Source organism: Doryrhamphus excisus, linkage group LG6, assembly GCF_037039965.1.
Source record: "Doryrhamphus excisus strain RoL-2023G ecotype Guam linkage group LG6, RoL_Dexc_Guam_v1.1, whole genome shotgun sequence".
Taxonomy (NCBI): Eukaryota; Metazoa; Chordata; class Actinopteri; order Syngnathiformes; family Syngnathidae; genus Doryrhamphus; species Doryrhamphus excisus.
In genome coordinates, this window is record NC_136362.1 from 17,523,280 (window position 1) to 17,645,175 (window position 121,896).

The following is a 121,896-nucleotide window of genomic DNA, read 5'->3' on the forward strand; positions in this document are numbered from 1 at the left end:
TGAAGGTGTGCCAGCACAGGTCCGACTATTAACCCAACATAGACATGTTCTGTTCCCTCCTCCTCCCAAATGAGAACCACCTGCCTTTGAGGCGCTCTCCTTCATTTTGGACCTCCATGATGAGAGTGAGAGTGAGAGAACACTCCTTGTTTGGACTAATGTCAGGGTCCGCTCCGGGGATCTTACATGAAATGTGGAATCTCAGCCTTCCCATACCCTCCTACAACTCATGGCCCGTCTCCTCCCTTCTGGAGCAAGCCTTAATATTTTTTAATTACGCACAGGAAACTCCTGTTACAAAAGACACTTTCTTCGTGGATCTGTAGGGGGAGGCTATGAGAACTTCCAACTCTCTGTGGCCTCTCCAGTGTGTGGGTGGTACATGTATCGCCTAACAAGCCGAAGATCTTGCCACCCATAGTTTTGGGTCACTGATGACACTTTCTCAAAGCCAAGATGGCTGACTCTGTACAGCCAAAAACCAGTCTTACAAGCAGTTCCTTTTCAGGTTTTATTATACTTATTATATCATTTTATACAGTTGGATCAAGATTTCCTCATGTCAGTACTTTTTTTTCAGCTTCAGTTCTTTTTTTTTGCTGCGGTGGTCTCTAACTGACAGGAACTCAAGCACTATTTGTTATCTTTAGGCCCAATAAGTCCATCTGGTTTTGGTTTGGCTCTCAGAGATCGCCCCTGGAGATGTGGATGGAGGGGACTACGAGGTGAGGCGGGGCGGTGCAGGGGCAGTTCCAGGAGGCTTTTTTCCCCCCTCTCTCTCTCTCTCTCTCCTCCTAAATTGAATTTCTCACCATTCCAACCCAGGCCACGAACCAGGGATCGAGCGAAAGCTTGCATCTGGCTTCCAACCCTCAGGCTTCTGAAAAGCTTTGCAAAAAAATATTTGGAATAAATCAATATCACCTGTTTTGCCAGGAGTCTGCTACAATGAAGAAACTTTATTTTTAACTTATAATAGCTGGAGTGTTTCACAGCAATATCCACTTTATGTTATGCATGTGTCTATTTGTCTATTTGCATTTACATTATTTTGTTCTATTTATATTTCAACTGTACTTTTAATCAATATTACATTTCAATTAAGAGTGTCACAAGATTAAAACATGAAAAGATTTCTTTGATGTCTCATGGACAGAAATAAATTAATTAATTAATCACACAATAAACGAAAATTAACTGAATTTTTTTTAATTTTATTTAGGACCTAAAATGCCACATCATAGACTGCTTTAACATGGTCCTCCAAGTACATTGGCGTACTCTGCTGGCCATTTAGGGAACAGCAGGCTTGTTTTAGCTTGCAAATGTACTGTGACTTCTCTCACCTTGTCAGCCAACAATCCCGTGTTGTGATTTGACGGCTGCATAGCACGTGGTGACGTCACAACACAGCGCCAGTCAACGCCTCTGACTTGACACTTTTTTTTTATTCTAGTGCTGCACCTGTGCTTGGCTGTCAGAGAGCTGTTCACATTGTGAGCGCCACCGCTGCCGAGGAGGGGACAACGGCTCTGTGACAAAGGTCCCTCGAACACAGCCCCTACATGTCGAATCAGGTAGGTACTTGTTTCACTGAAAGGTCAAATTTTAGACATCATCATGGAAGACGCACAGTATTGTGATAGTACTGCTCTATTGTGTTGATTTGTGCTGTTGTAGGCATCCATTGGTCTTATTGGTGTGGTTTTTTTCCACACATCTATTTATAGTGGTGCCAGGACATTAAGTCAATGTCATGAAATGTCATGACGGCCTCACAGCGGTTTAATGTAAATGTCACAACGTGCTTGTAGGATTTTCAATGTAAGATTTTGGGAAGATCCTTCAGGAAATATCAACAAATCCGTCTATGTCATTGCACTGCAGGGAAGACATGGAGGAAAGCTATGAGACTTTTGAAGAAGAGCTTGGACCACCAAGAGAAGATCCTCCTCCACAGAAGCCTGTTCGACAGCTCCGAAGACCAGGTGGTGGCACACACACACACACACACACACAGTATAAATCTGTCTATTGTATACACACCATTGCAAAACTATTAATACCTGGGAGTCACAGCTCTGGAGTAATATGATCCCAATCGTCCGGTACAACACAGTGATGCAGAAATGGTTGCCGCATGAATCTTTTCACCACTCAGACATCAATAATAGCCTTCATTTCACCTCACATTTGTGTGACAGAGTGTAACGTACTTTTAGCAGTAATGTTCTGTTCTGCACCGCTTTTGCACAACAAGACTAAAATCATGCTGTTTGGTAACAGCAGAAAGGACACGCACCAGCAAATACAAATAGACGGTGTGGACATTGAAAGGGTGAAAATAAATTTCTGGGGATCACAATAGATGAAAATATGAGCTGGAAACCTCATATTATAAATATACAACATAAGGTGGACAGAAATATTTAAACAAAGCAAAATTTGTTCTCAATCAGAAATCACTCCACACTCTTTATTGCTCTCTGGTTCTACCATATCTTACTTATTGTGTGGAAATATGGCGTAATAACTATAAAAGCAATATTCACTCGCTAAATGTACTGCAAAAAAGGTCAATAAGGATAATTCATAATGCCGCCTACAGAGAACATACTAACTCCTTATTTCTAAAATCACAAATACTTAAACTTGCTGATATAGTTAATCTTCAAACAGCTAAAATAATGCATAAGGCTAAAAATAGCCAATTACCTAAAAATGTCATCCAATACTTCTCTACAAGTGAGGAGAAATATGATCTCAGGGAAGAAGTACATTTGAAACACTTATATGCTAGGACTACGTTAAAAAGCCATAGCATTTCAGTATGTGGAATCAAACTATGGAATGGATTGAGTAAGGACCTCAAACAATGCACAACGATGAGCCAATTCAAGAAACAATACAAGCAGTTGATGTTTGCTAAATACAAGGATGAAGAGTCTTGAACCAGTCATGATGTGCTATATATATATATCACTACATTGACACTTACTATGGTACCCATTATGTCATTGGATGGTCATATCACCTCCTACTTTGGTACGAGGTACATTATTAAAGAAAAAAAAACCTTAAACCGTATTATGGAAAGCAGGAAGTGAACAAATGTAACAGTTACTGATTGTAAAAGTACCAGATGGAGGGGTAGGATTTAATAAGCTTTGCTTCTTCCTACTCCTTTTGGACATGTGGAACTGTGAACTGATTATGGGATGCACTCAATTGTAATCTGATGCATGTTCAAATGAAATAAAACCATTACCATTACCATTACATTTGCTAAGATTATTTATGCTTAATCCTCATTAGGGCCGCAGGAGTATGCTTGGAGCCTGTATAAGATGACTTTGGGTGAGAAGCAAAGTACACCCTGGACTGGTCGTTAACCTGAACTAAATGTAATAAAAAGTAGGCCATATGAAATTAGTTAAGTGTATTACTATATTTAAATTCAGAGGAACAAGTAGTACAGTTTGGAGTTCAAACTGGGGAAAGAAATGAAAGGCAAAACCTGGCGTTCAAACCATCATCATGTGTGAAGTTAGAAGATACTTTACTCATTCTCAAAGAAGACATAAAAACTGCATCAGTTGCACCAAGCGTCTTAATACGGCCCACCGAGCATTTCCTTATTACTTTTATGAACATTTATTATGAAAACTGTAACAAAATAGTCAGATCTGTAGCTTGTAGAAAAATGTAATCCAAACAAAAAGTCACGACGCACAGAGTAAACTACCTCCTGCACTATGTGGGCATACAAACAATATGCAATATGCAATACCCATGCCTAAAAAATGCCGGATAGCTTGTGGTACTTTCTCCCAATATTTTGCCGTTTCTGTCGCATTTTTGCATGATTGCAAAACATGTTGATTAGGTTGTCGGCGAAGCCGCACGATTACGTTAGTTACACATTCAGGAGATCAGGAAGACCTGGCCTACCCAGCATGCCTTGCAGGCATTTGAAAATAACAGTTTTAAGTCAGTTGTTGATTTATGTGCTGCTTTAACTTGCTGTAGATGTGTTGTGTTTGTATGTCGTACTGCTTGACACCACCTATGTATAGATGGCCCCTCTGCCAAATTTTTAACCCAATGTGGGTTGAGTCAAAACATTTCAAAACTCCACTTTTTCTTTATTTTTGTTTTTTGTGATGTCCTTTATTTACATTCTTTTCATACATATCTTGTGTGAAATGTCACTTCCTAAAGATTGACGTTATTCCTCTGGAAGAAGATCCTTGCCCTGTTGAAACAGCCAATCATTACTACACAGATGAAGGCATTCAATCATAAGTGATGACGCCTGCAACATTTCCACATAGACAACTACCGTTAGACGCCCCTGCACAACCGGAAGCGCCATTGTTCCATTGAAGGAAAAAGCACTCCAGATCATGATGGCACCCCCTCCACTGTGCTGTACTTTAAATACAACCATCATGATGTCCACGGGCTTCATTGACTGCAAAGGATTTTTTCCAAGTATTAAATTGGTGCTTGTATTTATTGTATTTATAATGACACAATGCTTTACTGTTAAAAGCCATATTTTTGTCAAAACCCTTAAAATGGAAAAGCTAGACTACAGTCATATTCTGAACATTTCAACCTTTCATAAGTTTACATAAATGTCCTGAAAAGACTTACCCTCTTTAAAATCTTCTCCATTAATCTGTCATTCCAGAAATGTACACCAACAGGAAAGTTAAAGAGGTTTGTACATAAACAACCATGTATTATTTTTATTATTACATTCTTACTTTTTCCTGTATGTTATGTCTGATAAAGGAAACATCCGGATTTCCTCAGCAACCAAAAGTAGAACCAAAGACCTTACCAAGGGAGGCAAGTGTGCCCAGGAAACGTGAGTGAATTCCTTAAATTAACTTTATTCAACCAAATCAAAACACATAATACTCTTTTTCTCCTTTCAGTTCCCTTATATAAAAGTATGTCCATCCAGAATCTGGCTCAGATTGAAACACCCTGGGAGAACGTCACACTCAACCGTTGTCTGTTTGTGGCCATTACTATCCTGGTGCTCACCTCGGGGATGCAGAGACTTCATGGTGAGCACACAGGATGAGGGACAAGACTACAGAAAGTTAACTTAGATATATTTTACAGTAGTCAGTGTCTAAATATCTGGCAACGCAAGTGAGTAGCAAGATAACCGCGTCTTGCCTTCATTCATGCGTGGTGGTGGTGGTGTCATGGTGAGAGGCTGCATGAGTGCTCTCAGCACTGAGGAGCTGTGGAAACATGAGGTGTACCCTGACTAGTCTTATATATTATTGCCAAGATTTATTTCTTAGAACTGTCCCTTGACAAGATATACTAAAGTACTTGTGAAATGTGAGGGGTGTACTCAGATGAACATGTCTGTGTGGTCTTTCATGTAACAGAGGCTCTGCGTGGTCAGGAAGTCACAGCAGAAGAGGAAGAGGTGGAACTGACTGTGAGACATCCATCCTTGTTACAACACCGAGGGAAACCACTACAGGTAGGGAGAAAAAGGATTGTTTTCGGGGTTAGTCATTAAAACACCTACTTTGTTTTTACGTTTTTAGCCAGAAACAACTCTGTGGGAAGTTTTGTTTTGGTGGCTGCCAGACCTTGATGATGATGACAATGGAAAACGACACATGAGAAAGGGAGGTGTCCGAAATAAACCAGTACCAGACAAAAAACTGATGAAGCAACGAGACGGGACATTAAAGAGCAGAAGAGCCAAGAAAGTCAAAGGTCAAGAGGCTAAAGTGAAGAAAGAGAAGGATGCATTTCAGAAGCATGAGGAAAATGAGGAGGTGGTACCCAACACAAAAACACAGGAAAAGAAAAAGACTCAAAAGGGATGATTTATCTTCCTTGGTGTTAACCAATTGTTGCAGTTTTTACCACAACTTCAAGCACTGGTGAATGTGGCTTGGCTGTCAATACAGCTAGATTTGAAATTTTATTAAAAGCTGTCAGATGTGCCCCTTATGTTGTTTTCGTGCTATACAGAAGCTTACCTTACACTCTATTAATCACGGTAAACTAACAATTCATTTGCACATAAAAATACTTAATCATGGAGTCAAAATTCCACTTTCAGCAATAAAACACATTTTCTACCATTTACAATATAAGAGTAACTATATGAATTTAGCTCACGATGTTAATTGGCAACTGCTATCCCAATCAGGTATCATGTTTAGCTTTTATTCTCACCTTTGAGGGCCACACAAAATGGTAAAAACACTGCAGTAGCAGTGCAGTTTCCCCACTCCCATAATCACTACCACACATATTTTTGAAAATACACAAGTCAAAACATTTTTCTCAACAGTATTTAATTACAAAATCTGTAAAACAAATGTCTTGCTCAATCATGGGTATCTTTTTACAAATGTGTGATGATATTTCGCCATAAAAACAAGAAATGTTTGTGTAGTCAAACATAATACAAGAAACACTAACCAGCTGGTAAGTTATTAATTGTTAGCCATTAAGCCCTCAGGGGGTGGCGGTCTCATTGGCATTGGTGGCATGGGCATCTGAGGGGGCATTTGCGGGGTACCGGGAGCTCCAGGGGGCAGAGGCGGCACCATACCACCTGGTGGCGGCGGGGGCATGGAGTCATTCTGTGGGCGAGGTCCACTCATGAGCGGCATGGGGCGCTTCAAACCCGCAGGAGGTGGAGGACCAGTGGGTGGTAGGAGCGCTTTCTCCATTTTGAAGTGGAACTGAAGGAAGAACTACGAGGAAAAGTACTACATTTAGCACACAGACTCACACTTTGTTATAAAGTCTTGTCGCTGGTACCTGTTTTGTTTCTCTGTTCCAGTGTGTCCAAAAGCGGCTCTCTGCTTTGTCTATTTCTCTACTGGGGACCTAAAAGACCCAAAATGTTAACATAATGGTATGTAAATAACAATGCACTCAAGCATTTAACAGTCACCTTGAAGGCAATGGTCTCATATGGTTCAGCAGCCAGTAGCAGGTACTGCCAGCGGCGGTCCGGGGGCTCGATGCGCTGTTCGTATGCAGACATGAAGCGGTGCCTGGGCCCAATACCTTCTGCAACTTCTGGGTAGTCAATCTGAAGGGTAGAGGGAAACATCCTAAACAGACCTACAAACAAAACAATCTGTTTTTTCGCAGCAAATATAATTTCAACCAACCTGGAATAGTAAAGATTGCTGCCCGGTCTCTGGATCTCTCTGCTTGGTTACTAAGGAAAAAAAAAAGACATCCACCGCAATATAAGATATAATATACACAATGTAAAGTACCACAGTTGTTACCACCTCCGCTTACCATGACAGTTTCGCTTTGAATATGTGGCCTGCCATATTATGACCTGACAACTTTGGAGTATTTTTTTAGGACCCTGAGCTGTCCTGCAAGGTGCCTGGTGTAAAAAACATGAAGTCCACCTTGAACAGTGCCTGCACTAAATATAAACATATAAATTATGGAGTTTGCAACAACTATGACCAGACAAGTCCAGTGGATCAAATTTGACTGGTTGGCGACCCCTGGTGTATGGTTATGAGTTCAACGTGAACAATTCTAATTTGAATTCAATTTCAGCAAATCTTTGGTTAATAAACTTGTGTATGGGTGAGTCTCCTGAAAGAAGTAGCCAAGAGGGTGCTGTCACTACAAGGGGCATGACACACAGACGAGAGTGATTTGATGATGATGACTATGATGATTTAAAAAATATATTGCATACAGATTCCAAACGCATTTTGCTACATCCAAAACATGTATATTGACCAAACTGACAAAACGACAACAGGAATACCTACACAAAAGAACTGTCCAACAACCCACCTCCAAAATTACACCAGAGCAAAACTGCCTTAAATTCCACCCGGTCCTCCTAGTATTCACACCTCATCCATATTGGTTCCAATGACCCCCAGACAAATACATATCTATAGCACTCTGGCCAATCCTCCCACACCCCTCCTCCCACTCCCTACACTCTCCCTCTCCTATAACACAGGTCCTACCCAGTTCACCTCCATCACTCAGTATGACATCGCCATCCATCCATTTTCTACCCCGCTTATCCTCATTAGGGTCACAGGGGTATGCTGGAGCCTATCCCATCTGACTCATCTAACGTAAAAGGCACACATACCACAGTGTAGAAACTGCCCTTCTCTAAATCACAAATGACATTCTTCTCACTTCAGCCTCGGACCACTACATCATACTTATCCTCTTAAACCTCACTAAAGCCTTTGACACCATCAGCCACTGCACTTTCGTCCACCCTCAACATCACTGGAACTGTACTCACCTGGATTTAATCATACCTCAATCACCGCCATCAATTCATACTCATCGCACGAGCATGCTCTGCTAAACTAATCTATAATAGAGGAGTTTCCTGTTTTTTTCGCCAACTTTTGCTGGTGTTTTAGGCCAAAGTTTCAACATTTAGTTCTGCATGGGGAGGAATTGGGTTGAGATTCCTGCACTATTGAGCCGCCCGCCGGGGGAAATACTTCCCCACAAGAACGATCCTTCACCTCAAGATGACATTTCATTCACATTATGTTGCTTTCCGCAAGATTCTGCGTTTAACATTAAGTTCCATTTTAATTGACCCATTATGTGATTATTTCCCCAATTCAATAGATGCACTAATCATTGGGCCATACCTTTATATCCTGGTCGACCAATTTTGACAAACTTCTTGACCTCAACTTTCACTTTTGCTGGGGCCGGCTGAGCTGGAGCTTCTTTGGCCTCTTTTGCAGCTCTCCGCGCTCTGAAAGCAAAACCATTTTAACTGTGTGTCTGCAAGCGTGAAAGAGATGTTGAAGTGTCCACACAAGTGTGTGAATTACTTGAATAATAAGGCAAAGATATGGAACTTACAGATTGGTCTGATGTTTCTTTCCTTGTGTATGAGCCAAGTAGCTTCCCTACAATAAAGAGTACATACAGTTATTACTGTACAAGATTATAAAGCACACATACACATAATATTGTCCAATATTCTAACCTCGTTGTTATGAAGCGTCAGGCAAAGTTTACACTCGTATGAGCCTAAATGATTCTTCATGAAGTAGGGATCTTTATTGATGTCGATGGTTTCCAGAGCCAGCTGGCGAAGCCGCTCTCGTCTGTCCCGATTGCTCTCCGAGGCGGACGCCACCCCGCCGCTTCCAGTTTTCCCTCCAGCTCTGTGTTGGAAATCCATTTTTGCACGGTGATGGACTCAAACACGCTTGAAGATGCTTGCACGGGGAAAGCCCAGGCAACACTGGACGACACTGATTCTTTCTTGATCTCCTAGGTTTGATTACCTAGTTGGGGAAAAATAGATTACTATAGATACATATATGTAATACAAGTGGCCATTGATACATATTTATTAGATGTGAACGAACCAGGCACGAGGCAGAATTATTTATTATGAGTCAACAAAATGTATGCTATAACAGAATGCAGGTTGTTGCATTACAGTAACTACTGAATTAAGTATGACAAAGCTAATGCTAAGCTAACAGCGCGGCTAGCTAGTAATGAACAGCTTCGAACAAGCAAAATTACAACAAAACGGTAGACATATGGACAGATAGAGTACTAGCATGGGAATTTATAACTAAACGCTGTTATTAAGACTTACGTTTACGGTGTATTGTTGTATTTCGCCGTAACATCAATAATGCGACAGATGGCTCACGCTAGCGATGACTGTCGTCAATGCGCATGCTCTGTTTGTTAATCTTCTTCGTGAACCGTCTCTTTATGCTGACTGTAATGTCTTATTGCGCCGTCTCATGGTCGGGAGGCTGCCGGAGGCAAAATATAAATTTTGTCAAACCGCGCAGTTATATTACAACTGAAAGTACACAAAAATCACATTGTTTTTTTTTTTTTAAAAACATCGTATATTGACAAATTATTTTGAAGAGCCATGGTTTTCTTAAAAGAAGAGTTTGGCTAAATTGACCCTTTCCAGATTCCGTACAATGACTCTAGAGGCGTGGCACTGCTCCTGATACAACCTTATGTATACCTTCAGGGAGACTTTCGCATTTTTTACCTCATAAATGACCAACAACACTCCATCACAACCAACAAACAACAGATAACAATGGAGATACTCGCTTAGCAACAAGTTTTTGTGGGCGTTCATCGAATGGCATTGTTGTGTTTCTAGCTGGGGCAAATGGCTGGGCTGTAGCGAGCGTGTGGTTGTAACCAATTGTTAGTGATGCGTTTCAACGAGAAGGAGATGGTACATTTAAGCCGCCAGCCGTCAGAAATGGTAGCTGAGCTGGGGATGCGAGGACCCAAGAAAGGAGACGGTAATCTGTTCAGATAATATTATTTCACCGTTTCGTGTGATGCAATGGTGACAGCTAATGCTAACATTAGCCCCAACACTGCTTCCTGTGTGCGTTTTAACCACATTACAGCATATATACAGTTCTTTACATATGATATGGTTTCACACGAAACTGGAGTGGAGAGACTTGCATCTAAGCATTGTCCAACAACTTAACCAAAGACATATGAATTCCTGTATGTTTTTGTGTGTGTTGCAGTTGTGAAGAGGCGGCTGGTGAAACTCGTTGTGAACTTCCTCTTCTATTTTAGGACTGATGAGGATGAAGTGAGTTTAAGTCATCCTTTTGATTTTCAAATGATTTGCACCTACTATTATTATTATTTTTATTATACTACAGTAAAGTCTCGCTATATCGATATCGGTTATAACGAATTACTGCTTATTACGATACTATTTTCATTTCCCGGCAAATTTCTAGTCTTTTATGATATAATTAGTTCCATTAGTACGATACCCGGTTATTATGATAATCCGGTTACTACGATGCCCTTTTCATCTCCCGCCAGCCAATTTGGTCTGCTTATATCGATACAAAAGCAGCTTAAATCAATCTTTGCTTAAGGATTTCAATACCAAAAAAGAACACGACGAACGGCTGCTTCCAGTCAACTTTATTTTTCACACTTCCACCACCAGAGCGCAGCACACACACCAATTCCCGCACTTCCTGGTTCACAGGTCATGCTCAACCCGCTCCACATAGCTGGCCAAACACATGCCTGCAACAGAAGAACCAACTGACATAGCATACACACCTATTCCAACGAAGACACAAGCGTACAAATACATGTATTTAATTGTGTTGTATTCAGATATCTTTTTATCGCTTGTTTCTGTATAATCACTGTTTTTCATATGTACATGCTGGCGTTCGTAGTTTCTCTCGTGTGTATAGATTCTATACACACGAGAGAAACCACGAACGCAGTTGGTTCTTCTGTTGCAGGCATTTGTTTGGCCTGCGAACCAGGAAGTGCGGGAATCGGTGTGTGTGCTGTGCTCTGGTGGTGGAAGTGTGAAAAATAAAGTTGACTGGAAGCAGCCGTTCGCCGTGTTCTTTTTTGGTATTGAAATCCTTAAGCAAAGATTGATTTAAGCTGCTCGACATTGTTCTATATCATAGAACAATGTCGAGTGCATTATTGCCCACTTTTAATGCAATTCGGCGCAGGATCGGATATATCGACAGTCCGGTTAGATCGATATTTTTTCCGACTCCCGACAATATGGATATAACGAGACTTTACTGAATTATATTTTGTCTCGTTAGCCTGTTGGAGCACTGCTGTTGGAGCAGTGTAGGGTGGAGAAGGAGGACAGCCTGAACTTTTCCATTGGTGAGTTGCAATTTCTGTATTTGTTAGTTTCCCAATCAGCATAAGTGATGTCAGTGACTTTGCATGAGCTTTTGTGTGTCTGTAGTATTTCTAGAAGAGGCGGAAAGGAAATATCTCTTTGAGTGTGATTCCGAGGAGCAGTGCAGCAAGTGGATTGACTCCATTGTCAAGGCCAGGTAATATTCCATCATGGTGCAACTGACACAAAAATGTTGAGTGTTTAATTTATAGAAAAGGTCTGGTGACTTTTGTTGACACCTGTGGGTATTTTGATACCTGGACTTTATTTTAAGATATGCAGTAAAGCCTCTTTTACAACTCCATCCTCTGAAGTTGTCAGTATGTACATGGCCTGGGCTGATGACATCATGAAAACAGGAACCTCTAACGTGACAGTTTGAATGCGTCTTTTCTCAAAAAAGTGATTTTTGTATGTATACAAAGGAGTACATTTAATTGTCATCTTATAGAAATCTCATAAAGTCAAATTTTTTCTGACCGTATTTTTGTGTCTCTTATTTCTGGAAGTTATGAGTTCATGAGGAGGAACCTCATTTTCTACAGAACTGAGATCCACAGGCTGACTGGCAAGGTAAATAAATACATATGTTCATATACAGGGTGTCCCAAAAAAAAACATGCACACTTGAAATAATGGTAAAGTAGGTGTTTATTATCATTCGTTCAATTTTCAAAATGTGATTGGGTTTAATCTGCAAAGTGAGTTAAGGGTGTATATAGTTTTTTTCGGGAGAGCCTATGTACAGTGCATCCGGAAAGTATTCACAGCGCTTCACTTTTTCTACATTTTGTCATGTTACAGCCTCATTCCAAACTGTATTAAATTAATCTCTTACCTCAAAATTCTACACAAAATACTCCATTATGACAATGTGAAAAAAGTTTTTTTTGACATGTTTTGAATTTATTAAAAATAGAAAACAAAAAAATCACATTTACATAAGTATTCACAGCCTTTGCTTAATACTTTGTTGATCCACCTTTGGCAGCAATTACAGCCTCAAGTCTTTTTGAATATGATCCCACAAGTTTAGCACACCTATCTTTAGGCAGTTTTGCCCATTCTTCTTTGCAATAAGTCTCAAGCTCCATCAGGTTGGATGGGAGACGTCTGTGCACAGCCATTTTCCGATCTCTCCAGAGATGTTAAATCGGATTTAAGTCTGGACTCTGGCTGGGCCACTCCAGGACATTCACGGAGTGGTTCTGAAGCCAATCTTTTGAGATCTTGGCTGTGTGCTAATGTCTACTGTCTATATGGTCAAGGTACATGACCAGTCTACTGAGGTCAAGAACGCTCTGGAGCAGGTTTTCATCCAGGATATCTCTATATATTGCTGCATTCATTTTTCCTTCTATCCTGACTAGTCGAATAATGGAGGCCACTGTGCTCATTGGGACCTTCAAAGCAGCAGACATTTTTCTATATCCTTCCCCAGATTTGTGCCTCAAGACAATCCTGTCTCGCAGGTCTACAGACAGTTCTTTTGACTTCATGCTTGGTGTTTGTGCTCTGACATGCACAGTCAACTGTGGGACCTTACATAGACAGTTATTATATTTCCAAATCATGTCCAATCAACTGAATTTACTGCAGGTGGACTCCAATTAAGCTGTAGAAAGATCTCAAGGATGATCAGTGGAAAAAAGATGCACCTGAGCTTCAATTTTGAGCTTCATGGCAAAGGCTGTGAATACTTATGTAAATGTGATTTTTTTGTTTTCTATTTTTAATAAATTCAAAACATGTCAAAAAAAACCTTTTTTCACATTGTCATAATGGAGTATTTTGTGTAGAATTTTGAGGTAAGAGATTAATTTAATTCAGTTTGGAATGAGGCTGTAACATGACAAAATGTAGAAAAAGTGAAGCGCTGTGAATACTTTCCGGATGCACTGTATATAGTGTAGTGTCTAAGTGTGGAAGTTATTATTGCAGATTTTCCCTTTTACTTGACTTTGTCCAAAGGATCCATTGGAACAGTACGGCATTTCAGACGAAGCTCGCTTTCAAGTCACAAATGGCCTGCAACATACGCCGAGAGACGCCTCCTCTATGTAGACCAGCACTGTGTCTGCAATCTTCTTTCTTTTCCTTTTGTAGTTCATCTTGCCATTCCAGACAGTACCAGCACTCCAACCTGACAAACAGTGGCATTCAAACTCCATAGTTTGTACACACATTTGTTTTTAGTTGATTTTTGTACACATCAAGGAGCTTTAGGAACGTGTGAATCTTAAACCGCTGATTTGGGGATAATGGAATAGTTGTCTTTGGTTTTTAGGCTGTTTAGTTAATATACTGTCATTTTAGATAATGTGATTTTTGTGAGTCACTTTTGGCTCAGTAATGGGATTTAGAAACTGCTGAGTTGAACCATGTGTTTAATTTGTTTTTTGTTTGTGAGAAAAATACCTTTGGTTACAAGTATGTGTTTATTGCCTTCTTGTCTTAACTACTTGGATTGTCAAAAGAAATACTTTTGCACATAGTACTTTACTTGGTGTTGATGGTTTATTTACTTGGAACATGTATGTTTCTATTGCACTTTTATTCATATGTCTTTGGTTAAGTTGTTGGACAATGCTTAGATGCAAGTCTCTCCACTCCAGTTTCGTGTGAAACCATATCATATGTAAAGAACTGTATATATGCTGTAATGTGGTTAAATTGTGATTTCCATATACAACAATCTTATTCATACTGAGGGTCATTGTTGCTGTTTTCCTTTGTTTCACTTTCTTAAACTTGTATTGCTTTTAACGTCTTCAGATGATACTCCTTGAAAAGTATGTGAAAGATCATTTCAGAGGAATAAGTTAATTTTAGATTTTGTGGAAACTGCAGGTTTATTTGAAAGTAATAAAACAATAAAGTTTATGATTGTTACAATTTTGAACACATTTTAATTTGTGACAAGATTTTAGTTTCATTGACTGTCGTTTCCGTTTAGTAAGAACATAGTTTTACTAGCCGTTTGTTGGAATTTATATTTTCCTCCCTCAGGAGTAAGCCATGTACTGAACAGACAGTTTCCGTGGCAACGCAAAAAGCGCGATTCAAAAATAATGACGTCACTGTTTTCCCGTGATGCTTAGCGTAGCGAGCATTCAGCGTTTGGCAAAAGCAAAATCTTTCTCAAAACCTTTTAACGATTACACGAATCAAAATAGTATTTATCATAAAAACGGACAGCAGTAAGGAAATATCATTTTTGGGTGTTGGATCGCGGGATTTTTTTCTCAACAGGACTGTGAGTATTAAAACAAATGTGGACTGTAAACAATACCGCTAGTTAAGTTCCTGTACAGCTAGCAGCGATAGCTCCAGCTAGCTATCATTAGCATAGCATAGCACTGGGTGATGAGGTTCAAGGTTTCTTTTGTATTGCCAAATCTTTTAGGCTTGCCATGTCAGATTTACTGCCCGTGGATACGGTTGACGTGCCTCAATTTAAAACGTTTAAAATCGGACTCGTTTGTTGTCTTAAAAACAATCAGGTTAGCAAGTTCCGTAGTCTGAAGCCAATGCTGCTGGGCTTGTAAATATTCATAACGCTGAGATGGAATTTAGTCAACATTGTGAGGGTTCAATAGTATTGTTTAGTAAGAATTAAAATCACTATTGAATTGTTGCCTGCATGTCTTGTACAATTAAATTATGTGAACTTAATGAACAAGGGACAGTTGTCAAGGGGGTCTGTTTGCTGTCAAATGTGATACATCTGTTTACCCCCTTCCGGCTATATACTCTCAAACAACACCTTAGTTATATATTGCGATTGTTTTTGGCGATTGCCACATGATTAAAAAAAATCTGCTAGCATTTAAATGTAATGCAAAAGGTGACTACAATGCTCACATATGTGCACTATACATGGTAAGGCATTTATTATTTGGATTCCTTGATTGCTGACCCTAGAACTCATTTATTGATGATTTACATTAAACTGTGATCGATCGAAGACCTCTTTTTAGGCATTATGGATCAGGACTACGAGTCCAGGCTGCTAAGACAAATCAACATTCACAATGACAACGCTAGTCCAGTGGTAAGTACATGGCACCCACACTGGTGCAAATATTGTTTCATTGATTATAAAATTGGCTGCTAATGGTGTTCGCTAATAGTAGCGCCACACAAAGAGTGATTTTAAGCAGTAAATCTGGGTGGAGAGGGTCTGTCCCTGATTAGTAAGGTGTGTCAGAATAAACACCTGAGCTGCGCCATCTTCATTTGATGGTGTCAAAGGAGAAACATAATGACAAGTAACAAAATGTGATGCTGTATGTGAGGAGGTTGACCAGTCAGACAAATGCCCCATCTGCTGTTGAAATGTCATCCATTGTGGTCATTGTGTTCATCAATTGAATGCCTTTAGTTCATGATGACTTATTCCATGTAGAAGACTTATGGAGGGCTGCGAGCTCTCTCACCAGCTGGCTCCCCACTGTCCTCCCCGAGCAAACACGGCGATCGCTTCATTCCGTCACGGGCCGGTGCCAACTGGAGCGTCAACTTCCACCGCATTTATGTGAGTGTGCTGCACAATACAACTGAAACGGCTGCTCTCAGCCGCATATTTGTCAAAAAGTGTGGAGCATAATGTGTTTGTTTTGTGTTGCCATAGGAAATTGAGAAATCACACAATCAAAACAGAAAAACGAAAGATGGCACTGCAGACAGCAACAAAGGTATGGTTATAAGATGATGGTTAGGAGGGAAAACTCGCAATATATTGACCTACTATTGGTTGAAATTAGAATTAAAGAATAGTTAGTTTTATTGAAGAACTGCAGTACAATTAAAAAAAAATAATAAAAATTCTGTGGGTCAAATTATGCAAATTAAAAATTGTGTGAGTCCCCACCACACAAGGATACCACTTATGACAAAGAAGGAAAGTGGGACGATGACCATAGAAACAGGATTGACAGCCTATTGATGAAGAGGTATGCGTCCTGGCTAGTTAGTACAACATTGCCAATGTGACAATACGCTGACATCACAAACACATTTTTATCATTGAGGTGTAAGAGTTAATGCAACTTAATATATACATTAAAAATATATAATGAACGTTGTGCTTTAAAGGAAAACTGCTCTGAAATTTTGCCCATCAGCTACAAGCCAGATACGAAACACAACCACACTTGACCACACTTCCCTTTTCTGTGCATTCTAAAGAGAAAAAACAATTTAGCATTTGGGAGCTAACAAGATTCACCTATTTACAATAAAGCTCTTAACAAAAACGCCAACAATGTACCATTTACATATCTGACCTGAGCACTACCGCCTGCACCTATTGCTGTGTTGTTTGTGAGTTCGGAAAAGTTAACTGTTATGAATCATGCTTGCATGTGTAATGTAGAATGTTGTGGCAATAAGCCGAAATATCTAATAAGCAAATTTTAGTGGGCTATGCTAAATTTACAAGCTCAACCGGCAGCACAAGTCATATATCACAGCCATTCATCATTCGGTATCCAATTGAGAGCAGACATTGTAAGTGACAAGTGTTTTCATTATGCTGTTATTTTGTCCATGAAGCATTTATCACTAGTCTACATGATAACGTTATGCAAGTGCCGTAGTGTTTCACCATAAATGGATCTACCAAGCACCCAGCAACTTTATTGTCTGCCTGGGGGAGGGGGCATATTACCTGATAACCTGTAGCTCATCCTCCGTATATTCAGGCTCAACTAAGATAAGGTGCATCCTCATTTGTCCAAAAGTAGTTGCCGGTGATGGCGGCTCTCACAAAGTCTGCCATGATTAGTAATAGCAAACAGACACGCTCTGTCTATGCTGCTGTTGCTGACGGAAGTGATGTTAGTTCCTATGGGCTGTATGATCGTGCAATGCATGATCACAGCATGTATACAAATTCATAAAACATTGTTGAGGTGCCTTAGTCAAAATAGGTATGCCCCATTATGTGCATTGTCTCTCTTTAGAATGCACAGAAAAGGGAACTACTGTAAATGTGTTCATGTTTCACATAAAGATTGCCGATGATGGGCGAGTACAGCAATTTGTACTCAACAGCCAGTACAGAGACATATGCTTTCTCACTCGGCAATAATGTCCTTTTTTCATCACCGCCGTCCTTCGCCACTGTACTAAACTCATATAAAGCATTAAGAAGCTTTTGAAGACTCTGTGAGGGGCCTGTAGTAGTCTACACTGCCAGTAATGTTACCGCAATGCTCGGTGAGACGCACAAGCACCAGAAAAAAAAGGCTTTTATTGCGGATTTGAATTATCTCACAATAGGAACAAAAAATCCCTTGAAAAAAACACAGGCTACTATTTCAGTAACCCACGGGAAACTAAAACTCAACTCTGAACCCTCAACATCACTTCTTGCCTTTCAACAAATCAATCTACCGTAGAGAACAAATTTTCACAACACACACAAGTTTATTTATGAAGTCTTATTTATGTCTTACATGGCAAATTTATTCTTATTATGCCTGCTATATTGGGTAATACAAGTATAAATGTTACTATAGGGGTGTTATTTCATGTCTAGAGGGCTCTAATATTACAAACTGTATTTAGAAGGTCGTAAACAGGTTTTCTGTGCTATAACTACAAAATTATTAACTTATAAATAAGGAAATGTAATCCTACTTTGTGGAAATTCACTTATTATGGTCAGGTCTGGAACCAATTAAACATGATAAACAAGGGATTACTGTGTTCCTCTCTGGTTTCTCTCTCTGATAAAAACAATTATCATGATGCGCATTGACCCGAGGTCTCCCTTGATGAGCGACGTGACATCTGACATGACACAGATGAAAATTCTGTATTGTCTTGATTGTACAGTAAAATTTGTTCTGTACATGCAATGTGTTGCTACTACTTCTTGACGACATTTATTCCTCTACTGTATATTTTACCTGTTATCACTGCTCATTTCCACACAGTCACATTCAATCATTTGCTTAGTTTGTCAGGCTTAACAAGCTGCGTGAATTCTCAGTGATCTGCGTGTTTTGACTAAATGAATGGGTTTGGACTTCTCTTCCCTCAGCCGACGGCCTAGCTTACTCTGCACTGTTGAAGAATGAGCTGCTAGGAGCCGGCATAGACAAAGTCCAGGATCCCCAGTCTGAGGACCGCCGTCTGCAACCATCCACTCCCACAAGGAGAAGCCTTTTTAAAGTAAAATATCATCTATAATTTGTACCCATTTGTTTCTTTTGCCATATTTAAGTAAATCATCTGCTTGTATTCTGTAGTATTCTTTGAGTACTAAAAGGTCTCTTGAAGAAGATGGCAACGCAGTCTCTCCATATTCTTTATCACCCGTCAGCAGCAACAGGTAAAATATCAACTTTTTATTTTTATAAGAGATGGTCATTTGTTGATATTCACCAGTGTACTTTGCAGCCAGAAACTGCTACGCTCACCACGGAAACCCATGCGCAAGATTTCCAAAATACCATTTAAAGTTCTTGACGCTCCAGAGCTTCAGGATGACTTCTACCTCAATTTAGTGGACTGGTCCTCTCTCAACGTGCTCAGTGTGGGACTGGGCACTTGTGTGTACCTGTGGAGCGCCTGTACCAGCCAGGTGTGTGTTTTGAGCTCAATGTTTACCTGTACTCTGCTATTAAAGAGTCACATCAAGGAAAGAGAATGATACATACAGAGTAATGAAATGGAGTTACTCATTAATATTATACTTGAATCTAAAATTAACATACCAATAGTCCCTGGTTTACAGTATTCCGTTTTTTTGAAGTCATACATGGCTGCCTTGCTATACACGCAGAGGAAGGACAGCCTGACTTTTTATCTTTTTAGTCAACTATTTTAGGTTTAACCTCCATTATGACTCCCAAGGCAGTGAGGCAGCCTTGTGTGGGGGCAGCGCTTGAAAGTTTACATGTCGACATCGTCATTGGCTGCATGCCCAGCCGAGCTGCTGAAACATGGTGGCCATCATGGGGTGATAAAGATGGTATTTTGGAACATGTGAAAAGATCTGCTCCTATGAAATGGACAGGGATAATAGCATAAGCAGTGTAGTGGTCTCTTTATTGAGACTCCCCCCTCCCAATAAGCCTATTTCTCACTCCTTGCAACACCACCCGGTGTGCAAAACAACCATAAAAAAAACATATTTTAAAATTTGAATTACTATTTCATTACATTTTGATTAGTGTTTTTATTACTCTGTTTTACATGTCTTTTTAATGTTTTCTGTGTAAAGTATGAGTAATTTAGGTATAATAACTTAATTTGAGTATAATTTAGGGCAGATTTACAGCAAAAGTCGACTTGCATCACAGTCTATGAACGGAACTCATAACCCGAGGACTACCTGTAATACAGTGCATCCGGAAAGTATTCACAGCGCTTCACTTTTTCTACATTTTGTCATGTTACAGCCTCATTCCAAACTGAATTAAATTAATCTCTTACCTCAAAATTCTACACAAAATACTCCATTATGACAATGTGAAAAAAGGTTTTTTTGACATGTTTTGAATTTATTAAAAACATTGGGACCTTCAAAGCAGCAGACATTTTTCTGTATCCTTCCCTAGATTTGTGCCTCAAGACAATCCTGTCTCGCAGGTCTACAGACAGTTCTTTTGACTTCATGCTTGGTGTTTGTGCTCTGACATGCACAGTCAACTGTGGGACCTTATATAGACAGTTATTATATTTCCAAATCATGTCCAATCAACGGAATTTACTGCAGGTGGACTCCAATTAAGCTGTAGAAAGATCTCAAGGATGATCAGTGGAAAAAAGATGCACCTGAATACTTATGTAAATGTGATTTTTTTGTTTTCTATTTTTAATAAATTCAAAACATGTCAAAAAAAACTTTTTTCACATTGTCATAATGGATTATTTTGTGTAGAATTTTGAGGTAAGAGATTAATTTAATTCAGTTTGGAATGAGGCTGTAACATGACAAAATGTAGAAAAAGTGAAGCGCTGTGAATACTTTCCGGATGCACTGTAAAATGCAAGACCTTTTTTTCAATACCTGTTTATGGGGGAAAACAATCAAGACAAAAAAAACTGGAAATGAACCATTCTGATAGATTATATTGATCGTTATTGTATTCAATTAGCATCATAACTCATGCTTTCTTGTTTGCTCGCAACAAAGTGGGTCTGTTGTGCTGTGGCTGCATCTTTCCAGGCCACTGCGTGTGAATGAGAGGAAGAAAAGCTCTGACTCCTGCTGGTTTGCTTGTATAAATCTCTAGACCTCAAATATAAGACGAAGTAGCTTTTTCAGACATGTTTTCTATTCCATCAGTACAGTAGATCGCCTTTTGTCATCATAATAGACCTGAAAATAATGTTCTTTGGTGTGGAAGTGTTCTTAGTTTAAGTGTATATTGTGTCTGTCTGTCTTTCTAGGTGACACGACTATGTGACCTTTCAGTAGAAGGAGATTCTGTAACATCGGTGGGCTGGTCAGAGAGGGTGGGTTTTATAAAATTCAGTATCATTCTAATACAAGCAATGCTTCTAAGAAAATGTCTAGAGTGTGTGATGCTGCAGTTGTCTAAGTCATTGGTTTCTAATTTTAGGGCAACCTGGTGGCAGTGGGAACTCATAAAGGATACGTGCAGATTTGGGACGCCGCCGCAGGGAAGAAGCTATCTGCACTTGAGGGACACACGGCGAGAGTGGGTAAGTTGAAAGGCAAAAAGGAGGAAGAGTTGATTGCAGGTTGGCTCGGTCTCTTATCTACTGTCCATCGTGGGCTTCCAGGTGCCTTGGCATGGAACGCAGACCAGCTCTCATCCGGCAGTCGTGATCGGGTCATCCTGCAGCGGGACATCAGAGCCCCGCCTCTGCAGTCTGAGCGGCGGCTCCAAGGACACCGGCAGGAAGTGTGTGGTCTAAAGTGGAGTACGGACCATCAGCTGTTAGCGTCTGGTGGGAACGATAACAAGGTATGTGGAGAATGTCCAATCTTCACTGTTCCTATTCTAGACGTCACTTTCTATACGTGCTTATACTCATTTACCCATTTTGTGTACAGCTGCTTGTGTGGAACCACTCCAGCGTCCTCCCGGTGCAGCAATACACAGAGCACTTAGCTGCAGTGAAGGCCATCGCCTGGTCCCCCCACCAGCATGGCCTGTTGGCTTCCGGAGGCGGCACGGCGGACCGCTGCATCCGCTTTTGGAACACTCTGACTGGCCAGCCCTTGCAGTGCACTGACACCGGCTCTCAAGTGTGCAACCTGGCCTGGTCCAAGCACACCAACGAACTGGTGAATCGCAACCACCTTGAAAAGAAGGAGAAGAAGAATGAAGAAGATCTAAACATGTTTTTTTTTTGTTCAGGTCAGCACACATGGTTATTCCCAGAACCAAATCCTGGTGTGGAAGTATCCATCCCTCACTCAGGTGGCCAAGCTTACAGGACATTCTTACAGAGTTCTCTACCTGGTCAGTGTGATGATATGCATGGTCATGTGATTTTACATCAAGGCAATGAGTATAATCTGTGTGTGTGTGTGTTTGCAGGCCATGTCCCCTGATGGAGAGGCCATTGTGACAGGAGCAGGAGATGAAACTCTCCGCTTCTGGAACGTCTTTAGTAAAATGAGATCCACTAAGGTAACTCACTTTTTTTTCTTTCTGGCAATTTTAAGGCATGCCTACACATATCATTTGATTATATCTTATGTCTAATCCATTATGACAATGTGAAAAAAGTTTTTTTTGACATGTTTTGAATTTATTAAAAATAGAAAACAAAAAAATCACATTTACATAAGTATTCACAGCCTTTGCTTAATACTTTGTTGATCCACCTTTGGCAGCAATTACAGCCTCAAGTCTTTTTGAATATGATCCCACAAGTTTTCCCACATGTATTTCATTACATTTTGATTAGTGTTTTTATTACTCTGTTTTACATGTCTTTTTAATGTTTTCTGTGTAAAGTATGAGTAATTTAGGTATAATAACTTCATTTGAGTATAATTTAGGGCAGATTTACAGCAAAAGTCGACTTGCATCACAGTCTATGAACGGAACTCATAACCCGAGGACTACCTGTAATACAGTGCATCCGGAAAGTATTCACAGCGCTTCACTTTTTCTACATTTTGTCATGTTACAGCCTCATTCCAAACTGAATTAAATTAATCTCTTACCTCAAAATTCTACACAAAATACTCCATTATGACAATGTGAAAAAAGGTTTTTTGGACATGTTTTGAATTTATTAAAAATAGAAAACAAAAAAATCACATTTACATAAGTATTCACAGCCTTTGCTTAATACTTTGTTGATCCACCTTTGGCAGCAATTACAGCCTCAAGTCTTTTTGAATATGATCCCACAAGTTTAGCACACCTATCTTTAGGCAGTTTTGCCCATTCTTCTTTGCAATAAGTCTCAAGCTCCATCAGGTTGGATGGGAGACGTCTGTGCACAGCCATTTTCAGATCTCTCCAGAGATGTTCGATCGGATTCAAGTCTGGACTTTGGCTCGGCCACTCCAGGACATTCACGGAGTGGTTCTGAAGCCAATCTTTTGAGATCTTGGCTGTGTGCTAATGTCTACTGTCTATATGGTCAAGGTACATGACCAGTCTACTGAGGTCAAGAGCGCTCTGGAGCAGGTTTTCATCCAGGATATCTCTATATATTGCTGCATTCATTTTTCCTTCTATCCTGACTAGTCTGCCAGTTCCTGCTGCTGAAAAACATCCCCACAGCATGATGCTGCCACCACCATGCTTCACTGTAGGGATGGTATTGGCCTGGTGATGAGCAGGGCCTGGTTTCCTCCAAACATGGCGCCTGGCATTCACACCAAAGAGTTCAATCTTTGTCTCATCAGACAAGAGAATTTTGCACCTGAGCTCAATTTTGAGCTTCATGGCAAAGGCTGTGAATACTTATGTAAATGTGATTTTTTTGTTTTCTATTTTTAATAAATTCAAAACATGTCAAAAAAACCTTTTTTCACATTCTCATAATAGAGTATTTTGTGTAGAATTTTGAGGTAAGAGATCATTTTTAATACAGTTTGGAATGAGGCTGAAACATGACAAAATGTAGAAAAAGTGAAGCGCTGTGAATACTTTCTGGATGCACTGTATATATATATTATATTCAGTATTTTTGAAACGTATCCCTTTTGTCCCTTTTTCAGGAGTCTGTGTCAGTACTGAACCTCTTCACCAGGATCCGATAGTAAGCACTCCCTCATCTGTACTAGAGGGGAATTTTGTTGAAATGGGAATTTTTCTTTGCATGAATCGTGTCCAGGCTTTAAATAGTCATCCATCTTCTCCAGTTCTGAGTTGATTAGGACTTAAGAACACTCAGTATTCAACCACCACACAGACTACAAACTCATCTTTCCAAGTTGTGCATACCTGCCAAATGTTGAGTTTAACCTTTTTAATTGTTTTATTTATTCTGTTTTGTTTTTTTTTAATATTTTTTTGCATATTTTTGTGTTTGTTTGTCTTTATATGAATATTTGTGTAATTGCAATTTTTTGGTTAAAATCTGTGGAGTTTGGCATTGCTTTCAAGGGCTTGCAGGAAGATTGTAGGTGACAATAATGTAAAAGCGTGTTGGCAACATCATGGTATCCTGCATTAACGGGATATGGTTGGCTTTTTTTTCCCAAATCAAAAGTGTTGTGATATATTATCAAGCAGTATGAGTATTCTAACAATAAAGGAAAAAATCAGGTACATTTGAGGAGAAAGCACAAAAATGGCCCATTTAAACCTCGCCAGTGCTGAACACTTAACAATAGGAACATGAAAACATTGCCTTTCAGCATCATTAATGACAGCAATTAAAGCCTAAAATAAAAACAATTAGCTGTGCTTGTGTGCCGTTATCTGCTATTGGCTTGTATTCGTGTGGAGGAACTCATGCTTTTTTTTGTCTCACCTTCCATATCTGCAACCCCATCACCCGTTGCAATTGTTTGTTTTTTTCAATTTGAACGATAAGTACACTTGTCTGCTACAGCTACATAAATGCTATTTATTTGTGTTGTGTAAAAAAGAAAAGTGTTATACAGTAATAATGGCATGCTTGGTGAGTGATTGGAGAAAAGCAGTTGAACATCAATGTACTTACGCTGACTTGATTTAACACAAGCAATGTTAAATGATGTCTATTTCTGTACTAAAGCAATGGGCAATTAAAGACGTCATATCTTGTACATTATTTGTCTGGAGTTTTATCCTTTTATTTACTGATTACACATGAATAGAAAAGACACACTCGGATTGTGCGGATGTGCCCCGTTTGACCACCAGAGGGAGCCATTCAATGTCCAATTTAGTGATGAACTGCTGTTGCCACTCCCATACAATCAACCATAATCATGTTACCTTCAAGGTGAAACTCAGGTTAAACACTTAAAGACAATATGCCGGCCATAACATTAGCTGTCTTTATCACAGCCTATGAGGGCTGTTAGACATTTATTTTCTCTTTATGCACCGCATTTGTTACAGCAGTAACGCTTTTAATGGCTACAAAAAACATCCCAGGGCTTTCTGCACTACAAGAAATAGTCATCTACTTGTTTGGATTAAGTGCATCGAATATCAATAAATGACATTAATGATGAAGCCATCTTTCCCCTTTTATTTTTACTGTCTCCAATTTTTTTTGTATTCGCCAAATTAGTAAAAAAAATTCATCCCCAAATGTTGAGATGAAGTAATTTTTTTATTTGTTATATAGCTGAACCTTTTTTTCATCTAAAGGATCCTGGCAACCACTATATTAATCCAAAGCAGGGGTCATTCATTCATTCATTTTCTACCGCTTTTCCTCACGAGGGTCGCGGGGGGTGCTGGAGCCTATCCCAGCTGTCTTCGGGCAAGAGGCGGGGTACACCCTGGACTGGTCGCCAGCCAATCACAGGGCACATATAGACAAACAACCATTCACACTCACATTCATACCTATGGACAATTTGGAGTGGCCAATTAACCTAGCATGTTTTTGGAATATGTGAGGAAAGCGGAGTACCCGGAGAAAACCCACACATGCACGGGGAGAACATGCAAACTCCACACAGAGCTGGCTGAGGGTGGGATTGAACCCTGGTCTCCTAGCTGTGAGGTCTGCGTGCTAACCACTCGACCGCCGTGCCACCCACATTCAAAGTTAAATAATGCATTATAAATATACACTTAATTATGATAAATATATATTTATATATTTTAAAATATATTGCTGGATTATTTAAAATTATATCATAAAAGTGACATTTTTGTCATTATTTTATCACACCATTATTATGTTGTGACTGCTAAATAAAATTAAAATACATCCAAAGTGTTAGAAAATTAGAAAAATAACAACATGCGTATGGAACAAGCTTAGGTCAGGAATTGATGATGCACTACAATGGCAAAAAATGCTACAACTATTAAAAAGTAGAGGTAATTTTAACAACTAAGCCAAATTTTCAATGTTTTTTCATTGTAGTTTTTTTCCTTTAATCCAAGTTATCTGTTTACTGAGAAGCCTGTTGCATTGTTTTGATCATATAGCTATATCCCTCTGTGAATCAAAAAATGCATCAGATATGATGCCTATTCACAATTAATTTAAAAATTATTAGAAATTAATGTAAAAAAAATAAAAAGGGAAATATTTTTACAAGTTTAGTTCAAAAAAATCACTGAAACTTAACACTGAAAAATATGAATAATTTATCAGCAATGTGTTGTTTTCATGACACATATGCATAAAGATGGCCCCCAATGAGCCAAACAAACCAAATATATCACCCCATTACAAAAATGTAGTAATAAAGCCGCTTTTCTCTCCTTCACAGCCAGTTCTGAAGTCATGTGAATAATAAGACAGGTTTCCCATGTTGAGACAAAATGCTGTGTGTCTCTTGGTGGTGGGCAGATGTTAACATTAAGCCCTGAAAGCGGAGCCAGGTGGGGGATCACTACTATGCATAATCCTACCTCCTGATGTTTCTATCAAGAGGCACAGAGTGTGATGTTGGTTATACAAGTAAAGCCTCATGGTAGCATCCCCCTGCAGGTTCCTCCTCTAAAGCCTGCTCTTCAGCTGCATTGTTAACTAGCTGGCAGGGCTGTATCAAAGGGAACAAGGTTTTTTTTTCATAACTAATAGCAGCAGCCACCAAATAGAAATATAGAAGGTTCCTCATGGGCCTTATTTACAAACACACTCTCACCCCAGCAGCCCCGTGCATTCATCAAATGGGGGATGGGTGTTTGCTTGGCAACGTCTTCTATACGGTGATGAGCTGTCACACAGCAGATGTCAAAGATGATGTAAATAGCTTCATGTATAGAAAAAAATACAAGAAAACTACATTACAGGACCAACGTTGACATTCATGACCCTGCATGATCACACATGCAGGGCCCTGAATGCAGCACAAGGCAAATAATGTAGCCCCACAAATCCTTGGAATTCATTCATTCATTTTCTACCGCTTTTTCCTCACAAGGGTCACAGGGGGTGTGGGAGCCTATCCCAGCTGACTTCGGGCGAGAGGCAGGGTACACCCTGGATTGGTTGCCAGCCAATCACAGGGCACATATAGACAAACAACCATTCACACTCACATTCATACCTATGGACAATTTGGAGTCACCAATTAACCTAGCATGTTTTTGGAATGTGGGCAGCATTCACAGCTTAAAGCTGCGTGCACACCGGACACAATTGACGCGATTTTGCCCCGCCCATACGCAAGCGAACGAGCCCGCCTGTTTTAGTTTTTCTCTCATCATCTATGACTGAGATATAAGCACTGAAAAAGTGTTTTTTTTTTTAAAACCTGATGCGCCCCAGCCTCACCCAGACCCTAGCTCCAGTGGCCCCCAAGTAAATTGAGTTTGAGACCCCTGGTCTAATGCTGCCCCCCTAGCCAATAGCACTCATCATAAATACATAAGTCAGTATCGGTCATGAATGATCAGTACGGGAATCGACAGCATCAAACCCTATTCGGAGCATCTGTCGTCAACATCACACCACCCCCACCATACGGTGTTGACTGGGCACGGCTTCGCCCTCCTGAAAGGGTGAATGGTTCCATTCCACATACCCACCCAGAGCCACTGTCGCTTCTGTAGGCCCTTGCAGCCCGCATCCAGGAATAAATAATGTTTTTTCACCAAGTGTCGAGATTTCACACTTTTTTTTTAACTGTAGTTGCTGTGAGATGCAAAAGTGAAACTTATATGTACCTTCTACACCGTTATGTGACGGGATCTACTTTGATTCCATGGAACAATTTACACTATCCTTTATTAGCGGTGAGTACCTATACGTCTTCAACATCACATGGAAGTCAGCAGCAGTATCTGCCAAGATGGTGGATAAAAGCATCTGAGTTTCCTCCGTAGGTTGATTGGACTCACCCTAAGAAAGAGGGTGAGTCCCTCAGACATCCGCAAGGAGCTACAGTAAGAATAACACAGCTGAGACGGCTAGGTCATCTAGTCTGGACACCCACCCGGTGAGGTGTTCTGGGCATTCCATGAGGATGCCCCGAGGTAGACTAACCCTAACCCAAACTCCACACAGAGATGGCCGAGGGTGGAATTGAGCCCTGGTCTCCTAGCTGTGAGGTCTGCGCACTAACCACTAGACCACCGTGCCGCCCTGATTACTATTATAATATAATTATTATAATAATATAATATTATATTATATATTATTGTTATTATTTTTAATAACTTATTATTATTATTATTATTATTATTATTATTATTATTATTATTATTATTATTATTATTATTATTATTATTATTATTATTATTATTATTATTATTATTATTATTATTATTATTGGCTGCATGGTGGACGAGTGGTTAGCGCGCAGACCTCACAGTTAGGAGACCCAAGTTCAATCCCACCCTCGTCCATCTCTGTGTGGAGTTTGCATGTTCTCCCCGTGCATGCGTGGGTTTTCTCCGGGTACTCCGGTTTCCTCCCACATTCCAAAAACATGCTAGGTTAATTGCCGACTCCAAATTGTCCATAGATGTGAATGTGAGTGTGAATGGTTGTTTGTCTATATACAATACTTATATACTTCTCGCCCGAAGACAGCTGGGATAGGCTCCAGCACCCCCGGGACCTTTTTGAGGATAAGCGGTAAAAAATGAATGAATTAATGAATAATAAAAAGAGTAATAATAAAACAATGTGATGTGATGTGCACATTCTGAGAGTTTTGCACCTTCCATGCAAATAAATAAGGCAATCTCAACACACCTCTGAATCCCATTATATAGTGAAGGTGTAGCTAATAGAATGTAATCATGTATTAGCATTATTCCTTCACCCTCACATACTGTAATATCATTTATTGGTTGGGTTGGGCCGCACTCTCAACAGGTCTGATTTAAAAAAAAAATGTTGTGCACGGACACAGGGCTTCGTTTTCTTCTCGCCTACGTCACCGGCCGTGACCCCGCCCCCTTCTTCTTGTCTTCTGGCGGCAGACATATAAAAACACAGCCATCCATCTCCCTGCAGCCTCCCCGGGAACACCACCGCGGCCGCTACGTGCAATCAGCAACAATTCGGAGGTTGCAAAGCATAAAATAAGAAGGACGAGAGAAAAAAACGGAAAAAACATCGTCAGCTCCTCCAGATGTTGCATCATGTCCATAAACGGTAAGTCCGTTTCTTTTTTTTTTTGTTGTTGTTTTTTTTATATTTTTTGCATTTGCTTTGTGTTTTTTAAAAAATCATTCCAGGCCTAATTTTCAAATGTAAATAATCCAGAAACGTCTGTATGGGTCTAAATCACGTCAATCAACGTCAACCAAGATATGTTTAGCATCACGTCGTCGTGCTGCTGGTTTTTTTGGAGGAAAAAGCAACACAATAAATCCAGGTGAGCTTAGCTTTAAATATGACAAAGCGTGGATGTAAGAGAGGTTTTTTTTAATATCCTGTGAGAAAACTTTGGTGCAGCAACAGGTGTCTTCTTTTTTCCTCCCTCTCTCTTTCGCTCCCCCCTTCTTTAAATATGACGCGGAGGAAAAAGTAGGGCGTCATTCAGCACCACCACAGTGGACAGCTCCCACAGCCTTGCTGTTTATACACTACTTGGTATTTTTGTGCTTTCATTGCAACACGAAACGGAATTGGCGTGTTGGAAAAATATGTCTAATTTTGTCTCCCTTATTCCCTGAAAGTGTCCCCCTGTCTTCCCATCCCCCCCTCTCTCCTTCCCGCTCCCACTGACTCCCAGTCTTGTTGCATAGCTACCAGCTCAGAAACATACTGGATATGCAGGACAATCTGTCTGTCTCCTCTAAATGTGACTAATTGGGAAGGAAGGAAGCAAACGTATGCATCATCAATGCATTTGGCGTCCATCTTTTCTCCCTCTTTATTCTGCCCTCCTCCTGTCTCTTCTCCTTGGGCCTCCAGCTTTGGAGAGGAGCAGAAAGGTTGGCATTAGAACAACAAAGAAAGGATGGAATGTCAGCAGGCTTCAGAGAGAAATTAGCAGTGTGTGTTTGTGTGTGTATGTGTGTGTGTGTGTCTCCTTTACAGAATCTAAAGTTCACCAGCCACATGCTCTGATGTCTGCATCAGCGCATGCAACACCACACAATCAATGTCAACCACCGGTACAAGTCAAATGCTGTTTTTTTGTTTTTTTTAACCCCACCTGTTCCTCTTCCAGGGTGTAGAATCCGAGCAGCAGCAGCAGCAGAGGGGAAGTGTTGGTGCTGAGTGGAAGACTAGTGATTTTGTTGTGATGCTCATCAGGGAACAACAAGTCCCAGTCTGCCTCTCAGCACAAGCAAAGCTCTTTAGCTCACAATCGCATTTCACAACTCTACTACTATTTTTTTTTAGCCCGCCTCCCCACCACACCCCCACCCCGCCCCGATGTGAATAAGTGTAAATAGCACAAAGCATAATCAGAAGTGAGAGAAATACACATGAAAAGATGGATGCTATTTTTATACACCACTGCGTATAGTATATATAGGGTATATAGTATACGTATATATTATAGTATTTTTACTCTGCACTGTTGACCTTATTAATAAAGCATTGTGTGAATCTCTGAAGTGTGTCTTTATCTGAAAGAACTACAAATTCTAATTTTTATATAATAATACATTTTTATATAATAATTTTTTAAGCTATACAACAAAAACTTTCCCTTGTGTTTCCGAGTTTTTGTTTTTTATAGCATGCCTTTACAATATGATTCATAAATGGTGCAAAATGTTTAAGGATTTGTAAAGCGCCAATCATCAACTATAAGTCATACAATAAGATTTACTTGAACTATAATGGTGAAAATGTTGGTCTATATGTGCCCTGTGATTGGCCGGCGACCGGTCCAGGGTGTACCCCACCTCTCTCCCGAAGACAGCTCTGATAGGCTCCAGCATACCCTGTGACCCTAGTGAGGATAAGTGATAGAAAATGGATGGATAATAGTGAAATTGTAGAAACTCGTTAACAGCGTTTAGTACTGTTAACATAGGGAATAATTCATTAAATTGTAAAAATAAATGTGTAAAAATGGGCAAGAAATATGTAGTTCTTAAAAAACGTATATATATTTAAAATATATATTTTAACAGATTTTTATTTTATATTTATTTGTATTATTTAATATTTTCTGTTCATTTCATTTGGGCAAAAAATACAATTAAATAAAGATAAATGTACTATAAATTCTATAATTTCAATATGAAATAGGTAAAATAATTTATTACAATTTCCATTAATTAATTACATTTAAATAATTATGAAGAAACTATTTACTAATTCATAAAAAATATGATCAACTTATATATTTTACTTTACTTTTTGTATATTATTATTCATTCATTCATTTTCTACCACTTATCTTCACGAGGGTCGCGGGGGGGTGCTGGAGCTTATCCCAGCTGTCTTCGGGCGAGAGGCGGGGTACACCCTGGACTGGTCGCCAGCCAATCACAGGGCACATATAGACAAACAACCATTCACACTCACATTCATACCTATGGACAATTTGGAGTCGCCAATTAACCTAGCATGTTTTTGGAATGTGGGAGGAAACCGGAGTACCCGGAGAAAACCCATGCATGCACGGGGAGAACATGCAAACTCCACACAGAGCTGGCCGAGGGTGGAATTGAACCCTTGTCTGCATGCATTATAAATATATGGGTGGGATTTAACTCAGGTCTCCTAGCTGTGAGGTCTGCGCGCTAACCACTCGTGCAGCCCTGTATATTATTAATGATGTGTATTTGTTTCATTTTGGCACCAAAACTACAATTAAGTATCATCAAATAATATAAATATCAAATAAATCATATTGTCAACAAATAACTAAAAATACATAAAAATGTATGTAATGTATGTATGTAATAATGTTCCAAATTATTTTTAAAAGTGGTGCAACAAATACTTTTTGGAGTCCTTCAATGGAATTTTTTTATTGGTTAAAAAAAATAAAACCGCTTAAAATAAGAATAAAACATTTGGTAATTCAAATAAATAATAATGATAACAATGAAAAAAGGGGTTGCAATTTTAAAGCAATACAGTACAATATTGGTTGTGAGCAAAGACAGCCCCATGCAAGAAGATGCACGGATGAACGTACATGTAGAAAAAAACTATTTGTGTCTAACAAGAAAGGCAGAGTCATGTACTGCAAACGTAGATTGTGTTCAAAGTAGCTGAGGTGTCAATGATGAAAAGGAAAAAAAACAGCAACACAACAAATGGCTTTTATTTTGCTGTTACCAGGATACCTGCACGAGTGACCTGATAGGATCCCCATCTATGATTTTTTACGCTTGGCGCACAAACTGCTGGAACAGAAAAGTCAAGCCCGCCTCATTAGCAAAATGTTGCGCCTTTGCATGATTTCAAAACACCGTCAGCTTCATATCATATTCAGACACGTGGCCAATGAGAGTGGGTGAAATAAATCACAGCACAGATGAGTCCTGTAAGAAATATATTTGAATTAAAAACACATAATGGCTGCTTTCATTCAGGCTGTCTCCAGATTGGCAGAAAGCTTTTTTTTTTTTTTTGATACATGAAAACCAGTGAGTGGCTTATGTTGCTAAGCAACACAAAAGAGTCAAGCACGTCGTTTCATTGGCCAATAAGATTGGCGTGTCAATTTCAAGGTTTTTGAGAACTGACCTTAAATAATAATGTGGCAACAACTCAGCTGCACTCTTTCTTAGTTTTGCTGGGAGTTTTTATTTATATTCTTATATTGTAAGTATGAATTGTTAAAGGTCCCGTATTATGTAAGAGTCATAATGTTTTATCAGTAATGTGATATAGAATAACGAAGTTATGATATTGGCATCATAAATGTCAGCTTTGTGGGAAAAACAGGCTTCACAACACATCTTAAAATAAAGCCTGAAACACCACCAACCTGTGTGTGAGGCATGGACTCATTTTTCTAAGCTAGCGTGATGTTGCTGTTCGAATTTATTCATTCATTCATTCATTCATTTTCTACCGCTTAGGTGATGGAGCCTATCCCAGCTCCCGAAGACAGCTCTGATAGGCTCCAGCATAGCCTGTGACCCTAGTGAGGATAAGTGATAGAAAATGGATGGATAATGGTGAAATTGTAGAAACTCGTTAACAGCGTTTAGTACTGTTAACATAGGGAATAATTCATTAAATTGTAAAAAATAAATGTGTAAAAATGGGCAAGAAATATGTAGTTCTTAAAAAACGTATTTATACATTTAAAATATATATTTTAACACATTTTTATTTTATATTATTTGTATTATTTAATATTTTCTGTTCATTTCATTTGGGCAAAAATACAATTAAATAAAGATAAATGTCTTATAAATTCTATAATTTCAATATGAAATAGGTAAAATAATTTATTACAATTTCCATTACATTTAAATAATTATAAAGAAACTACTTACTAATTATCTAATTCATAAAAAAAACTTTTTATTTCATGATCACCTTATATATTTTGCTTTACTTTTGTATATTATTATTCATTCATTCATTCATTTTCTACTGCTTTTCTTCAGGAGGGTCGCGGAGGTTGCTGGAGCCTATCCCAGCTGTCTTCGGGCGAGAGGCGGGCTACACCTTGGACTGGTCGCCAGCCAATCACAGGGCACATATAGACAAACAACCATTCACACTCACATTCATACCTATGGACAATTTGGAGTCGTTAATTAACTTAGCATGTTTTTGGAATGTGAAAGCCCACGCATGCACGGCGAGAACATGCAAACTCCACACAGAGATGGCCTAGGGTGGAATTGAACTCGGGTCTCCTAGCTGTGAGGCTATAAGGCTGTTATCACCATGTATTGTTCTTCCACAGGTTACTACTCCTCCATACCATTTCTTAAAACAAGGTGAATATATATTTTTCTGAGACTTCAATCATCCAATTTACTGACGGACAAGCTGTTTTGCATATCGGCATGCTATGATCACTATACAGCATGTGTGCAACAGGCTTTGAATTGATGCGTATACACCTTATGCAACAAATGCACACCATCCTTAACAGTTCTGACGGGATGGTATGCCAACTGTTCACCGCCACAGGTCACCACCCACTACGGCACCTCAATGCTTGCGAGAAGGGGAGGCGGTCACCATGTGGTGGCAATGATACGCATATGTGTGCTCATCAATCTGATGAACACTTGATTAAAAATGAAGCATAAGCTCCACCACATGGCAGAATGTGCCTGGAATGAGGTGATTAATCACCTCCAATGTTTCTAGCTGGTAAATGATAAGGTAGTGAGTATGTTTTCAATAAAGTGAAGCCACGTTCAGGAGATTTATCTGTATTCACTCCTGTCTGGTATTCCTCTGATAATATTACTTTGATATTAAATGTATTGGAATGACATTTAGTGCAGAGAATTACAGTCCAAAGAGGATGAAACCAGATTCTTTTGTTGATCTTTCCTCAGGCTTCCCCAGGTTACTGGCATTTGCTGTTCGGAGATAACTCCCTGCACACCCATCAGATGCTCTTTATACTAATAAAAACAAGGTCATATTATAGATTGTCCTATATCTTCTTTTAACAGCAATGTGTCCCATTCATTCATTTCAGTGGTTATATTTTTTGCCATTTTTCGCCAAAGTTTGCCTTTTTTAGATTTGGCAAGACTTGTTCATGCACATTATGCTGTAGAACAGGGGTCTCAAACTCAATTTACCTGGGGGCCACTGGAGCTAGGGTCTGGGCAAGGCTGGGCCGCATCAGGTTTTCCAAAAAAATAAATAAAACGCATTTATTAAAAACAGAAAAATATACAAACTTTTTCAGTGCTTTGGTTCCAATTTTCTACAATAAAAGCTCTGATAAAACATTCCACTGTTCTCAAATATCTTAATTTTTATTTTTCTGCACAAAATAAGATGAAAAATAAATAAACAAATCAAGAATAAATCAGTAATAAATAAATATAATAATAATAATAAAACAGCAAATAATAAAAACTTAAGAAACCACATATTGTTGGTGGGTAGACAAATTATTTTTTTCAGATTAAAATGAACAAAGCATTATTAGAGCCCTGTAGACATGACAAAACACGACTATAGTCACATTTATACTTTTTTATTTACAACATATTGCGCAACTGCAGGGTCTTGAGACACATGCTAACTCGCAAACTAGAGAGCTAGCGACCTAAACGGTAGCCTTCAAGTTATTTCCTTTAAACTTAAATAGCCAAAAACTTACCACTTCCACACGGATAGGGAGGATAACTATTAACAGTTATTTAACCTTTAACATGAACATTAATCAAACGTAATAATTTTTTCTGGGTACATGATACCATACAACATCCATATCAAACTTGCGCAGGCCGCACTAACATTAAACTTTCATATCAAGGCGGGCGCCTCAAACTAGTGTCCTGCGTGCCACATTTGGCCCACGGGCCGCGTGTTTGAGACCCCTGCTGTAGTACTTTGCCTTTTGACTCCCTTTTTACCACAAAGGACCGATGCGGAGTCCACATCACTGTGGACGCCGCAGCAATCCACTTGTCGATGCAAGACCTCAAGGTACTCCTCCACACAGGTCACTCCACCCTTTTTTAAGTGGACTCGAACTTGGAGGTGCTGATTTCATTCTAGCCATTTCACATTCGGCTGCAAACCAATCCAGTAAGCGTTGAAGATCATGGCCAGCAGGACCACATCATCAGCAAAAAGTAGAAACCCATTCCTGACCTAAATCCGACACCGGTCTTACAGGGACCGAACCGCCTGAATGTGTGACGGCCATCCCTCAGACCTTGGTCCACATTGTCAGAAAGCATCTGATCTTCTAAATATGTTTTTTAACATTATTAGAGCCCCCTAGACATGAAATAACACCCCCTATAGTCACCTTTACATTTGTAATACCCAATATAGTACAAGTATTTATTTAAACATAAATACAACTTGTGCTGGTGTGTGTCACAGTAAATGTGTTCCCTAGGTGTAGTTTAGTGTGATAGGAGGTGACGTCCGTCGGGAGTCCAGAGTTATGTCGTGGGTTATAGTCGCATGAACAGGAGCGCGTTATTATTGTGACTATATATCGGTGCTTGTTTCAATTACTGACACCTAGTGACCAATGTAGAATACTACATTCACAATTTCAATGAATTTTCTGCCTTGTAAATATTTGCATTTTATAATGCATTTAGTAAGTTCATTTGGTCTTTTTTAGGTATAAAAATGCATAATTTAGTGTCTCAATTTTGAAACAAATTTTTTGAAAACAGCTTCCAGAGATGGAAAATCTGAAACACCGGCTCGACGCTTTTGACGAAAGCGCTATATCGTCGCCGTCATGTGACCGATGACAACCCTGTTAAGAACGGCGTGACCTAGTCTGGAACCCAAGATGCAGAAAGACGTTCCATGTAATAAAAAGATATTCATTATGACAAAAAGTGTCCCCACAGAGGTACGCAAAAACGAGGGCAAAGCCACACGGCAATACAAAACCAAAAATCACTACTAAAAAGAAAAGCTGAGGCAAAAACCAAACACTGCTCACTGAATGTTATGTTACTGTTGTGAAAGTTCATGGCTGCATTTGCAGTTGTGATCCTGGAATACGTACTGGTCATGACATCACAGCCAAGATGGCAGAGCTTCAGAAAACTCTTCAGTTAAGTCATATTTCATAGTTGTTTTATTTTTCTATGACAAAAATGTTTTATTACGTGAGTAATTTGATTTTTTTTTCGTGTCATAAGCACTTTAAAAACATTAGATGATGTTGCCCACAACCCTAATGAGGACGAGAGGCATAGAAAATGGATGGATGGAGGACTCTAAAAGCTGTTTTACCACTGAACCGGATGTTTTGAAAATCTCCAAAAACCTCTGCGAACAAGATGCCAAACAAGTTTTTTTTTTAATCTGCGTGAGCATGGTCAATTATGCAAATTAGCTGTCCAATGCCACTGATAGATTGCAGTCCTACTGCAGCAGCAACTAAGTATAATTAGCATATTTCATATTACTGTTGGTTTACTATAAAAAAAGAACACACATTCAAAACATTTTTGATTAGGTTCATAAAAATGATTCAATTTATATGTACACAACAGAACATATTACACAATTAGCAATATTTTGAGGCCATAATCACACAATTCAGCTTCTGTCATTAATGATGGCATCAAATCCAAAACCAGAAATGTTGTCAGTTGCCAACTGAACATAAATAGCATAGAGCATAAACACTGCTGAAGCAACTAGACATAAACTTTAGTATAGCTGATATATTATCGAGTAGAAAACTTGCAGTTTACACAATAAAACAGAAATATACACTTATTTTTTCTGAATAAATCTGGGACATAATGTCTATACAAAAACTGAAATATTGGTTCACTATGATGGTAAAATCGGCCCAATACTCAAATGGATGTCACTTTTATATTCAACAAACTGAGGCTTACCCAGTGAGACGTCATCAAGCACAAACAGAAAAATGAAATCATGTACAATTACCAAACATGGATGTGTACGAAAGCCAATTCTTTTAGGTTGCTGAATGTCTTTACAAAAAGTATGCGATTTTGGCGCAGCACTGTATGTGAGATTTCACCTGCTGGGCTATACAAGTTTTATTTACACTGAAGATGACCTCAAAGTCAAAACCACTTTCACATTGAAAATGAATGTAATGTGAGAATGTAAATAAAAACCTCCTCCACCGTGGGTGAGGAAAACTCTGTTAACACTTCAACCGGTAACGACTGGCTGTGTGAACGGGACAGTCCATACTAGGTGGTTTTAACCAGGTCGTAGACATGAATGTGGACGTCATCGTCGTATTTGATGTAGTACACCGTGGGCTTGGCCGGGACTTGGTAGATGACCAGGCCCGTCCTTTTTAGACCGTTATCTGTGACATACTCCACCTGTTTACCCACAAGGCTCTCTGGCTCCTCACCCGGCTTCCTGTCTGCTGGGAGCAGGTGTTTGTTCTCTGGGTGGGGGGGGGGCACAGAAAAACAAGAAAATGAAATAATTTTTAATAAACTCTGTGAAAATCTGTGTCCTGGTGGCGGTGTCTGTTGTCTGCTGGATTGGATTCAATGGCTGTAGAAGAAAACAGCTGTATTTTTACTAAAATGTCTGTGTCCGACTGTTGAAGTATTTCCCTAAGACTAATATTTCCCTAAGTATTCCATTTCAGTCACAGCCTACAACCTCAAGAGCATTCTAATTTTTATATTGTGCAGTGAAATATGCACATCATCAACCATTTTGCAGGATTCTGCACAAATAGTATAAAATAGGCCACATTTTATTTTGCCACAATACTGTCGTAATGCTTATACACACACACACACACACAATAAACTTAAGTTACGTTACCTGATTCGGGAAGAACACGCAAATCGCCATCCTTGTAATCGTCCCACAGCTGGTACATGTAGAGCACGGGGTCCTTCTCGTAGGTAATGTAATACCAGTGAGTCATGATGGGGGCTCGGGATAGCACCATGCCTCGCCATTCATTTTTCTCCCCGTCCTCTTTTTCAAACAGATGTTCCACAGCCCGGCCAACCAGCTCTTCCGCCCCAGGAGGCACCTTGATCTTATTATTCACTGCAAAGGACGGACATGACAACTTAATGAGTTCTGGGAACTGTTAAGATCCAGAGCATGCTGACAAAGCGCTATCACAACTGAGAGCTTTATTCAACACTCGTCTAGCACCTTAACGTGGAAAGTGTTTGTTTGTCCCACTACGCTGAGTCAAGCGGCAGTTTGCGCAATTTGCAGCGTGTGCTCTGTTAACTGGTCACTATGTGCTGTAATATAGCACATTAGTATAACATTAAAAGCATTATGATTTGGGTTCCAGCACAGATGGTGACAGGTGAATTTCTGCAAAGTAGGACTTAATACAGGATTAATAAATGGAATATTTTCATAGAGCATAAAAAAACCTGTTCATGAGTTTCTAAAAACATTACTAGAGCCCTATAGACACAAAATGACACCCTTATACAGCAGTACTCACATTACCTAATACAGTTGGGGAACATAATGTGGGTCAATCGACCCGCATTCAAGACACTACAACAAGAAACTTAATGCCAATGGATCGCATGGCATTAGGAAAAAAGATAGACATCAACTTAGCATCCATCTAAATATAGCGTTCGTCACTTGACCGACAGGGCAGTCAGTCTAACATTAATCTGCTATACATACACACATAACCTCTGACAATACAGCTAGCTTTGTTTACACACCCTTGCGCACCACTTAAGCACAGCACACGGAACCTCTGAAGCGACACATGAGACGGCCGCCACTTTAACAGTACTGCAGCAAACTACTGAGCTAACGAGTTAGTCTTCAATTTATTTATTCTAAACTTAAGACTAGTGGCAGGAAGGACAAAGTAAGAAGCCAAAAACGTACCACTGCCACACAGACTGGGAGAACTTTTTGCTGACTTAATGCAGGAAATGTCTTATCAATGTCGATGCCAGAATACTACATATATCTGTACCTTGTCTTTCAATATTTCTTGACTGATAAGGCCATAGTCAACAATGACAATTAATTTTGAAAAAATGAAGTATAGGCGGCACGGCGGTCTAGTGGTTAGCGCGCAGACCTCACAGCTAGGAGACCAGGGTTCAATTCCACCCTCGGCCATCTCTGTGTAGAGTTTGCATGTTCTCCCCGTGCATGCGTGGGTTTTCTCCGGGTACTCCGGTTTCCTCCCACATTCCAAAAACATGCTAGGTTAATTGGTGACTCCAAATTGTCCATAGGTATGAATGTGAGTGTGAATGGTTGTTTGTCTATATGTGCCCTGTGATTGGCTGGCGACCAGTCCAGGGTGTACCCCGCCTCTCGCCTGAAGACAGCGACCCTCGTGAGGAAAAAGTGGTAGAAAATGAATGAATGAATGAAATTAAGTATAGAAGTTATTTCTCATTTTGCACTTTTAATGATCCTGAACTCATTCACTACCAAAGACATATTAGGGATGTTCCAATCAGGGCTGATACCGATCCCAATAATCCATGAGTGAAATCAGCCGATACCACTACCAACAACATACATGCAGTGTAAATGTGTAAATGTACCACTGGCTATATTATGGGTCACCAATGTTTTTCTTGTGAGAGCTTTAAATTTGACAACATTAACAAAATTCTGGTCCCACAACTCACACTTTGTATTTCACAATGCATTTCTTTCTAGTTTTTTCCATCTCTGCTAGGCACAAACTTACCGACTTTCTCAGCCAATAACTGCAGATTGGACACTCGGCTGTCCTTGAACAACTCGATGCCATAGACGCAGTCAAAGCCGTCGTATTTGACCATGTAAAGGGAGCTGTTGACAGTCAGCCGCTCCAGGACCGTGCCTTTCCACTTGGTCACGTTCCCCTTTTCCCTCCAGTTGTGTTGAATTCTGCGGCCCAGCAGGTTATCCGGGTCGGGGCACAGGGTGGACGCCGAGCTCTCACTCAACTCTTCGCTGCTACGCTTCCTGTCAAATGTTAGTTATTGCATTTAGAGTGAGGATATCTGCAGGGTTTGAATAGTTATATCAATCAACATCAACTTAGTAAGAAATCACACAAAAAAGTTCAACACTATGGCTGTGTCTCAATTTGTGCACTTCTGCACTTACACTGAGTCTTTTAAGGGCCTAAGGGTGCTCACACTGAGAAACATAGCAAAATGCTGTGCACTGTAAGTACGCAGCTGTAAAATCAAAAGGGCGAGTGCAGTCCTGGACACTTACCACCCACAATAGCCACCATCTTGGCAACATGGAACACTGGAAAGGAGTGTGGCCTAAAAACCTATACGCAAGAGAGAAAATCTAATTCGTTTTTGATTATTATAAAACTGCAAAGTGAAGAGAAAAAGATGACAGATCTTTTATAGGCCGATGTTGGCAATAATACACCGTCAAGTGGTTGCAATTCAGCATAAAAAAAGACGACGAGAAATGTATCATGACTGTGACTGATTTCGGACAGCATTATACTGTCAAAAGTCATACAGTATGGGAATGAAATACATAATGCTCTCCCTATACTGTACTGTATTGACGTGTACTACAGAAGTACTCAATTTGAGACACAACATATCATCACAGCCAATAAGAATTGAATTGAACTTCTTTGGCTTCTTCAATTAGATTTGAAGACAGGCTTGTTGACAAATCAAACAGTGTTAGGCAAAATGAAAACCTGCTCTGTGACATTACCTTCCTCGTTTCTTTGACATGTTTCCATAAAGTCACACAATCCTGCGAGGAAAACAAGATATCAGGTAGTGAGAGCAACACAAGCAGCTGACAGACAGTTGTACTAACCTTATGTAACCTATGTAAACAATGTTGGGCTTTCACAGTTTCAAGTATGTGCATTTTATTCCACATTTGAATATAACATGCTGCTGGAGCATCAATACACATGGCGATTTTAACAGATATATAAACATTATCGGTTGACACACTTGCTTTTTTCAATAAACGTTAACCTCGTATGTGGACATTCATTATTGATGGGACTTTACGCACACTGTAAAATAATTATGTAACAAACACGTTCAGTCAACCATTCACATGCAAATTCGCACGTAACAGTCCCCCACAATACCGGATGTAAACATTAACTGCTACAAGCTAATGCTATCTATGTTAGCCACATGCTAAATAACATAGGTTAAGTGTTTGTTTACATTCAAGTCTGTCTCGCAAATAAATGTGCAACTTCCCCATGGCTAACGTTAGCCTCCTCAATGTTGACGTGTCAAAGAAATAAGTGTAAAACTGTAGGCTGTCAAGAAGAAATGTCACTTAAAATGAAGTCTGTTGTTTTATCAAGGAAGAGACGTTTTATGGAATGTCGCGCCAACAGCTCTACTAGGAAGCTAACTAAACAAAAGGAAACGCTTCGCCATGTAAGCGCTGATTTTTGTGCCCTGACAGTAGCTGCAATCTTAAAAGGGTACAATAAAGACGTATCGTGGAAAAAATATGGAACATCTTCAACTACTTCGACGAGTTTTTTAGGCAATCGGGTACAAAATAATGTATTTACCCTACCTGATCAATAAATTCACGTGTGTTTTTCTTTGAAGGAAAGATTCCACCACCTAATGTAGGCTAACTACAGGAAACGGTTTTAAGGACAACAAATCCCAAAATGCACACACAGCGCCCCGGTGCATTCTGGGACTTGCATCTTTTTGACGTAGGCTTTCCGTTTTAGAAGCGTCACTGTTATCAGAAAACAGATATTGTCGCCATTAATGCATTACATTATATTACGCACGTTATTGCTGAAACAATATTAAAATAGATACTCCCAATTACAACTGAATATGAATGCATTGAATGCATGATAAGAAAATGAAGATTTTTTAATAAGCTTAGTGTGTCTGAATTTGTCGGTTTCCTTACGTTGATATTCACTAAATAAAGGAATTAAATATATATATATATATATATATATTCAATTCTTTCGACTGCATGGGAAGTATTTGGATGTCTGCTTAGTGACCGAATGTCAATGTCAACTATTTCGCTTCACAGAGCACCGTCGGTCTTGGTTGAAGTGCACAATTCCGACACTAGATGTCACACTGAACACAACATCTCCTGCATTCAACCCATGACAAAACTTGACATGATGAATTGACTGGTGAGGTGAGTGGATGATGCCTCATGGGGGTTAATTTAACAGCTTAAGGTCATTATACCGAGAATGATTGAAATTTTATTTAAACTTAACATGTACACATTCACCACAGGAATTAAAGCATTTTTATTTAAGTTAAATTCCAACCATCTGTTCTTTATACCGCTTGTCCTCATTAGGCTTTGAGATGAGTTGCAGCCTATCCCATCTGATGAAGGGTGCGATATGGGGTACTCCCCCAACTAATTGCCAGTCAATCTCTGGGCACATATAGACAAACAACCGTCCGCACTACTATTTTCAGCAATGGACAATTTAGAGTCTAGCGTGCATGTTTTTGCAAGCATGGGGAGAATGTGCAAACTCTACACAGAGAATGGAGATTCAGACCCAGATCTCCAGACTGTGAGGCTGACATGCTAACCACCAGTCCACCATGCGGCCTTCAATCAGTATTTTGTATTGCATTTGGAAAATGAAAGAAACACAACCATTTATCATTCAGAAATGCGTTATTTGTACAATGTACTGTATATGCAATCGTTACCCTAAACAAGTTAAGAGGGTAAAAAGTGTCCTTCTCATTACCTCTGTTTATCGATGACTCTGCGCCCCTGGATTGCAACATTTTGACCACATATTTCTCATATCAGTTGACTACAGTTGGAATTACTGTGAGGTGTGAGCTCATGTTGTTTGACTGCAAAGCTGATAGTCGTTGTGAGGATGTGAGTGTTGTGTCGACACAAAGCAGTCCAAGGTTGTCTCTTCTTGTCCTTGTTGTCACAGCAACACAAAAAGGCCTAATATGTCTTTTTCTTCTTTATTCTTTAAGCGTGATCCAGCAAGTCAAACACAGCCCAACAATATTTTTCTACTTCCTTGTGTCACTGGACAGCATCAGCGACATACATGATCCATTCCCATCCATTTTATCTCACAAAGAGATGCCACAGCACAGTTGTAAAGTCAAGCCAAGGTTAGTGTGTGTTTGTGTGTCTATGTCCATTGATTAGGTATTTCTATTATTAACCACAGGTCCAATGTGAACGGAAGTATGATACCTTTTGAGGGATAACATGTCATGGATGAAACATGCATGTCTGGAAACCAATCACTCTATTTATAGCCTGCGTATTATAATACACATTTTACTGGATGTTTGGGAAACCTAATATTTTATTTTAAACAACATTTTCCATTTAGGAAAATCAATTACTTTGATGAAGACCTAAGTTGATGAAGACTTAAGTTGTACATGCTTTACAGTGGACTTGAAATCAGTGCTGTTCAGACAGCAGGGGGCGCTGCTCTGTCAATGCACAACTGATGCTGTTAGTTGATTGGCAGCTTTGCTTTTTGTATAATTCAGGTAACCAAATATGTTGGCTTGCCCTGTTAAGGCTTATTCTGTGTGTGCATTTTCCTTCAGCCTTGCAGAGAGCAGTGGGCAGCAGCTGGGACAGATGTGCTGGCTAATGTACCTTAACAATGGAGTAAATGAATAATGTGCTCAGTGTAAAGCACTTTAAGACCTTATAAAAGTGCTACATATATTTTTAAAAAGACAGAAAGTTTCACAATTTTGCAAAATTTCATTTTTTAAGTTGTTTCTAGCACCATTCCAGTCAGAAGTGGGGCAAAATCTCCATTCTTGTTCAAGAGGCTGCATCGAAACCTCTGTAGACTTCATTGTGTGTCTCGGCAGGACCACAGTGACCTTAAAAAGTAATTTTCCAAGGGCTCTTTTAAGATTGCTTCCACGGTACCTTTCTAATTCAGGAGATCAGGGAAACTTTCCTGTCCTTTGGGGTACTTGCTGGACCCACAAATGTGAGAAAACAGCACTTTTACATAATTATATTTTTTCCAGATTGCCTCCAAGGCATGATTTTCTGGTCCGGGAGGTCAGGTAAACCTCCTTTCCCCTCATTGGGAGGTCCTGGCAAGAACATAAAATGGCTTTAAAGGCACTTTTTAGAAAAATGACAGAAAACTACATTTTTCCAAGAGGGAGATTTTCATTTTGGCATTGTGAGGTCGCAAAATGTTGCCTCCAAAGCACCTTTCCATTGCAGGGTGTTGGGGAATCCTGATTGGAGTTCTTGGCTGCATCCAAAAATGATGGAAAACACTTTTCTGAATTTTGTCAGATTGTCAAATTTTGTGAAAATGTCCTTTTATCCAGGTGGCTTATATGGCACCTTTCTGGTCAGGAAGTCCTCCCTGTCCCTCATTGAGAGTCCTGCAGTAACTACAATGGCTGAAAATGCCTTTTTTTTTTTACAAGGGAGTGAATTTTGTCCAGTTACTGCATCTAATGTAAGATTTTTCAAGGTGCTTCCTAAAGGTACTGTACCTTTAGGGTTCGGGGGATCAGGAAGACATCACTGCTTGTAACTGAAGGACCCCAAAGAATCAGAATCAGAATCAGAAATTGTTTATTGCCAGGTATGATCAAACACATACCAGGAATTTGTTTTAGTGAAGTAGGTGCAGACACATCTATTAAAAAATAAAATACAAAATATACAGAATACAGTATAAATACATGTACACAGTCTGTTTTTTGTTTGTTATTCCGGAAGTGCAGTCTGAAGAAGAGTGGAAGTGGAAGTAAGAGGAAGAAAACCACATAGGGATTTTCTGCAAATTTCATCAGATATCCAAATTGGTTGCCTTTTTTTCAGGTTGTTACTGCAGTACCTTACCTTTCCCCTCTTTGGCGGTCTTGGCACTCCCTAAAAAAAAATGAAAATGACTTTTTTTTTCAGCTGGGTTGATTTTTATCAAATCTACAACAGCACTTTTCCGGTCTGGCGGGTCAGGAATATTACTAAGGGTCCCAGCAGGTCCCACAAATGGCGGTTTTCAGAGGGGTCGAGCAGCTTATTTTTTATTTTTGGCATATAGGAGGCTTTCCCCTTCCCATCATTAGGGTTGAGTCTGTAGGATGGACACAGTGGCAATACAAGCGCCATGGAAGCCTCATGCTGGTTGAATGCCTGCGTGCGTTCGGTGCTGATGGCGGGGTGGGCTGAGGACGTGGTGCGGTGTGGTGTGTGTGTCTTAGTGCAGGGCCTCTGGATGAGGCAGTAGGAAGACAGAAGGAAGCAGAAAGAGAGCTGGTTTGCAGCTTTACCCTTCCGGTGACTCAGCAATTTCAGAGATGAATTTTGTAAATAATCCCCTCTCTCCTCCCTCGCTTCTACTCCCTTCGCTCCTTGTCCCCGATGACCTTTTCACACTCCATCACCACCCCTAACCCGCAATAATCATTCAAGTCTCATTACTTAATTGCTTTTGTACACATAAATAACATCTCATTATTGTAATGACTCTCAGTTGGGGGGGGAAGGAGGACAGACTATTTGGAAACTCATCACATCCACATTGATTGAGGTAGGAAACATAATCGGGTCAAATTAAAAAGAAAAAAAAAACTATTAATCATATTTTGTTGGTTTGTGGTGGGATTCAGTTGAATACCCATTACCGACTGACCTGCCTGTGTTGAGTGCAGAGAGAGACGTCAGATGCACTCTGCTGGACGGAAATAGACTGTAGTGGGATATCTGAGCAGAGGAGACGGGAGAGGCCTTGGCGATTCTGCCATCCGAGATAATGCAGACTCTTCTGCATGGCAAGGTGGTGAATTAGCGCGGAGAGAGACAATGAGCTGCATTGCACTGGGTCATGCATTGTGTGTGTGTGTGTGTGTGTGTGTCTATTCCCAGTCAGGAATGATGGTCACATCAGTCGGAGAAAGGAAATTAGTCCTCAATGTCACTTATTTTCTCAACTGTTGTTAATGATATTACTAATCAGACCTTTGTGTGTCTTCATTTTCACAAGTAGATTTCTATACAAATTCCTTACAGATGGCTTCACTGGCTCTGGTTTCATTATTTTTAGTCAGTATTGTGCGATTATTCAAATTGCTGGGGTTGATTCAATATTTGTGACCTTTCTCTCGCTCTCTTGCCCTCTTTCTCTTGAGAAAATATACTTGTTTTGTCTACAGGTACAAATTAATAATATTAACCTCTATGGTGAAACAGGTCACTGTTATTAAGCTCAAGTATCATAGTTACATTGCATAATTAGTTACAATTCAAAGTGCACAATTAAAAAAAAACACAAATCCCCAAAAATAGGGATTTATTCTTTAGATCGGGGTGTCCAAACGTTTTCTACAGAGGGCCAAGGACCACTTTGATATTCTTGTAAGCCCACTCATGTATATATGCTAAGAAGTTATATTCAGTATATGAAACAAACTGCATCTCAGCTTTGTGATTTATGCTGGAGCCTACCCCAGTTGTCTTTGAGCGAGAGGCGGGGTCCACCCTGGACTGGTTGCCAGCCAATCACAGGGCACATATAGACAAACAACCATTCACACTCACATTCATACCTATGGACAATTTGGAGTCGCCAATTAACCTAGCATGTTTTTGGAATGTGGGAGGAAACCGGAGTACCCGGAGAAAACCCACGCATGCACGGGGAGAACATGCAAATTCCAGAGCGGGGAATCGAAACAGCTCTCCTAACTGTGTGGCCTGTGCGCTAACCACTCGCTCACCGTGCAGCATTTTTAATTTTTTCATTTTTCTATGCAGCTTATTCTCACTGTGGCTTCTCGTGATATTATAACTTTGTTCCCATAATATTTAGACTTTATTATCATAAAATTACAGCTGCTTTTTACACTTCTGATATTGTTGCAGACATTTCAACTTCATTCTTGTAAAATTTCTTCTCGTAATATGACTTTTTTCCCAGAATATGTTGACCTTATTCCTGTAATATTGTAATGTTTGCTTTTTCCCATTGCTCACTTCCTTCCTTCACTTATTATTTTTAGATTGTATTATTATTATTATTATTATTATTAGTAGTAGTAGTAGTATTAGTATTAGTATTAGTATTAGTATTAGTATTAGTATTAGTATTAGTATTAGTATTAGTATTAGTATTAGTATTAGTATTAGTATTAGTATTAGTATTAGTATTAGATTAGTATTAGTATTAGTATTAGTATTAGTATTAGTATTAGTATTAGTATTAGTATTAGTATTAGTATTAGTATTAGTATTAGTATTAGTATTAGTATTAGTATTAGTATTAGTATTAGTATTAGTATTATTATTAGTATTGTTATTTCTCTTCATATATAGATTATATTCTTGTGAAATTGATTTTTCTACTGATTTTTGTTACAATTTTTTTTAATTGTTATATTTTTACAATGGGCTGTGACCTAAAAAAAACAGCTGCGGGCCAAAAATGGCCCAGAGGCCGCACTTTGTACACCCCTGGCCTAGGTGGATGATTTAGGTACAAATTTGATTGTTACTGTAATTATGAAAATGTACATAAATACGTGGAAATCAAAATGTATGTATTTAATGTATACTGTCAATGTATTCTTAAATAAAGAAAAACACACAAATGTTTATCGGAATAAAGCAAATGTAATATACAATGGCAAGAAAGTGGGACGCTCAAAGTAGGCTTACCTGAGTTCTGTTTGATCCCAGGGGACGGAAAGAGGGGGAGAGTCAAAAGGGCTATTAGGAACCGGGAGACGCTCTGTGTAAAAATGATGGATGCTGTGGGTTTTTTCCCTCAAATCCCCCTGACAATTACAACCATTGCTGCTCTTCTGCAGCTCACACCCAGAAACAGCACAGCCTGCTTGACATACCTTCGCACACAGTCATCAGTCTTCTCCAAGGCCACTTAAAATCACTCCTGGAGGTTAGATTTCTCTAAAGAGGAGCCGGGCTCCGTTATAGCATTCCAGTTAGGAATGAGGTCAGTTGCGTTTTTTTTTTTTTTTGGTTGTTGTTGCTTGAGGAAGATTCTCTTGAGTGGTACTTTCTATAAACATACAGTATATAGCAGTTATTTATCCTCAGTTATGCAAATGTGGATTTTTAATGATGAAGAGAAATAGGTTTTTTTAGGGTGAAGTTCAGGGTTTTTATGACAACATAAAGGACACGCCTCCTCCGTCATGGACACGACACTAGACTCATTCATTCATTCATTCATTCATTTTCTACCGCTTTTTCCTCACGAGGGTCGCGGGGGTGCTGGAGCCTATCCCAGCTGTCTTTGAGCGAGAGGCGGGGTACACCATGGACTGGTGGCCAGCCAATCACAGGGCACATATAGACAAACAACCATTCACACTCACATTCATACCTATGGACAATTTGGAGTCACCAATTAACCTAGCATGTTTTTGGAATGTGGGAGGAAACCGGAGTACCCGGAGAAAACCCACGCATGCACGGGGAGAACATGCACACAGAGATGGCCGAGGGTGGAATTGAACCCTGGTCCTCCTAGCTGTGAGGTACTACTTTGAAAAAATAAATAAAAAGGCTTTGCTACACATCCTAAAATGAAGCCCAGATCTGTGCAAACAACTTACACACATGGTATTACTAAAAATGTCACCAAATGATTGCTGAGATATCCTCCTGATCGGAAGCGGTTGTTAAGGTTCAGTGCAAAATAGGGGTTGACTTGAATTGAGCCAGGAGTTTTAAATAAATCCTGGTTATGTATGGATGTAAATTAGGTTGACTTCAGGGTCGCAAGGGTCAGGGTTTAGCAAGAGGCAGTAAGCGATGAAATTAGTCCATCACGGTAACGTCCTCTGATGTGATGGGCCGCAGTGTGTGTGTGTGTGTGTGTGTGCCTGAATGTGCAAGTGTGTCTGCGCTGATGAATAGCCACAGTGTCACAGAGTAGACCTTGACAGAGCAGAACAGATGAGATGAGTCAGAAGCCAAAGCTTTGTGCTGGCTCTCGCCACTTCACTTGCCGTCCTGGAGCAAATATTATCAGTGGGATGATGGAGTGAAATTAGCGGGCGTACGGGTGAGAGGGCATTGCTTCGTGTCATGTGACAATTCCAGCTGAAAAAGACCAAATACGCCGGGAGATTAACTGTTACAAACAAAGTGCTTGGGAGCAAATTGTAATTATACCAGTAGAGTGAATTTTGGAAAATGAACGGCTCTCTACATCCTACTCCTCTATTTTTCTGTCATAGACATTTCTGGGTCGTTAGTAATGGGAAATGTTTAGCAGTATAGATGCATAGAGACCAGCTGCTGCACAGAAATCCCTGCAGACTGTCCCCTAAAGGTCAGGCAACCGGAACTTGGAACTTGCATTAAATCTTCGATTACAAAAAGAGCTTGTGTTTAGAAAACTAGCATTTACATTCATAATCACACGACTAAAAATTGCATTCCATACACGACTTATATTCAATTTTGTGGCTTCATTCGATCACGGTTTTTCAAATATGTATATTAAATAAATATTTCTGTTCTCATTCATTCATTCATTCATTCTCTACCGCTTTTCCTCCCAGCTGTCTTCAGGCGAGAGGCGGGGTACACCCTGGACTGGTCGCCAGCCAATCACAGGGCACATATAGACAAACAACCATTCACACTCATACATTCATACGTACATATGGACAATTTGAAGTCGCCAATTAGCCTAGCATGTTTTTGGAATGTGGGAGGAAACCGGAGTACCCGGAAAAAACCCACGCATGCACGGGGAGAACATGCAAACTCCACACAGAGATGGCTGAGGGTGGAACTGCCGTGCCGGCCTATTTCTGTTCTGTGGTCTATTATTATTTAAAAAAGTGATGCTAATTCTACACATTGTTTGCCTAAATTAAGCATTTTGACGCATACAAAAGGCTAAATAAAGTACCAGTACTTGTAAGTATAAGGCATTCAGAAGATTCTACAGCAAAGCATTCAACAACTCTGTGCATGATATGTACACTGGTCACTAGGTGTCAGTAATGTTACTGTAATGTTCACAATGTAATTATCTCACAACAGCCACAATAAAAAAAACATGGGCTACTATTGCTGTAGTACTTTATAACAACACACATTTACGTCTGAAATGTGTTATTTACTCCTATTATGTCTTCTATATTGAATATTATGAGTGTAAAGGTGACTATAGGCGTGCTATTTCATCTCCAGAGGTCTCTTATGATGCTAAAACCCATATTTAGAAAATTGTAAACAGGTTTTCCGGCTATGCGGATGAAGCGGCGGTCATAGTTTGGTCCTTGTATGACCGGTATCAGAGTTTGGTTTGTATTGCTGACAAAAAGTCAGTTCATGTCTAGAGAGCTTCAATAATGTTAAAACTTGTATTTAGAAGGTTGCTCAACTACAAAACGATTAAATTTAGATGGTATAGGAAGGATATGGATTTACAAATATCTGGAACCAATTATCCACGAGGGATTAAAGTTGGGTCCTTGTATGTCAATTGCCATAAAATGAAAAAGCAATTAGCGCTTAACACTCAAAATTACGAGTGTGCCTGAATGTCAGTGCAAGGAGCAGCAGGAAGGAGACAGGGGTTGTTCTTTGCTGTGTGTGCATCATATCAAAAACTAAGTGAGTTTCAATGATTACTTTGTGTATTAAGAGTGTTTCATTTTGAAGATTTAATTCATATTGGCGTTCCAATTAATCCTTGCACGGCCCCAATGGTGAAAACCTGGCACCACGAGCGGAGATTCACCCGAAAATGAGGCTTTATTGTTTGTATGTAGTTTTGTACTAGATACGATTAAGAAGGGGGTAGTGGTTCTTTTACAGTTGGGACACCATGGAAAGATTCCAGTCATATAATGGACACTTCATACTCAACAAGCAGGATCAAGTTCCAAGTTCCTGCTGCATTCAGGGATACTTGTAAATCACAGCGAACACACATGCACATGCAGCCAAAAGTTGGTGATATTCACAAAACTAACCACTTGTTTCTCATACAACAAGACATTGTTACAAAATGTTCTACTAAGAACAGACATCAATGTTAAACAAACCTCAGGGAAGAACTAAATTTGAAACACTTATATGCTAGGACTACGTTAAAAAGCCATAGCATTTCAGTATGTGGAATCAAACTATGGAATGGATTGAGTAAGGACCTCAAACAATGCACAACGATGAGCCAATTCAAGAAACAATACAAGCAGTTGATGTTTGCTAAATACAAGGATGAAGAGTCTTGAACCAGTCATGATGTGCTATATGATGGGTGGCACGGTGGTTGAGTGCAGACCTAGCGCGCAGACCTCACAGCTAGGAGACCAGGGTTCACTTCCACCCTCGGCCATCTCTGTGTTTGCATGGTCTCCCCGTGCATGAGTGGGTTTTCTCCGGGTTCTCCGGTTTCCTCCCACATTCCAAAAACATGCTAGGTTAATTGGCGACTCCAAATTGTCCATAGGTATGAATGTGAGTGTGAATGGTTGTTTGTCTATATGTGCCCTGTGATTGGCTGGCGACCAGTCCAGGGTGTACCCCGCCTCTCGCCCAAAGACAGCTGGGATAGGCTCCAGCACCCCCGCAACCCTCGTGAGGAAAAGCGGTAGAAAATGAATGAATGAATGATGTGCTATATACGTATAATAATAATAACACATTTTATTTGTATAGCGCTTTTCAAGATACTCAAAGACACTTTACAAAAGAATGAAGTTGAATAAAACAAGTAAACAGAATAAAAGACACACCAAAATACAACATTCATTGGTTAATACATGAGTAAAAACATGAGTATAGTTAAAACATGAGTAAAACCGGGGCGGGGCACAGCAGTCAGATATAAAAGGTTAGACATTAAAAACAGATTTAAAGAGGTGGGTCTTGAGTTGTTTTTTAAAGGTGGGAAGGTCAGGGCAAGCACGGAGTGAATGGGGCAAAGAGTTCCAGAGGGTGGGGGCAGCGATGGAGAAGGTCAAATTTTTTTTTGTGACTGTATATATCTTTAAAAAAAATTCTGAGTTTCGGACCTGTGTGTATATCACTATATTGACAGTTACTATGGTACCCATTATGTCATTGTATGGTCATATCACCTCATACTTAAGTACAAAAACAAAAAACAAAAAATGTGACAAATAATGAAAAAAATATTATTTTTTATTAATTTTAAAATAAATTAAATAAATAATAAAAAAATAACAATTTATTAAATTAATTAAAAAAAACTTTAATTATAGTAGGAAGGCAGGAAGTGAACAAATGTAACAGTTACTGATTGTAAAAGTACCACGATTTATTTACTAGGATTTAATAAGCTTTGCTTCTTCCTACTCCTTTTGGACATGTGGAACAGTGAACTGATTATGGGATGCACTCAATTGTAATCTGATGCATGTTCAAATGAAATAAAACCATTACCATTACCATTACCATTACCTTTGGACATTGCCCTTCAATTTGGTATGCAATGAGTCGACAAAAAAGTGAAGCTCAAATTAAGTCCATTCAAATTAAATCCATTCAATATTTTAAGTTAATGAACATAATAAGGTTTATGTTGGTGTGCAGGAGAAGGGGGTACATGGCTTTAGGTCAAATGTCTAAAGGGGTACGTGACTGTAAAAAAGTTTGGAAACCACTCAAATAGACAAATCTCGCCTGCGCCCCTGCATGCAAAGACATTTTGCTTGGTGGTGACCACATGTAGAATGTTTGTCAGAAAAATAATAGCGCTGGCAACACAGTAGGGTGCATATTATGCCCCCCCGCCGAGTGCAGCGGTTCAAGAGTAGAAGTAGAAGCCATAAGACTGTACATAGTGTACATGATATTAGGTTCATTTCTTTCAATTATGTATTACTTGTGTGGGGGATGTGAGAACATATGAAAAGTTACATAGAGCGGGCATGAAGTGGTAGGGAAAGGATATTTTTAAAAAATGAATAAAGACGCACCTTCAGACTTTTAACTAATATTTTTAAACTTTTCTTATGTTTTTATCTTTTTAGTCCTATTTTTTTGCTCTTGGTCTTCAGCTTTTAACTCCAGTGTTATGTTTTTATCTTTTTAGTCCTATTTTATGCTCTTAGTCTTCAGCTTTTAACTCCAGTGTTTTGTTTTTATCTTGTTAGTCCTATTTTATGCTCTTAGTCTTCAGCTTTTAACTCCAGTGTTTTGTTTTAATCTTTTTAGTCCTATTTTTTTGCTCTTGGTCTTCAGCTTTTAACTCCAGTGTTTTGTTTTTATCTTTTTAGTCCTATTATATGCTCTTAGTCTTCAGCTTTTAACTCCTGTGTTTTGTTTTTATCTTTTTAGTCCTATTTTATGCTCTTAGTCTTCAGCTTTTAACTCCAGTGTTTTCTCAGGGGGGTCCTCCACACTGGGGGCTGTGTCAGGTCTGCTGAGGGGGTGCCATCCTTGGGTCCCTTCGACCCAGCCGGCTGGGGGTTCCTCCCTTTAATGTGGGGGTCCGCCCGTCTATCGGAGTCGGGGGGCCCGGGTGCTGGTCCTCCGATGGCACGGCCTGCAGCTCCTCCCAGTGTGGACGGCCCCAAAGGTGGCGTTTCCTTGATCCTCAGTTCCATGCCATGTCTCCCTACTGTGTGTGATTGTGTGATTGTGTGTGTGTGTGCGTGTGTGTGTGTGGGTCTAGTTTGGAGGGTGGGAAGGAGGGTCTTTCTTTTGTTTCTTTGTTTTTTTCCTTTTAATTGTGGTAATTGTTTTAATTCTGTAAAGCACTTTGTGTTGCATGTCTTTGCAGGAAAAGTGCTCTACAAATAAAGTTGATTTGATTTGATTTGAAAAGCATCCACAACACATTCTACACACATAGTAGACATGCTGCACTATTTTTCCTATTTCTTCCACCTTTGTTGATCCATTACTATACATTACTGTACATTTCATACAATATCAATATACATTCCCAAGAGTGTATAAGGCTCAGCGGTATGATCATAAATTCTTGCCTAAGTGGACATTTGAATGAGTGAGGCAAAGACCTTTTCCTGCTCTGTAAGTGGGCCATCCATGGCAAACTGGCGTGATTTACACATTGACCGGATCTGTGAGACGTCATGTGTCCTTGGCCCAAGACTGCATTGATCCATGTTTTTGTCGAAATGAGCAGTAAAATATTGTAAAAAACCCCTTGGGGGTCATGGATGAGGCCGCCATCAAATTATCATTTTCATCTAGATGACACAGTGAAGGCCGTTGTGCTTCTACTGTTTGTTTTTCCCACTGCTCACTTCCTTCCCATCGCTTGCTTACTGTCCAGCAACTGTGATGCTGATGATGCTGATGCTGCCTGCGGCTGCTGGATGACTGACTCCCCCCCCCTCCATCTGCCTGTCTTGCTCACTGACTCATTCATGGACTCGGAGCTTTAACCAAACGCTAATCCTGATTTCAAATTTGAGCTGCGTTGTCATGACGCATGCCACTGCTGCAAAGACACATTGGAGTTCAGCGGAAAGGAAAAAGGACCTCCGCCAAGGTTGAACAGTTAGGAAAAGTTGGATTGAGCGGCGGTTCTCAAACACCGAACTGGACAGTTTCTGAAGTAATGATTAAAAAAGACACGTTTAAAAATGTATTGTAAATAGCTACATAATACCTAAATGAATACCAATCTGGAAACAAGGGTTATTATTTTATTGGATAAATAAGCCCATAGTTGATCCTTGACACATTGATTGTTACGTATAATTGAGTCTGATGCTGCCACCAATAGACTTATGACTTCATTAATGTGCATTGTCACATATAAATAAATAAATACATAAATAAATGTACATATCACAATGGTGGTGGTGGTAGGGGGTTGTTAATCACAAAATTTGGCAGGTCTGTTTCTAGTCATGCTTGAACAACGCTGATGCTAGCAAACCATATTATTAGGTTCTCAATAGTATTTAAATTCAGGGGTGCTGTGGAAAAAATAACTGTAATACATGAAATTGTTGATATAGACCTGCTGAGCATACAGGGCGGTTACATGATCTTGACTTTTTTTTTTTTTTGTAATGTTTCTCTGATGTACTCCTTCGTGATCCTATCCATCCTGGTCACTTTTTTTAGACACTTGTGTGAAAATTAAGTGAGTTATTTCAGAATATTAAGACTATTTGATATTTTTCACAGAGTTTGCATGTACTTCCCATGCATGCGTGGGTTTTCTCTGGGTACTCCGGTTTCCTCCCACATTCCAAAAACATGCTAGGTTAATTGCCGACTCCAAATTGTCCATAGGTATGAATGTGAGTGTGAATGGTTGTTTGTCTATATGTGCCCGGTGATTGGCTGGCGACCAGTCCTCTCGCTCAAAGACAACTGGGATAAGCTCCAGGCCATACCCCGACTCTCGTGATGATAAGCGGTAGAAAATGAATGAATGAATGTTTGCGGCCATTTTGGATTTGGAAAAAGTTCTGATGGGGCTGAAGAGTTTCCTCTGAGTCTGCATTTTTATCCAAATATGCACCAACATGTCATGGTGCTACACCTTCACAAAGTTGTGCATGGAAGCAATAGGCGAAACTATACCTAACAAGCTGCACGTGTCACTATGGAAACGTTATTGAAGCCCGGTATCGGGCAAAAGGTGAAAGATGGGACAGGGCAGTAATGGACTAAATAAGCAAATGGCCCAGTGGAGGTAAAAAGCAACGGGGTTGGTGCAGGAGATGCTGATATGATTAATTGAAGTAGGACAGCCAGGGACACAGGCACTGCAGAGAAAACGAGGTAGAGGACAATCCTTGGACATGTACAAGATGAAATTTGATACACGTGCTACTTATATAGCTTTAACTTTGCGTGTGTGGCGTTCTCATTTAGTAGCAACCACATGTATAGATATTGTGTGTCAATATGTTAAAAAAAAGAGAGCGCATGTGACACACGTCAAGCTAAAACTATTTCAACGCACTGCGGCTGTGGCCTCGCCCACATTTGTAGCAACACAATGTCGAGCCTGGTGTTAAAACACCTCACCTTGCATGTAATTGTAATCTCCCTGCTTCTGTGTGCATAATCATTGAGGATCCAGACACCAGTGTGTGTGTGTGTGTGTGTGTGAAGGAAAGAGAAAGAAAGAATGGGTGGATGCTGCTCCCAGGCTGCCAGAGGAGTGTGTCCTTGGACTGCCCTCATCTCTGACGCACACACACCCAACCACTCTTTCAGGCACATTCATACACACACTCTCCACGGCCACCGGTTCATTTGCTCTCTCTTCACATAAGACTAATACAAAAACAGGGGGGGCCTGCTAGTGCACGTACGCAATGTGACGTACAGGAATAAATACACCGTGTGCCTCACACACACATATAGAAGGCTCTTTTAGACCGAGCTCAGACATCTCATCAGGGATGCAGCAGAGCCCCTGTCTGCAGAGAGAGATCTCATCTGATGTGGGGTGGAATGAGGCTGATTTACAAGGTTGAAGTGTGAGTGTTTCTATGTATTACAGCAGGGTGTTCAAGGAAAAGCACACACACACACACAGATAAGTATGCCAATGCGCTCATCTTTTTATTGCACAACAATGTAATCGTCTTTTTACGAACGCTTAAACAACATTGCCACTGACTGACAGACCAGCTTGAGAGAGACCAGGGTGTGGCTCGTGTGTTGTCGGCTATAGCAGAGGTGGTGGACATGGCAGCCTTTTTTCTTTTTTTTTTGGGATACAAGTTCAAATCTGGGAGCTGGTTGGAGCTTGGATGTGTCATTTCTAGACATCACTTGGTAGTTGTGAAACCTTTTTTTTTTTTTTTTTTAGCAGAAGATGGTTGCAGACTGGCCTTTGCGTCACATTGTCTGTGCTGTTTCTACATGTTGCTGGTAAAGTATCTCTGGTTACAGAGCTAGGGAGTGCTACTTTGGATGTGCTCAAGTAATTTCTACACAGCACGACTTGCCTCAGTGTTATCTTTTTCTCAAGTGGGACCGAAGTTATCGAAGGAAAGGCACAAGAACAAACACACGCACACACACACAGGCACACAAACTCAAGCACACGATACAGTCCTGAAGCAGAGAGAAGGCTTAGGTTAGCTAAGCAGGCTACAATAGCTACGACACAAACTGCTAAATGAAATCATCGTGCATTGGTTGGTATACGCGACAATGTCTAAGGTATGAAGGTCCCACTTAGAAACATGTGAAATTGGATGCACTGAGCTGAGATTATATCAATTGTGACGACATTTTTTTTGTGATCAGTTTGCAACCAACAGCCTAAATGATCTCTATTGTGCAGGCATCTCTGCTTTTTTTTTTTTCTCATTGCAATTTGGTTACCAAAGTTAACATCTCCGCTGCTGATATACCAACAGAGGACCGCCAGAGCTCACCCTCTCACTGTAGAAAATAGTTCTTGTACAGCAGGTTGTGGTTAAAAACACAACAATGTGCCCCCACATCTCTGTGTGTACCGTATATACAGAACATGAACGTACAGAGTACAGCGCGCATGGTGTTGGAAGGCTCAAACCAACAAAAATGTGCAATATTGTGATTTCCCAAATCAGGGAAAATTATAAATACTGACATTGTCATTTTTAATTTAGCAATACTAGTCTTGAGCTTTTTTTTTTTTTTTTTTTACATATATTGCAAGTTTTAAAATAAAAACACATATTTGCATTTTTACAGGCACATACATACCACAAAAATAGACTATGTGGAAACTAGATATACTAGGCACAAGGTATATACAGTCCATGTGCATGGGACACATTGTAAAAAGAAAAAAAAACATACGGACAAATCAAAAACACATTTATATAAACAAAAAGTAAGACCCTGATTTGCTAACATATCAACACCAAGGCATTCAGTACCCTTAAATATCTGGTACAGCAACAAATGAGAGGTTTGAGTCTCTGATACTCTCAATAATTGTCAGTCAGTGTCAAACATGTGTGAGAGGTTCTAGGCCCACTTCACAGAAAGGTCCAGGAGCAGCACTCAGAACCCGGGACAGGGTCCTGGTTTCTGATCAATGATCTGGGATATCCTATCCTTTCTGTGATTTACACACTACAGTATCTTAGTGGACGAATGTAATGGAACAGTGTCTGATATTGCCTGAAACATTAGCTCTTTAGCTCCCTTTGCTCTCACTGACTGTGAACCCCTTCACGTAATATCAGCACAGTCCTGATAGCAGCTTAATAGGGCAAACTCTGGTATTAGCACAAAGGAACAGGGAAGAGGACCAACTGATTACACTGGAACAGTATCGAAGCGCACACAACAGCTATACGGACTCAAATGGACTCGATTTATTCACAATCGTATTGGCCTTTTGGCATGTGCCTTTCCCATAGGAAAAAAAAAGCAATATAAAGTTGCTGATGAGTGGGGGCCACAGCATTGTGACCCACTATGACAAAACGGTTTAGTGCATGTTAGTCACTGAACACATGTGAAAATCCAACATTTAAAAAAAATAATAAAATTAAAAAAAAAATGCCATGAGATGAAGTGAAGCCCTTGGATAAAAACAATCACCTTACACCTTGAATTAAAGACCTCAGAGGTGGTGAAAACATGGCAGTATCGTGCCTGATAGATAGGATCCAGCTCAGGGTTTTAGCCAATTTAAGAATTCAAGAATAGACAAGTGTGCATCAATCAATGGCCCACTTGGCTGTAGCGATCATTACATCTCTGAAAAGAAAACCTGAGTGAAATTTCGCAATGTGTCGTTTTTTAGCGGAAAAAAGACGCCTTGTTTCTCTATCGGAATTGAATTTACCACAAGCACATAATCGGTCCGAGGGACCATTTCAGATAGAACGGCGTATTGATTTTCATTTTGATTCACAAGGTTGTAGTGCAACACACAAGGTGCTTAATAACTCATACACCTCAATAAACCTCACTAAACCGATGGATCCGCTCATGTTTGATGTAGCGATGGGATGTTGGGGGGGTGAGCATACAAGGAGAAGCATCTTCAAGAGTTCTTAAAAAGACACACGCACGCATACACACACTGCAACCCCCTTTGCATCAAAAAAAAGCCTATTCAAATCATCATCCCTTTATTTACATGGCAGTTCATATCTGATTAGCTGTCTTCCTTCATACATTCAGCCACCGTGTGAAGAAGAATTATAGAACCAAAGCCTCAACCCATCGGAATCAAAATGTCGAGACATTCATTGTTAATGTAGGATTTAGCATTTTGCAGGTCGATTGACTTTAAATGTTATTTTTAAAAGGCAATGCCATGTCTTTACCCCATTTACCCCAAACCAACCCCCACTTTGATCCTACAAGTGAACTCCCTCAGATGGGTTTTAAAGTGACATTCTTGTCAAGGTATGAATTCTTGTTGCTATGCACCGGCTGGTTCCATCGTTTTTTTTTTTTATGTAATTAAAAAAAATTATTAGTTCTTTTTCTTCTCTATCGTCCCTTCAAATATTTTTGGTTAAGGTAACAACATGGTCACTGGATTACAATAGCTCAAGTGAAGCCACAACAGCTGCTGGATTCCTTAAGAGTTCACATTAAAAATAAAAGAAAATCACTTTCCTGTACAGCATATGTATAGATATTTATATTCATATATATTTATATATAGGCGGGGTAGAGTATTGCAGAATTATATTGCATGTGTTAATCAATAAACCTAGATAAAAACAAGCAAGTATACAATATGAGATGGTCTCCTTTTTTTTTTTGATAAAGCTGAGATTATTTAAGCGCCTTTTGCCTCCAGGCTTACAATCAGAACGCCGAGCAAACATCGGACCACTCGGCAGATGTTTCACGAGAAAGTGGTCAGCGCCGCCGTCAGCATATCAAACTAATCAGCCCTGACAAAGCCGAGTTAGAGAGAACGCGCCAGTGAGTCCATTCTCCGAAAATAACCCCCACCTCCCCAAAAAAAAAAAAAAAAACCCACATACAGACACACACACACAAACGTACACCCATGTATATACAAACACACAAACCAAATATATGGCTTCTAACGTTGAATCAAGGCAGTTAAATAAATGGCATTTTTCTTCTATGTTTCTTTTTTAGTTGATACAGACACAACCAGACTTGGTGTTCAAGCTCAACTTTGGTTTGGGTAGATACAATGAATATAATATTATTTTCCTCAAATATTTACACTTCGATGTAAGATCGACCAGCGGTCTACAACACTAGTTTGTCCACTACTATTTGAAACAATATGAAGAGCGATGTGTTATTTTGCTACGACAGCTTTATACGGAGAAAAGAAATTACACTCTAAAACACTTGAACATTTAAAATGTCATTGTCATTTGACCTCAAGTCCCTGATTTTCATTTTTAAGTCCAGCTCCTGCTAGATTGCATTGCATGGATTCTACACAGTATGCAAATGTTACATTAATCGTACGTTTCTAAATATCTTTACAGTAAAGACAGCGATATACAGTAGGTGTTTGGAAGCAGAGTGTAAGGGGTGATACTAAGAATAAAAGGTGCTGGCACAGGAGACTAGACCAGTTCAACCTTAAGTTAGACTAGTTTCATTGTATAGACTTTTCCTCGCCGCAGTCCCAAAATGTGGAGACACGTCTCCTTCAGCAGACACCAGCTCACAGCGCATCCACGCCCAATGACTGGTGGAGCCGGCAACAGCCCATTGGTCATCTAGCAGGCTGACGGATCAGCGAAACTGACCCAAAACAAACACCTACAAAAAAGGCCTCTTTCCTGAAATCGACCAGGGTCACAAGTTGGAAGACAGCCGGGATCTGGCAGAGTCTAGCTCCGGAAGGCTGACAATTGAATCTTTCTTGGGAACGGCAGAGTCTGGAGGCCCTGATCCAGTAGCTCCTGCTACTGTCCCCGTCGCAGCAGGTCCACTGGGAGGAGGAGGAGGAGGTGTGGAGGCGAAGGCTACCCTTTGTTGTGTGCCCGCCGATCTCCCCACCCCGGAGGGCCCGGGAAGGTTAGGGTGAGGGGGACCGATGGAGGTGTTGGAGGTGCGGGTGGAGGGCGGAGGGCTGGGGGCTGCGGATGCAGCTTGGGGCGCTCCCTCCTGGGGGAGTGAAGGCTGGGAGGCAGACAGTGCGCGGGTGTCCTGGCTCAAGCTCCCTGTGTGAAGGGAGTGGGTGCTCTTATGTGAGGCAGGCCTCGGCTGGGTCTGTGTGGGACTAGGTACATGGTGCTGTACTAAGGACAACTGGGACCCCGAAGGGCCTGCACTCGCCATGTACTGGAAAGTCCGCCCTGAAGCTGCTAAGGGGCTTTGGACGGGCGGGCTGGAGATAGCTGATCCAAACGCCCCTCCAAGCGTCTGAGGGGGCTGAGACTGAAGAGGAGACATGGACACGGGGCTTTGCAAGTTCTGCATCACCTGGAACCTTCGCACCATACGAGGAGACTGCAGAGTCCCTGGACCCACTAAAGGACTCGCCATTTGAGGGCAGAAGCTCATGGCCACTGCCTGCTGGAGGGTGGCGATCGCAGAGCCCGTCTGAGACTGGCCCGGGGGAGCGAAGATGCCACCGATTGAAGGCGTCATCGACATGGCCCGTGGCCTCTGCAGGTCCACGAGCTTCACCATTTCGCGATCATACTTGACAATCTCCTGGATCATCTCGTTCTCGCGATTATTGAAGACGCCAGAGTTAAGGTCGTGCTGAACTTTGTGCATCAGGATGGAATTCTTTTTACCTGAAGAGAAGATATGGACATTTTATAGCGGAATACTTTTGTCCATTCATCTGGAAGAACATTTGAGGTCTGTATTCTAAAGATGCTTGAAGGTGTCAAAATGTCTTGGTAAAACAAAGAAATAGGGGTTTAACACAAGCCTTGCTTACTCCCCAGAAAAATATATTTTTTGGAGCTTATATTTTTCTTGTACGTCCCACAGTAGAACAAGTTCTGAAAGTCAGAACCCCACGTGGATGTCTCTTTAATATTTGTATGATTAAATCAGACTATCAAGCTTTTTTCATCTTTTTTTGTTTACCTATACGATCCAGACGATCAATGGCAACGGTCTCAAAGGCTCGTCTCATCATGGGATATTCCTCCAGCACCTCATTGAAGTGGTCCACAGACAGAGAGTAAAGTCGACAGTACGTCTCTGCTCGGACGCTAGCTGTCCGCCGTCCCCTCGTCAACAAACAGATCTCTGAAACAACAAAGAAAGAATCAAAAAAAGAAAATAACAAACCAATAAAACATTGACCGTTATCCTACCTCCGAAATAGGAGCCATCAGAGAGTTTCATCGCGAGGGTGCCTTTGGTGATGACACTGCAGACTCCATGCTGGATGAAGTACATTTTCTTCCCGATGGTGCCCTCCCTTATGATGTAATCATGTGGTTGGAATACCTCAAAGTGCAGCTTGGTCAACATAGCCGTGACAAAGTTTGGCTCGGCGTTGGCAAACAGCGGCATGGAAGCTACCAGTTTGCGGCAGTTAAAGTTGACTATTTCCTGAAGGTGGATGCAATGACGTGTGATGCATTCAAAAACAGTAAAACCACAGACTCTAATTGTGTGCTTTTTTGTGTCTCTTACCTCTCTGAGCGGCTCACTGAGTTCTCCCAGAATGCTCTCCTCATCAAACATCTTGCCCTGGTATCTGTGTTCATAATAGTCGTGGATCTTCTGACGGAAGTCGGCCGGCAGTTTGTGGAAAGACATGTACTGCTCCACCTGTTTGTACTGTAGTCGGGAGGAAGTTAGAAAGGAAGTTATTGTATCTCTATAGTAGATACTATATACAGTACACCAATATGCTAATATTATAAGTGCAGATGTATTTTTAAAGGAAACCTATAATGCTCATTTTTAGGCCCGTTGTATTGAGTTGTGGACTCCTATAGAGCAGCTACACACAACAACCCGCACAGAAGGCTTTCTAGATCTTCCAGAATCTGCACCTATTTCAGCTGCATTTCCTTAGATTTTCAAAACAGTCTGTTTTAATTTACTCCACCCACGGCCTTCCTGCAGGTCACACTCCCGAGCATTCTTGAAGACTTCCGGACTACTGCCAAACCCTACTTTCTAATTTTGTCTGTATTTGGGTTGATAATAAATGAATAAACCCTTCTGAGAGCTACTTGAAAAGTGGTGATACTGGTGGCTAATGAGCTACTGGTTGGAAACCCCTGACTTACCATGTATAAACTCATAGAGTGATAACATGTCTGCGTTTACTAAGTGCAGACAATGATGGCACAGCATCGGTAGTGCCAAGTGTAATGTGTTCATTACGCATTTTTTCCAGGACTAACCGTGTTTAAAAAAACACTGATTGGTGGGAAAAGGGTATTAGCAATTCCAGACATCGGCACTCCCTACGCTCCCTGTATGCACACTTCATATTGCTACACAGACAACCGCTTACTGACACAAAATAATGGTAATTATTAATGGTTAATTAATGGTAGGGGTGTCAAATCATTACAATTTTTTTATAAAATTAATCACAATTTTCAAATTAATTGAACATGATTAATCATCAGCACGCAGGGAACACAGCTAGGAGAGTTTGCATGTTCTCTCCATGCGTGCGTGGGTTTTCTCCGGGTACTCCGGTTTCCTCCCACATTCCAAAAACATGCTAGGTTAATTGGCCACTCCAAATTGTCCATAGGTATGAATGTGAGTGTGAATGGTTGTTTGTCTATATGTGCCCTTGTGAGGAAAAGCGGTAGAAAATGAATGATTGAATGAATGAATGAATGAATGAATGAAAAGGATACACTATACTACGGTTGCCTAGCAACAATGCCAAACAAAATGCAGAATGGTACTAGTCCTGGAAAATCCGGGTCCACAATCTGAAACAGGGCCATTGTGGCTGACGGATGAGGATAAACGGTAAAAAATGAATGAATGAATGATGATTAATCCCCATTTGGATATGTATGTATCAACATCTCCAAATGAACTGAAATTTTAAATCATGCTAAAAGTCATTTGCAGACACATGTTTTCAAACATGTCTGAAAATGTATTTGCTTAGCATTAGTCTCTTTAATATTAGACAAACATTTGAATCACACTTTAAACACTAAAGTGTCTTTGAGTATTTTGAAAAGTGCAATACAAATAAAATGTATTATTATTATAACCAAACCATGTTGGCAATCAGGTGTTGCATTCAAAGACGCTGCGCAATTTAAGTTGAATTCAAATTTTTTGAATGTATGTACATGTATTTTCTGAGATTTCTGAAATGCAGAAAATTGTACTTCTGCCGAAAGAGTTAGTGAGTGAATCCGCTTACTGCTTTAATTTTTCTTTCGGTTTATTTAGACCACTCATTTGGGATGCTCCAATTAAGCCGATTCCATATTGATTTCATATATTTTGCTCAATTTGTACTATTTAGGTATGAAAGATACCAGGTATAGTTACTTTTAACTGTACATTTTATAACAAAATGACTGTATAGTAGCTCATTTGGATCTGTAACACAACACAGGCATTGTATATCATTAGCAGTTCATTACTAACCAACGGTGATGCCAAACACAGAAACATTATGCAAATTAATTCCAGTTAATTCAAGTGTGTCGACAAAGTAACCTCACATGCACACGTCCTTTAACTGTCAACTGAAATGAACTCACCCTTGATCAATGAGCCTTGGGACGACTATCAATGGAGGATCAATAGAAAATGAAGGCCCTGTCACAGCAACAATGCAAACAATCCCCTTCTATAGTCACGTTTGTGTCATGCAAAGTGACCACTGGCAAACCACAGACTGTACACTGTATATACTGTATAGCCAGGCAGCCGATGGTTGATAAATGAGGCAGTAAACAGAAAAGACAAGCTGTATAGTTCAGTTCCTCTCAAATGGAACGCCGGGTAAGACCTCAGTCAGCTTAACGCTGTCTAAAAACACTATTTTCAACAGGATTATGTGACAACCAAGCACATATTCTGTGAAGCTTTCAGACTGAGAAGGTCATCTTCCATATACCCCTTTAGAACTTTCCAGTACTATCACTGCGGACTACAACCACGATAACCACCTTTGATTCATACCTCTCTCATAGCGTCAATCAAAACTGAGCATTACCTTCACTTTCTGTACTGTCATTCATTCATTTTCTACCGCTTTTCCTCACGAGGGTTGCGGGGGTGCTGGAGCCTATCCCAGCTGTCTTGGGGCGAGAGGCGGGGTACACCCTGGACTGGTGGCCAGTCAATCACAGGGCACATATAGACAAACAACCATTCACACTCACATTCATACCTATTCTACTACACATAATATTGCTGTGTAGTAGACAATAATATTGTCAAACATGCTCACTAGAAAGCAAATATATAACACTTTGCACCAGAGACTAGACAAACGTCTTTGCAGAGTACACAAGAAAACAAATGGAAACAAATGGCACACAGAATAAGAACGATAAAAGTAACAAAAGGCAATGACATTCAATTTTCATTATATTGTGTGAGAAATTTCAAATCATGTCAATCCGAGGGCGGCACGGCGGTCGAGTGGTTAGTGTGCAGACCTCACAGCTAGGAGACCCAAGTTCAATCCCACCCTCTGCCATCTCTGTGTGGAGTTTGCATGTTCTCCCTGTGCATGCGTGTGTTTTCTCCGGGTATTCCGGTTTCCTCCCACATTCCAAAAACATGCTAGGTTAATTGGTGACTCCAAATTGTCCATAGGTATGAATGTGAGTGTGAATGGTTGTTTGTCTATATGTGCCCTGTGATTGGCTCTCGCCTGAAGACAGCTGGGATAGGATCCAGCACCCCCGCGACCCTCGTGAGGAAAAAGCGGTAGAAATGAATGAATGAATGAATGAATGAAAGTCAATCCAAGTTATATGGGTGTACTTTGGGGTTTAATAACACATGAGCTATATTTTTAAAATAATAGCACAGGCAACAATATTTCATTAAAAAAAAAAAACAAGTGTTTTAATTACCTCTTCTGGAAACTATATGTTCCTATGTACTCACATTTTGTACTCACATTTTCAACAAAACTGTCCCCCTACTGTAAAAGGTCACAATATGCATGACAGATACATGACACAAATCACTCATCATCAATGCATTTGTGTGTTTCCTGTATCATACACTATGAAATGTGCCTGTATTAAAACATTCACTTCCAACACTATGTGGTTTGACGTCACTTTTAAAAGTGGGAAGTGTAAAGCTCTAATTATGTGAGCAATGTCTGTATCAAATGCATCACATATAGGCCTGTGATGATAATCAATAAATCAATTAATCGCATTACAAATAAAAACAAGCTTGATAAATTGACATATGCACTCATGTTTGTTTTCTTCCTCTCACTCTCTCTACCACACAGGCTGGATGTCAAGAGTGTTCACTCTGTGCCTCTGTCTCAACACCTGGGTGTGTTGGTTCTATAGTGGAGTGAACAGAGTGAGTGAACCCTCCCATCAGTCATTCACTCTTTTTGTGCCAGTGGGTGGAGTCCTGGCTGCTAGCGAGTGCTGCAGATTGCAAGTGAGCAAAAGCAAATGTGAATGAAGGAACAAAAACCATGTTTTCTAAGGCGAATGCCACAGCACCTGTGTGAGAATATTTTGGTTTTAATAGGAATTAACTAGGTGAGGCCGTGAACACTGACGAGCCAATATGTCGGGTTTGTTGGAAAGTAATGGTATCAAATTTAATATATATTTAAACCATCAAAATACGGCAAGATACTGCAACTATTACATGTTATCATCACTGTACATGTTTTATCAAACAACGTTGTTAGAGGTTTTTTTAGAGGGCTTCATAGTTGAAAAAGGTGTATCCCAACGACAGCATTGTAAGCTACCTCATATTAACTTGTTTTCTCGTGTTATAATGCACTTATGTTTCACATAAGGATTGCGAATGAATGAATGTTCAGTAGGTGTCAGTAATGTTACATTGATGAGGCATAACATCCGATTAGATTACCCTCACACTGCATGGAGTCAGCCATGGCATGTCTGAAGGTTTCCGTGTGGAAATGGTAGCTTTTTTGACTTCTTACTTTGTCCTTCTTCCCCACTCAACACCGTTTGAAACCCTTTCTTAAGTTTAGACTATATTTTTTAGAATAAATTTAAATATTGCAGGCTAAACAGTTCACTTGGGAGCATGCTATGTGTAAATCTCTTGTGTCCCTGCAGTGAGCGCAGGTGAGCAATGTGTTGTAAACAAAGAGTGTAAGGGTGATTATAGGGTGTTGTTTCATGTCTGCAGGGCTCTAATAATGGTAATAATCAGACCATAAAGTCATAAACAACTTTCCTATTCACTAACTATAAAAATATTCAAGTTTTTAATATTGAATTTGAATCTTACTTTGTGGAAAATCACTTATTACGGTCGGGTCAGGAACCAATTAACTGCTACCAACAGTAGTGACAACTGTACTACGAAATAGTGTTTACTCACTATTAGGGAGTCCATCGCCATACTCAAATCAGATGGCTGATCACAAATTATAAAAGATAAATAAATGATCACTATATTTAATGTTATTAACACATATTACTAGATAAAGGCATCTCTCCTAATCAGTACTTTACACCTAATAGACACAGAGTACACTCTGCAGTTAGTAAAGGAAAAAGGGCATTTTTTTCTGTAATGAGATGATAATGCGGTGCAGACGTCACAGCTAGGAGACCAGGGTTCGATTCCACCCTCGGCCATCTCTGTGTGGAGTTTGCATGTTCTCCCCGTGCATGCGTGGGTTTTCTCCGGGTACTCCGGTTTCCTCCCACATTTCAAAAACATGCTAGGTTAATTGGCCACTCCAAATTGTCCATAGGTATGAATGTGAGTGTGAATGGTTGTTTGTCTATATGTGCCCTGTGATTGGCTGGCGACCAGTCGAAGACAGCTGGGATAGGCTCCAGCACCCCCCATGACACTCGTGAGGATAAGCGGTAGAAAATGAATGAATGAGATGATAATGCATTTCCAGCACAAGGTGGATAGTCATTTTTGAGCAAAAACAGTTGTGGACCAATAAATAACATGCCATCTTAAAATAATTCAATATCCGACATGAGGGAAAAGTGTTGGCAGGTGATGGCATTACGCAACGCCCCCCGTTTCACCTGCACGTCTGAGTTTCTTGACATGTGCAGAATAGAACGCGGCCACAACAAGCGACCTCGGTGTCCCAACTCTTTAGCAGCCACGTCAAAACAAACGCTACAGCTGGTGTGCCTTTCTGACTGTAGATGAAAGGTGCTGATTGGGAGCAAAGTGAAGGTGTCGAGAGGTGCGAGGGAGAACCTGACGCTCCGCCCGAGCAGCTGTTCTTCCACATGTGACCTCTTTTCGGCATAGTGAAGGAGGCAGCTCTAATGAGTTCAAATGGGATTTACCTTACATGATGGTATTTAATGACTGGACACAGTGTGTGTGTGTGTGTGTGTGTGTGTGTGTGGTGAGGGATAAAAAGTTGCACAGAGGAGATAGAGCAAGCAATCAGCTGGTGCGTCACAGCATAGCCACCGGGAGACTGACAAAGAGCCAAATGAGAGAAAATGACATCCATTTGCTGTCACTGTGATGACGTATGTGGCAGATCAAGTCTCAAGCTGACATTTTGTCATCCAAACTAACAACTCATTGCTTTTTCTCATTTGTCTTTTACTGCACCAAACAAGGATTTTTGGCATGAGACTTTGAACATGATCCTTTCTTTTCTTTTCTTACTATTCTTTCATTTCCTTCTCATTGCTTTCTTTTCTTTTTCATCCCACAACTCTCCCCTCTTTTCCTTTACTTCCCTCTCCTTTCTTTTCTACTTTCCTTCTTTACCTCTACTTCTCTGTCCTCTCCTCTTCTCTCCTTTCCTTCCCTCTCCTCTTGTCTCCGCTCCGCTCCTGTCCCACAACCTCTCCCTCCATTGGAAATTCTAATTCCAGCTCATCCCAAACGGCCATGGGAGGATGTATAATTCATTCACTTGGTTCCCAGCTAAATCGTTTCATTATATTATGAAGCACATTCGCCAAAGAGAGGAAAAATCAGATAGTGGGAGCTTGTCTTGTCTGGCTTTCTATTCACCAATGTGCATGTGGGGAGGAACAACATACTGTGGGGTCTCTTCGCACACTACAAAGTCTCTTCTAATGAAAGGAGGCAAGTGAAAATCGGTACCAAAGGAGACTGATACGAGCTTGATCATCACACAGACTTGCTGGGAGAATATTACAAATCATTTGACATGATAACCGCACATATTGGTGCATGAGGGCTGTGTTTGGCTAAGATTTTTTTGCAAGGTCAGCCTGCTTCAGGATAATTGGAGTGATCAGTGACAGGATGTCTGCTACGCTGTTGTGACAGACGCATGGAGACAAAGGCGAGCACAGGAAGAAAACAATGTTGTTTTCGGTCTTGTGCTGCATCACATCCAAGTACCTCAGACTGATTGTCTGCGCGTCTCACTGATTGGGATGATTGTGACAAAGCGACACGAAAGGAGAGACACTACAAACTCAAAGCTAATAGCTGATTAGCGGATTTTTAATAACAAAAAAGAATTTACATTTCTTTAAAGTGGGATTCTCACTTCATGTCCACAAAAAATGTGGCTGTCAAAGAGTGACCGCACTCGGTAAATATGATTATGATACATTTTTGTGTGGTATAAAAAATGGACGGATGAATAAATAGGTCCTAAAAAATTTTTTTTGTCACAATAAAAACTAAAATGCAGATGTAGCAGCAGCACGACACAGCAGCCATCCCATGCAGCCCACCACCACAGCTTCAAAAAAAGTGGAAAACCCTGAAAACTCACATAGTAATATACACTGGTGAACACCGGCAAGCAAAAATTATATATAAAAAAACTATATATATATATATAACCATATATATATATATATATATATAACCATAACCACACTGCTGATGGCTGATAAATGAAGCAGTAAAAAAAATGGCTTTCTCAGACTGTATATTCAGCTTTGGAACACTTTACAAGACCACAGCCAGCTTGAAGGCGTCTAAAGCACTATTATCCAAATGTGATAACTCAGCACACGCTGCTTTCAGGGACTGAGAAGGTCATCTTCCGTACCCTACAGTATAGGTTTGTGTCACAGTGCTCTGTTAATATGTTTCATAGATTGCAATTCTCCATGTCAGTACCACAAAATCTCCAATTTCAAGCTGCTTTTTACTCAAATAGCAACTTCCACCTCTCAATGCTAACTCCACGCAGGCCTATTTTCCTAAGTATATCATCAAAATGGCTCTCACTGTACTAATGTGGTGGCTAGGCACATTCATCTAGCAGCATCATCATCCTTACTGGCTCGACACTTTCTGCTCTGCATGTTGTTTCATAAGCACAACTTCAGCTCAAATATTACTAATCCTCAGAGCAGCAACAGCAGCAGCCTAAAAGAAACACTTTGCAGTGGTGAAAAGCTGACAACTGGTCAGAAATACACTTTACTGCCCTCAGCAAGAAAAAAAAATATGGACAGTATATTAGGGCTTTCAATAACTATATTCATCCATTTTCTATACCACTTATCCTCACTAGGGTTGCAGGGGGTATGCTGGAGACTATCTCAGGTGTACACCCTGGACTGGTGTACACCATTCACACTCACATTCATACCTGTGGACAATTTGGAGTAACCAATTAACCTTTTTGGAATGTTTTTGAAATTGGATAATATGTTTGCTTTATGCAAATGATCAATGCACCAAGGAAGGAAGTTCCAGTAATGCGTAAAAGGAACAAAATACGGCAAAATACTGTAAGCATTACATGTTATCATGAATGTACCTGTTACTACAGCATGAAACCTTGGTGGAGGTTTTTGGAAGTATTTTTTGAGGTTTAATTGCAGTATCTGTAGGGGGCATAGGTAGTTCCAATTGCATACAGTATCTGTTTTTATATCTTTAGAACACACAGAAAAGATAAAGATGTGTGTTCATGTCTCACATAAGGCCTGTGGATGATCAGAAAAAAGTGACCAAATATAGTTATTCATTCATTCATTCATTTTCGCAGGGGGTGCTGGAGCCTATCCCAGCCATCTATGGGCGAGAGGCGGGGTACACCCTGGACTGGTCGCCAGCCAATCACAGGGCACATCTAGACAAACAACCATTCACACTCACATTCATACCTATGGACAATTTGGAGTCACCAATTAACCTAGCATGTTTTTGGAATGTGGGAGGAAACCGGAGTACCCGGAGAAAACCCACACATGCACGGGGAGAACATGCAAACTCCACACAGAGATGGCCGAGGGTGGAATTGAACCCTGGTCTCCTAGCTGCAAGGTCTGCACGCTAACCACTCGACCACCGTGACGCCCCCAAATATAGTTATTTGATACTAAAATGTTAAAAATAACATTCATTGTTTATTATGACCTTGGTGCCTCCAATAAAACAATATAATTCCTTTATCAGAAGGCCGAGTTAGCAGTAGTATTGAGAGGGATGAGGTGTCACTGCAACTCAAGCTGATCAAATATGGTTCCTTGCTCTTTCCAGTGCTATCCAAACCTTTAACAAAGCCATCAAATTATCAATGAAAGCAGTACCAACGCATGACTTAATATAGCATGGTTCTGGAAGTGAGCTTGTCTCAACTCCCCCGCATCCACAGCACAAACACTAGAGATGACATCACCACTACAAAAAAAAATTGCTAGGCAGACAAAAACGCTGACAAAAGCACTGTAAACAATGTAAAATAGCCCGGGCAGTTTTGCATAAGAATTCCTTGTGACAAGGAGGCCTCCCAGCTACAGTATGTCTCCCACAGGTTACCCCTCCCCCTCCATGCTGCTCTCTGTAGCTTACGGATAGCAGTTGCACTGCATGTCTCAAGGACACCACCAGCAAAGAGGAAGAGAGAGCAAGAAGGGCTGCAAACTAAAAAGAAGCAAAGATCAGGTGAAGCCCTTTAAAAGAGGGAGGGATGAGACTTGAGGCATGGGTGAAGATCGTAAAGCGATGAAAAATAGGAGAGAGAGTGTGAACCAGGGAGGTAGCCATCTTTGCCTACGTCACCTTCAAGATGACATTGGCAGGACACACAGGTCTGCTGCCTCATCAATTCTACTGCGGCCCAAGAGGGACATCATATCATCCCTCCAACCCCACCCCCTCCGTCTTCCTTCCACATCATCACATCAGCACCGCCACAAGGCCCCGCCCCCAACGATGTGCAGCCTCTACCTGGCCGAACACACCCGCGGACTATGATTGGCTGCTGAGAGCAAGCAGCAATCCTTCTGCTCCCCACTTGGAGAGACTCTGCTTAGAAACAGAGAGGAGGCTGCTCTGTGTTCCTGCACAGGCCACGGATGCAGCTCTGATGATCTCCATCCTGACTCAGAATAAATCTGACGGCATGACCAAAACAACTAATTTGACCATAATATATGATGTTCAATAAACCCTCATCATTTGATTGAAGTGAATGCCTCCAGCATTTGAATAGTGTACTTTTATCCTTACATCTCTTATGACAATGGCAGGTTGAACATGATACATTCATTTGTTCTCGTTTTTTTTTCATTGAAAAAAATCTGTCCCAGTGTCAAACTATCACCTTTCACCGTTAACCTGTACAATAAAATGATAAAGGCAAGAGTCACATTGCATTTTTTTAATCTACATAATTGGCACAAAAGCGTAAAAATAAGTTAACCACTCCTTTCATTCATTCATTCATTCATTTTCTACCGCTTGTTCCTCACGAGGGTCGCGGGGGTGCTGGAGCCTATCCCAGCTGTCTTTGGGCGAGAGGCGGGGTACACCCTGGACTGGTCGGCAGCCAATCACAGGGCACATATAGACAAACAACCATTCACACTCACATTCATACCTATGGACAATAACCTAGCATGTTTTTGGAATGTGGGAGGAAACCCGAGTACCCGGAGAAAACCCTCGCATGCACGGGGAGAACATGCAAACCCCACACAGAGATGGCGGAATTGAACCCTGGTCTCCTAGCTGTGAGGTCTGCATGCTAACCACTCGACCGCCGTTAACCACTCCTAATAGATAATAAATACAATAAAACAGTCTGAATTTAAAATAATGTAACATAAGAATGGACTGTAACAATGGTCCTTTTTTGGGAGTAAATTGTGTAGAAAAAGCAAATGATGAATCAAAACACCTTTTGGTTAGTCCTTAAAACTGAGGGTCAGGTTCTCAGGTTGAGCACAGTATGAAACACCGATTGACTTTGTTTGGATTTTGAAAGTATCTGACAACAGAGATATAAAGAAATCCGGTCCTGGGTCAAACTATCACCTGATAACTATAACACAAGATTACCTTCAGTGACTGAATAGAGGCAATTGTTTTCCGATACAGCTTCTGATGCGATGTAGGGTGTAAAAGGTTTGATTGATCAAATGATATTACTCAAACAGAGAACAATAATCAAAACAGACCCATTTACTTCTTCTAGCATCTGGCGTATTGTATTAGCCAATGTAGTGGTGGCTAGGCATAATAAAACGAGGTACAAGGGATGCTCATTGAAAGCCGCCTTTACTCACCATCGACAGGGGAAGGTCATCGTTTCTGTTACAGCTAATGACTTCTTGTCATCCCGTGGGAGTTTCCCGTATAAGACTGCTTCAAATGCACAATGAGTTTGCTTGAATTGCAGTGACGGTATCTGAGATTGTAGAGGCAGGCCGATATAATATGATACTCATCTTTTCCCTTATAACGGCCCAATATCCAATATCAATATCGAAGGTATCCATTCTGAAGTAGTGAAAAATATAATTCATTCATTGATTTTCCACAGCTTTTTCCTCACGAGGGTCACTGGGGGTGCTGGAGCCTATCCCAGCCGTTTTTGGGCGAGAGGCGGGGTACACCCTGGACTGGTGGCCAGCCAATCACAGGGCACATATAGACAAACAACCATTCACACTCACGTTCATACCTATGGACAATTTGGAGTCACCAATTAACCTAGCATGTTTTTGGAATGTGGGAGGAAACCGGAGTACCCGGAGAAAAACCCACACATGCACGGGGAAAACATGCAAACTCCGTGAAAAATATGAAATAGTCTTAATATTCTGAAATAACTCACTTTTTTAAACTTAAGTGTTTAAAAAAGTGACCAGGATGGATAGGATCAGGAAGGAGTACATCAGAGGAACATTACATGTTGGAGGCCTGGGAAATAAAGTCAGAGAGGCCAGACTGAGATGGTTCGGACATGTCCAGAGGAGAAATGAATATATTGATAGAAGGATACTGCGTTGAGAAGGACGTAGAGGAAGACCAAAGAGGAGGTTTATGGATGTAGTGAAGGAGGACGAGGGTAGTTGGTGTGAAAGAAACATGCAGAAGACAGGGTTGGCTGGAGGAGATTGATATGCTGTGGCGACCCCTGAAGGGAAAAGCCCAAAGAGAAAGAAGAGGCCGCAAAAAAAGCCAAAGAAAATGGTTAAAACTCTGAAGCTATGTTTGTACTTCAGATATGTAGTTTTGGTTGAATTTCGGTTGTATAACCTTTCACTTTCAAGATTCCACTGTACTTTATATGAGCTTTAAAACTTTTGGAGCAGACTTTGGAGGAAACGGATGCCTGTGACTTCATTTGTTGTTGAATCAAACAACAGAATAATCGAGAAAAAAGGCAATAAATACAAAAAAAATAATAATACACAGAGACAACATTAGGTCCTCTTACACGATCCAATGAAATCCAATACAAAGGCTCTTTTTTGAAAGATTAACAATGCTCTCTTGTGATTGATCAGTTTAATAATATGTTCATTATTGCATCTGTTGTCTCAGTATGATCTGTGTGTCATTACATTAAGACCTCTGTAAAGTTCTTCAATTAGATCCCTTGTGTAGTTTGCCTAATGTTGTGTCCAGTGTATGTGTGTGTGTGCGTGTGCGTGCGTGCAAACACTTAATTTATTTTGTGATCTGTTGCCAGTCAGTAATATATCACTTCCTTCAGATGGAATCAGAGTGACTATTTCCAGATCTGATAGCGTCAGGGAGGTGATGGAACAAGCTGATCAGACTATTTATGGCTCAGTGACGACATGAGATGCTTTCAACGATCCTTATGGCAACAGGCAGTAAAAAGAGGAGGATGTTGGCTCGTGTTTGAAACAAGACAAAAGTAATGAGACTCTGTAACAAGAAAAGGGCCCCACCTTTTCCTGATATTGCCGTCTGGAGGAGTCCAGGGATTGGATGAGAGCTGTGGCGTGGCCAATAAACACAGCATAGCATGTGGCCCCCACAATCATACTCAGCATGGTCAGCCAGATATCTGACAAACTCTCGGGGGCTTGGCGGCCGTAACCAATGCACAGCATGTGGCTCATTGCCTTGAAGACAGCAAAGGAGTACAGCTCGGACCAGGTATCATTCTGTGAAGAGATAAACAAACAGTTAACTGGGTTCATTATACATAAGTGGTATGTTTTGTTGGAGGAGCAGGAGGGAAGCCTTGGGGACAGCAGGGTCATGGAAAGCCTTCAGATAAATAAGAACTCAGGGGACAGTGTTGCACTAAAAAGACAGAGAGAAGTGGATAACGGAAATGACATTGGGGGAATTCCTTTGAGGCCTCATCAACTGAGCATGGAGGTTTTGGAAATGATATCCTCAGAGACAAATAATAATGAGAGGTCGTTAAATATGTCCTGTCAGAGGAGGGAATGAAGAGTGTGCTCTGCTCACTCTGGTCATTTGCTGCTTATGTTGACATTCATGCACACAACTGAACAAAAAATGCAGTTTTTAAATGAAAGTTATTATGATTAAGGGAGAAAAAAAATCCAAACCTACATGGCTATATGTGAAAAAGTGATCATAACTGGCCGTGCCACCCTTAGCAGCAACAACTGCAATCAAGCATTTGCAATTTACCATTTACAATATAATGGAATGGGGTTGCATGGTGGCCAGAGTGGTCGACCTGGTTTTGATTTTCCGTGTGGAGTTTGCATGTTCTCCTCGTGCGTGTGTGGGTTTTCTTCAGGTACTCCGGTTTCCTCTCACATTCCAAAAAGATGCTAGGTTAATTGGTGACTCCATATTGTCCATAGGTATGAATGTGAGTGTGAATGGTTGTTTGTCTATATGTGCCCTGTGATTGGCTGGCGACCAGTCCAGGGTGTACCCCGCCTCTCACCCGAAGACAGCTGGGATAGCCTGGGTACTTGGACTTGGACTTGTTACCATCCGATCACAGGGCACATCTCGACAAACAATCAATCACACTCACATTCATTCGGAATATGGGAGCAAAAACCCACACATGCACAGGAAGAACATGATGCCTGAGGGGGGAATCGAACCTTGGTCTTCCCCATCTCCTGACTGTGGGACATGCGCACTAACCACTTGGTCTTTCAAATTCAACTTTGGAAGGTGCACAATATTCTGCACCTTTATATTGGACAATGATGCCAGCAGGAGTTCATAATTGTAGCTCAACTTCCCATAGCTGATGCTGTGTTGGACTTTTCCAGAGACAGCAAACTAGTAGTAGCACTGCACTCAAATTTGCTCCTACTGCTTCAATACACAATTAACGACAACTGCATAATCGATTAATTCTTGAAAAGTGCCCTATTTTGCAAAATTGACATTTTAAAGATTTTATTACAGCAATGTACATGTTATAGTATGCTATGGTAGCATGATTCATTCATTCATTTTATGCAGGGTATACCCTGGACTGGTCGCCAGCCAATCACAGGGCATATATAGACAAACAACCATTCACACTCACATTCATACCTATGGACAATTTGGAGTCGCCAATTAACCTAGCAAGTTTTTGGAATGTGGGAGGAAACCGGAGTACCGGGAGAAAACCCACCACGCATGCACGGGGAGAACATGGTAACTCCACACAGAGATGGCCGAGGGTGGAACTTGGAACCCTGGTCTCCTAGCTGTGAGGTCTGCACGCTAACCACTCGACCGCCCTGGTAGCATGATGTTACTGTTAAAATGTGCTTGTAATGTCAGCACTGTGGCACACAAAGCCATGCTTGTGTTGCTAGCATTTGTGTCCTTCTGCCCCACTTCTTACTGTTACATTGCGGGATGTGCTATAGGACATCTATTACGTAGGACAAGCGAGTTACAGGGTATATTTAAAAAGTGTATAAAGTGCACAATCGTGCTTCTGGAAGCCACACACTCTCAGTTGTGGACAATTAACATAAATGCTAATGCTACACATACCTAAAATGGCACATCCCCAATATGGCTTACTTAAAAAGACTTTTAGGGTCATTTAACAATTGCTAAGAAACTTTTTTTCCCACTTTAAACATTTTAATTAAGCCAGTTATTGCATTAATCAATGTGTTTATTGACAGATAATGGACTCCTTGGCTCAGTGCATTCATGCATTTGGTCACTATTTCATCTTTCATCAAGATAAAAAGGAGTATTATGTCAATCATCATTTGCAACAAATGCAAAAAACAACAAATGACCAATGCTGTTACAAGTCCACAGCGACGCATGTCTCCATGTGTGTTATTAAAAGTAAGACTTCCCAAAATAAACACAGCTCCACCAAGGGGGACAAGGCTCAATAGTGGCTAGTGTGGAAATAGAAAGAGAAACAGTGGAGTGCAACAGATTGAATAATAGATGAACAACGAGCACTTTGATTCTGAAATAGCTCAGTCAAGAGAGAGGAGGGAGTCTCAACAGCTCTCCCAAGAGAGTCCAGTTTGGGAACTATTGCCGTTTTTGTCGGTAATCAACATTTCCATCAGCTACATATGAGTTCTTTTATGGCAAAATGTCTCTTTGTACACTCACCAGCAACAGAGTATTGAAGTGGAGGCTGCCGACTCTAATGAGATCCAAAGCTGGGCATTATTATCTTTGAAGAGGCTGAATTTGATTGTATTGGATGTCATTATTAGATTATGCAGGTCTACCCAATGTTGCCTGTCAGTGTAATCAATTATGAGTTTAACAAGGAGGTCAGGCGCTTCCACAAGTGGCACAATAGGGTGGCTATTTTTACAATCTCCTGAATTGAACTTGAAAATTGGAGAAAGGTGCCTGAATTTTGGAAAAGAGAAGCGATGGTGTTAGAAAGCCCATAATTTACATTGCATTGTATGTTCAGCTTAGAGTGCAGTGTTCGTTCTCAGGCAGTATTCAAGATTACATTCTGTTACTTAGCATACAGAAAACGCATTAATATTAATTTCATAAACATTGTGACTGTTAGAAATCCCATAATTTACATTGCATTGTATGTTCAGCTTAGAGTGTCGTTTGTCCTACGGTGTTCAGCGGTCAGTAAACGCACCACAGTGCGGGACGTTTTATTGGTTGAACAATTCATAGATATCTGAGCCTTATTGCGCCTCATACATCATATCACCAGGTTGATGCTGTGTGTGAATGCATAAAGGTGAGTTTTTGCCTTTATTGTGGGGGCTGTGGAGTAGTTTAGGAACCCTCTTCACAAAGTCAGGCTCCCTCGTTCATCGGTGCTAATGTCAGTATATCAGTATTTAAGCTAACCATGACTAACGGTTGTTCTAGTGAGTGTCATGTTTGCTTGGTTTCTTTGTTGAATTTCTGTGTGTAGCGTGCCTTTAGCTCATCATTATACTTGTGTAATATGAGTTACATTATGTTACTTTTCATTTATTGTGTATTTGTCTTTGTATGTATGTCTCATAAGTACCACATCATAACCTAAATAAAATCACCAAAAGAGGACAACCTTCCGTGTTCTTTGATTTGAACACGCCTCCTATACCAGGGGTCTCAAACACGCGGAGGCCCCTGCCTTGATATGAAAGTTTAATGTTAGTGCGGCCCGCGCAAGTTTGATATGGATGCTGTATGGTATCATGTACCCAGATTATTACATTTGATTCATGTTCATGTTAAAGGTTAAATAACTGTTAATAGTTATCCTCCCCATCTGCGTGGAAGTGGTACGTTTTTGGCTATTTAAGTTTAAAGGAAATAACTTGAAGGCTACCGTTTAGGTCGCTAGCTCTCTAGTTTGCGAGTTAGCATGTGTCTCAAGACCCTGCAGTTGCGCAATATGTTGTAAATAAAGAGTATAAATGTGACTATAGTCGTGTTTTGTCATGTCTACAGGGCTCTAATAATGCTTTGTTCATTTTAATCTGAAAAAAATAATTTGTCTACCCACCAACTATATGTGGTTTCTTAAGTTTTTATTATTTGCCATTTTATTATTGTTATTATATTTATTTATTACTGATTGATTGATTTTCTTTATTCTTGATTTTTTATTTATTTTTCATCTTATTTTGTGCAGAAAAAAAAATTAAGATATTTGAGAACAGTGGAATGTTTTATCTGAGCTTTTGTTGTAGAAAATCGGAACCAAAGCACTGAAAAAGTTTGTATATTTTTCTGATTTTAATAAATTTGGTTTTTTTTTTGGAAAACCTGATGCGGCCCAGCCTTGCCCAGACCCTAGCTCCAGTGGCCCCCAGGGTAAATTGAGGTTGAGACCCCTGTCCTATACTTTTGACCGCTCCAAACTAGTGCATCCTGGGAGACGATCTCACAACCCGAGAAGCCTCTCCACTACAGATGACTATGTGTTCTTTTAAAGATATTACAAGTCCTGAAACTGTAAACAACGATAGGTTCTGTCATGGTTCAGCATGAACTCAATGAGAGGTACTAGGCTATGTACATCCATCCATTTTCTGTACCGCTTATCCTCACAAGGGTTGCGGGCATGTCTTCGGGCGAGAGGCGGGATACACCCTGGACTGGTCGCCAGCCAATCACATGCAAACTCCACACAGAGATGCTTGAGGGAGGAATCGAAGCTGTGTGGCTTTCACACCATACTAAGCTGTGTGTTATATTATTTTACAGAATACAGCTGAGGCTGATGAATGATGCAAAGCATTTTCTAGCGAGTATTTCCCCACAAATCTCGCTTTGTGTTTTCTTTCTGAGTAACAAATGATGTCGCAGGTGGCACAATACGGGACTTATGTCATACCATAAGTACCCCCTCACTCAAACCTGTTGATAATTCTCCAAAAGTGGAGTGTAACACCACCCCATTAGGAAAACAGCTGTAGACACACATGTTCCATTTGAAGTCTGGGTTAATATGAAATGACTGAGAATATTTATTTACCATCTTGGAAATAATATATTAAGTGTTTCCATGTATCTGCAATTTGGATGCAGCCTATTTTTTAATTGCCGGGCCCAAAGTGGAGGATTAACATACAAAGTGAGGAACACACTGTGCAGTAGTGAAGTGTGGATGATTTTTATGGGACTGAAACCCAACATTGGAAAAAGGCAGACAACTGAAAATTGACTCCTAGCACTCCAAATGACCACTCAATGTTTTAGTGTCCAGTGGCTGATAAGCTGAACAAATATCGAAAGATAATCGACACGCACGCAACAAAGCTCTTGGCCCATCCGTGTCACACACCCACCAGCTTGATTTACAATGGCTTATCTGGCTTTAGTGTGTCTCGCCTTCTCTATGTGGGACTTTCTTCCACTCCGAGTGAGGTCTTAACTCTGCAGGGGGTGTCAGTGAAATACAGTCAAAGTCAAACTAAATCATCTTAATCATTTTTGTAGCAGTAAGTGGACATGAATAAGGTATATATTTGTTTAGACAGCCCATATTTCTGTGGCGCAATTTCCTCCATTAATGTCTCACTAAGGGATTATGTCTGCACTGGAGGTGCTGGCATCTTTGTACGAAGAAGCGAGTCATGCACTCTTCATCCTAAACTAATCACCTCTTGGCCCAGGCTCCCTTCTTAATGGAACCTGAAAGTGCCATTGATTATCTTATGTAACTTTTGCAGTAATGCAAACAGGCCATCCTTATGATGTAGTATGTTTTCATAGACACATCATCGCTTGTTCTACGAGTTGCAACCTTCACGAGACCTTATACCCAATGAATGCATTTGTAAAGAAGGTCCACTTTGGCACAGATAACAGCATCCCTTGTATTAGCAAGAAAACAAACAGTTAGTAATTTGCAGCCATTTAAAGGGGTTAGAAGTCAAAGAACAAGACGAGGAGACTGCACTTGAGCCTCGCCACAGTAGATAAATTCACGTTAATGAATGGGGGCAGTATCAAAACAACCAATGGAATAATGTAGATTGTGCATGCAGTGGAACCTGAAAGGAATTTTTCCAATAGGAAATCATAAAAATACAAACAATCAGTTCCAGGGTCAAACTGTCACCGCATAAGCATCATTTTAAAATAAGCATCAATTTGAACGCTCACAGTTCAAATTGCAAAGTTTTGTATCTAATGAAGGCGGTGGTCTAGTGGTTAGCGCGCAGACCTCACAGCTAGGAGACCAGTGTTCAATTCCATCTCTGTGTGGAGTTTGCATGTTCTCCCCGTGGGTTTTCTCCGGGTACTCCGGTTTCCTCCCACATTCCAAAAACATGCTAGGTTAATTGGCGACTCCAAATTGTCCATAGGTATGAATGTGAGTGTGAATGGTTGTTTGTCTATATGTGCCCTGTGATTGGCTGGCAACCAGTCCAGGGTGTACCACGCCTCTCGCCCAAAGACAGCTGGGATAGGCTCCAGCACCCCCGCGACCCTCATTAGGAAAAAGCAGTAGAAAATGAATGAATGAATGTATCTAATGAAGTGTCCGTTGGTGTATATGCCTCTAGAAACTCTGTGTATGATATACAGCAAGGCTCTGCCACCACAATAAATTAACTTGGCTGTGGACAAGCTTACATATTGCTGCACTGAATATAAACCAAATGAAATTAATAGATTGAAGTTGCGGTCCATTATGAAAACAGCCCTGTCCCCAAGGTGTTACAAGTTCTACTGAATCCAATTACTGGCTAGGCAGATGTCAACCAGAGTTACAGAATGTTCTCAACGCCTTCCATGGGTCCTGCCTGAGGCCCCCCCACCACCGCCACTCTCCTCACCACCAAAGCCACTGTAAGGGTGTGAGCTTTGATGGATGGCCTGGCTGCAACACAATGGCTAATGTTACAAGTTGTCAGCCACTCAATAGGGGGCTGGTCTCAGGTGGCTCTAGGCAGGCTGCACCATGCCATAGTAACCCTTTACTCTGAGAGTGACAGCTCTCTGGGGACTGACTGTCTCTGATTCCACAAAGGGAGAACGCAATGGACGAGTCAGTGGTCTGTCAGTCCGAAACCTCATCCGTCATCGACTTCAGATTGAACCATAAACAGTGCAAAGTCACCCTCCAATCTGCCTTGTAAGTTTCATTCATCATTTATTGATGCCACCGGCAAGTTAGCAGAATTTTGTCAACATTAAAACAAGTTATATTAGCAGTATATATCAGTATACTTGTGTTACCTCAACCGCACATTATAAACGTGTCACAGAGTGGAGAGAGAAAAGAGTGGCAGAGAAAGAGTGGGAATGACTTCAAGGCAACTGAGTTTTTAATGTCGCGTAACATTAAGGACCTGAATCGGATATGGTCTGGAGTGAAAAAGTGCACAGCCGATCTTCATTCTTAGAGGTCGCAATGTATCTGTCGGCACACATTTGATTATTTTATCATAATAAAATTACCCGCGACCCTAGTGAGGATAAGCAACATAGAAAATGGATGGATGGATACACTATAGGGCTGCATGGCAGATGAGTGGTTAGCGTGCAGACCTCACAGCTAGGAGACCCAAGTTCAATCCCACCCTTGGCCATCTCTGTATGGAGTTTGCATGTTCTCCCTGTGCATGTGTGGGTTTTTTCCGGGTACTTCATTTTCCTCCCACATTCCAAAAACATGCTAGGTTAATTGGCGACTCCAAATTGTCCATAGGTATGAATGTGAGTGTGAATGGTTGTTTGTCTATATGTGCCCTCGTGAGGAAAAGCGGTAGATAATGAATGAATGAATGAAACGGATACACTATACTACGGTTGCCTAGCAACAATGCCAAACAAAATGCAGAATGGTACTAGTCCTGGAAAATCCGGGTCCACAATCTGAAACAGGGCCATTGTGGCTGACGGATGAGGACATTCATTAAATGATGCCTCAAATAATGTAAATCAGGGTTCAACATCATATTTACTTGTAGATAACAATTATCTGAAGTTATTTCACACCTTGAGGGATGAAATGATAGCACTACAGGAAGAATCTGCAGAACAAACAAGGTTATATATAAGAGACCTGCTTACATAGATTAGAAATGTACAACCTCAAGAAGAGGTTCAGTCAGAAACCTTAAGGAGGACAATACCAAGGCACTACGAGATGATGTCAAGGTACTACAACATGATAATACTGCCTTGCGTGCTGCTCTTAAGGAGGTTAAAAACCCTATGCAGTCAGAGAAAGCACTATGCAATGATATCAAAGCAATAAATTGCCAATTTCCTACAATCAAAGGAGATGGATGTCAATAGCGAGACTTGTATGGCAGAAACAACACCACACCCGTCATTATGGTTAAGTTCACAAATAGGGAATTCAAAAGCGCACTGCTGAAACAGAGAAAGAAGCTGAAAGGTACAAACGTCTACATGAATGAGCATCTGACAAAATGGGGCGCTGCGTCGGACTCCGGATGATGTGTGACGCGCAATGAGTGTGACGTGTGAGCTTTGCGCCACACTTGAAACGGGCGTTGTGCGCACCGATTTCACACTGATATTGTATCTCAGCTTTCAGTGTCACTAAATAAATGAAGGTCCTGTTGTTTCACACCTACCATGTTTAGTTGTTTACATGAGTGTTTTAGCCTGCTTCGTTGGGGTGGAAAATGTCACCAATGAGATCTGTTTATTTGTCGGTATGGCCATTAGCTCTGCTCTAAAAGAAAAACAAAACTTAACATTTGAATATTAGTCGACTATGAACAAAATCTAACAAATCAGATTCAACTGTGAAAAGCCAATACATATAATATTCAAACAAGCCCTATGTGCTGTGTTTTATTCTACGCGGGAGGTTTCATTGAAATGTTCATTAAAAAATAAATCCTAACCAATCTTGCTTTCTCTGCTAACAACACATAAAACCTTCAGAATCATGTTTTATGATGTCATTAACCTGCTACTTTGTACACCAGAGTGGCACAAATCCTTCAAACCCAAAATCTTGAGGCAATTACAGTATAAGACAAATCTCTTTAAAAGTGCATTTGGCCGTATGCCTCGTAGCTGGGTCACTGTGGTGTCCCCACACTCTCAGTAAAAGCCCGACAGACAGACAGTATGCGTATAAACAAGTAGCTTTTATCTCTCAGAGAGATGCATAGCAACAAAGAGCCCAGCTGTCCAGCCATGGTCACCCCCAGCCCTCTCTTATCCCCGTCCGATGCCTCTTTTATCTTTCCTGTCACCCCACTGCATTGAAGCACAGGGGAATTACAACGTGTGCTAAAATCGCTCTGGCTGATCTGATCTGAGCAGTGAAGAGCAAGTTTTTCCATGGAACGGTAATAGCATCATTCCAACCACTTGAGCTAATAACTGTAGTGTGGTGCATTATTACTGGAATTTCCGATGTATAAGCCGCTACTTTTTTCTTACACTTTGAACCCTTCGGTTTATGTAGCGGTGCGGATAATTTATGGCTATGTTATAATCATGTGATCCTCACTAGGGTCACGGATATCGTCTTCGGGCGAGAGGCAGGGTACACCCTGGACTGGTCGCCAGCCAATCACAGGGCACATATAGACAAACAACCATTCACACTCACATTCATACCTATGGACAATTTGGAGTCGCCAATTAACCTCGCATGTTTTTGGAATGTGGGAGGAAACCGGAGTACCCGGAGAAAACCCACGCATTGGGAGAACATGCAAACTCCCCACAGAGATGCCCAAGCAGAGGTTCGAACCCAGGTGGCTTAAACACTGGTGTGTCTTATAGACCGGCGGTTACGGTGTATAATTTCTTAATTGGACCACATTGATGTACATCATATCGACTTTTGCCGTTAACTTTCACCGTGTTTTCCAACTTATTATGGACAACCTATCAGGGAGATTTCAGCATGGCCACTCTGCATAGTGCCACCAAAGCTTTCATATGATAGACATAATAAAATGCAAAATGCAATGCACTATAATTAGAAAAAAAATCTAATTAAACTAAATAGGACCCACTGTGTGAGATCCACTGATTAAAACACTTTGGAATTACTAATTTAGAGAACATTTCAATCTCTTTGCACAGACATGATTTCTGAACATGAACCATACCTCCATTTTGTTGAGGGACACCCAGCAGTCAGACGGGAAGTCTTGCAACATGGGTACCAGGAACTGTAGGCAGCCATCCCAGTGACACAGCAGCAGCATCATAGCAATCAGATTGATGATCCTCATCACAGCACTGGCCAGGTCATAGGTCATGTGGAAGATCTGATAGAGTGCAGCAACAACAAAGGTAAGGTAAGAATGTGTTCTACGTCTTGGATTGCAAGTAGCTAATTGTTAAGTGACTGAATTCAAATTTCACACGCCAAAGTGGCAACCCACTCAGCTGTACAGTCTCTTTTAAATTACACTGCAGTTGATAAATGAGTGAGGGTGACAGGCGCCCATCAGTCCCGGATCAAACACAGCGGGAGTGGGCAAGACACATGACATCACGCGAGCCTCAGGATACACATACGCGTGAAGACAAACCCTGTATGCACACTTTCATATACAAAGTGATGGACGGGGACCATCATGATCCTTAACAACTGTCGTCTTAGATGTCAATCATCCACTGGACAGACACTTTGGAAAATCCACTTTCACCAGACTAGCGTTAACTGTGTTATGGCAGTTTGCAGAGGTGGGAGACTCGAGTCAGACTCCAAAATCACCTAAATTTGAGGACTCGAGACTTGCTTGCCGAACACTGTAAAAAGTTTGACATGCTCATCTCATGACTTGGGTTGATTTGACAGCTGACTCAGAAGAACTTGAGGTATTATATTGAGGTCTATATATAAATATATACATATATATAAGTAAATATATCCATCTTCTTCCACTTGCAGCCTAAAAAAAGAAGCCCAGACTTCGCGCTCCCCAGCTACCTCGGTCAGCTCATCCCGGGAACTAAGGTTAGATTTTACCTCATAAATAATTAAATATGTCGCATTATTTTCTGATAAGGATTAGCACGCAGGCCTCACAGCTAGAATACCCGAGTTCAATTCCACTCTCAGCCATCTCTGAGTGGAGTTTGCATGTTTTCCCCGTGCATGAGTGGGCTTTCTCCAGGTACTCCGTTTTCCTCCCACATTCCAAAAACATGCTAGGTTAATTGATGACTCCAAATTGTCCATAGGTATGAATGTGAGTGTGAATGGTTGTTTGTCTATATGTGCCCTGTGATTGGCTGGTGACCAGTCCAGGCTGTGATTGGCTGGTGACCAGTCCAGGGTGTACCCCGCCTCTCGCCCGAAGACAGCTGGGATAGGCTCCAGCACCCCCTTGACCCTCGTGAGGATAAGTGGTAGAAAATGAATGAATGAATTTTCTGATAAGGGTACCACGACACAAATCACAAGATTGGGTCTATGGGCATGAGACAAGATTTTTTTTTAATATTAAAAACTATATGACACTATATTGCAGTTTACTATGTTACAGTCTTCTGCACTCTACATGTATACTCCTGGCACTTCTTCCACCCACCAAGACATTGAGATTGTATGAGCTCACTCCCTTTATGTCGTTGTTCTGTGGAACGCTCTTCCTGCTTGCTGAGGAAAACGAACACCCATACACATGGCAATGTACTGAGGCCAGAAAAAATGATCAATTTAATTTTAATTTATTGTGTGATTCATTCATTCATTTATTATCATCCCAGGCCTAATGCCAATGAGACATTTTTTTCAGACATTATCAACTTCATTAAGTGTTTTTTTTAACCTAAACGTTTCTGAAAACCATGAAGTGTAGGCTTTATTAAGAGTCACTAACATACACACATATAATCATTAACCTTGTAAATGTTTCATTTGAATATGTGTGAACATGTGTATTTTTGTACCACTATCTTTGCTGATTTAAATGTGGAAACGTTGCTAGGTCGATAGATTTTTTTTTTCATTAATTGACTTGTGACTTACTTGACCTGAGCAAGGACTTGCTTGATTCTCACCACAGTGACTTGGGACTCGCTTGTGACTTACTCCCACCTCTGGCGGTTTGAATTGAGCAAACATGGATGGTGTTCATTGTGAGCGGCCGACACATGCCTCACATGTAGTGGTTGAATACAATCAAAAAAATATTTCTTTTACTGGGCAGTTTTTTCATGAGTGTGGTGACAAACAAGTTGCTGTTCATATTCTATTTTTGTCATTTCTTTCATACTGCATAGTCAGCGTTGTCCCGTCCATGCTATAAAAGCCAAAGCGAGTCCATTTGAACTATGCTTGCTGATAATTCCATTTAACGTTATAAGTTTATAGCTTGTAGTACATTTAAACTTCATGCATGTGATCGGTATCGGCTGATTTCACTCATGGATTATCATGGATTATCCTGATCGGAACAGCCTTAGTTTAGAATTAACATAGTTGTTTATTATTCCCCATGGTAGTAGTTGCCCTGTGTGTTTACTTATGTATTGTGCTGTCATTTTGTCTTATAGCACTGTGATTGTTCGTTGTGTTCTGTCTTAGAAGAGTGTCTTGAACTCTAGAACAACATACTTTAGCTGCATTAGCATTAGCGCTACATTATATTGACGACTTATTGGCTGTGTCATCAATATGCAATATCAGATATAAATATATATTAATGTTTCTATCTTGGGGAAACATCAGGACAATTCCAATAATTTTTTTTTCCAAATGTAGCCATAAAACAGTCTTGTTGTTTTTACTTGTTTTTTGGCAGTCAAAGTTAAATCCAGCCACCCCTTTAAATCTGCATACAGGGCACCATATAGGGGGGAAAGTTAGGACAATTCCAAGGGCCTATGAATGACAGGGGGCCCAGTAAATAGGGAAATACTATCTGGTTGGGATTTTTACAAAAAACATATACTGTATAGTGAGAAAATGATTAAAACAAACTCTTGTATTTGGTAGTAACAGTTAAATATCCACATTGACCAAAAGGAAACTTCCAGATTGACTGATCACCCCCCATAGCTACATGAAATGGTTTGGTCCACTACTACCTTCACTGTACTTCCAAGCAGGTGTTGCCTGTCAGTCAAATAATGTCTGGGAGTGAAAAAAAGAAAGTTGAGAGAAGGGTGTCAATATGTGACCTGTTGTGTTTGTAGCCTAGCCGGGCTGTGTGCCATGAAAATGAACCAGTTAACTTAATGTCCACAATGAAATAAGGTAGCAGAGTGTTAGCATGTTGTTAGATTTCACTCTTTTTTAACCAACATTTATCAGCACAGGTAATTGTTTAGCATGTATGTATTAATTAAATCAAAAGTCCCTTCCACATTACCAGATTTACAATAAAAACAAATTAGGCATAACTTTACCCATCCCTGTCCAAGCGAAGAGGGTGAGCGTCACTGTGTTCAACAATTCTTAGTATCATTGCAGGGAGTGTGTGACAATCACAAAAAAAGAAAAACATATTTTTTGTGATGACATGTGATTCTTTTTCATGGAGTCCAGAATTTCTGGGTGCAAAACAGAATCTTCTATATGACAACATTCTGGTGTTTTTAGCAATCCGCTGTGACTCTCAAGTTTTGAACTGAAGTCACGGTCCAGTCTGAGGTCATCCCATGTGCTGCCAGTGAGATAAGCCCTGCTGTAATGTGTCATGAGTGAAGAAATTAAATAAGTGAAATGTGACATCCATGATGGAGGGGAGATGACACTCATTCAATCCCCTCATCTCCACTCTCATTCTCCATGCATGCCAAGTATCACTTCCCATCATGCACCACTGTGTCTGCGTATATAAGTGTGTGTGTGTGTGCATCACATCATATCTTCAGAAATCCAATTATCCAAAGGTCAAGTGTGCAGTTGAGGCCCACTGCACTGCTCAGCACTGCAAAATGCCAACACCATGCTGCCAATCGCGGCATAAACGCAAAGTCAAATGATCTCCTGACAATGCTGGATCCTGCTCTCCTTCCTTCGTCTGGACAGTGCCAACAAAGTGCATCCCGTTTCAGAATGAACAATTAGTGACATATAATCATAGACAACGGCCCCTTAGCAGTGTATGTTATCCCCACCCTGTTATCCCACCTGTGCCTTAATTGATTAACTGTGTTTGCCCTGATAATAGGCTGCTTATTAGACCGCCTGATGCTGCCTGTGGGACTTCCAGGTCAGACAGGGAGAGATGCAGACGGGTGAGCACAGGAGGAGTTTGTGAGACAAAAACAGTAATTAGAATGCAAAGTTTGTTAAGGCTCAATCATCCTGCTGACATTATGCAGCTTTCACCAGGCAGCAGGTGTCAACATTCATACTGAGCCTGCAGGTGCTAAAAACAAATTAGTGACCTTTTGACACTGACTTCTTCTTTGAAACTATGCATCCAATTTCTATACTACTTGGTGAGCTATGGGCGTGAGCCGAGGTACACCCCGGACTGGTCGCAAGTCAATCACAGGGCGCATGTAGACAAACATTCACTGTAGAGCAGACAAGTGAACCACATGTTCTCCTCTGTTACACATACCTCTTCCCATTGGTGGATGTAGCGTATTAATCTGGAGAGCCTCAACAGCCTCAGAAGACTCAGGATCTTGGTGAAGCGGACAATCCTCAGGGCTCGAGCTGTCTTGTACACCTCGGAGTCCATCCCTTTCTCCACAATGAGGAATATGTAATCCACTGGAATAGATGAGATGAAGTCCACTATGAACCATGTCTTTAAATACTTTTTCTTAATGGTTTTAGGGTCCAAAATGATGTCAGAGTTGTCCTCGATGATGATTCCTGTGCGGAAGTTGAGCACCAGGTCCATGAGGAAGAAAGTGTCCGAGACCACGTTGAAGATGATCCAGGGCGTGGTGGTCTCTTCCTTGAAGAAGGTGATGCCCACGGGGATGATGATCAGGTTTCCCACCATAAACAGCAGCATTGTGAAATCCCAGTAGAACCTAGCAAGGTGTGTGTGTGTGTGCGTGTGGTGCGGATGACATATGTTCATGTGGGGTACAGCAGGAAGGGGAAAAGGTGGAAAAACAGACAAAACTAGTCAGTGAAGAGACGAAAAGGCATGAGACACACAAACACAAGACACTACACTTTGATATATATTCTGTTTCATGCACCTTCATCAACGCCACTTTGCATGCATGGATACAGACACTATCATGAAAGAGGTGACGTAGTAAAAGTATAGTGAGGTTTGAGGCCCATCACAGCAGTCTCTGCAGGACAGGTGCAGCGCTGAGTCACTACACTGCCACTTATGCAACAAGCTCCGACTCCTGTGTTCCATCGCAAAAAGCGCCCAGGATGGCGACCATGCGCATAAGGCTACTTTGTATGTTTACCATGCATGCATTAGCATCACAATGAGAGTAAGGGCAGCTCTGTGTGGGAGTGGAGGTCTCTACAGTATCCTGTGGTTCTTAAGCTATGTTTATCTCAAGTTTTTCGCCTTTAAGTGGTGTATTGACTCTGCGTTATATGACACAAATGGGCCAGACGTCAACGGCTGATGTGTGAAGGTTTAGGAAGGTTCAAGGGGGGCAAAGTGGGGTAGGGAGCTGTCCGCTCTCTCTGTGGTGCTGAAAGTCACACAGCCACAAGATGAGACGTTTCCTCAACTATTGGGCGACTGATAGGTCAAGTAACAAAGACAAAGTGCGATGGCGTTATTGTTCTGTTGGCGTGCAAATGTGTTTGTCAACATTTCTGGTGCTCGTTTGAGCTCCAGTAAACAGATTAGCATGCAGGATCTGTGCGGATGTGTCTCCAGTGAGCATGCTTTTGGCTCAAGGTGACATTCCATTATTGAGTGCATAGCACACATACACACAAGCACGGATACATATGTGCATTTGTGTGTGTGTGTATATATACGTATATATGGCATAAGTGTATACATACACAATGTACACACAACCTCCATATTTTTTTAATTTCAGGCATCCAATGATAATATTTTGATACATTAGGGATGAGCAGGGATTGAAGCCATGCCCTCTTGGTTGCATATGACCAAGGAGTGCATCATCTGTTAGCAGGCCATCCCAGACGCACTACTGTACAAACAAACTGGTAAGGCTTCAGTTTACAACTGTGTCTTAGGTCCGTTTGACTGACAACAGGTTGTTTCGGGGATTTGTGGCAGCATTTTCCAGTGAATGGGATCAATAATACATCATGAAGGAGGAAATCAGCGGATGTAGTATGCATGCATGTGTGCTCATTGGGGTTGGCGCCGTCTCCCGCTATGAAGTTGTGAGGACCCACACAACGAAGAGCCCTCTTATGTTGACCCCGATCTTACCTGAAATCACTGTAAGGGTGGATAATCCAATTTCCAGCTGATTTGACCCTCTCCTGTTCTCTCTCCACAGCCTTTTGGCTGCCATACATGCGCAAGGAGAATTTGTTAACTCCTGGTTGCAGCATACTGCTGAACTGCCTCTGCATGAAACTGGCCTGGCTGCCTCGGGGTTCTGCATCCTCGGCGGGCACAATTGGGGGTCCATCCTCGGGTTTCTGGAAAGTGACAGAGTTCCTGGCCTGCGGGGTCTGGCTCGATCCGTGCAGGGACGACGAGGCTTTCCGGCTGGGTGCGTTTGAGAAGGACACCTTTGGGTCCTTTTTCTCAGGGACCCCGCTCGATCCGGGGGTAGCGCCTGGGTTGGCGCTCTCACCTCCGTGCCCTCCGGCTAGGGACCCGCCTGGTGTGATGGAGCCGTCCATGCTGGCGGTGGTCGAGTTACAAGCTCCGCGCTTGGTGCTCCCTCCGTCCTCGGCCCTCGTCGACCCGCCAGTCTGCTTCTCCTGCTTGGAGATGATCGAACGCAGGCTCCCAGTGCCCGAGTCCCTCCTGCATTCGCCGTTTTTGTTGCATTTCATGCTGGAAATTGGAGCGACGCTGCTGCCACCATCACCAGTTGTCGCGTTCGCGGTGTCTATCGCGACGGACGGTTCCGACGCCTCCGCCCCAGATGCTGTGCTGCTTTCGCCGTGCTGGGCAGCATCGCCCGGATGAGGTCCGCGGGTCTCCGTGGCTCCGGAGGTAGCAGTGGGCAGTGAGGCAGCAAGAGTGTCCTCTGCGTGAGGAAGGCAGGGCTCCTTGTTGGAGTGCCTCCTGGAAGCCGAGGACGCGGCTCCCCCTCCTGGCGTAAAGTTTTTCATCCCAATGCTGCCGCCTCCTCTTCCTCCTCCACCTCCGCCTGTGCCGCTCCACCCGGCTCGACGCAAACGCGAATGCGGAAACATGCACTCCTCTTCCCCGCCCTCCACCTCATCCTTCTCCTTAGCGCTCAGACGGGCAGTGTCCGGACACATTTGACCGCTTTGGCTTCCAGCGCATTTGGCGGCATTGTGTGCACCTCCACTGGGGCACACCGCCTTCTTCTTCACGGTGGCACCAGACGCAGGTGACACCTCATTCCTGTCCATGACATTGAGCATTTCTGATTTTTACCCCCGTCGATGTATTCTTTGTATAAAAGCAGCACATGCATTGGGGAGATGGAAAGAAGGCAAGGGGGAGAGGAGAGAAAGCAGAGGGAGGGGTGGACGTGACTTCTTTGCAAACTATATCTGCTCTTATACTTTCATCACTCATCGTGAAAGACACGTTTTAATCACCCCATTAATTGAGCACTTTAACTACATTTTATGTATATGCATTAATTATCTTAACCACCTCCTAATCAACCCACCCTAACGTGAATCCTTATCTAACGTGTTGAATCCATCTGCCTTACATAATCATACATGCTGCATATTACAATGCAACATTCCTTTTTTCATGGCAATATTTTTGTGCAAAGTGAGACCTTGTCATGTAATTTAAAGGTTGTTTTCAATGACATCTCTATGGCCTACATACACTGCTTAGCACCATCTAGTGGTCTAACAAGGGAACACATTGTACCTGTCTGGGATTTTTTTTTAAATCCTCTGACCTCTCACCCATTTGGTCAAGGAAAAATGTGGATCCACATTTGAGTCCAATAAGGAGTTATATGGAATAAGTTTGTACTTCTAGTAGAGTGTGAAGAAAACACTCTGCAATGGTTATACAAAACCAATGTAAATAGGCAAAGTATAATAATGCATTTTGCTAAAGGGATGCACGTGGAACCTCTCTGAAGCTATGCAATGTGCTCTTTACAGGTCAAAAAAGAGCAAACCATGATATTCAGATTTTACCTTTTGCCTCTACACTTCCTCTGTCAGACCTGAGCTGGTTATGAGCAAACATTAATGTTCTGAAATGAAAAATAGTGTCAAATTGAGCATCTGTACATAACCAAAATATGCACCAGTGTGGATCCAATAAAGAATACAACACACTATAGGACAAGGACAATCACATTATCTGCATGAAGAAAAGCCAAATTAAAATGAACATACATATGTATCAATTATTATTTTAGGGACTGTTCACTGTAAAATTAAAGCAACATTTGCATAGTCAAATTAAAGTTATTCGCAATACTGGAGTCGAAACGGCAAATTAATCATTTGATGCGTGAGTATGTTTTTTTACAGGCTTTATTATGTGTGCAAAAAAAACTCAGTAAACAAAAATATACTTTGGACCAGTTTTATGGAGGTAAGAATATTAGATGTTCATTGCCGAGTTTTATTGTCTCTATTTGTGGTACATGATTAATAAATAGTAAGATTTTGCTATTTTTAAACACTATAATTACAAAAGCAGCATAAACCTCCTGAATTGATCATCCAAATTCCACCAGACACACATGAAGAATTTTTAAAAATCAGTTCAACCAACACGTTCACAAGAATATAAAAGTGTGCAAATTTTTAAAACAAGTGCAAATAAAATTCTGAAGCATATACAAAATTGGATCCATTTGCTGCGCAGTGGTTCAGCATTCATGAGATATGAACTAGATAATCTACGCATCTGCACCACCACAGGCGACGTTTAAAAAGAGCATTTTGACTTTTAAATAGAAAATGTGTCCTGCTAACCTTGTGGCGGATCCTATTTTTATTGTTGTGGATCCTCCAGTGGTACCTTGTATATGAGTGTCCTCGGTTCAACTGCAGCAGCTGGAAGAGGAGTTGGACCCAGCAGCAGGTCAGGAATGAGGAGTAAGAAGCCTGCGAGGAACTCTCATACGTCCCTTAGAATTAAGACTGGCAGCTGTGCTTGTAAAAAAAGACCTAAAAGTCTCACTGCAGTGTTTCCAGATATACAGTTCTATCGGAATCTATGAGTTGTTAGTGGCATTCTCATTGGTAGATGAGGTTGAGGAGGATGAGGACGACGAGGAGGGAGAGAAGTTCATCCCTGATAAACCTGGTGGGTTTGTGGCTGTGTTCAGCCCATTAAGACTCTTCCTGCACACGGGGCACGTATCATGCTTAAAAGACAAGGGGAATAAAAACAAGGATTTTAAAAATGAAGACAGCAGATTTCTAGCTTTATGCAATGAAAAAATCCACTCTGTATTTGTCTAATATTGTTCCATATACCTCCAAAAACCGTCAATAAGGCTCCATGTCCAGTACATATACAGAGCCATGTCAAAAAATGTGAATATTGTGTAAAAGTTCATTCAAATTTTGAAACCTTCATATATTCTTGGTTCATTGTGCATGCAGTGTGAACTATTCAAAGATTTTTTTGTCTTAACTTTGATTTTCATGGCATGCAGCTAAAAAAACAACAACATAATATTAGAATATTCTGGCCGTACTCAGTTAGCTAATAGAAATAATTGGACTGTTGGACAGTGGTCCTTGTTGTCTGGAAGCATGAAAGCAAATGTCTCCCATTTGGAAATCAAGGTCCGAGGGTGTGGAGGAAGACTCGAGAGGCACGGGACAGCTGCCTAAAGTCCAGTGTGAAGGGTTTTTAAGTCTGACGATTTGTTGTGCCAGGTCATCTACTAGTGTTGGTCCACGCAGAGTCAATGCAGCTGTCTAACAGGAGATCTTGCAGCACTTCATGCTTCCATCTGTTGAAAACCTTTTTGGAGCTGCTGACTTCATCTTTCAACATGACCTGGCATTTGCCCACACTGGTTTACTGACGATATTGCTGTGCTGGACTGGGGTACTGTGGGGTATTGTGAAGAGGACGATGAGTAACATCAGACCCAACAACAAAGATGAGCCGAAGGCTGCTATCGAGGCATCCTGGGCCTCCGTAACACCTCAACAGTGCCACAGGCTGACTGCCTCCGTCTGTGCCAGACTGAATTCAAGCAGTGATTTGTGCAAAAGGAGCCACAACCAACTATTGAATACAGTAATTAAACATAATTTTCAGTGGATTGAAATTTCTGCATCAAAAATCCCCACTTTTATACAGGAAATAGTCACATTTTTGGCACCTGGATTTTTGGTTTTCATAAGATGAATGCTATAAACATTAAGATTAAAAATTCAGTTGATGTGTAATAAATCTAGGATATAGGAAAGTTTTTTTTAATGATATTATGGAACAAAATTGACTTTTACACAATATTAAAATTTTTTGGCATAGCTCTGTAATGTGACCTAACCTATTAACCAAGCTTTTTTATTATCATTGTTATTAACATTGTTATGCCAAAGAACTATGTTACTGGTGTAGTGACACCTCGCCTTGCCACACCACACACTCGCTCAAAGTGCCTCTCTCCCCATGCCTCAGCCCATTACCGAAAGGTAATGCTACTGCTTCTGTCTTTTTGCTTTTGACTTTGAAAAAGTTAAAGCTAATTGTAGGTGTTCGTTTCTATGTTGCTATATGAAATCAATGCACCCAGGAAGCTTAAAATGACCAAAATACACAAAATACTTGATTACATGTTATAATGAATGTACCTGTAACTACGGTCACAACATGTAAGTATACAAAACCACCATTGGCTGTTGGAGGTGTTTTAAAAGCGGCCTTTATAGGCAGAATAGGTGTGCCCCATTACATGCATTAATGAACTGAATCTTTTTAGCCGATTTTATCTTTATAACGAACAGCAACAGAAAAACATATTTATGTCTCACACAAGGATTGAGGATACTGGGCAAAATTCCAAAAGATGTGCCATTTTCCTAATAAAAGCAATTTCAATTTTAATTTAATTTTTTGTAGATGTACCTGTTGGTGTTCCTACTAAAGTATCAAGTGAGTGTGGGTGGGTGCACATACCTGTTCCAGCCATGGCACTATACAGTCATTGTGAAACAAATGATTGCATGGAAGCTGCCTGACCCTTTCCCCGACACTGTAGTCTTCTTTGCACACAGGACACTCTAAACCAGCGCCTGCACATGCAAAACACACACATAATGCTGTAAAGTCAATCTAAGCAAGAAGCACAACGCTTAGCATTACAAAACATATAAACATAAAACTATTTGTGGGGTTTGCATGTTCTCTCCGTGCGTGCGTGCGTGCATGGGTTTTCTCTCCGGGTAGTCCGGTTTCCTCCCACATTCCAAAAACATGTATGATAGGTAAATTGTGCCTACGTGTTAATGTAAGTGTGAATGATTGTCTATATGTGCCCTGTGATTGGCTGGCGACCAAGTCAATTGTCAAAATATTTTTGAGCCGCTGACAATGGATACACATACCTGCATATGTGTGGACAGGTGTGATTACCAGCATCATTTTGGCATCTGTCCACATCAAAAGGCTAAATACATACATAGTTACTATCAACAGTTTAAAGGAGGCCTGAACTTACCCACATGTTCCTCTGTGACGGAGATGGACGGCAAACCTTTTATCCTTTCCCTATCTGCAGGTGGAGGACCCGTGTTTTCAAACTGATTCAGTAGCTACAAGACATGAGAGAGACATGCCAGAACCCTTAAGAGATTTATGTGCATGTACTTTTAACCTTGCTTAATTTATGACATAAGCTGACAGGTGCACATTTGGCTTGGTTGTTATTGTAGTCTACTTATGTGTCTTGGCAGCCATTTCTACCTGTGTTACGATAGCATCCAGTCCATTGGCACCCCAGGCATAGTCCATTGGGTTAGAATGAAGCATACCCCTGCAACATGTATTCAATTCATTAAGAATTTACAAAGGAAGTGAATCAACAAGTTACTTCTACTCACCATGGTGCCATTCCAATATTCGGTATGGCTGTTGGTGCTATGATTCCATTAACTAGCTGCTGGATAATTCTGCAATATAGTTACAGAGAAAAACACTCCTGTCAACTTTTTTTCAACAGACGTATTTGAAAATAGATCAGATGTTAGATATACCGTAGATTATAAAAGAGCAATCAGAATATAAACAGATTACCCCTCCAACGTGGGAACTCCCTCGTGGCGCGTACCCTGCCGCCAAGGCACGTGTCGACTCCGCGGCTGGGCATCATTTCGTTGCAGCGACGGCATTTCTTGTTCTTGCCTGATTTCTGTCTCTCTGTTATTGTCTTCTGCTGGTAGCCAAGTTCGGAGTTCAAAGTTGTCATTGAAAATCCCAACAGTGAACGGACTGTACCCGGAGGGAAAGGTCAACAGGTGCTGGTGGTGATACACATTCTGCTGGAAAATACACTATTAGGGAAATGTCTCATGTTGGTACAGCAAAGCATTACTCAATTGATGGATTTAACGCTGACCTCAAAGGCCGCCCCTGCCCGATCACTTGTAGAGGATGTAGATGGGGAGTTACCTTCACTTCTGTATGAAGATAGGTTCAAACGGTGCAGACTTGATGGTTTTCCATTCAAACAGTAATATTCCCACATAGGCCTTACCTTGGTTCATCTGCTAATTCCTCAATGAATCCTGACTCACAGTGTGGGCAGATGAAGTCCTTCATATATAAATAAAACACGAATGAACGCCAGAACAGCAACAAGGCAACTGACAAAATTTTACAAGGAGCATAGTACTATAATTAGCATTATTAGCTAGCAAAGTGGGTATCTTAGGATGTGATATCATACACAAGTGATATCATACACTTTCGGCTCTCGTGTAGTCATAGCACTGTAAACAACAGTTAATCGAACCCCCAGTACCATGTTTAATGTACACAGTAAAACGTATATTCAAATCCTCTCACAATTAGTCTTGATCTCATGAAGATTAATTATGTAATTTTATTTTATATAATTTTATTTTATAATATTTATATGTCCAATAGTATATTTTCATAGGAACAAAAACTAAAACTGCACTCTGGAGATTACCTGCTAGCTAACGAGCGTGTCTACAACCCTAGCGAGGCGATTAGCTCTTTTCTCTCATACTTACACACCATCAACACCACACAACCAAAAACGTACACTCGTCAGGTCAACAACAAATCTAGTTCTTTCTGCCTTACCGGTAAACGCGGTCTGATTTCTGTTGCACACCGGTGACAGAAAAACCGGCAAGGTGGTGTAGAAGCTTCAGCCATTTCTACACACACAAGTATCATGTCGTTGTCAACCCCCCGGCTAGCTGGCAGCGTCTCAATATCAAAGATCGCGAGAATTAAGTGTCGAACTTGGGAGTGGTATTTGGATGTCAGCTAATGACATAGGACCACAAAGTCCATTGAATTCTGGGATAGGTAGTTTAAGGATTTACATCGACACCGTTGACCGGGAACATCCGGGTATTGAAACGATAAGGCCGCTAATGACAGGAAGTGGTTCACGACGTTGACGTTTTTTAGATATATTTTTGAGACTACAAGAACCCTACTACAGGTTTGCAAGTACGCATGCATAAAGCAGGGACAATTTATTTTTTTAAGCAAATCTTACAATATACTTAATCAAAATACGTGAGGATAAACATAGAAATGAGGAAAGAAAAATCAAAATATAGAATACTGGAAGCGTTGTAAGCGTTTTCCAGGGCAAAACAACCTAGCCAATCACGTATATGTCTGTTGTTATTTTAATAATTATTGTATTATTATTGTTATTAATGACCCACAAATGATCAGTCAGCAACTAATTCAGTCTCACCATTCTTATAAAATACAGTAAACATATACTTCCGATTGTGCCCCCAAATTAAAAGCATTCTATTCATATCGTCTTAATTGGTGATATGCAGCAAATAAAATGTAATACGGTATACTTTACATTACAGTATACTATGGGGGGCTTCCATAGTATACTGTACACATGTACAATAGGAATTCTTTTAAACTGAAAAGTCCATACCGGAAGCTGCAGTCTTGTTAACTTTTGGTAACTCCCAGCTTCCTAATTACCAAAGTAATCGCAGTTCCATCGACACCACATTGGATTGGTGTCCGTGTTAAATATTATTTATTTCCTGCTACGATAATGGAATCTAGCGATGCAGGTACAGTCATACTATTCTCCGGCGAAGTGCTCCATCATTGACCGTAGTTTGAGTGAAGAATTCATGTTAGCCTTTTGGTGCAAGCTAGCATCTTGTAGCCGTAAAAGGGCTGTTTACTAGCCTCACTAGCATGCAACCATGGCGTTGACTTTAGCTCAATGGTAATGTAAGAAAATTCAAGATTCTATTAAACATAAATAACGCAGTTTGCTTACGGTTCATCACAAGACCAACGTATATTTGTGTGAGTCTGATTTGTATTCCAGAATCAGCTTTATTGGCCAAGTGTGCTTATACAAACGAGGAATCTAATTCCGGTTGAATTAGCTCTCAGTGTACATATATACAAAATACACTAACGCTTAAATAAATACTTAAAAAGTAAGATTAAGATGTGCCAAAGGGATAATAAGTCTTTGAGAAAATAAGTTACCAAGAGGTTATGGAAAGTCGCCAGATTTATTGAGAAAAGTTAGCAACACTGGGCTGCACATGAGATGGAAAGGCATTCACAGAGAGAGAATCCATGAAATAATCTTTAATCTCCAAATAAAATATAATAAACAAATTAAGATGCTAAAGGTTGCTGACCCCTGGCCTGGGGAAGAAACTGTCTCTGTGCCTGCTTGTTTTGGTGACCAGTGCTCTGTCGGACTTACCTGAGGGAAGGAGTTTGAACGGTTAGTGGTTTGCAGTTTTGTTCCCAGATTTATGGAAATTTGCAAATCTGCAATATAGGAATATCCGATTTTAGGTCATTACATGGTATCAGGGAATCCCTTCCTTTTGCTTTGGGTCCATTTATCAAACGTAGGAATGAAAGTAGTTGTTTTCACCAACTGGCAATGAAAGTGGAGACTTGAGTCATGACATGAACTTTAATCATGATCTAACTAGCTCAAGCTTCCGTTATTCATCACCAGAAATGTTAAAATATCCCACAAAATGTAACTTGAGTAGGCCATACACTCTGGCCAAGTTTGAACATTTGTAAGCAATTAACAAGGACACCTGTATCTTTTTAGGGAGGGGAGGATGGAAAAATAAGAATGCACAGCCACATAAACAGAAGATGAACTTGAATATTCTCCACCAAGAGCAACTGATCGCTGAGAAGAAAAAGGAAATTGAGGCCAAATTGGCACTGCAAGCCAAAATGAATGCACAAATCCCAAACAAATCTCTTCCTTCAAGGTAATGACATACTAGTCTATTGCTAGACATGAAGACTTGCATTGTTTATCAGCTTCAGTAATGATTTCAACAATTTCAGCTCTCCTGCAATGCTCGATGCCACCTCCAACAAATTTGCAAATGATGGAAGCTTTTTACAGCAGTTCATGACGATGCAGAAGCAAAAATCCAACAGCACTTCTGGTCAGTACCTTAACCTCCATTCATCCTGTGCTTAATTAATTAACACACTGTTTAAATTTCATGTTTTATTTTTTAGTTATTATGCAGTTGTCATTTCCATACGTCAAGAATAAGAAATGTCAGCATTGTGATTAGGGTTGGGCGATATGGCCCTTGGCATGTGTCACGTTATTGACATTATAATTACATTCAGTGGAGTCTTGTATAAAAAGTAGGGCTGTCAAAAATAGTACCTTTATGGTGGCAACTAATTTATTTTATTGATTATGGAACATTTTTTTGAGTCACCAACTCAACTCTTGCGTTTTTCTGTTTGAAATGATAATTTATACCGATAAGTCATTTTCTTATTGTTCAAAGAATCTGTACTGGTATACCAGTATACAACAATTATCACCCAACCCTAATTGTAACATGATAAATACTTAATAGCAAAATAATGACACTGTATGTCTGTATTTTTTCCCTTTTAATGTATGTTTTCTGAAGGTTCCCCTAATGATGCCAAAAGTCTATCATCATCAACATCATCCCCAATAGGAAACACCCCGCAAAGAAAAAGCATTTTTGCCGGAAAGCGATCTGCTGGGGTGGGCAGCATGCTCAGTCAGTTTAAGAGTTATTCCCAGTCGAAGAAGAGTCCAGTCATCAGCCAGAGGCCAAGTGTGTTTTGCTCCCCTGATGATGATGATGATGATGAGGAAGAGACTGATCTCTCCCAGTTCTTAAACATGAAAGGTAAATCAAGGCCTGGCTCGGATATTTCAGTGCATCCTCTGCCTGCTCCAAAGGCTCACTTGGCATATGACTGGAATTTTGTCATAGGCTGACCTCAGAGTAAATGTACTGATAGGCTGCTTAAAGTCTCTCCCCCAGTGGACTCAGACACCAGACTCATTATCGACAAGATGGCCTCTTTTGTGGCAGAAGGGGGACCTGAGCTGGAGAAGAGGGCCAAGGAGGACTATAAGGAAAATCCTGTTTTCTCGTAAGTCTCAAGGACATTTTTGCGCCTTCTTCCAGGTTTGTTGAAGTTGTAAATCATTATAATCTCCTCCATTTTCAACCCTTTTAGATTTTTATATGATACAAGCAGTATGGAGTATCTCTACTACAAAAAGAGAGTTGCAGAACTCAAAAAGGAGAACACATCAGTTAATGGTAAGATGGTGTCTTCTGGAAGCCACCTTTTCGTTCTTCATCATAGCAATTTATTTCACATAAGGCTACACCAAATACAACAATATTGTCAGTTGCAATATCACTGAATTAAATAACAGATTACCATGTAACTCCATAATTAAGTTTGTTTATTATACCGCATTGACCCAAATATAAGACAACCCCTCTTTTTTTAAGACCCCACAAAAAAAAGTACAAAATATTTTCTTTTTAACTCACATTTTCAATAGCAGTGAAACCATACGTAATAGGGGTGGCACAAGATCTCGAGAAATTTTCTTGTTCAGAGAAAAAGTCTTGAGCACTAGGCCTGGGACGATAATTAGTTCATTCACTACCAAAGACGCTGAAATATATTTGTAAATTAACCGTGTTACAGCGATATTGTTATTTTAGCAGCTAACACGAAAAACGACTGGTATATATATCTGGCGGAGTAAGACAGCGCCTTGCTAGCTGCTATTCTTGCTATCACTCACAGACAGAACACACTGTGGATACCTAGCTATCAATTTCGCTACAAAATCTCAATAAGATGCTTTTTACCTGAGAACTGGAGTACAAGTCTTGTACTGGAAGATACAGCCATCCCAGTGAAAGCGGACGTTGTTGGTTTTAAATAATCAAAATACGACAAGATACTCTAAGTATGTAACCGGGTACATTTTGTCATCAATGTACTTGTTAATGCATGATCACAGCATGTCTATCAAACCATAAAACCTTGAGATTTTTTTAGAGGGCTTTGTAGTCAAAATATGACGTAGGTCCCAATGATGTGCATTGTTAGCTAACTCATATTTACTTGTTTTATGTTATAATAAGGCACAGAAATGCACATTACTGGCATAAATGTATTATTTTTGACAGTCCTAATATTTTTCCATTGTTCTTTTCTTAAAAGTAATCTTGTCTCATCTTGTTCTCGTAGCCCTCAACTCATGTAACGTCTCATCTTGTGAACTGAGCGTGTCTTTGACTCCCCTAATACCTGATTCACTGTATTTTATTCATTTAATTCTCTTAATTGCTTGACAGTAATGTCATGACTCTACCTCATTGGCCACCATTATGTAGTGTGTGTGAGTGGCGGGAAGAAAACCTATGACTTGTGGTTTGCATGCATCTCTAGACTCAGAATACCATAGAACTTGTCTTTCTCAGACTGTTTTTGAGGGTGAAAATACTCTTATATTCGGGTCAATAGGTATTAGCTTTCTTTTTGACTTAGTTTGTATGATTTGTATGTACAGTAAAGTCTCGTTATATCGATATTCTCGGGAGTCGGAAAACATACCGATATATAACCGGACTATCCATATATCCGATCCTGCGCCGAACTGCATTAAAAGCGGGCAATAATGCACTCAACATTGTTCTATAGTATAGAACAATGTCGAGCAGCTTAAATCAATCTTTGCTTAAGGATTTCAATACCAAAGAAGAACACGGCGAACGGCTGCTTCCAGTACTTGTACGCTTGTGTCTTCGTTGGAATAGGTGTGTATGCTATGTCAGTTGGTTCTTCTGTTGCAGGCATGTGTTTGGCCAGCTATGTGGGGCGGGTTGAGCATGACCTGTGAACCAGGAAGTGCGGGAATCGGTGTGTGTGCTGTGCTCTGGTGGTGGAAGTGTGAAAAATAAAGTTGACTGGAAGCAGCCGTTCGCCGTGTTCTTTTTTGGTATTGAAATCCTTAATCAAAGATTGATTTAAGCTGCTTTTGTATCGATATAAGCAGACCAAATTGGCTGGCGGGAGATGAAAAGGGCATCGTAGTAACCGGATTATCATAATAACCGGGTATCGTACTAACGGAACTAATTATATCATAAAAGACTAGAATTTTGCCGGGAAATGAAAATAGTATCGTAATAAGTAGTAATTTGTTATAACCGATATCGATATAACGAGACTTTACTGTATAATATTTGTCTTTAGTTCATACATTGAGGTCTGAGTACTAGTCTTAAGTATTAATTCTAGATAAACAAGTTTATAGTTGCACCACTTATATTATATACACCACTTAATTGCACAATTATAAGGATGTCAAAAGGTAAACAGATGTACACTGCCAGTCAAAAGTTTGGAGACATTTTTTCATGCTGTTGAATAACAAAGCGTGTCCAATATTTTTTACTGGTAGTGTAAAAAGCAAAGTGTCAATTCAGTATAACGTATTAGTTTTCACTGTTGCAGTCAATGTGTCTCATTCATCAGTGCTGTCCTCGTTGCTCCTCCTCCCTCTTTTTATCCCCCATTAGCTCTAGACTGGTGATGTATGATGCCAGTTGAGTATGGTACAGTAGTAGTGTCATTTGAGCCCCAGTACTGATAGACTGCTTAAAGTCTCCCCCCCAGTGGACGCAGAAACCCAGCAAGTGGCCGAGGAGCTTGCCAAGTTTGTGGCTGAGGGTGGCCCAGAGGTGGAAAGCATCGCTATCGAGCGCAACCGGGACAACCCTACCTTCAGGTGAGGTTCTATGAAGTCACTTTGATAAGTATTAATTTGAGGTTTTTTCGCTCACAAGGCATTTTCTCCCTCTAGCTTTTTATTTGATTGCCAAAACCCAGCCTACCATTACTACAAGCAAAAGCTACGAGAGTATGGCGCTGCAGCCTCCCAGACCTTTTCCCCTCCAGCAGCAGAGTCTCGGACAGAGCTGCAACGACTGGCTCCTCCTCTTCCACGAGCACAAATTCCCCCTCCGTTGAACCTAGCATCTCAACCCAGTCCTAGTCAGGTGGCTAACACCCCGCCTGTCAAACGGAAGAGGAAGAGTAGATGGGGGGCTGAGGACGACAAAGTGGAGCTACCCGTTCCTACCATTGTTGTCCCACAAGATATTAGCGTTCCAGACCCCAATATGCCGTCTCTCTCTGGTACTTACTGATGCTGCATTTCTAAGTTTTTATACAGTATCTAAAAAAAGTGAGTACACCCCTCATATTTCAGCAATGACTTTTATTACAGTACAGTCACCCCTAGCTAGGATCACTTTTTTGTGTTTGGATACGGCCTATAATTTGTTTATATATATATTTAAACTATTTGTATTCTTGGCTTAAATGTACAAATTTTGAAGTGGAAAAAATGGCTAATTGAACTAAAGTCATTTGTTTTAAATTACTGTATATCACAATGCATTGGGTAATACAAGTGTAAAGACATTTAACGCTGCCATTACAACACAGTAAGTACGCTGTGCAGAAAAAAAAACAAGGAACTACTAACATCTTATTTACAGTATGTCTAATATGTGTTATTTTCTTTCATTTTATCTACAATATTGGGGAATACAAAAGTAAAGGTAGCTATATGGGTGATATTTAATGTATCCCCTCTACATGATGCTCTAATAATGCTAAAAAACATATTCAGAAGAACAACAATTATGAAAACATTAAATTTATTAATGTTGCGAATGTCACAAGACACATAAGATATACAATATTGGATGTACGAGAATGATGACAAGATTTTAACATTACTTTCAACAAGTACAAGCACAATGAAGAAATATAAAAACGGTATGACAATATTTGCAATCTACTAATTTCATTTTTACTGCCGACCCACCGGGACAGAGAGGTGTACTCACTTGCCAGCTCAGAAAACAATGCCTGTGTTATTGACTCATTTTTGTGGATAGTATGTTTATACTGCTATACAAAGCATACACTGACTACTCTTAAATGCATTTGTGCTTTGTTACTATAATATCGTCCCTTGAAAAAATATAATGCTAAAATGCTTGCTGAAATGTGAGTGGTATACCCATGGTCACTTTTGTGCGATAACAACTCCATAATGCCATCATATTTTCCCAAGTGTTATCTAATCCATAAGAGGAATTTGTAACATCCTATGATGTTGTGTTTTGTCATTTTTTAGCTCAAGATCTGCAAGGTCTTGGTTATAAGAAGGGGAAACCTCTGGGTCTCGTTGGTGTGACGGAACTATCCGAAGAGCAGAAGAAACAGCTAAAAGAGCAACAAGAGGTACATAGTTGATCATTTACATCAAAAATGATGATGTGCCTTGTTTGTAACAAGAGCATATATACTGTGTTTTCCATCCTGGTAGATGCAAGAGATGTATGACATGATCATGAAGCACAAGCGAGCAATGGCCGAGATGCAGGTGATGTGGGAAAAGGCCATTAGAGACCACCAGCACGAGTACGACAGTGATGAAGAGGTGGACCAGCAGGCAGGCACCTGGGAGCATCGTCTCCGAAAAATGGAAATGGAAAAGACACGGGGTACGACTGACCTGATAAGCAGCTGTAATCAATATTACTTTATGAAATGTCATTACACGCCATTCATTGTGTTACCTGATTCTCTCAGAATGGGCAGAGTCTTTGACAGACATGGGCAAGGGGAAACACTTCATCGGAGACTTCCTGCCACCTGAGGAGCTAGAGAAGTTTATGGAGACTTTTAAGGCACTCAAGGTCAGCTCTAGGACTAAGCTTTGCATTGTCAAGCGAGAACATTGTTTCTTTGAACATTTTATTATTACATTGATTGAATAACATAGCTGTGTAACCCTTGAGAAAAATAATAATGCTCAGTTTTGATTGACACTGTAGAATAACTGAACTATGAATGGTACTATCCCCTTGCAGGAAGGGCGGGACCCAGATTACTCGGAATACAAAGAGTTTAAGTTGACTGTGGAGAATCTTGGTTTCCGTATGCTGATGAAGATGGGGTGGAAGGAAGGGGAGGGCCTTGGAAGTGAGGGACAGGGCATCAAGGCTCCGGTCAACAAGTGTGTATTCCTCAAATTGTTTTCCAATTCTGTCTGCATACATTTCAATTTTACGGTGCTTGAAATCCCAACATGGGCCAATAATTGTCTCTTTTTCCTTACATTTGACCACATTATTTCCTTCCTTCCTCATAGATTGAGCTGACATTTTGATTGGAACCTGGTTGGTTTGTTGAGAAACTTTTATGGCAAAATATGAACATGCACTCTCCTAAATGTAGTTTTCTCTTTGTGATTTAAGTGACCATTAAAACAACGTATATTTGCATGCATTACAGTAAACCGCTACCTCACATTTTGTAAATTTTCCTGTGTAGGTGATACACGGTTTATAGCGTTCCTTTTGAGGGGGTTTGTAGTCACGCACACACTCCCATAAATTAATTAAAAACATAATTTTTGTTTGGATTAGTTGGAGAGGTAGTTAAATTGCAGTGGAACAATGCACTATGTGCTATATATTAGCCGCATACCTGGTTCACTGTATCTTATTCATTGTATATTTTTTGTGTCAATTCAATGTAACGTATTAGTTTTCACTGTTATAGTCAATCTCTTGACTGTCATGACCATCATTAAGGGTAAAAATAGTATTGTAATGTCTACCTTGATGTTGTAAGGATGCTGACAAGGTGGTCGAGCCACAGTTTCTTTTATTGCAAAAACAAAACAGATTACCGTCGGCTGCTACCATGACAAAACATCAGCCAACTAAACTGTCCTCCCGACACACAGCCATCTTTTTATACGATACATGACTTCTGGGTCACTGTATCAATATAGCGGTGTAGTAGTCTTATCATTGATATACAAAGTTTGCAGCTCTAGCTTTTAATTTTTCTAAGTGATTTATTTCATTATTGTATTTTGTGTTTTATTACTGCATTGCATGTCCTTTATGTGATCTATGCACTGTGTGAGTGACTTAAGAGGTAAACTTTACTTGCATCACAGTCCAGGAACGGAACTCGTATGTAAGCTTAGGCCCACTTGTAGTCATATTCTGTATTGCTGGCTCTTTAAAACTGACTGAGTGTATCTGTGACGCATCTTAGGGGAACTACAGCCATGAATGGTGCAGGACTTGGAGTCGACCGCCCGGCTGACCTGACAAAAAGTGATGACGAGTATGACGCTTTCAGGAAGAGGATGATGCTCGCATACCGCTTTAGGCCCAACCCTCTGGTAAGCCCCTGATTCTTTTTTTAAATATACAGTATACATCATATCATTAATGATTGTTTAATCAAATTTTTATTTTTTTCACAGAATAATCCACGGAGGCCATATTACTGACACAAAGGAAAATGTTTACTTTATTGCACAGTAGCAATATTGACAATTTAAGTGTTTGTGTGTGTGTGTGTGTGTGTGTGTGTGAGAGAGAGAGCAGAAGGTAAAGCCTGAATACCTGCTAGATTCACCTGTCAGTATGGTTTTGGAAATATCAGCTATCTCATTAACACAATCACAAAATTGCTTGTGTTGTTACATTTGGATATAAATACCACCTGGAATAATTAAAACCTGTTGTACATTACCTTGTGACCCACATTATTTCAGTGTTCTGTGAAATTTCAAAGCCATTCCTTTAATTTTCTATTGCCAATTACCACTTTTTCATGCTTAGAAATAAAATGTCCCAATATTGGCAAGATTACCGCAATCCAAAGTTATCTGCCATGTGTCTGAACAAAAAGGTATTTTGACTTCCCTCGTCAAGTGGGGAGTAAGAGTAAGCTTGTTTGGTTTAGTTCGTTTCCGTGTTTACAGGTATTTATCCATGCATGTTCACTATAATAAACTATATTGAAAGGGAGAGACACTCGGCTCTGGAGGAGCCAGTAGTGAAGGAAGGTGACAGATAAGTGAAATCAGACCTTCACTTTGCCATTCCTCGAGGGGGGCTCACTCTGGATAATTATAACTCTTGAAATCGCAGCCAAGCAAAAGTCACTCCAGAATTGGCTAGGGCATCAATAAGAGGCTACTTACTGCAAGGCCAACAAAAGCAAGGTGAAATAATATGCATTTGGGTGTGCTCATAACCATCAAATTGAATAACATTCCCCAAATTATGTGTTTGATCCAAATTGCTTAGGGAGAAACACTAATTTTATAATAACTTTGTGAATAAATTTGTGAATCGGTTAAAAATAAAGACTGATCAAGTAAATCAACTCATTTGGCAAGTGATACACATGGGGCGTTAAATGACCGCACGTCACTGGGCTATCACATAAGAATCCGATAGTGAATATGTTTAAGCGATTATATGCTTAATTTATTTTTCTAAATGATGTGTCTCTCGGTCGGTCTTCCACTTTGCGGCCAAACTTTGATTTGACGCAGTAATGTGTGGACTGACAGCGAGAGATTCAGGGGGTGGGGGTGTAGCAAGCAACCAAGATGGCGACAACCTGAGTGGCAGCAGTAATATACGAAGAGTCCGAACATTTTAATTGATATGCAGCTTGGGTCTACATCGACTTTTGTTACATTGAACACTAACATATGAGAAGCAAGTAAAACCAGCGACAGAGCAAAAATTTAACCGGATTAAGGTGAGTTTTCATACTAGAGGAGTTTGCGACGAGCTAGCTAGCTAGCCGTTTTATAGTGAGACCTGAGCGCAACTCTGGTTAGCTTGCGTTAGCTGGATTTATCTGGATGCATTCTCCGTTTGCTGCTTTGTTTTGTTTTGCTTCTTTTGGTTTTTTGAACAAGTTTCCACACTCCACGGTTCTACGTAGGACCCCCTAACCCCCACCACCACCATATCACCGGTAAAGGATCTTGGTTTGTAATGCCACCTAATTGCTAGCTAGGTGTCACAACTAGCTTCACAGTGTGTGACGACGTTTCATCCATCCCAAATTTATAGTTGCGTTTCGCACTTCATATGAATGTGTTTGCTTAAAAAGTTTTTGCTTTTTTTTACTTATCGTATTGGAAGGGGCAGCGGTGTTATCAGAAGTGGTGCACGCCAAGCTAGTTCATTCAAGTAAGATGTGCTACGTTAGCCAGGTAGTATTTAAGCGTACAGTCATTGTTAATGCATCATACATGCGTCTCAGATTGACTGCTAAATAAGCCTTTTATTCTTTTGATTATCATTATTAAATAAGTATATTAGTCCATATCATTCATGCATTGTTTGGCAGTCTTTATGTATTTATTAATTAGTTTTTAAAATTATTGGCAATTGTTTGTGTATTTTATTTGAATGTATTTTTTTCTAACACTTCTGTTCTTTTATTGTTTTGTTACTTTGATCACTGTTTGGCTCTCTAAAGTAGTGATTTGTCTATCGTGAAGGAATCGGCTCTAACTCTTTGAAATGAACTACAGGAGCTGGCTGGTGTTGTTAGGAGCCAATTGGGAGACCATTAGTTTTTGTCTTGTCTTTTTTCCTGTTGAAGGTGAATGTCATTGGCGAAGATGTGTGATGGCGTCTCTTGTGTCCACATGGAGCAGGAGGAGAGGTTAAACACGTTTCACCAGTGTTGCCAACTTGCTGACTTTTTACACAAAGTTTGGTTTTAATTCCAAACCATCTTGGTGACTTATTTTCTCAAAAATGACTAGTCTAGTCCAGCCGTATCAGAATTATTACGCTGTCTAGACATTGAGAGGCCCTGGCCGAGATAAAATATTAAAATTATTTTATTTTGCTGAAGTGATGGCCAAAATTAAATTAGGAAACCAAGGCTCAAGGTTATTTGTAGTTCTAAACGTAGTTTTACTCATGTTGAATCATCAGAAAAGGGAAACAGAATCAGCTGAGGTGCTTGGAAGTTTTTTTTAAATGCAAATCTTCTGTAAAGAGACAGCAGTGAGCTTTTTTGTTTTGCAGCTTTAATTTGTGTTTTGTTGATGGTGTTTTTGATTGTAAATAGTTGAAAAAATTGCATTTTGGGTATTTTTAAATATATTTTTATACTATTAGAATCGCATGTTACATGTTCATATTTTAACACCGGAAATGAACAGATGATCAGTAATTGGTAGGGCATGGAGGGGGGTTCCAATTGTAAAATAGACCCTGCTTCTTCCAACTCCATTTTTGACTTTTCCAATTATATAAGTGTAAACATTTGATGTTGTTCATATAACTTGTTAAGCATATTGAAAAACAAATCAAGCCATTTCCATTATTACTGTTATGACTATGGGTTAACTGATATTTTTCAGAACCCCTGTAACATACCCACTGATGTTATGATAACACCGTAGTGTAGGACCATGTGTGTGTTTTCATTAATGTTTAAATGACCCTTCCTTTCAGGTAGCTTGAACCACAGTGGCATGGAGGACACTTGAAGCCAGGATAACTCTTTTTGGAAGGCTCCGTCTGACTGCAGAAGCCTGGCTGACGGTGCTGCAGGAAACTGGCAGTGGAAGCGTGTTTGGACCCAGTCCAGGCGTACACGCTTATGTGTCCCCAGGCAGACTATGCCATGCAGCATGGATCCTTGACAGAAATGCTGTGCTGCGTGGCCTTGAACCAGGGCAGCTTGCCTCTACTTAAATGGTGTTAAATTAATACCAAAGTGAGGAGAGAATATATTTTTTGTCAGTGCACACATTTTTACCTCTGTGTGCAGCTTTTGACTAATAAGAACCTTAATGTTTACAAGCCCGGACTGACCCCCACCCCAGCCTGATTTGCCCTGCTCCCATTTTCAGTATTTTAGCATTTATCCGTTACATCTTGTGGACTAATTTTCCAGCTAGGAACAGTGGATTACGCTCCAACCCCAGGCTAGTTTTTACGGGGAGGCTCAATCCGTGGCTCAGTCATGAGTACGGGGGAGATACACCACCTTAACTACTTGAATGAAAACGAACTGATGGAGATGGACACGTTCATTCACCGCATCGACTCTACCGAGGTGATTTATCAGCCACGGAGGAAGAGAGCAAAGTTGATAGGAAAGTACTTGATGGGCGATCTGCTGGGGGAGGGATCGTATGGCAAAGTGAAAGAGATGCTGGACTCTGAAACCCTCTGTCGCCGGGCTGTCAAGATATTGAAAAAGAAGAAGCTTAGGAGGATTCCCAATGGAGAAGCCAATGTGAAAAAGTGAGTGGTACCTTAACAATTTTTTGGTCATGTTTTGGTCAATGTTTCTCATATCACAATGCTGTGTACGGAACATGGCTTGCACACGAAATGGGAATATAAATATCTAGTCCAGGGTGAAACTTATCACAGGACTTGTCACACAAGTGTTGTTGATATTAACACATAAAAACAATACACTCAGTCTTAACCTGAACAAAATAGACTAATGCAAATGCACTTTGTCACACAAGTGTACAATGAAGTTATACACATTGCCTTAACTTTGCAGAAAAGGACACCCTTCTTGCATACACTGTAGACTCACTCACTCACGCTCTCACCTATGGACAGTTTTGAGTTGCCAATTAACATGACATTCGGAATTTGGGACAGGTAGATGCCCATATCCTTACCACAAATCCACAGTGCGTCACTCATCACATCATTAAAAATAGTCCTGTTTTCAAATTTGTGTTGCCGAAAAAGGTAAAGAAATAACAAATTAATGCTTTGAGGGTTGCGTAGCTCAGCACTTTCTAGATTTGTCAAGGCCTTACATGCGTTTTAAGTTTTACACTCCGACTTTAGAAGCATGTTTTTCCTTACATTCTGAATTGTACAACCTCCCAGAAGTCTCTGCAATTGCAGCTAATATTGAGGCATGTAGCTGAACTCTAAATAATTCCCCATTCTGTACGTATTATTACTGCTCGGTTCCATGGACATGAGTCTGACATGGTACAACTGAGATTATGATCGGTTTGTTGCCAGGGCTTGAACCACAGCAACACCCAGGCAGAGCAGCTGTTGCACCCACAGTGAACTATTTACCTTTTACTGTTAACAGTTCAGCTTCTAGAAATGAATAATGTGTGACTTCAATCTGGAAAGTTACAAACTGTTGCTCACTGTTCATCTAATATGACCAGCATAACTTTATGATGATGATAATGTCCGCCCACAGTGTAAAGGCATAGCACCTGTGTCACTTATTTCTGACCTAAAACCTCTGATGGCACAAATTATCTCCCGCTTTTCTCTGGGATTCAGCATTTCTGGGTTATAATATCCTGCACACTATCAGGATTTAATCACACCATACATCATTAAATATTCCTAGAGCCCGTGCTAATAATAGAGGAAGCATCAAGGAACACTTGCATGAGTTCATACAGCGGGAGATAATCTTCAAGATGGCATGTTTTTAGTATTTTTTTTTTCCACACACGTACACTACAACACTCTGTCTAATACGGTAGAGGACTTAAAAACGGAACTGTTGGCACCTGTCATTCGTGAGGATCTTATTAAGCCCCCTCCCCCACCCACCCATCACTCACTCAGCCACTGTTGTCTTCACACTTAACTGCTTGTACAACATCGCTATGGAAATTTTCTTGAGCCGTTGATTAAGCAATGCTGGTCTTGTTTCCATGACAACACTTTCAGGCATGCCACGCCTTTGTTTGTAGGATATGGTTAGGTCCATAAACACTGGGACATCAACACAATTTTTATCCGTTTTGCTCTAAACACCACCACAATTGATTTGAAATTAAACAATATGTGCTATAACTACAGCCATTCCATTCCATTTCCCTTCCGCTTATCCGGGCCTGGGTCGCGGGGGCAGCAGACTCAATAGTTAATCCCAGACTTCCTGGTCCCCGGCCACGTCATCCAGCTCCACTGGGAGGATACATAATCCCTCCAGCATGTCCAGGGTCTGGCCCAGGACCATGCCCTCTACCCTTTTCCGACTGAGAACCATAGCCTCTGATTTGGAGGTGCTGAGTCTCATCCCAGAAGAATTGAAAACAATCGGGATGTGCCGATCTAAACAGCAATGCACAGAGAACGCCATGACGTAATGCACGTCATTCCCGCTCCCACTCCCAAAAATTTGCTATTTTGCATGCTGTCATGTTTTCAAATTCAATACTTCCTGTCAAAGACCCAAAATTCCTTTCAAATGGACCATGCGCAGAACACAAATCAATATTTCTTGCAATCGGGATATCCCATCCCCGTATACATGACCCAACATTCAGGTTAAGAAAAGGAGTAACCCACGGGCAACAATCAGGTTTTTCAAAAGGGTTATTGGTGTTTAAATGGCCGTGCACAACCAGGTTATTGCTAATATTCCGATTATGATAGGGTTATTTCACTGCATGTAAAAGTAGTCAAAGATAGTGATGCTTCATATTGCTCATATCGACAGATTGGAACAAGTAGCACATGTGAAATGAATTCTAGAGCTTTTGGCTACTCCTAAAAGAGCCAAAAAATGAGAATTGTTGATGCCTCAATATTTATGGAACTGACTGTAGGTACGCATGCATGTGCTTGACAATATAGATTCATGCAGATGTTAAGAAACAGCGCTTCATCCTACAGGCCTTAAACACAACATTTAACTCCCCCTGTGGATTAAACAATACATTAACTAATGTTTTGTTTGGTAATAATGCTGATGCCTGATATGCTGATATAATACCAGGCTGTGTTTCTGGATCCTTCAGTTATTTCCTTTTTGTTTGTGTCTCATTTTCAGGGAAATTCAGCTGCTAAGAAGACTCCAGCACAAGAATGTGATTCAGTTGGTAGATGTTCTGTACAACGAAGAGAAGCAGAAAATATATCCTTGTTCCCTTAATTATGTGATCCACAGTCACTTGATTATTAATCCAACTTTTGTAAAGGTGGATTTTTTTGTTTCGATTGTGCAGGTTTATTATTGTATTTGTTTCAAATGCCCTTGACTCATGCCATACGTATATGGTGATGGAATATTGTGTGTGTGGGATGCAACAAATGCTGGATAGCGTCCCGGAAAAAAGGTTTCCTATATTTCAAGCTCACGGGTATGTCTTTTCTGCTTGTTGTTTCACCTCCTGCTTCTCACCCCCTTCTTTCTCTAGCTCACTTTTATTATTAGACTTGTCCTCTCCGCAACAATAGCCCCAGGCCTAAATTTAGATCCAAGACTGCTGGGCTTGTGCTTTTCAGAATAACTACACATACACTGTGTGCATATATCACAACCTATCACACTGCTGAAGCGTAATGTGACCACATCTTGGCATTGTGTTTGTTTTCCGCAGGTACTTTTGCCAACTATTAGATGGCCTTGAATATTTGCACAGCCAGGGAATAGTTCACAAAGACATTAAACCAGGCAATCTGCTGTTGACCACAGACGGGGCACTTAAAATCTCTGACCTGGGAGTAGCAGAGGTGAGCTCAAACAAAAGCACTGTGATCCTCACCATCCTTAGAGGCTATGCAGTAAATGTAAATGGATAGAGAAGGACTTGTATGCTGACTTTTGTGTCCAGGCGCTACACCCATTTGCAGAGGATGACACGTGTCGCACCAGCCAGGGCTCTCCGGCCTTTCAGCCGCCTGAGATTGCCAACGGGCTGGACACCTTTTCAGGGTTTAAAGTGGACATTTGGTCTGCGGGAGTAACACTGTGAGTAGTCTCAGGCTTTATCATTGTCCTGTAATGATTGAACCGAGTAAAATTATACAATATGCAACCTGCTGTACTATACTTAAACACTGTTACGCTCTTTTGAGAAAACTTTCTACAAGTTTACCAGAGAAATGCTGAACTGACAACAGTTCAATAGTGACATGATATTCAAAGGTATAATACAGTTGCAGTGATTCCCTTGATGTTTCCCTCCATTTAGATACAACATTACTACAAGTCTTTATCCGTTCGAGGGGGATAATATCTATAAGCTATTTGAGAACATTGGAAAAGGGGAATTTACTATTCCTGAAGAGTGTGGACCTCTCCTTTCAGACCTGTTGCGAGGTGAGTCTTGGACTCTATAACTTTCAAACACCTTATTGATCCAAATATAAGACCCTGAACATAAATAGTAAATGGGAAATTTCAGTTGTATAGCAGATACATATTTTCAGAGTTGTTTGCCATCTTATATTTGGGTCATTATGGTACTTAACATCATGCCTTCCAAGTGATGTGTTTAAACGATATAAAGATTACAAACTAGAATTGTATGCTCTCATATGAGGTTCCATGCATTAGCCAGTGAGACGTTATGAATTTTAAAAAATTACAAATGACCATACAATCATCATCTACAACACAATCCTTCAGTCAGAAATGTGGACACACTTTCTATTTGTTTTTCATTGGCCCATGCATCACCCCTCTGCAGAGATATGTTTACCTCCATTTTGTGTAATTTTGCTAACACCAATACAAACATCCCTGACAACTTGTATTTGTGGTACTTACAGTGAGGGGGATTGCCTGCATGTAGTTTCTCATTATGTCCAGCAGGTGGTGCTCTGACATGACCAATCTTGTCAGCTTTGCAGGTCCCCCCCACTCCCTGTGCACAGTAGAAATCCCTTCAGCTGCTGACGTAGTTTTTATTGATCTGGAGCCAACATCTGAATACTAAACACTCTGGCAGGCTCTGCATCTCCCTTGTGAAATGCTTCAAAGTCCTCCCTCCTAAAAAAACAAAAGAAGTCAAGAGTCTTTTACGTGAACCTGTATTGGCTTTGTGTCAAAGCAAACTGACCAGTAAATCTAAAAAACAACACTGCTAAGACTTGGATGTGAAAATGTCAAGACATGAATTTGTATATTTTATTATGTTAAATTGTATTTTGCCCCCATCTGTGGTTTTTCCTTTTATGGAAATGCTCTTACAATTGATGAATGCCTCCATGTGGGGGAGTTGAATTCTGCATTTGAGGTGTCAATCAATGACACTTACTGTTGAAATTACAGCTGGCACACTACGATTGTGTCATATCTCTTCAGGCTTCCAACCCTCATAGTGTATGACGTCTGTGTCTGATGACACATCACCTGAGCGATAGTTCGGCCGTAATTACATTGACTCAAATAAACCCAGAGTCCGAATTCTGATCAACACTGCTGGGTGATCATTACATCATTATTAGGTCTGTATCCGCACCACATCACCGCTGCCTCATCATGTTGACATTCTGCCATTGCCAGATTCTGCCCACATCATGAGGGCCAAAAATGTATCATCAGTGCTCATACGCTGACGACTTAAGGTGGAAAGTTCACATCAGTCACTGTTTGCAGGTCAAACCCCGGGGAGGTATTTAGATTTGTATAAACAGCCAGTTACTATTTTTGCCATAACAAAATCCCACATTTATTGGAAGAGTTTCAAATCCATCTGAGATACAGCCAATAGAAACTGTTTGGAAACCACACATGGTTGTATCCTGCTAGTCACCTTTCTGAAGTATCTGTTTTGACTTTTTACACACTGAATGAATGAAAAGGATGGAATGTAGTCGACTTTAAATGCAAACAGTATGTGTGCTTCTCAGTATAACCAGACAAGATATGTACCCTTGATGTCTTTCATGAATGTATAAGAAGGAAATTTTCCTAATGTGGTTGAAATTATGTATGTTCTATGTTCTCAGGGATGCTTGAGTATGACCCTGCAAAGAGGTTCTCCATACAAAACATAAGGCAACACAAGTAAGTTTTTTTTTGTGTGTGTGTGTGTGTACACTGGTGTGGACTCTGTGTTTCTGTTGTACAGCGCTATACTAGGCATGCACAATAGCTACAGAAAATACCAGAAAACTGATAAAATATGGTAATGGTCCTACGGTTGTCATTCTTTTGGAAAAAAAAAAAAAAAAACGAATCAAGTAAGATAAAAGTGATTTTTTTTTTTTGCTCATGAACCAATTCTCCTGCTCTGCCAGCTGGGTGCGTAAGAAACACCCTCCGACTGAGCTCCCCGTGCCCATCCCCGCCAGTGCCGAAGGCAGGGACCCTTGGCGCAGCATGACGGTGGTGCCATACCTGGAGGACCTCCATGGCTACACTGAAGACGAAGATGACGAGCTTTACGACGGCGAGGATGAGATCATATACACTCAGGATTTCACAGTGCCAGGTTTGTGGGGACACAGTATTTGATCCTCAAGCCGATGGTTCTCAATTATTTTCTGTCATGCCTCCCCAGAGGACAGAAATGTTTTCACACCACCCCATTTGAAATACTATTGAGAAACTGATGGAACTGCAACCTGAAACCAGGAAAATGTGACAAAACGGAGAACTGTGAAGCGTGTAACCGTATTCAAGAGTCAAATTGCATGTTACCCTGAAAGTATTCTAGGGATGTCCTGATCAAGTTTATTTCAGTGTAACCCTTGTGTTCATTAATGCCAATATTAGCATTCAGGCTAATTTTATACATTAATATCCGAGTCCTGGTCGGGAGATAATGTCAGAGTCTGAAACCCCCATGATCGATCATGTGATCGGATCGGGACATCCCTCAAGTATTCCCTACTTCCAAGGCCAGCACATCTTCAGTTGAGTGAAGGAAGACTCTGGCTTCTTTTTTTCCCCTCCACGACCTATATCAGTTACTAGGCAACAGCCTGCAATAATAAATGAAGCAGTCCATGCTGGCCGGGCATCTAGAAGTGTGTGTTGCCCCACTTAAGTCCAAATAGAGCAGTAGAATGTGAATGGAATGCCCTAGAAATAGTCCAGTGGAGGTGGTTCTGTTGCTGGAAGTGTAAATGGTTTTCCAGGGTTCACTCCTATGTGTGCAAAGCAATGTTGTTCACACAGTGCATGGTTATGCATGGTTATGACACCTGTTACATAAATGTATGGCCAGAACCAACGACAGCAGCCTAGCAAAAAGCAGTGTTGATAACATGTTTTATTTATGGTTTAATGCAGGGGTTTTCAAAGCGTCCCCTCAGAATATATGACTGGGGCATCGCCTACTTCCAGAAAAATGGTTTCTGCAGCCTATTTTGTGGCTTTTTTTTGCTCATTCCATTTAGTCTTAATAGTGTTAACTTTTTACCTTTTAAGATAATTGAATTTGGTTATTTTTTATTCCTTTAAAGCTCCTGCAACCACTCCTGATGACTTGTGGCCAACCTCACCCTTTGAAAACCACTCATTTAATGTAGACTTTTTTTAATGTCTACTTGTTGATATCACATCCATATTTGTGTTTAACATTTAGGTCAAGTGGCTGAAGAAGACCACAATCTGGGCCTCGCAGACTACAGCCCACCAGTGGCCAAGCCGGTCTGTGTGAACGGGACAGAGGGAGGGTCTCTTAATAGCAGAGCTAAAGCTGACCGTCGGCCCTCATCCTCATCCAACCCCTCACGCAAAGGGGTCTCCACAGTCAGTAAGATCCGTAAGCTCTCTACCTGCAAACAGCAATGACGCCCCCTCCCTCTCCTGTCCAGTTTCTATCGGCAGCAGTCCACCGGGTGAGTGTTTGACTTTGAATGAAAAGGGCTTGACAGGGACAGTGGGTGTTGCGAGTTCATGCTGCCATGGACGGTTACTTAAAGAGAAGCGAGAGAAACAGCCTTGGCTAATAGAACAATAAATAGACATGAGACAGATTATCATGCAGATGGAGGAGTATAAGTGGCATTCAGCAAGCATAATGAGCGAGCAGTGCTATGACTCAGCAGTATATTCTCCGGTCAAACTTTCCCATCAACTATATCCACTGAGGTTTAGATTAAAGCTTTCTAGCAGCCATCATGAGCAAAAAGATGACATTCGAACATACGACTGTTCCGTGGTTGGCTGTGGCTTATTACTCAAAAAATACATGTTTAAAATGATAAAAGAGAGACAAAATACTGTGTTATGTACATGTTAGCATGAATGTACCTGCTAATGTATGATTGCATAATAATATGCATGATAATGCATTTATATAAATGATTAACATTGATAGAGGGTTTTTTTTTAATCATCATGAAGTGCTCTGTTAGATCCCTCTTGATCCACTCATTTTCTGTTGTTAGACTGCACTTTTGACAGGTGTTTGATTACTTGTTTCAATGAGCATTCTTTTATTTTATTATCTTAAAATGAACACCATAACTCCTCCTCTTGCCTCACCTTTGAGACTCTATTTGTCGTGGATCACTGTGTCACAGCTGCATCTCTCCAAGTCACTAATGACTCACGCTGGAGAAGACACCAGTGTCATTGTTGACTCGTGTCAACACGAGTCCTTCCGTGTTAACAGCGTCACATAGGAGAAGGGCATGTGCGTCAACCCTGTCTCAGTCTGTGTGTTGTCCTCTTCCGTCAGGTTGTGCTGTCCCCGTCCTCCCCCTGCCTGCAGCGGGCACCTGCTGAGCCTCATACCTCCATGGACCACCGGCCTATAGTCTTGTAAAAGTGTGCTCTTAAAGTGACGGCAAAGGAAGGTGGACACCATGACATGTTCTCTTTGCGCTGAGATCGAGGCGCTCTTCCTTTACTCCAATGCTCTTGCTTCTTCACCTCCGGTGGTCTCTCATCTTCATGCTGTCTTCCTGTTGGGGGGGGTGGCAAATGTTGCACTGGACTTCACAAACCCATCATTCATTATTTGCTTATTACATCTCTAGCACATACTAATGGAGGAAGGGAATGTCTCCACTGAAGTGGGCAAATGGATTTGGTCTTGTAACAGAGAGGGACAGCCGGCAAATAGAAGGACATTGTCTGGACAGAAGCTCTGTGGTAGCAGTATCATTGCGCCTCTCTTCACCGTGGAGTCATTTTTTTACAATGGTATTGCAAGATTCTCTGTAAAAGTGGCTTTTGACAACATTTTTTTACAGAACCTTATAGCAGTTTTAAGGCACAGTGTGATGTGTGCGGGGGAAAGTAATTAAAGAGAAAAAGCAAAAGTGATGAATAATTCTATTTTTAAATCTGTGACAAGATGATGCTCTACTACGACTACTACCAACATAAAACCTGCATGCTGTACAAAGCTGGAAAAGATGACGGACTGACTGACTGTCTTTGAGGTCAACCACAACCTTGTTGGGGACTTTTGATTTCCCTTTATTTAGTTTTTCTTTTTCCAATGAATATTTTTTAATTATTATTTATATAAAATCTCCCAAAGTTCTCGTATGTGTGTGTGTGTGTGTGTTTTTTTTTCTCTTTGAGTTGGGTATATTTTTTCCCCTCTCCTATACATTTGTATTTCCTTTACACCCTTCCTTGCTTCACAGTCTTTGTAATGAGATCCCATCTCAGCAAGAATTGATGTTGCTCAGCTGCCGGTGCTGTCATCCGCTCGTGCTGAGCACAACAGCAGGAGCCCTACAGCCTCCCCCCACCCCCCTCTGAGAATAGATCAGAGAGCAGGTGAGTCACGACTCTGAGGGAGGGAGA

At 40.6% G+C, this 121,896-nt stretch overlaps 9 protein-coding genes across 15 annotated transcripts; 5 read left to right on the top strand and 4 right to left on the bottom strand.

Annotated features, from left to right (window-relative positions):
- Positions 1-1,456: 1,456 nt before the first annotated feature.
- On the top strand, positions 1,457-6,008 carry LOC131125092 (uncharacterized). 4 transcript variants are annotated; one of them, XM_058066263.2, is made up of 7 exons: positions 1,457-1,577; positions 1,888-1,988; positions 4,697-4,725; positions 4,801-4,876; positions 4,947-5,081; positions 5,418-5,515; positions 5,583-6,008. In XM_058066263.2, exons 2-7 carry the CDS (start codon positions 1,895-1,897, stop codon positions 5,868-5,870), a joined length of 720 nt encoding a protein of 239 aa, XP_057922246.2. In that variant the 5' UTR covers positions 1,457-1,577; positions 1,888-1,894; the 3' UTR covers positions 5,871-6,008. The 4 variants fall into 4 exon arrangements, with proteins under 4 accessions (XP_057922246.2, XP_078647690.1, XP_078647689.1 ...); XM_078791564.1 differs by lacking the exon at positions 1,457-1,577 and adding an exon at positions 4,222-4,505; XM_078791563.1 differs by lacking the exon at positions 1,457-1,577 and adding an exon at positions 4,222-4,494.
- A 65-nt stretch (positions 6,009-6,073) lies between these two features.
- Positions 6,074-9,748, bottom strand: sf3a2 (splicing factor 3a, subunit 2). Its single transcript, XM_058068409.2, has 8 exons — positions 9,650-9,748; positions 9,023-9,326; positions 8,896-8,942; positions 8,676-8,785; positions 7,179-7,228; positions 6,956-7,096; positions 6,820-6,888; positions 6,074-6,752 (listed from the first exon to the last, which is right to left on the bottom strand). Exons 2-8 carry the CDS (start codon positions 9,218-9,220, stop codon positions 6,489-6,491), a joined length of 879 nt encoding a protein of 292 aa, XP_057924392.1. The 5' UTR covers positions 9,221-9,326; positions 9,650-9,748; the 3' UTR covers positions 6,074-6,488.
- Positions 9,749-9,978: 230 nt separating this feature from the next.
- On the top strand, positions 9,979-14,604 carry plekhj1 (pleckstrin homology domain containing, family J member 1). Its single transcript, XM_058068410.2, has 6 exons — positions 9,979-10,334; positions 10,575-10,642; positions 11,649-11,715; positions 11,801-11,891; positions 12,244-12,307; positions 13,706-14,604. Exons 1-6 carry the CDS (start codon positions 10,241-10,243, stop codon positions 13,796-13,798), a joined length of 477 nt encoding a protein of 158 aa, XP_057924393.2. The 5' UTR covers positions 9,979-10,240; the 3' UTR covers positions 13,799-14,604.
- A 188-nt stretch (positions 14,605-14,792) lies between these two features.
- fzr1a (fizzy/cell division cycle 20 related 1a) lies at positions 14,793-24,941 on the top strand. 2 transcript variants are annotated; one of them, XM_058068408.2, is made up of 14 exons: positions 14,793-14,990; positions 15,703-15,788; positions 16,143-16,271; positions 16,368-16,431; positions 18,786-18,916; positions 18,994-19,076; positions 19,145-19,328; positions 21,143-21,208; positions 21,316-21,418; positions 21,500-21,684; positions 21,774-22,007; positions 22,081-22,185; positions 22,264-22,356; positions 23,907-24,941. In XM_058068408.2, the coding sequence occupies exons 2-14, from the start codon at positions 15,720-15,722 to the stop codon at positions 23,946-23,948; spliced, it is 1,488 nt and encodes a 495-aa protein (XP_057924391.1). In that variant the 5' UTR covers positions 14,793-14,990; positions 15,703-15,719; the 3' UTR covers positions 23,949-24,941. The 2 variants fall into 2 exon arrangements, with proteins under 2 accessions (XP_057924391.1, XP_057924390.1); XM_058068407.2 differs by having other exon boundaries at positions 14,794-14,990; positions 15,715-15,788.
- Positions 24,942-36,193: 11,252 nt separating this feature from the next.
- LOC131125473 (spindlin-Z-like) lies at positions 36,194-42,497 on the bottom strand. The gene is made up of 5 exons (XM_058067064.2): positions 42,371-42,497; positions 41,528-41,569; positions 40,539-40,798; positions 38,654-38,887; positions 36,194-38,261 (listed from the first exon to the last, which is right to left on the bottom strand). Exons 2-5 carry the CDS (start codon positions 41,545-41,547, stop codon positions 38,056-38,058), a joined length of 720 nt encoding a protein of 239 aa, XP_057923047.1. The 5' UTR covers positions 41,548-41,569; positions 42,371-42,497; the 3' UTR covers positions 36,194-38,055.
- A 15,075-nt stretch (positions 42,498-57,572) lies between these two features.
- Positions 57,573-93,686, bottom strand: LOC131125210 (potassium/sodium hyperpolarization-activated cyclic nucleotide-gated channel 2). The gene is made up of 8 exons (XM_058066523.2): positions 92,281-93,686; positions 90,496-90,919; positions 86,074-86,235; positions 76,006-76,224; positions 63,359-63,505; positions 63,034-63,274; positions 62,801-62,965; positions 57,573-62,499 (listed from the first exon to the last, which is right to left on the bottom strand). Exons 1-8 carry the CDS (start codon positions 93,417-93,419, stop codon positions 61,550-61,552), a joined length of 3,447 nt encoding a protein of 1,148 aa, XP_057922506.2. The 5' UTR covers positions 93,420-93,686; the 3' UTR covers positions 57,573-61,549.
- Positions 93,687-94,466: 780 nt separating this feature from the next.
- LOC131125213 (E3 ubiquitin-protein ligase RNF126-like) lies at positions 94,467-99,528 on the bottom strand. Its single transcript, XM_058066527.2, has 9 exons — positions 99,280-99,528; positions 98,705-98,763; positions 98,567-98,627; positions 98,245-98,486; positions 98,052-98,120; positions 97,915-97,984; positions 97,670-97,763; positions 97,129-97,244; positions 94,467-95,353 (listed from the first exon to the last, which is right to left on the bottom strand). The coding sequence occupies exons 1-9, from the start codon at positions 99,373-99,375 to the stop codon at positions 95,201-95,203; spliced, it is 960 nt and encodes a 319-aa protein (XP_057922510.2). The 5' UTR covers positions 99,376-99,528; the 3' UTR covers positions 94,467-95,200.
- A 611-nt stretch (positions 99,529-100,139) lies between these two features.
- sugp1 (SURP and G patch domain containing 1) lies at positions 100,140-109,139 on the top strand. 2 transcript variants are annotated; one of them, XM_058066524.2, is made up of 14 exons: positions 100,140-100,259; positions 101,285-101,453; positions 101,533-101,636; positions 102,126-102,374; positions 102,501-102,624; positions 102,712-102,797; positions 105,169-105,292; positions 105,368-105,702; positions 106,715-106,821; positions 106,907-107,084; positions 107,173-107,279; positions 107,454-107,599; positions 108,655-108,784; positions 108,869-109,139. In XM_058066524.2, exons 1-14 carry the CDS (start codon positions 100,241-100,243, stop codon positions 108,893-108,895), a joined length of 1,905 nt encoding a protein of 634 aa, XP_057922507.2. In that variant the 5' UTR covers positions 100,140-100,240; the 3' UTR covers positions 108,896-109,139. The 2 variants fall into 2 exon arrangements, with proteins under 2 accessions (XP_057922507.2, XP_078647692.1); XM_078791566.1 differs by having other exon boundaries at positions 105,181-105,292.
- A 781-nt stretch (positions 109,140-109,920) lies between these two features.
- Positions 109,921-121,626, top strand: stk11 (serine/threonine kinase 11). Of its 2 annotated transcripts, none has more exons than XM_058066525.2 (11): positions 109,921-110,163; positions 111,888-112,685; positions 115,225-115,308; positions 115,445-115,534; positions 115,775-115,907; positions 116,009-116,145; positions 116,369-116,496; positions 118,131-118,188; positions 118,422-118,615; positions 119,714-119,969; positions 120,815-121,626. In XM_058066525.2, the coding sequence occupies exons 2-10, from the start codon at positions 112,402-112,404 to the stop codon at positions 119,920-119,922; spliced, it is 1,317 nt and encodes a 438-aa protein (XP_057922508.2). In that variant the 5' UTR covers positions 109,921-110,163; positions 111,888-112,401; the 3' UTR covers positions 119,923-119,969; positions 120,815-121,626. The 2 variants fall into 2 exon arrangements, with proteins under 2 accessions (XP_057922508.2, XP_057922509.2); XM_058066526.2 differs by having other exon boundaries at positions 111,892-112,685.
- The last annotated feature ends 270 nt before the right edge of the window (positions 121,627-121,896 follow it).

Bases quoted from the DNA above. Each gene is read 5' to 3' on its own strand.
- fzr1a (XM_058068408.2), top strand. From the start codon at position 15,720: ATGGATCAGGACTACGAGTCCAGGCTGCTAAGACAAATCAACATTCAC. The intron at 21,685-21,773 runs GTATGTGGAGAA...TTTTGTGTACAG, and splicing joins CTGGTGGGAACGATAACAAG to CTGCTTGTGTGGAACCACTC. The intron at 22,186-22,263 runs GTCAGTGTGATG...GTGTGTTTGCAG, and splicing joins CTTACAGAGTTCTCTACCTG to GCCATGTCCCCTGATGGAGA.
- sugp1 (XM_058066524.2), top strand. The intron at 101,637-102,125 runs GTCAGTACCTTA...TGTTTTCTGAAG, and splicing joins AAAATCCAACAGCACTTCTG to GTTCCCCTAATGATGCCAAA. The intron at 102,625-102,711 runs GTAAGTCTCAAG...CAACCCTTTTAG, and splicing joins AAGGAAAATCCTGTTTTCTC to ATTTTTATATGATACAAGCA.
- LOC131125473 (XM_058067064.2), bottom strand. From the start codon at position 41,547: ATGTCAAAGAAACGAGGAAG. The intron at 40,799-41,527 runs GTAATGTCACAG...AACATTTGACAG, and splicing joins ATGTCAAAGAAACGAGGAAG to GAAGCGTAGCAGCGAAGAGT. The intron at 38,262-38,653 runs GTAACGTAACTT...CCCCCCACCCAG, and splicing joins GCGTGTTCTTCCCGAATCAG to AGAACAAACACCTGCTCCCA.
- sf3a2 (XM_058068409.2), bottom strand. From the start codon at position 9,220: ATGGATTTCCAACACAGAGCTGGAGGGAAAACTGGAAGCGGCGGGGTG. The intron at 8,786-8,895 runs GTAAGTTCCATA...TTTTGCTTTCAG, and splicing joins AAGAAACATCAGACCAATCT to AGCGCGGAGAGCTGCAAAAG. The intron at 6,889-6,955 runs GTGACTGTTAAA...TGGGTCTTTTAG, and splicing joins ATGAGACCATTGCCTTCAAG to GTCCCCAGTAGAGAAATAGA.
- LOC131125210 (XM_058066523.2), bottom strand. From the start codon at position 93,419: ATGCTCAATGTCATGGACAGGAATGAGGTGTCACCTGCGTCTGGTGCC. The intron at 63,275-63,358 runs GTAAGAGACACA...ATCCACCTTCAG, and splicing joins TCAGTGAGCCGCTCAGAGAG to GAAATAGTCAACTTTAACTG. The intron at 62,500-62,800 runs GTAAACAAAAAA...TCTTCTCTTCAG, and splicing joins TGATCGTCTGGATCGTATAG to GTAAAAAGAATTCCATCCTG.
- LOC131125092 (XM_058066263.2), top strand. From the start codon at position 1,895: ATGGAGGAAAGCTATGAGACTTTTGAAGAAGAGCTTGGACCACCAAGA. The intron at 4,726-4,800 runs GTTTGTACATAA...TGTCTGATAAAG, and splicing joins CCAACAGGAAAGTTAAAGAG to GAAACATCCGGATTTCCTCA. The intron at 5,516-5,582 runs GTAGGGAGAAAA...TTACGTTTTTAG, and splicing joins ACCGAGGGAAACCACTACAG to CCAGAAACAACTCTGTGGGA.
- plekhj1 (XM_058068410.2), top strand. From the start codon at position 10,241: ATGCGTTTCAACGAGAAGGAGATGGTACATTTAAGCCGCCAGCCGTCA. The intron at 11,716-11,800 runs GTGAGTTGCAAT...GTGTGTCTGTAG, and splicing joins CAGCCTGAACTTTTCCATTG to TATTTCTAGAAGAGGCGGAA. The intron at 12,308-13,705 runs GTAAATAAATAC...CTTTGTCCAAAG, and splicing joins TCCACAGGCTGACTGGCAAG to GATCCATTGGAACAGTACGG.
- LOC131125213 (XM_058066527.2), bottom strand. From the start codon at position 99,375: ATGATACTTGTGTGTGTAGAAATGGCTGAAGCTTCTACACCACCTTGC. The intron at 97,985-98,051 runs GTGAGTAGAAGT...TACATGTTGCAG, and splicing joins AATATTGGAATGGCACCATG to GGGTATGCTTCATTCTAACC. The intron at 97,764-97,914 runs GTAGAAATGGCT...CATGTCTTGTAG, and splicing joins TGGATGCTATCGTAACACAG to CTACTGAATCAGTTTGAAAA.
- stk11 (XM_058066525.2), top strand. From the start codon at position 112,402: ATGAGTACGGGGGAGATACACCACCTTAACTACTTGAATGAAAACGAA. The intron at 116,146-116,368 runs GTGAGTAGTCTC...CCCTCCATTTAG, and splicing joins TGGTCTGCGGGAGTAACACT to ATACAACATTACTACAAGTC. The intron at 116,497-118,130 runs GTGAGTCTTGGA...CTATGTTCTCAG, and splicing joins CCTTTCAGACCTGTTGCGAG to GGATGCTTGAGTATGACCCT.